Source organism: Artemia sp. Qi Xiang Cuo, chromosome 9, assembly GCF_049724085.1.
Source record: "Artemia sp. Qi Xiang Cuo chromosome 9, ASM4972408v1, whole genome shotgun sequence".
In the NCBI taxonomy this organism is placed as follows: domain Eukaryota; kingdom Metazoa; phylum Arthropoda; class Branchiopoda; order Anostraca; family Artemiidae; genus Artemia; species Artemia sp. Qi Xiang Cuo.
This window is the reverse complement of record NC_142802.1, coordinates 70,058,995-70,195,438: the sequence shown is the minus strand read 5'-3', so window position 1 is coordinate 70,195,438 and position 136,444 is coordinate 70,058,995. Positions and strand designations below refer to the sequence as shown.

General features: G+C 35.6%; 1 protein-coding gene across 2 annotated transcripts; it reads right to left on the bottom strand.

Moving 5' to 3' along the window:
• Window positions 1-15,728: 15,728 nt before the first annotated feature.
• On the bottom strand, window positions 15,729-122,540 carry LOC148948986 (guanine nucleotide-binding protein G(q) subunit alpha). 2 transcript variants are annotated; one of them, XM_089094163.1, is made up of 8 exons: window positions 122,235-122,540; window positions 73,075-73,259; window positions 64,106-64,260; window positions 54,611-54,739; window positions 48,513-48,642; window positions 43,944-44,097; window positions 24,259-24,366; window positions 15,729-16,244 (listed from the first exon to the last, which is right to left on the bottom strand). In XM_089094163.1, exons 1-8 carry the CDS (start codon window positions 122,350-122,352, stop codon window positions 16,162-16,164), a joined length of 1,062 nt encoding a protein of 353 aa, XP_088950289.1. In that variant the 5' UTR covers window positions 122,353-122,540; the 3' UTR covers window positions 15,729-16,161. The 2 variants fall into 2 exon arrangements, with proteins under 2 accessions (XP_088950289.1, XP_088950288.1); XM_089094162.1 differs by lacking the exon at window positions 122,235-122,540 and adding an exon at window positions 86,229-86,503.
• Between the last annotated feature and the right edge of the window lie 13,904 nt (window positions 122,541-136,444).

Genomic DNA, 136,444 nt, shown 5'->3' with positions numbered 1-136,444 from the left:
CTTTTTGGATACCTCAACACCAAGAAATACTTTTCAAAGACCATTTCAGAGCAAGTTACTTTCTTAATGTCCCTCCTAAACCCATTTTCCAACTTGAAGTACTTATCTTTTTCACCCACAACTATACTTTACAGCTTTTTGGATACCTCAACACCAAGAAATACTTTTCAAAGACCATTTCAGAGCAAGTTACTGTCTTACTGTCCCTCCTAACCCCATTTTCCAACTTGAAGTACTTAACTTTTTCACCCACAACTATACTTTACAGCTTTTTGGATACCTCAACACCAAGAAATACTTTTCAAAGTCCATTTCAGAGCAAGTTACTTTCTTAATGTTCCTCCTAAACCCATTTTCCAACTTGGAGTACTTATCTTTTTCACCCACAACTATACTTTACAGCTTTTTGGATACCTCAACACCAAGAAATACTTTTCAAAGACCATTTCAGAGCAAGTTACTTTCTTAATGTCCCTCCTAAACCCATTTTCCAACTTGAAGTACTTATCTTTTTCACCCACAACTATACTTTACAGCTTTTTGGATACGTCAACACCAAGAAATACTTTTCAAAGACCATTTCAGAGCAAGTTACTTTCTTAATGTTCCTTCTAAACCCATTTTCCAACCTGAAGTACTTATCTTTTTCACCCACAACTATACTTTACAGCTTTTTGGATACCTCAACACCAAGAAATACTTTTCAAATAACATTTCAGAGCAATTTAATTTCTTAATGTCCCTCATCAACACATTTTTCAACTTGAAGTACGGATGTTTGTCACCAACAACTAAAATTTACATATTTTTTAATACCTAATCAACAATAAATACTTTTCAAATTCCGGTTCAGATAAATTTAATTTATTACGAAACCTAATAAACACTTTTTCCTAAATGGAAGTACAATTCTTGATAATGCACAATGACGAGTTAAATATTTTTGGATTCCTTGACACCTGGACATAATTGTCTAATAGAAATTAAGAGTACGTTACATTCTTAATTTTTATCAAAAACCAAATATCAAACTTGAAGTACATATCTTTTTCATCCACAAACATACTTAAAAACTTTTTGGATGGTTCAACGCCAATAAATTCTATTCAAACACCATTTCAGAGAAAAAAACTTTCTTACCGTCCCTTCTAAATTCATCTTCCAGCATTGTGTCAAAGTCTTTATAACAATCCAATATACATTACAGTTTTTTGGTTACCTCAACACCAAGAGATACTTTTCAAAGACCATTTCAGAGCAAGTTACTTTCTTACTGTCCCTCCTAACCCCATTTTCCAACTTGAAGTACTTATCTTTTGCACCCACAACCATACTTTACAGCTTTTTGGATACCTCAACACCAAGAAATACTTTTCAAAGACCATTTCAGAGCAAGTTACTTTCATAATATCCCTCCTAAACCAATTTTCCAAATTGAAGTACTTAACTTTTCCACCCACAACTATACTTTACAGCTTTTTGGATACCTCAAGACCAATAAATACTTTTCAAAGACCCTGTCATAGCTATTTACTTTCTTAATGTTCCTCCTAAACACATTTTCCAACTTGGAGTACTTATCTTTTTCACCCACAACTATACTTTACAGCTTTTTGGATACCTCAACAGCTAGAAATACTTTTCAAAGACCATTTCAGAGCAAGTTACTTTCTTAATGTCCCTCCTAAACCCATTTTCCAACATGAAGTACTTATCTTTTTCACCCAAAACTATACTTTACAGCTTTTTGGATACCTCAACACCAAGAAATACTTTTCAAAGACCTTTTCTGAGCAAGTTACTTTCTTAATGTCCCTCATAAACCCATTTTTCAACTTGAAGTACTTATCTTTTTCACCCACAGCTATACTTTACAGCTTTTTGGATACCTCAACACCAAGAAATACTTTTCAAAGACCATTTCAGAGCAAGTTACTTTCTTAATGTCCCTCCTAAACCCATTTTCCAACTTGAAGTACTTATCTTTTTCACCCACAACTATACTTTACAGCTTTTTGGATACCTCAACACCAAGAAATACTTTACAAAGACCATTTGAGAGCAAGTTACTTTCTTAATGTCCCTCCTAAACCCATTTTCCAACTTGAAGTACTTATCTTTTTCACCCACAACGATACTTTACAGCTTTTTGGATACCTCAACACCAATAAATACTTTTCAAAGACCATTTCAGAGCAAGTTACTTTCTTAATGTCCCTCATAATCCAATTTTCCAACTTGAAGTACTTATCTTTTTCACCCACAACTATACTTTACAGCTTTTTGGATACCTCAACACCAAGAAATACTTTTCAAAGACCATATCAGAGCAAGTTACTTTCTTAATGTTCCATCCTAAACCCATTTTCCAACTTGAAGTACTTATCTTTTTCACCCACAACTATACTTTACAGCTTTTTGGATACCTCAACACCAAGCAATACTTTACAAAGACCATTTCAGAGCAAGTTACTTTCTTAATGTCCCTCCTAAACCAATTTTCCAACTTGAAGTACTTATCTTTTTCACCCACAACTATACTTTACAGCTTTTTGGATACCTCAACACCAAGAAATACTTTTCAAAGACCATTTCAGAGCAAGTTACTTTCTTAATGTCTCTCCTAAACCCATCTTCCAACTTGAAGTACTTATCTTTTTCACCCACAACTATACTTTACAGCTTTTTGGGTACCTCAACACCGAGAAATACTTTTCAAAAACCATTTCAGAGAAAGTTACTTTCTTAATGTCCCTCCTAAACCCATTTTCCAACTTGAAGTACTTATCTTTTTCACCCACAACTATACTTTACAGCTTTTTGGATACCTCAACACCAAGAAATACTTTTCAAAGACCATTTCAGAGCAAGTAACTTTCTTATTGTCCCTCCTAAACCCATTTTCCAACTTGAAGTACTTATCTTTTTCACCCATAACTATACTTTACAGCTTTTAGGATAACTCAACACCAAGAAATATTTTTCAAAGACCATTTCAGAGCAATTTACTTTCTTAATGTCCCTCCTAAACCCATTTTCAAACTTGAAGTTCTTATCTTTTTCACCCACCACTATACTTTACAGCTATTTGGATACCTCAACACCAAGAAATACTTTTCAAAGACCATTTCAGAGCAAGTTACTTTCCTACTGTCCCTCCTAAACCCACTTTCCAACTTGAAGTCCTTATCTTTTTCACCCACAACTATACTTTACAGCTTTTTGGATACCTCAACACCAAGACATACTTTTCAAAGACCATTTCAGAGAAAGTTACTTTCTTAATGTCCATCCTAAACCCATTTTCCAACTTGAAGTACTTATCTTTTTCACCCACAGCTATACTTTACAGCTTGTTGGATACCTCAACACCAAGATATACTTTTCAAAGACCATTTCAGAGCAAGTTATTTTCTTAATGTCGCTCCTAAACCCATTTTCCAACTTGAAGTACTTATCTTTTTCACCCACAACTATACTTTACAGCTTTTTGGATACCTCATCACCAAGAAATACTTTTCATAGACCATTTCAGAGCAAGTTACTATCTCAATGTCCCCCCTAAAGCCAATTTCCAACTTGAAGTACTTATCTTTTTCACCCACAACTATACTTTACAGCTTTTTGGATACCTCAACACCAAGAAATACTTTTCAAAGACCATTTCAGAGCAAGTTACTTTCTTAATGTCCCTCCTAAACCCATTTTCCAACTTGAAGTACTTATCTTTTTCACCCACAACTATACTTTACAGCTTTTTGGATACCTCAACACCAAGAAATACTTTTCAAAGACCATTTCAGAGCAAGTTACTTTCTTAATGTCCCTCCTAAACCCATTTTCCAACTTGAAGTACTTATCTTTTTCACCCACAACTATACTTGACAGCTTTATGGATACCTCAACACCAAGAAATACTTTTCAAAGACCATTTCAGAGCAAGTTACTGTCTTAATGCCCCTCCTAAACCCATTTTCCAACTTGAAGTACTTATCTTTTTCACCCACAACTATACTTTACAGCTTTTTGGATACCTCAACACTAAGAAATACTTTTCAAAGACCCTTTCAGAGCAAGTTACTTTCTTAATGTCCATCCTAAACCCATTGTTCAACTTGAATTACTTATCTTTTTCACCCAAAACTATACTTTACAGCTTTTTGGATACCTCAACACCAAGAACTACTTTTCAAAGACCATTTCAGAGCAAGTTACTTTCTTAATGTCCATCCTAAACCCATTTTCCCACTTGAAGTACTTATCTTTTTCACCCACAACTATACTTTACAGCTTTTTGGATACCTCAACACCAAGAAATACATTTCAGAGACCATTTCAGAGCAAGTTACTTTCTCAATGCCCCTCATAACCCCATTTTGCAAATTGAAGTACATAAATCTTTAACCCTCAACTCTACCTTACAGCTGTTAGGGTACCTCAACACCAAGAAATACTTTTCAAAGACCATTTCAGAGCAAAGTAGTTTCTAAATATTACTCCTAAACCCATTTTCCATATTAACTTACTTAACAATTTCACCCTACAATATTCATTTGTTCTTTGCGGTTAACTCAACAAATAGATCTTGTGTACTATGACTATATCAGAGCAAGCTTTTTTTTTAACGCTCACTCTCCACTCCAATTTCCATGATGACGTACATATCTCTTTAACCAAAAACTATACTTTACATCTTTTAGGATACAACCAAACACAGGCAAAAAATACAGTGACCATTACTTAGCACGTTACATACTTTCGGTCCCACCCCAACCAATTTTCAAACTTGTATTTCATATCTTTCTCATCCAAAGAAGGGATATATAGCTTTTAGGTTACCATTATAGCACGAACCACTATTGAACGACTATTTCCGAAACCATACAATCATTATTGACCCTTCTAAACGCATTTTCCAACTTGAAGTACTTATCTTTTTCACTCAAAACTCGAATCTACAGCTTTTGTGAGATCTCCTCAAAAAGAAATAGAATACATGGAACCTTTCAGTGCTAACTCCATTACTTTTGTCCCATCTAAAAACATTTTCAAATACGGACTACATTTCTTTATCACACCAAGCCATACTTATCAGATTTTTCGATACCTCAACACCAATAAATAATTTTAAAATACAATGTCATAGATGTTAACATCAAATTTGAACGTCATAAACCACTTTTACAACTTGACGTAATTAACTATGTCAACAACCACTCTAAATTAATGCATATTTGAATCCTCAAAAAAACTACAACCTAGTCAATTTAAATTTCAGGGAACGTTAAAACCTTAATGTCGCTCCTAAACCCATTTTACAGTTTGAAGTCCAGATCTATTTCACAAACAACTGTACATTTCTTAATTTCTTATTCCATCTAACCAGTACCGAATTTTCATAGACCATTTCATTGCTAGCTACTGTCATTATATCCCGCAAAAACTCATTTTACATCATGGAGTACATATCTTTTTCACCATAAAAAATTAAAAAAATATTATTTTATGCCTCAACAACAAGAGAAACATTTCAAAGACAATTTCACAGCAGTTAATATATTAAGTTCACACCTAACCACATTTTACAAATTTATGTACTTATAATTTTCTAAAACAAAGAGTGTTTAAATTTTTTTGTTTACATATCTCAAAATACATTCATTAAAATGACAATGTCAGAGCAAGTTACTTTCTTAATGACCCTCCTAAACCAATTTTCCAACTTGAAGTACTTATCTTCTCCATCCACAGCTATACATTACAGCTTTTTGGATACCTCAACACCAAGAAATACTTTTCAAAGACCATTTCAGAGCAAGTTACTTTCTTAATGTCACTCCTAAACCAATTTTCCAACTTGAAGTACAAATGTTTTTCACCCACAAATATACTTTATAGCTTTTTAGATACTTCAACACAAAAGAACACTTTTCAAAGACCATTTCAGAACAACTTAATTTCTTTATGTCCCTTCTAAACTCATTTTCCAACTTGATGTACGTATCTTCTTCATAAAAGGCCATACTTTAACGCTTTTTGGTCACCTATAAAAAAATGTAAAATATTAATAGCCAAATTATGATAATCATACTGGAACTATATCAATCAACGAATAATAATCACAACATAAGTAATTACCTTTTTCTCCATAAACGAGAATTTACCTATTATATTACACAAATCCACCTTGAAATTCAATAATATGCATTTACTGAGTACGTTACAACGTATATGCGACTCAAACAAAAATGATTCAGATGAACGTCCTACTCTTTTTCACCATCCACTATACTTTTCAGATTTTTCAATAGCTCAACATAAAGAAAAACTTTTCAAAGACCATTTCAGAGCAAGTTACTTTCTTAATGTCCCTCCTAAGCCCATTTCTCAACTTGAATTACTTATCTTTTTCACCCACAACTATACTTTACAGCTTTTTTGATACCTCAACACCAATAAATACTTTTCAAAGACCATTTCAGAGCAAGTTACTTTCTTAATGTCCCTCCTAAACCCATTTTCCAACTTGAAGTACTTATCTTGTTCACCCACAACTATACTTTACAGCTTTTTGGATACCTCAACACCAAGAAATACTTTTCAAAGACCATTTCAGAGCAAGTTACTTTCTTAATGTCCCTCCTAAACCCATTTTCCAACTTGAAGTACTTATCTTTTTCACCCACAACTATACTTTACAGCTTTTTGGATACCTCAACACCAAGAAATTAACCAAGGGGGTCTAAGTCCCCCTTGCAATGATCAAATCATGTGCGGTACGTGGCTTAAGGACGCGTAAAATTATTAATAATCACTTCCGGTAAACTCGCACTAATAATGTTGTCAATTAAAACTAGAAAGAATTCTGATTTTGCGGGAAAATCCCGCAAATAATTTGAACTAATTTGCAATTAGTTTTTGTGAGCTTTTTGAATGCATATTGAAGTCACCGAGAAAAATATATTTTTGAACTAAAAAAAACTAATATAATTTTGAACTAATATAGTATTCGGAGCGACAGAGATATGTTAAAATTAATATTTCGTATATACACACTCAATTGTTACGTTACTACCTGATTTTAGTTTCCAAAGATGTTTTCTGAGCCAAAAAAACTTAGCTGTAATTGATGTGATAACGACTTGAATAAATTTTGTCATATATTTAGAGTAGGCTGTCTAATATTTTATAAATTTTTACAGAAAGTCTGTGTTGCTGTTTTCCCGTCATCTTTTTGGTAATAAAAATCTGACTGCTTTATTACTATAGTACTGGAAATTATAAATCCTTTGGCCTTTTTAAATTAACCTTTTTAAATTTATAAGGAATATTAAAACTAGCTAAGTGTAAACGTTTTTTTTTTATTTTTTATTTTTTTTTTGGAGAAAAATAATTAAATTGTAATAACAATTAAAATTTAAGAATACATTTTTTTAAAATTTAATAAAATTTGGTGTAATATAAAAAATTTGTTAAAAAATAATTAAAATCGGAATTTAGGGTATTATCATTTATAGGGTTTTTGCTTGAGTACATCATACGTCGCCGAGTTTAAAAAAAAAAAAAAAAACCTACTATTCAAGTTACAGTATATGGAGTAACCACCGCTCTCTCTCTCTGTTTGACCCCAAAAAAATGGATCTCACCTTAGAAACCCGTCTGGTAAGACATGTAATCAAACTCTCAAAACATGGTTGAGTGCATTATACTTTGCCAAGTTTTAAAAAAAAACAAAAAACCAACTAATCAAGTTACTGTATATAGACTAACCACCGCTCTCTCACCGTTTGACTCCGAAAAAAATGGGTGTTACCTCATAAAAACCCGTCTGGTAAGGCAAGTACCGTTCGTAGTAATAGGTGACTGACCCGTGGTAAGGCATATTACGCAATCACTACTGAAAGTACTAGATAGCTTACTACTAACATTACGTAATACATTATAAAAAAATAAAGACACATTAAACACTCATAAATATAAGTGCTGATGCTTGGCTTGTTACTAAAATTGTCAGCAAGGAGCTGCTGCAGACGTCAGTAGCATAGCGTAAACAAGCTTTCGGGTGGGCGAAGGTAAATGTCGTATACAGTCGGCTTTTTCAGCTAGATTCACCACTAATGCTACGGTTCACATTCCCCATCCAATTCCCCCAACCCCCCACGCCCAGTACAGGATGTTCAATCTCACAATTGAACCAAGCTCTATTCTAATAGCCCGGATATCACATTATTCATTTGCTCGTAATTTTGAATGGATTTTGACTCTGTAAAATATAATTCCTTGTACTAAGTTTTTAACATACGTGATTTATTAAAATCTTACTTGGGATTTTGTATTAAATTGATTTGTTTGTGGGTTTGCCGATTTATGTTAATAAATAGCTTTGATATCAGTGGTCCACATAAAGCCGAAACAAAAATCATAGGCAGCGCAATAGCGCTGTCTAAGTAAAGATAAACAATAAGTTAAAGTATTCCACACAGATTGTGTAACATTATGTAGTGACATATTCTCCACATTTAATATTTGAAAGTGTTCGAAAAAGTTAGTTAGAATTATTAAATTTTATCTGTTGGGCATTGTTTGACAAAGAATATCTTAGAAAGCCTGAACAATTCTTGGCATCATTGCGGCAGAAACCTTAAACTGATTTAAAAATGCCAAGGATGCCAATTGGAAAGGAAAATTGACTCCTAGAGTTTGAAAATTATCTTCCCCTTTTTATTTTTGTTTAAAAATGAATTCTATAAAAATTGCACAAAAGTCTTTCTTGTGTAAATCAGGGTATGGGGGGGGGGGTGGTATACCTTCTCAGAGGGGGTTACACTGAATATCGTTTTTATGTTTATAATTCTCTTCACAAGCAAAGCTTGGTCTCCTAATGCTGCATGATAAAACTGGCAACCATAGAAAAATAGAATGGGTTGGTACCGCTTATACGTGCACATGCAATTTCTAAATTGTGAGAAAAATATACATATTTTTTTCTTAAATTCACTTTATTTTTTCTCAGCAGACATTTCGTACAGCCTGACGATGCAGAGATAAATGTAAGACAAGTAGCGCTGGCGTTGTGTTAGATGCCCCTAATTTCAGCAATAATTTTTAACACGTTTATGCCATCTTGTTTTGGAGGTGGTTAAAAGAAATATTTAGAAAACTGTGAGTAGCGAGAAGTCAGCATAGTATTGTACAAAGAGGCAGTCCTTTATTTATGGGTTAGTTTGTGAATCCAAAACTTGAATAGGACGTTATCGGCGCTTATTACGCATTTCAATTACAAATAAGAGAATCGGAGCTTCAATTGAATACTGGAAATGAAAATTAAATGATTCCTGGAGCGTTCCCCTCTACCAAATTCCATGACCAAACTACAACCGATTTGACCTATCTAGTTATAGTACGAATATCATTATAAAAAGCACTAAGTCTTATTTTCCTTTTCAATGGTTTCTTTTTCACCCAGGAAATTATATTCACTGTATATCTATTTTCTTGTTCTTCAATGATTTCATTTCTGTCCTATATGTAGATATAGAGGGTGTATTTATTTCCACTTTTCGAAGTTTTAAAACAAGAGAATCTACTGTTAAACTGATAGATTTTACGAAGCACCTCAAATATCAGGGGAAAAATTGATCTGAGCAAACGTGGCGAAACCAGAAGCATAGAATATTTTTCTATCTTGCCATTAACTAGGCTCACGTTTTTATTTGATGATAAGGTTTCAAAGGCAGTTTATTTGGAAATGTTTCATGCGGAACATTTTATGATGTGTAATGGACCCCTATTTTTCTCTTTTTCCTTATGTTAAAAACGACCAGATTATTTTAAAAAATTATCTGCTCAAATTAAAGACAACATTAAACACTTAAAACGATCAACATTTTTAAAGCTACTTAATAAATAATTTTTTTTCCAAATTATTGGGGGGCAACTGTCCCCTTGCCCCCCTCCCCCAGCAACGCCATTGGAGCATTCTTTACTCCCTCATATCAAAACAACTTCCCTGGAAGGGGTAAAGGTGGGAAACGAAGATAGATGAGGGAAATTTACCACGTGTCTTATCCAGACATCCCAAAACCATTGTTTCAGGTATACACATTGGTGCCCTCTTAAAATAATATAATGTAATAATTAATTATTAATAATCATTATCATTAATTATTATAATCATTATCATTAATTATTATAATCATAATCATTATCAATAATCACAATCATTAATTGTTAATAATGATTAATATAATATAATCATTAATAATATAATCATAATAATTAAAATAATATAATATTATAATATAATATAGTAATATAATCCATCATTAAGGATATTATATTATTAAAGAGATTAATAATATAATATCGATTCCCCCAATAAATCTCTCACAACATTCATATATTTTACCTTTTCTTTTACCATTTTGCGTGACACATTTTTACCCCACTTCCTTCCCTAGTGGTGTTTCTGGGCACCAGAAACACCATTAGGGAAGGAAATTTTGAATTATAAACAAATTTGAAAGGAAATGTTGAATTAAAAAGAAATACCCCAATGAACTTATTCTAATGAACTCAATGGACAATATTCCGGCTTTCTAATAAGAATGCAAGTAAGAATCTAATACGATTCTAATAAGAATCACTCCTTATCGTTGCCTTTTATGATTTAATTAAACTAGTGGTGTTTTTGAATAAACTTCCTTCCCTAGTGGTGTTTCTCAGCACCAGAAACTGCAATGAAATCAGAGAAAAATTGAAAGCCCTATTAATAATTAAACAAATTACACAAAAAGCAAATATTGAAAAGAAAACTTCTATTTTCACAATTTTCTGCAAATTTGGACAGAAGATACTTGACAATAATGTTTATCTGAAAATAACCGACACAAAAGGAATTCGGCAATCAAAAAAAGTCACAACTGAAAAAAACTATCAACATCGCAAACTTGACTAGCGTAAAGCCAATTACTTAAAAAAAAAGTATGAACAATCTTAATTGAAATTATAGTCTTAACTGAAAACAATTGAAATTATAGGCCAAATTTCAAATTTCATTCGCACTAACTTGACTGAAAATTACAAAACATAAGCACATGCAAAATCAGTTTTAAACCATTCCTTTCCTTTGTTATTAGTGATTATTCCATTTATAAATCTGCGAAATAGCGAAGTGAAAGGTACAAGTAAACAGGAGTGTCTAATCCCTGCTTTCCTATGTACTAACAATTATTATTTAATTTAAAAAACAAAAATAAATAAATAAAATTAAGTTAACGAGTACCAGTGCAGACCGTCATTTGAACAATATTTACTCAATCAAATATATTTGTGATCCTGTCATGTCTTTGATTTAATTCTAGCCAATCACAAGGTTTTCGAAGACATTTTTGTCCAAATTTTCCGCCTTTTAATTTTTAACTACGAATTCTTCCATAGAAGCTTTCAACAATTTTGGAGGAAGGGACAAGAATGAACACATAAGAAGATGTTAAAGTAAAAGAATGCCATTACACATAAGGACAAGGACACACGTAGGTTGGGAGGGGGTCCTCACACCCTCCTCGAAATCCTATATTTTCTTGAAATTCCAGACACTTTTTATTCAAATGTTTTTACCCCCCCCCCTCACATCCCGGAAAACTTTTTAATTATCTGGCTCCTAATCTCCCCTCAAAAAACAAAAATACTGCGAAGGTACCTAAATAATTATACATGGAAAGTTGAAATACATCTTAAAATTTAAAGGTAGCAATTAATAGATTTAAAATTTGGCCTATCATTTTTTTTTACAGAGAGCATATGTAGCTTGGACATCATTAGTAGGCAAGAACCAAAATTTTTGAAGCCAATTTTATTGAGTAAAAGAATCAAAAATATATTTGGTACATTCTTTAAGCAAAAGGGATAACAATTTGAAAGGAAAGAAGAATCAATTTATAACATTCATACGAAAAAAAGCCTACGCCTGAGGTTTGGCGTTGACTGTGATAATTTAAAAAATGTTTAATTACAAGACACGGATCGTGTTGTAAAAGCATAAAAAGCAGCTTTAAACTAAACAATTCGTCAATTATTTTTTAATTTTTCTGTAGAGTAATTTTTTTTTGTAAAGAAACAACAGTAATTGTTTTTTTTTGTAAGCAATTTAGCAAAATTTAGCTATTTATGCACTGTTTGACATTTTTATTTTCAAAATTTGCTTTCAAATTCAAATTGCAACAATAGATTTGGATTCCAAGTTAATTCGGAGATTCTATCAATTATGCCGCCGTAAGATTTGAAATTAGAATATTGCAAGCAGCCCAGTTTCACCAAAACCTTTTTTTTTTTATTATTAAATTCTGTTTAAAGATTTTAAATTTTAAGTTTTTATTTTATTATTAATTCATTATTACTTTTAATTTAATTGAATTGTAATTCACTTATTTTCTAATTAAACATTTTCTAATTTTAACTAAACAATAAAACCAGTTAAATTTGAAAAATTAAACAATTTTTCTGGAATACTGTCCAATTTGAAGTAATGTTTTTGACTGTTATTACTAATCCAGTTTTTTCACTAAGGTTTCTATACACACTAATTTGACACAGTAACAATTATACGGGCGTAAGCAACTATGGGACAGGAGGGCAATTACGCCTTACAGACCATAGTTTTGGGCAAGATTGCAGATAACCCTCATTCTCATGTTTCCGATTCATTTTTCTCTTGGGGTAGGAGGAGGGCAAGATCACAGAGAATTTTCAGAACACAATTCGAGACACAATAAACACAATTTTAATACTGAAGCTTTCCTGTTCAAAACAGTCTCTACAAGCAAGATAGGAAGCGACAAAGCAGTTTCAACAGACTCGGACGAAATCGCTTGACCAATCCTAGGCAGAAAAAAATTTGACACCTTTTCACCTTGTCACATGAAATCTTTTGAAATACCACTACTACCTGCTACTTTTCAACTTGCTCAATAATGAATATGATAAAGGCATTTTGTGCAAATCCAACTGGATTGTGCAGCGGTATTTTGTGCTAAGACCTTTACTTAGAAGTATCTATGACCTTTTGTCCTTGACAAATTCACAAAAGCAATAATTAAAAACTACACAATTGTAGGTGAAAACCCTCCAGAAGGAAATTTTGGCTTTCAGTCTGTTGGGTCGAAAAAATGGGTTTACTTAATATGAGACACACGCTGAACGATGTCTGGCAGGGCAAGTTGAAACAAACTTTTATACACGAAACGGGAAAGATAGTCTTTAACTTTCGTTTTCTTGAAGTGTGTAGTAACATCTATTCAAGGCGGGTTAAGAGAGTTCAGATGAATCTGATGAATTTGATCATTAGGGGTTGACTTTTCAAATATTTTATAATACGGTAAACTACAACAAAGGCAGTTCAAATAAGCAGGAATTACGAGATGTTCCGTTCATCTTTTATCTGAATGATAATGTAACAAATTTTTAGGCTTCACTGAAATAAGGTCGGTCTACATGTAGGCATTATTGCGTCTAATGTCGACCGCGATATGCAAGCAATATCTATAACATATCTGCACACATTTTTTTTTGCACTTGCCCCAACCCCCCACGCCCACCACCCAGTAAAAATATTCTAACCTTCCCCTCTACTCATCCACTAAACTTGGAAACTTGTTGCGTCTATGGTTAACAAAACTGGGGAGAAATTTAACTCAAGAGTAGACAACTTGAGAATTGCTTATATTTAGAAACCTTATAAAGGGATAAAAAAAACTTCTCTTGGATTAATGCACGCTATTTTGGTCACGTGAAAGTACTTGGCAATTTGTTCTACTGACCGTTACCCCCCCCCCCCCCCCCAATAAAATAATAAAACAAATAATGAATACAATTTATTTATAGAGCTTTATCTTCCTTGTTCCTGTTAATTGTTCATAATCTTTATTTCTCTATGCAAAAAAAAAAAAAAAAAAAAAAAAAAAAAAAAAAAAAAAAAAAAAAAAAAAAAAAACTAAGAATGACTAAAAAATGAAGCCGCCCTTTTGCTTAGAACATGGAAAATTTTGCTTAGAACATGGAAAATTAGAACAAGAAACTTGACAAAAACTAAAATACAAACAAACACAATTTTCTACAAATCTCATCAATTTTACACACATCTGTACAAAAAGAAATAATTAATAGCCAATGAAAAATCACCCTAAAAAACTTAATAAACAATCTACATCAACAAAATTGCCCATCATTTTTATTAAGGGGTCGATAACTTGGCTAGAATCTTACGGAAGCTAGAATTCTATAGAATAAAATAGAAAGTGGATTTAGAGCCAAATTCTCAATATAGGCATTTGTCGCCTCTTTCTCACAGTTATACTTTTATTTTATTACCATATCAGCAGAAAAAAAAGATAGGTCCTAAAAAAAAAAAAAAAAAAAAAAAAAAAAAAAAAAAAAAAACGAAACGGCGCAAATATTATTTCTATATTTAGGCTTAGTTCTAAAAATTACCTATTTTATGTTTAATTTTCGTTCAGTTTCATATTAAATTAAATGTCGGTCTCCTTTTATCTATCATCATTTTGTCATCTTATTTCTTTTTCTATTCATTTTTTTCTCCTTTTATCTATTATCATTTTTCATCTTTTTTCATTCAGCATTGGCGCTGCTAAGAGTTGCACTGGAACTGCGACAGAGAGCTTGTGTAGGCTAGATACGAGCTGCAGATCTGTTAGAGGGTTGGCACCCATCAATCAGGAAAAGTGTAAGTTCATTAATAATTTTAATAAAGACATGTAATCCCCAAAGAAATTTTTTCTGGAAACTCCTGGAAATATAGATATTATTGGTCGAATTCAAGATACAGATCGATATTAGTCAAGGAAATGCCGGACTGTCCCATTAAAGCAGGACTCCTTAACTGAAAAATAATTGCCTAGTGATTGTTTTACACCCCTCCCCCACAGCCAACCTAATTCGCTAAAAAAGGGGAAAAAGTTTAAAAATTCTAATGTAAAGGAATAGCTTACTCTGCCATGTGGGAAAAGGGTTAAAACCCGGTATAATCAAATAGCCAATGCCCATGCTTTCAGCAATAATACTTTTTTAATTTATAGCTCTTTTGATTCTTTAAATTTTTGAAATAGGTACTTGATGTTATTTAATTGAATAAATTTTATGGACCTCAAATTGAGCTATCAACCCCTTAGTTTTAATACTGTATGGCGATCCAGCATAAAATCATAATTTGACAATTGCCCTAGCAAGGCGTATTTGACAAAGTACTTTTTAACGTAAGAGACGTATCGGCAACACTGGTTGCAGCATTTAAGTTGTATTTTCGCATCGCTAACAAAACGGTAATAAATATTTGCTGAGATAAATGTATCTGTTGCATGAATTCAATGGAAGGTAAATTCTGCAAAATTATTTTTTAGAGGAAAAAGGGCTTACTGGCGTAACTAGACGGGGGCTGTGATGATCAAAGACCCCCAAGAACGGACTGGTTCACCTGTAGAAGAATTTAAATATAATAGGAAAAACTGAAAACAGGCAATTCCAGCCCTTTAGAGCACTCATCCAGCTCCCGTATTGGTCACTTGTAGAGAGGCCAGCCCTTTAGAGAGTCTATAAGGGGCTAAAGTCCCTTATAGACTTTTCTGCTAGATATGCCACTGTTTAAAGCCAGAGAGACGAGAGACGCCAGAGAAAAGCCAGAGAGACGAAGAATTAAACATAATGAAAAAATAAGGTACAACTAAAATAAGAATTTATTCATTGTTATTTTCAAATTATTTGTAAAGGAATTAAAAAAGAAAGCTAATAAAAAAAGAGAGAAGAACTTATTTTAACATTCTCTCTTCAAACATTAAGGATTGCGAACAATAAAATGAAATAAATAGAATAAGCCAATTTGTTAAAAATTTTGTAATAGCTGGAGATAGAAGAAAACAAGAGTTTCAAAATATATGAAAAATTGTTGTAAGACACCGGATTGCACTTAACACCCTTGGTCAAGGTTTACAAAGAAGAAAGGAAGAAATCACTATTGAATCTGCCAAAAAGATATTTGTGCTGAATTTGAAGAGCAGAAAGGACCACAATTGACCTAATTAACAAAGCACGTTCTGAACAACAACAAAAAAACTGTTTATCCTTTTGTTTTGATCTTATCAAAAGACAGCACTAGACTAAATTGTATTCTTTTAAATTTAACTGCAAGATCGTGTCTTTCACTGCGGCAAACACGAAGCGTATATTCTCAGTATCTGAAAGAAAAAAGAGAGAACAATTAGCTTCTTCAACTATAGCAATAAGGCTACAGCAGGAGGGGAGAATTTCACTTCAGCAGCCAGGATTTACTTTGTCCGATAAAATAAAATTCTTTTTCTGCATAAAGGCGGGGCACCAAGGTGGACACCCGTTAGAGGGGATGTATTACCCAATTAGATCCTACTTAATATCGCATTATATTAACAATTGCATTAATATCGCCTGTTTTCGCATTATATTATTATTGTTATTATTAATATAAAAAAAGGTAGTGTGATTTGCTAGCAAGTTTCCAATCAATGGTGTAATACCAATAGAGCGGTAAACTTTAAAAGCCGGTTTGGCCTGCTTTAAATCACATATAATACGCATGTATCACAGATGTCCAACTGAAATAATTTATGGTAGCAATCGTAATGTGATCGCCTATCCTCAGTTTCTCCGGCTTCTAGCACGTATTAGCGCCATCACACACAGCATAAAGGCACCCGGATACCCAACCCTTTTTTAACATAAAGATAGCGCAAAAAGATATCTGTACAGCGTTACTAACGCGATCGTATTGTACCGTTTATGGTGCAATTTAGAGATTCTGGTACAATGCGAGTTTGGAAATGGTACACTACAGTTTTTCCTGTTTTTCCTGTACAGTTTTTGTTTTTATTTGCTCCTTTCTCAATCGGATATCTGTTCAAGTTTGACTTTATTGAAATTTTTCTTCTTGTTATGGCAAATTTTCAAGCTGCTCTTCAGATGGTAAAAATTAACCTCTTACAGTACAATTTAGTCGGAAAACTTGTACAGTTTATTTCAAAGCTTTGGCAACACTACACCTGTATCAGATGCTTTGTGTCTGTGCTTTAAATGCATTTTATGTTTTTGTGAGAACAGTACAAGTACCCCTTTCCCGATAATACCTGTGTGTACAAAATTGGCAACTGGCATAATTTACGGCCCTTATTCTAAGGGCAGTGGGGCATCACCATACAGTGTAATATGCAGTATATAGGGCTGTCAGCGTACAGTTTAATAAGCAGTGTACAGGGCTGCTACCCAGACAGACGCTTTTGTACTACCGGTGAAAGTACCAAGTTAAACCATAGAATTAATATTTACTGAAATTAAGTTAAATTGGCATTTTTTACTTTTTTTTGCAAAAAAAGATTCATCACAATTGGTCACTTTTGGTAGACCTTCTGGAGGCCTCGCGTGCATTGTTAAGAATAACCTGAGTTTGATCTCTCCAGTGCGTCTTCACAGTGATAAATTCATCCTTGCGGTTCGAATTGGTAATACTGTGCTGATAAATGTGTATCTCCCGTGTAACAAAAAAACTATTTCCGCTTTAAACGCGTATATGAAAGCCTCGGCAAATCTTAAGTCTATTCTTGCGTTTGTTGTGTCGACTGGTTATGATTTCATAGTGGTTGGTGACTTCAACACAGATATTAAAAGTCCGTCAGTTCGATCCGATATAGTCCCTGATGCTTTTTCTGCTTATAAAATAGTCGAGAAAAGTGTTGATTATTCACATATTCACCAATCCGAAAGTTTGCCTAATATCGACTATGTAGCTTCCTCGCCAAATATTAATGTATCGACTGTTCTTGTTCATGAAGACGATCGTGATATTGACCACCTCCCGACTCCGTTCTCTGCTTCTCTAGTCGCTCTCCGTTCTACTAGACCATTTGCACAAAGTTCTAAGTGGTTTTACAGGAATAACTGGAGTAGAGCTAATTTTACACCTTATATTACTAAGTTGTCCACGTTTTTGGGTTCTATAAATGTTCCTTACCATTTGCTTCAAGTTACTGACCGTTTCTCAAATGATAAGCAGTCTCTAAATGAATATTATAAAATAATTTGGTGCTTAAAACAAGCAGAGGCGACTGCTGTTCCTCTAGAAAAGATTAAAGTTAAAACTAGAAAACCAGAATGGGTTTTGGAACCAGAATTAAAAGTTGTAAAGAATAAAGCTAAGTTTTGGCTACGAATGTGGGTGTCTTGAGGTCGGCCAAATCGAGGAGTTGTCTTCGATCTGAAGCAAAGTACCAAGCGTGCTTATAAAAAACGTTTACGGCATTCTAGGGTTTCTGGTTTTGAGTTTCCTGCGTCGAGAAAGGAGTGGTCTTATGTTCTGAATTCGGAGAAGCTTAGTAGGGAATTTTCTGAAAGTCCTATAGCAGTTCATACTTGGGTGTCGTATAATAATGATATTTTCGGCAAGATGAACCGGGAAGTTGAAAAGCTTTTTAGTAATCTTCTTGAGTCGTGTTTGCCTAATGGTATTTCTCAGAGTAATGTATTACCAGTTTCTACTGTTGATATTGGTCAAGCTATTAGGAACATACAATCTACCTCTGTTGATCAAGACGGAATTTCTTCTTATAATCTAAAAGTAGTTTGCCCAACTTTGATAGATCATCTTCAGCTACTGTTTCAGATGTGTTAATCTACTTCTGTGGTTCCCGACAGTTTTCTCTGTGGCACAGTCACCTCGGTTTTGAAGCGTGGAAAAACTTTGTCAGAGTGTAGTTCTATCGACCAATTACTGTTTCGTGCAATCTTAGCAAAATTTTTGACTATATGCTTCTCCCTTCATTTCAGAAAATGTTAATTTTGGTGAAAACTAATTTGGCTTTCAAAAAGGCTAGGATGTCAGCACGCCCATCGTGGTCTAGCTTCCCTCCTGTTGCAATCTGTTAATAATAAATTTCCTCTTCATATCTGTGATCTTGATCTTTCAAAAGCTTTCGATAGTATAGTCCACTCACATGCACTCTATTCCCTTTTTTCCAACAATATTAACCTTTCTATTGTTATTTTGTTATGGTACTGGTATTCTAACTCTTTTATTCGGGTAAAATGTAATGGAATAGTTTCTGATTCAAAGGTGTTTCTTCGGCATGGTGTCCGTCAAGGTAGTGTGCTTTCTCCAACTATTTTTATGTTATGTATTGCTCCTATCCGTTCACCTTTGCCTTCGACTTTCATTTCTGATGGAATTGATGTCTCGTATCTCGCTTATGCGGACGATGTGCTCCTTGTCAGTCGTTCTAGGGCTGGGCTCTCAAATTCTTTCCGCTGGATCTCAGACTAGTTCAGACGGATTGGGCTTATGTTGGACGTTGATAAGTGCGAATATGCTTCATTAAATTCGAGTGCGAGTCTCCCTCTTAACTGTGGTTTTTTCTCTATTCCATGTTTTTCTTCTTTTCTATGGCTTGGTCTTCGCACCATAAATAGTCTAAAATCGATTCGGGCTGTAACATTTTCTAATTCAAAAAAAAAAAAAAAAAAAAAAAAAAAAAAAAAAAAAAAAAAAAATTCAGATAGGATATTCATAAGTTGTTGCAAATAGAGGGTGTTACAATAGAAAAGCGCATGGGAAGTTATATTCTTCATTTTACGATCATTATATTATTTTTTTATCTTATTTTCTTCCAATTCTGAAGCCTAAAGATCTGAATTCTCTCCGGACTTATTATTTTAAGTTTTCTCGGTACCTTCTGTGCCTCCCTCCGTGGTTCCGGAACCGGCATCTAATATCGCGATTCGGCTTCCCTGATTTACGGGAACAAGCGACAGTGCTTGTGGGAAAGCTGTCGTTATCTGAAGGTCTTACTGCGCAATTTACGTCATTTTATGTAAATAATTGTTAAGTGTGCGAGTTTGCCTTTTTTTTTTTGTTCTTGACTCCACTTCTTTTTTATAGTGGGTAATAAATAAATTATTATTATTAATGACTTTTTAAATGCAGTATCTATTATAACAGTTCACCATCAAGTGATCAAAATGACAATTTAGAAAATGAGGGATCCTCTCCAGCTGCAAATAGAGCCACGGTGGCCTCTTGAACCGGCCAAGAGGATCGCGTGGCCTTTTACTTGCAAACAAACAGTATAATGGGAGATTTTTGGATCGGAATAAAAAGAAATAATTATTACCAATATTTATAAAGAATGTAAAAGAAACTATAAGACACTCCAACAAGAGGAAAGAAATACATAAAAATAATCAAATCGCACTTGAGCTAAAAAATTGTTTCCAATAGAAACATTTAACAAATAACATTGACAAATAACTTTCCTTAGTTTTTACTCAATTTATTAATTACAAAGAATATTTTTATGTTTTATACATATAAATATCTTTATATTTTATGCATATAAATGTTTTTATAATCTTCTGAACTGAAATGGTCACATTCTCTTTAATTACCAAGAAAATCAAAATAATTTTTTACGCCCTTTGGACCCCTCTTAGATCTATTCATGCACGAAAACTGCAATTTTCTAAGAATTTTATGTTAGTTGTTTCTTAAATTATGCACTTTTCAGGGCATTACCGCATTTTTGTTTTTGTTGCAAGTTGAACCGAGAATATAAATAAGCGAAACTACTTAGTTAAATTTGACAGCGCGTTTCTTCCCTAAAAATCCAAACATCGATCATCTGGTGGTTCTCAAGGACAGCTATACCTTCTTAAGCTGTTTGGTAACATATGTTTTAACTGATTTTCCATCCACGTTTCTTTTTTTTTAATTTTCTGCCCATTACTATCAAAAACTGGAACGACTACAGCTATCGCCCGTAAGGCTCTATGCCCAGGAGTACAAGGAAAAATAAACCAACACAAACAGAAATAATTCTAAAAGTTCAAATATAAAACAAACACAAACACTAGCGAAAAAACTGAAGAAAAAAAGAGAGTGAAACAAGAGAGAATAAACCAAAATTATTATCGATAATTTTTCGTTTCGAGGCTCGTAATTCCGCATTGCTTCTTTTTTCTTTTATTGAATCCTGGTTGCAAGGTATTTTTCCAGTAAGCTTGTCCAGTCCAGTTCTTCAATTCGCAATCCTTTTAGAGACTGGAGACTGCTTAGTGCAATATATGTTCATATAATGACCCCCCCCCCAATTATGCTTGACCTTCGAAAAAAGTTTCTTGGCCTCTTAGATAAACGCTTGATCAAATCAAACAGTTGAAATTCATCAAGATCAAGTTAAATTTGTATTACTGTCAATCAAGCTGAGTGGCCATGGTTAATGGAACCACTGATAGGTCCATAACCGTGATTAGAAAAACGGCTTAACCCTTACTTCCCAGATACGGCGTTTTGCAGAAAAACGCAAACCCGACTTCGTTGAAACTTTTTGGTACGTGTGGAAAAACGGGCTCAGGAATTAATTAAATAGCCAATTATCAAAAAAATTAACTGCATTGAAAATCTTGTTATACACTATATGCTATAAAGCATAAAGTACCATTCCCAAAACTATCCTTAGACAATTATTCCGGATATGGTCAGCAACAAATGTTTTTTTCCACTAAAAAATAAATTCCCACTTCTTTTCTATATTTATAAGATACATAAGGTTGTTAAAGTTTTCAATTAACCAATAAAAAAAAAAAACATAATTTATTTTCACTGTCCTTGGTATTCCAAATTCAAAGTTTAACGGATTCATTATAACTGAAAAGACAATTTCCCTTCCAATTTGTGAAACATTTAATGATACTGTCAGACCTAACCAGATAAATAAGCAATAGAAAGAACTGTCACAAATCTCATTGCAAATCTATTTCTAAAAGAAAAGCAGATAAATTGGAAAAGCTCCTAATTTGAAACAAATGAACATAAATGATCATTAAGTATTTTTTATCTAGCTTTATCCTTAAATGGCGGATAGCTACAAAGTCGGCCCCTTTTATACATATTCTTAGCAAAATAGGCTAACGACAACTAATATTTGGGTGCTTTTGCGGTGTTTTTTTTTTTTTTTTTTTTTTTTTTTTTTTTTTTTTTTTAGATCATTAAGAATGACTAGAATTCGTGTGCTTTTCCAGTGTTTTTTTTTTAGATCACTAAGAATGACTGGAATTTGGGTGCTTTTCCGGTTTTTTTTTATAATACTAAGAATGACTAAAATTTGGGTGCTTTTCCGGTGTTTTTTTTTTAGATCACCAAGAATGACTAGAATTTGGGTGCTTCTGCGGTGTTTTTTTTTAGATCATTAAGAATGCTAGAATTTGGGTGCTTCTTCGGTGTTTTTTTTACATCACTAGGAATGACTGGAATTTGGGTGCTTTTCCAGTGTTTTTTTAAAATCACCAAGAATGACTAGAATTTGGGTGCTTCTTCGGTGTTTTTTTTTTAGATCATTAAGAATGCTAGAATTTGGGTGTTTCTTCGGTGTTTTTTTAGATCACTAGGAATGACTGGAATTTGGGTGCTTTCCCAGTGTTTTTTTAGATCACTAAGAATGACTAGAATTTGGGTGTTTTTCCGGTGTTTTTTTTTCAGATCACTAAGAATGACTGGAATTTGGGTGCTTTTCCGGTTTTTTTTATAATACTAAGAATGACTAAAATTTGGGGGCTTTTCCGGTTTTTTTTTTTTAGATCACCAATAATGACTAGAATTTGGGTGCTTCTTCGGTGTTTTTTTTTTTTTTAGATCATTAAGAATGCTAGAATTTGGGTGCTTCTTCGGTGTTTTTTTAGATCACTAGGAATGAGTGGAATTTGAGTGCTTTTCCGGTTTTTTTATAATACTAAGAATGACTAGAATTTGGGTGCTTTTCTAGTGTTTTTTTAGATCACTAAGAATGACTAAATTTTGGGTGCTTTTCCGGTGTTTTTTTTTTAGATCACCAAGAATGACTAGAATTTGGGTGCTTCTTGGATGTTTTTTTTTAGATCACTAAGAATGACTGGAATTTGGGTGCTTTTCCATTTTTTTTTATAATGCTAAGAATGAATAGAATTTGTGTGCTTTTCTAGTGTTTTTTAGATCACTAAGAATGACTAGAATTTGGGTGCTTTTCCAGTGGTTTTTTTTTTTTTAGATCACTAATAATGACTGGAATTTGGGTGCTTTTCCGGTTTTGTTTTATAATACTGAGAATGACTCGAATTTGGGTGCTTTTGCGGTGTTTCGATTGGAATTTCACATAAAAGACCCAATCACGTGGAATTGGCTTAAGAACTTCAAATTTCAACTTTTTTCAACTTAAAATTTTTATTTATTAACATTCGCAAATAATTAAATGAAATGAACGGCACTTTCACACTGAAAAAAAAACTTATGGCTAATGACTAATAATTTTACGCAGAAATGTTCTAATTGAAGAAATGCTGAATCAGGTTTTAAAGTACTGAAGACAGTGAAAATGAAATCTGGTTGTTCGAAAAAGTTAAGTAAGTTAAGTGGTTCTTTGAATTACTTATTCAAACATATATATCTTAAAAAATTGAAAAATTCAACATTTAGTGAAAATGACCTTCATATTCAGTTTATGACAGTAGCAAGAACGAAACAAAAAATGAGACTTGTGAGAAACATCACCAAAAGCAAATTATTAAAAGCAGATGGCGCCAAACAGCTTAAGAAGGCGAGAAAAAGAGAGAAGAGAGAGAGAGGGAGAAAGAGAGAGAGAGAAAGACAGAGAGAGAGAGAGAGAGAGAGAGAGAGAGAGAGAGAGAGAGAGAGAGAGAGAGAGAGAGAGAGAGTAAGAGAAAGAGAGAGAAAGACAGTAAGAGAGAGAGAGAGGGAGAGAGAGAGAGAAAGACAGAGAGAGAGAGAGAGAGAGAGAGAGAGAGAGAGAGAGAGAGAGAGAGAGAGAGAGAGAGAGAGAGAGAGAGAGAGAGAGAGAGAGAGAGAGAGAGAGAGAGAGAGAGAGAAAGACAGTAAGAGAGAGAGAGAGAAAGACAGTAGAGAGAGAGAGAGAAAGACAGTAAGAGAGAGAGAGAGAAAGACAGTAAGAGAGAGAGAGAGAGAAAGACAGTAAGAGAGAGAGAGAGAGAGAGAGAGAGAGAGAGAGAGAGAGAGAGAGAGAGAGAGAGAGAGAGAGAGAGAGAGAGAGAGAGAGAGAGAGAGAGAGAGAGAGAGAGAGAGAGAGAGAGAGAGAGAGAGAGAGAGAGAGAGAGAGAGAGAGAGAGAGAGAGAGAGAGAGAGAGAGAGAGAGAGAGAGAGAGAGAGAGAGAGAGAGAGAAACCAACCTGTTGCACAAGTGAAATGTGAGTAGATAATCTTGTCACTATCGGGATTCAAGTCAACAAACATCCTTAAAATGAATTCACGCGCAGCAATAGCATCTCTCTGTGGACCTGAAGAAATAAAACAAAGTTTGAGTCCTCGTTTTCCTTTTCCTAGCAATATTTCTGTCTTATCAACTACTTGATAAGTTTATAATAAAGTACCATCGGGAGAGTATACGAGAGTCAAGGCCGTATCCAGAGGGGGGGGGGGTTTGGTAGGGTATGGGGTTTGAACCCCCCCCCCCCCACCACCGAAATGTTTCTCTGACTCGTAAAACGCAACAAAAATGGACATAAATAAATTTTGTATGAGTTTTCGAGTTTTTTTGTGTAACCACCCCCCCCCCCATTTTTTTTAGTAAAAACCCCTCCGAAAAAAATCTTGGGTACGGCCTTGACGAGAATAGTTGCTAGCTGTATGTGTGATTGGCTCTTAATAGACACGACTTCTCTAGATACAGCATACCTTCACAAACTAAGCAACAGCTAATTATGCTTATCCTAGACACAGGAAGTGGTAAAACTCACAAGAGTTTTGCGTTACTATCTTTTGACACCTGCGACACTCAAGCTCAACAGGCATCGTCACTAAACCCAGTACAGCTGACCGACGCCAACTAAGACAATGCGTGCCTCAATCAGTTTTACATAATTGGCCTAATTGTTCAACCTGCAAGATTTAGCCCTACCAACAACATGTAAAGAGTCAGAGACATAAAATCTCAAGAATTTTGAAATTCTTCTCTCAATTTCTTTTTTTTTCAGAATTTGCCTTTATTCGAAAAAATATTAGAATATTCGCCCACCTGGAAATGGATTCCGGCGTACGTGCCTGCAATAAATCACTACTGTCAAACATTTGAAACATACTATTATTCTAAAATTGTCATAATGTATTTGTTTCGGATTATCCTAATTGAATACGAATTGTTTATCTTATCACCATATACTTCATGTTTCATATTTGTTATGCCCGAAAAGTATCACATGGAGATTTTTTGGAGGGTGGGGAGAGGAATACGTCTCCCGATTAGAAATTTCTTGAGATTATTATTAAACATTTTCAACCTACTCCAGAGATGCCAGATAAGAATTACAAAGATTCTTTTTGAAGGGGGGGGGGAGGAGTTAGATGTCTACATTCTCACGATTACAATTTCCATGTGGTTACTATTAAATATTACATAAAGAGCGTAATACTGCTAGCTTAGACCAAGATGGCTCTGAAAAATACAAAGCATTTAGCTAGCACCACTGAGCTCTAAATGTTGTGTTTAACGGATATTACAGTGGAAACTGCAATAAAGAGAGTCGGGAAGATGGATTCCTCGTTTGACTGTTAAACGTCAAGTTTCACAGTCAAACCACAGATTCTCGAACACTTTCAATGATAATTGGTCCCCTTGAAGAATTTTCTAGCACCCCCTTTGTCTTTGAGACGGTCATCCAACGCTGAGGCTCTCAAATCATTTTAAGGCATTGAATCGCCTTAATATCGTCTCCTAAATACAGCTACTGCCCTCCATCTAAAACTTATCCATTCGTTAGGACGCATATATATCATTTAAACCAAGGCCGTATTCAGTGAGGGAGGTGGGGAGTCATTGAATTTAAATTCCTCCCCCCAAAAGTCTTATTAAAAAAAACATAACAAAAATGCATATACATTTTTTATACATTTTTAAAGTTTTTTTTTGTACTCCCCTCCCCCCACACCGAACAAAAATCCTTGATACGCCGTTGATCAATGAAGTTAATTTTAATTTTAGTAGTATTTATTTATATAGTATTAATTTTAATTTAGTAAATTAAAAAAATAATTTAATTTTAATTTAATTTAATTAAAATTAAATGTAGTAATTTTAATTTAAAAATTAAATCCAATTTTAATTCTAAGTTAATTTCATAAATAAAAACTATGCTATTCTCTCTTTCATGGGTACCCATAAGTTGAGTTTCAGGGGGGGGGGGGGTACCTGGTCTAATCAGAACTTTCAATGCTGTATAATAGAAATCTCCAAACAAATATATAAAATATAAGGCAGCATCATTCAGCCGGGGGATGGGGCTGGAGCCCCCCTTTGTCCCCCCCCCCATATGGGTGCCCATGCTCTCTTTGATTCCCAAACCGTATCTAAAAAGCTCTTCGTGATCATTAAGACTAATTCAAGTAAAACAAAATCAATTAAACCTTTCGCTTGCCAAATAAAATGTTCATTAAATGTCGACTTGGATCACGTCTAGTTAAAACTGTCTAATAAAATGAGGACAAAAGATTAAATTTGCGTAAAAAGACAGAATTCCAGACAATCCAACAACGTTTTACAAACAAAAAAACAATAAAAAAACATCAACTTGAAAATGGCTGTTAATTCTAACAGAATTAGTGTTTTCTACAAGTGCCTTATACATATTTTATCACATGCCTTTAATTAAACATTCTTGTTACAGGACAATGGGGAATACTAATTATTAACACCATCTTTCATCAACAACTTTCTATGTCACTAAGGAGAGTAATATAAACGGCAATTTAACAACGCTTTGCCTTTATTTGAAAATGAGAAAAATTTAAAAATACAAATGAAAGAAGGACTGCTTCAAGAAGACGGGAAACACAACCTGCAAGAATTCCCTTTCGAATGGAAAAACGGAAAAAAAAATATATATAATAAAGATGCATTATTACAAATGAACTAAACATATTATAATTTATTTTTTATATAACAGATTATTATAAATTATCACAGGTTAGAATATAAAATTGCAACGAAGATTATAATCTTAAAGATGAGACTACCAAGTCAGGACAGCGATCGATACAAAAAAGAAATATCCAAAGGACTGAGGAAAAGGTAATAAAAAATATAACCTCATAACGGTTATTATAAACCTATATATAAACCCTAGCCGAGTGGTTAGTGCACTAGACGTGAGATGACTGGCTGGTTGAGGACAGGAGTCCGAGTCCTGGTGTCACTAGGTAATTGATTGGGAGGGGGGGAGGGGGTTAGTGGCGTGACTCTGTAAGCTGGGCCAGAGTCGACCGAGCTCTAAATGGGTACCTGGAGAAATCCGAGGAAGGTGTACAAGAAGGATGTGCAAAAACACAGGATGGCTGGCCCCCAATACCCTTGTGCTTCTTGGCTAAAGGGCCATGAAACGAAGATCAGCACCGCCAGGGACTGTGAAGTCCAGTTCCATATTATTTACCTTTGTTATGTATAGATTAAAAAAATATATATATTTGTCTGTTGCTATTTTGAAAAACCTAAAAAGTTACTCATAAGGCCGTTCGCTTAAATTGCGATAGCGAAAATACTATTTTATGTTGTTTTTTTAACTACCCGAACTTTGCAAATAGCCAATTTAAAACAACGACTTCATAATTATATTAAACTAGAATGATGGGGAAACCACGGGAACCCCCTTCCCCCTGCCTCCCCCTGGACAAGGTCTTGCAAAGGATGTTTTGTTTGCCATGGATTACCTTATTTTGGGGGGGGGGTATACATTTGGGTTACATAATTTTCTTTAAATACATTCTTAGATCACACTGGCTATACATGACAAATGAAACCCAGAGAGGAAAGAAAATAACCAAAAGAAAAATAAAATTAAAAAAAGGTGAAAAAACGAGGATTTTGTCAGCCAGCGGCAATCCATGAAGAAGAAGAAATAAGCAAATGTTTTTATGCCTCTTTTAAGCACACAGAAATCCTATATAAAAAACTCCATAGATCTTGTTGAGAAGTTAAAAAATGAAAGTACAACAGAAAAAACTATTTTATCTAGTTTTGATGCAGTTTCTAAGTACACTTCATGTGATGTCCATAATTGTAATGAGACCTTAAAAAGATAACTAGAGGAAAATTCAGCTTCGTCAGATAACAAAACTTTGGATATTGATAAGATAATGACCCTTGTTCGTCTTTGCAACAAGTTCTCCTTGTATTTTAAATTCCGAAAACAAATTTCCCTTCAAATCATGGGCTTATCCATGGGTACTGTCTTGTCTCCTTATTTGGCAAATTTTTACATGGATTTCATAGAACAGTCCGCTTTGAATAGTTTCCACTTAAAACACTATCTGGTTTCGTTTCGTTGATGATATCTTTTCCGTTCGGGAACATGGACAAGACTCTCTAAGAGATTTTTTTGCCACATTTGAACTCTTTTGATTCGAATATCCAATTCACAATGGAACTCGAAGATTCAGGTAAGCTGCCTTTCTTGGATGTTTTCATTATAAAAACTACTCCTAGCCTTAAATTTTCTATATATAGAAAACCGACTCATAATGATCGATATCTACATTTCTCTTCCCATCACCCTCCTTCTGTGAAAAGAGGGATAATAATCTCTTTAGTCGACAGAGTTTTAAAAATTTTGTCCCGTAATCATATAAACTTTAAATTAAACTATGTCAAGGATATTCTTTTCTGCAATGGTTACCCAATCAAACTTATTGAAAATATCATAGATAGACGATTAAAAAAGATAAAACAACAAAATAGGGAGCCCGTCCCCCTTGATTCAGTTACCCCGGCAATTGAGAAAAAAACTTTCATCACTTTACCATACATCCCGAAACTTGGCGATAAACTTGAAAAAAAAAAACATAATCTCTCTGTTTCTTTCGAAACCGAACAAAAAGTTGAACATTTTTTCAACTCAGGAAAGGATAAAACTGATCCTGTACTGGGTAGTGTTGTCTACAGAATCCCGTGTTCACGTGGGAAATTTTACATTGTTAGGACCCATCAACGACCAGGTGAAGTTTTGCATGAACACAAAATTTCGATAGATTAGTTCCTGAGATTAAAAAATACTAATGACAACTTTAATTCGGCATTGGCTTCGCATATTTTCTTAAATCCGACCGATCTGGTTCTTTTTGACGAGGCAACTTCAATATCTACTGTAAATGGCCTACCACAAACTTTTAAAGAGGTAATTGAGATAAAAAAAATACATGAACCAAAATTTAGCAATAAATAGAGATACTGGAGATATTTCATTAAGCCCAATTTACGACAGTTTAATTTTGAAGGACTCAATTGTAAATCAAAGTAGGATAAAAAGAGTAAATTCATTTCGTTACCTTGGGATTATTCTTGATGAGCTTTTATCTTTCCGTAAGCATTCTGATTATTTGAGATTGAAACTTGCCCATAACTTAGGTTGTCTTCATAGAATGAAACATGTATTTCCTTTTTCCATCCTTAAAATTTTATACCATTCTCTAATTGAATCATATTTTAAATATTGCCCTGTAACATACCTCAACACATTTATGGTCCATCTCCAACCTCTTCAGATAATTCAAAATAAGGCGGTTAGAATCCTGGGTACTTTTGTTCTTCGCCCAGTGAGGCTTAAAAATCTTTCAGAAACCCAAACTTTATGTCTTTTTCTCAATATACTTAATCTCAAACAACTGTAAGACCTGCATACAGCAATTTGGTATTATGATGTCCAATCTTCGGCAAATTATTTCCATGATCTGGGTATAATTGAGACTCCCATTTCTCCTGCCCACCACGTCCGCTCCAAGAAGTATCGCCTTCCCCCAATTAAATCTGAAAGAGCTAGATTCTCAATCAGATACCAGATTCCTCATATTGCAAATAAATTTAATTTAATAGATGTGTCCCCAAGATTCAAGAGCCGATTTTCTTTGAAAAAACATATTTCAAAAATTGTTCTTTGCCTGGATGTTGGGATTGGTGAATTTGGATTTTAGTATGAAATTTGTTGTGGTGTTCTCGCGCTGGGGCGGCCTCCTCTGTTATCTCCTACCATGTGTGTCCTCTTTTTTTTTCGTTATTGATAGATAGGTAGATAGATAGATAGATCGTGTATTTCAAAAGCCCAATAGCCATATACACACAAAAATTTATGAAAAATAAAGAAATCACAATAGAACAAATTACGAAACACACAATAACATGATACATAGCGAAAAATGCCTTATGTTAAATTATCGAGAAAATAAGTTTAATTCCATATAATTAATAATAATTAATTATAAAAACTTTTCCTTCTTTCTAATCCCTTCTCTATGTACGCACCAATACGAAATATTGTTGTTGGATGCTGTATTTGGATGTTGGTTGTGGTTGGATGTTGATATGCTGTATTTGTTATTTCGGTAATTATTTTTTTTTTTTGGGGGGGGGGGCGACACATCGAGCCCTGCTCCCCGTCGGCCAGTTTAGAAAATTATTTATTCATTTAATTTGTTTGTTAAATAAACTTGTTAAATAAAATCAATATTTTCTTTCGGTATAACTTGAAAGAACCTATTTGCACATCAAATGATGAACGAATTTGTAGGCCAGCCAAAGCAATAGCAAAACAAAGGATTATTGCCCAATCATCTTGATAGTTTTCTTTTTCATTGATTCCAACCTGGTTTTTAATTAGTTTCTGTTCTGTCGTTGATAAGTAAACTTCGAAAGGTTTTATTTTCGTTGGTTTCTTTTTCTTTTCTTTCTTTTTTTTGTTTAGCACTGAGGACGACTCGGCGGAGGTCCTTGTCGAAATATTTGCCTATTTCCTTTTCTTCATGGTTCGCCACTGGCTGACAAAATCCTCGTTTTTTCATCTTTTTTGATTTTATTTTTCATCTTGCTATTTTCTTTTCTCTCTGAGTTTCATTTATAATTTTCTTTTAATGATAGCGATTTGTTTCAACAATATTTTCAAAAAAGCTTAATTATCGAAAATTTATTATCAGTGAAATTGTAAAAAAAATAATAATAATTCAACTAAAATTCCAGGAAAGTTCAAGCCTCATTCACAACAGATTTCACTGATACCAAGATTCAGCAAGCGCTAATTTGAGCCAATCAGAAATTTCTATGAAAAATGATTCGCTCAAATCGGCGCACGCTAAATCTCGGTCTTCGTAAAATCTCATTTGAATAGGCCAATATGATAAAAAAAGATGAAAAAAAGAAGAAGTATAATTGACACCGAAAATACACTGGAAAAACAAGCTTGAGGAGGAAAACAAGGGGGAGGGGGAGGCTGAAAATTGAAATTATCTCTCATTAACGAATTTTTCTCCCCCAAGCCTTAGATGAAATAAGTAATTTAGCATTGCTTAGCCTTTAGTTGAATAGATAAAAACTAAGAAAAATATAAATGATGACAGAACTACTTCGGGAATACAATATAATACACTTTTCCCCGACAAAAGCTCCACTTCGAATGGGAAAAAGGACAAAAGTGACAATTCTTATAAAAATGAATACAAAAAACCACAAGAGAATTATGGGAAAATAGTTTCAGGCGTAATTACTGACAGTTCTACGAATAGAAGCAAATATAAGGAATTACGGGAAAATTATCACCTGTAATAATTCCCCTCATAGTTTCAAAGTACGACAGATATACCTTTATGATAAGAAATGTCTCTGGACATTAGCTAGTAAATTTTACAGATACTGAATCTTTAATAACAGGGATGTTAAACTTACTCTTTTAAGGGGACCATGCCTTTCCCGAAATTTATCAGCAAACTAAAACTAAATTACATCCTATTTCAGCGTTGACTACGATTTGGAATACAAGGCAAACTTAGGTTAGGCCAACTAAGTGGTTCATACAATCTACAAGGTCGTCAAGAGTTGATACAGAAGCCTAGGACATACTACTTCGTACCCCTTCACTCTATTTGCACAACGAACACGCGCAGGACAACAAAGGAAAGCGAGATGAATCTTCATTCAGTTGTCTTACCGTTAAGAATACTACTACTACTACTACTAACAACTCACCGCAACACCAAGCCGCCTGAGACCAACACATCTACGCACGCTCCTCCTCCATCCCATTCTATTCAAAGCCTCCCTTTTAACACCCTCCCACAAAGTTCCCATTTCCTTTAAATCTTTCTTTATGACGTCCTCCCACCCCAGACGGGGACGACCTGCTTTCCGTTTAGCCCTAGACGGTTGGCTAAAAAGAACAATTTTCAGCAATTTGTCATCCTTGAACCGCAAAAAGTGCCCTAGCCACCTCAACCTTTCTTTCATTATAGTCTTAGGGAGCGGTACTGAACCACAATTTTCATACAGTCTATTGTTTGACATACGGTCAGTCAGCCGAGTACCCAGAACAATCCTTAAAAAGGGTCTTTTATTTTAGTGTTCATATGGATACGGATAAAGACACTGGATACGGTCAAGGCCGTATCCCGGCGGAGGGTTAGGAGGTTTGAACCCCCCCCCTCACTCGAAACGTTTGTTCGAATCGTAAAAACGTAAATAAAAAAATACAAACAAATTTTTAATACGTTTTTTTAAGTTTTTTTTAAACTTCCCGAAAAAAAACCGTTTTGTACTCACCCCACAGAAAAAAAAATCCTGGATACTACCCTGTTTTAGGTTGTCTTTTAACACCGTCCTGTGGGCTTTTAATCTTCTTTTTCTTCTCCCAGCAATGAGTACGGTTATGCAGAGGTTTTGGTCAAAATAACTGCATTTTTCTCCTTTTTTTATTGGTTTGAGTTGGTCTACGTTTTGTCACGCTTAGTGACTTAATTACATTACGTAGCAAACATTAATGTAGCCCCATTATTGGGCAATGTTCGGCTATAGATTAATGCTGGTTGTAAAACTAGCAACTAAGCACTTTCAACTTCATATTCTTTCTGACCAAACCAGTGTTTCCACTTCTACAGATTTTTCGTGAAATCTACCGAATTCCCAATCACTTTCCCGATAATCTCTGGTCTTAATTTCTTTTCTTTTTTATTATTTCTTATATTTCTTTATATATTTTATATTTTTATATATTTCTTTTCTATTTTAGGTACTATACGGTTGCCTACTTTCAAAATTGTGGACGTCAAGTGGCATGCGCCAAGCTCCGCCCAATTACTAATAGAAAATAGTATGGTAATATAGCCAGTATGGAAATATGGCTACGTTCTGAAGATTTGAATTACTCTTTGGCACCTGGATTTCACGTCGCCCGATAAAAATACGGCGAATATCTGGTTAGTTTTTATTTTGGATTACAATTGAAAATTTATTTCTCTGGCCATCAAAATTGCGTTTGAAAGAAAGAGCTGGCAAAGGCGCTGGCAGGAAAAATTGGGGGCACCGGTATCAGAGGTAACGCTGTAGCGTTGCCTATAGTAAAGGCCATACGGCTCCAATGTTTTATTATTATTATAATTTTTCCCAGAGGCACTTCACATGAAAGGGGTCGTCGTAGAAGCTTCAAAGGGGGCTCATTCGATTGGAAATCGAGAGTTGTAGCACCCTTTTTAATAGTCGAAATTGATTGGAGGGCAGCTAGCCCCCCCCCCCCACGCCGACCATTTCACCAACTACATCCAATCAAAATTTTTAGACATACATTTTGTTCAGAGTAGTTGATTTCCAGATAGAAAATATCTTTTTTAGGAGGACACTCCCCCACAACCCTCAGGGCAAGGGTTTTAAGTTATGCCCTGGGGGCATATAAGGTTTTTATAGAAGGCGTTGTCGTCGAAACTTCAAAACAGGTTCATTCGATTGGACATTAAAGGACTAGTGCCCTTTTTAATATCTAAAAGTTATCGGAGTGTAACTAGCCTCCCCCCCCGCACCCAATATTTCCCCTAACCACACCCATAATAAATTTGATTTATCTGTTTTGTTAAGGGTTGTTGATTTATAGATAGAAAATGATTTTTTGATGTGGACACTCCCCCACAACCCTCACGGCAAGTGTGTTTAGTTATGCCCTGGGTGCATATAATGTTTTTATAGAAGGAGTTGTATAAACTTCAAAACATGCTCATTCGATTGGAAATTAAAGGGCTATTGCCCTTTTTCATAGTCAAAAGTGATTGGAGTGTAACTAGCCCCCCCCCCCCACGCCCATCATTTCCCCAAACATATCCACTCAAAATTTTCAGATAGTCATGTTGTTCAGCGCAGTTGATTTCCTGAAAGAATATATGTTTTTGACGAGGACGATCCGCCACAACCTCTGGGGAAGGAATTTTCACTTTTTGCCCGGGTCCATATAATGTTTTTTTGGATGTGGTGTTGTAAAAACTTTTAAATATGCTCATTCGATTGGACATTAAGGGGCTAGTGCCCTTTTTAACAGTCGAAAGTGATTGGAGTGTAACTAGCCCCCCCCCACGCCCATCATTTTCCCAAACACATCCAATCAAAACTGTGAGATAGCCATTTTATTCAGCGTAGTTGATTTCCAGATAGAAAATATGTTTTTGAGGAGGACACTCCCCCAAAACCTTCAGGGCCAGAGTTTTAAGATATGCCCTGGGGCATATAAGGTTTTTATAGAAGGTGTTGTCGTAGAAACTTCAAAAAAGGCTCATTCGATTGGAAATTCATAGGGATAGTGCCTTTTTCGAAAGGGATAGTGCCATAGTCGAAAGTGATCGGAGGGCGACTCCCCCCCTCCCACGCCCCTCATTCCCCCAAACACATCCAATCAAATTTTTGAGATAGCCATTTTGTTCAGCGTAGTTGAATTTCAGATAGAAAACATGTTTTTGAGGACAATCCCCAACAACCCTCAGGGCAAGGGTTTTAAGTTATGCCCTGGGGGCATATAAGGTTTTTATAGAAGGCGTTGTCATAGAAACTTCAAAAAAGGCTTTTCATTGAAAATCATCAAATTTTGGACATTTTTGCCAATCATCAAATCGCTAAATTTTGACAATTTGTCAAATCATCAAATTTTGACAATCACCATTGAAAATAGTCAAATCGTCATGACATCATCGTCACTGACTATGGTCCAATTTCTGCATCTAATGCCTCTATTATTACATGCAAATTCCGTTTTAACCGCCACCTATTCGCTAGCCGTTTCAACTGCCATCTATTCGCTAGCCTTTATACTGCAGTGGCCCTTCTTATATCTTATATATTGCCCCATTTTCGAAAATCCTCAAAAGCCACACCAATCTAAAATCGGTTCATCTTTTTTCGTTTTACAAAATATTTATTACCTTTACCAACTTGGCATAGATACACTCTATTAGTTTAATAAAGGATAAAGGTTATACTAAACTATATTATAGTATAATTATACTATATTATACTATAGGTCATTCTACACTATAGTTATACGCATATATATAGTTATTAGTCTCAAAGTATGAAATTGCTGAACATTTACAGGCTACTCTCTCAGGCTCCCATTCCTTGTGCAGCGATTTATATATATAGAATAATTAAATGATTTGTATTTAATGGGTGTATTTATTGCGGGGATTTATTTATGGTCCTTTTTTTATTATGACACATTTTCAATTTCCTTTCAGATGTATATAAAACCAGTTGTCATTTATTGGTTTATATCTTAGCAACCGTGGGTTTGCAAAGACATTTACTCTTGATTTATATAATTTGTCTCCCATTAGGCTATAATTTGTCACTATTTTCATTGTTCTGTTAGTTTAAATGGCTTTTTCTTCTATTTTTGCATGTACTGTCTTTTTTTCTATTTATGCTAAGTTCTTTTCTAGTTTTTGTACACGGGTTTTTAAATAAAAAAATAAATGAGTAATAAACAAATATTATAAAGACAGCATTAAAGGTAAGACTCCAACAGGAGTCAAATATTACTCTTCAGTAGCTGGATTTTGTGTAACTGAATCAAGAAAGAATATCATTGTATGTTACTGAAATTCTGTTTGATTCTGATTCAGATTAATCAAAAAAACCTTTTTCATGAGATAAGTTTTACAAAAAAAAGTAAAGAACTCCATTAAACCAAAAATGAACAGAAATAGAATCAAAAAATCTACCAAGCATACAACTACCACAAATCAGAATCAACAAACAAATGAAACCCAAAACGAACAGAAATTAAAATAAATAACAGAGTCAAACTCCAAATTAATATGAATACGGTTCAAAACCCCTATGCTTTCTAAAAGCTAGAACATAATTTGTACTTTATTGAAAAAAATTCAAATAAATGTGCATTGTCTGTTTAACATTCACATGCTGATATTTATTCAGTAAATTTTTAATTAATTGTTTTTTTCTTAAAGTTATGAAAGTGAAAACATTTAAAATAATTTTTTTCAGTATAGTAGAAATTACCTTTCAACTACGTTGAATAAAATGGCTAAATCAAAATGTTAATCAGAAATGTTTGGTGAAATGATGAGCGTGGAAGGGTTCTCCCTCCGATTACTTTCGACTATTAAAAAGGGCAATAGTCCTCACAATTTCTAATCGAATGAGCCCTTTTTCAATTTTTCACGAAAAAGCTTTCTATAAAAAACATATATGCCGATCACTTTTGACTATTAATAAAGGCACTAGCCCTCTCCATTCCCAACTGAATAAGCCCTTTTTGAAGTTTCTACAACACTTTCTTTAAAAACCGTGTATGCACCCAGGGCATAACTTAAAACCTTTGCACTAGGGCCTGTTAGGGGTTTATCATCGTCAAAGACATAATTTCCGAACCTTTCAACTACGTTACATAAAGCAAGAAAAACGAGCAAAAATGGGGTTTTTATAGGCCAAATGACGATACTGAAAAAACAAAGCGAATATTTCGAGAGGACAAACGCCTCTCTTCTTCAGCGCGAAACGAAACGATGTATCAATAAAAGCCAAAAATTAAAAGAATTAAAACCAACTACCTAACAACCATAAAAGCGAGTTTTTGCTCGTTTTTCTTTCTTTATGTGATGTCAGGCCAATGTGGTTTAAGAAATTATCTTCAACTACGTTGAACAAAATGGCAATCTCAAAATTTTCATTGGACGTGTTCGGGGAAATTCTGGGCGTCAAAAAGAGGGTTAGTTGCCCTTCAATCACTCTCGACCATTAAAAAGGGCAGTATCCCTTTCAATTTCCAATCGAATGAGCTCTTTTTGAAGTTTCTACGACAACTCTTTCTATAAAAACCTTTATATGCACCCAGGCCATAACTTACAACCCTTGCCCTGAGGGCTTGGGGGGGTTGTCATCCTCAAAGACCTAATTTTCGTAACTTTCAACTACGTTGAACAAAATTGCTATCTCAAAACTTTGATTGGATGTGTCTGGGGAAATAGTGGGCGTGAGAGGGGGTTAGTTGCCCTCCAATCACTTTCGACTATAAAAAAAACGCACTAGCCCTTTCAATTTCGAATCATATGAGGCCTTTTTATAGTTTCTACAACAACGCTTTCAATAAAAAACTTATATCCTCCCAGAGCGTAACTTACAACCCTTCCCCTGAGGGCTGTGGGGGGTTTGTCATCCTCAAAGACATAAAGACGTTTGTCTCCTTAAAGACATAATTTCCGGACCTTTCAACTACGTTAAAAAAATGGCTATCTCAAAATTCGATAGGATGTTTGAGGAAATGGCGGGCGTAAAAGCGGGATTAGTTGCCCTCCAATCACTTTTAACTATTAAGAAGGACACTAGCCCTTTCAATTTCTAATCGAATGAGCCCTTTTTGAAGTTTCTACAACAATGCTTTCTATAAAAACCTTAAACGCCCACAGGGTATAACTTACAACCCATGCCTTGGGGGTTCGGGGGGAGGGGGGTTGTCATACCCTAAGACCTAATTTCAAGAAATTTCAACTACATTCAATAAAATGGCTATCTAAAAATTTTGATTGGATGTTTTTGGGGAAATGGTGAGCGTGAGAGGGGGGTCAGTTGCCCTCCAATCATATTCGACTATTAAAAAAGGGCACTAGCCCTTTCAATTTTCAATCGAATAAGCCCTTTTTAAAGTTTCTACAACAACGCTTTCTATAAAAACCTTAAAGGCCCCCAGGACAAAACTTACAACCCTTGCCCTGAGGGCTTTGGTGGGGGGGGGGAGGTATCATCGTCAAAGAACTAATTTCCAGAACTTTCAACTACGTTGAACAAAATGGCTATCTCAAAAATTTAATTGGATACGTTTGAGGAAATGGTGGGCGTGAGAGGGGACTTATTTGTCCTCCAATCACTTTCGACTATGAAAAAGGACACAAGCCATTTCGATTTCCAATCAAATGAGCCGTTTTTGAATTCTACGACAATTCTTTCTATAAAAACCTTATATGCCCCCAGGGCACAACTTACAACCCTTGCGCTGAGAGCTGTGGGGGGTTTGTCATCCTGAAAGACATAAAGACGTTTGTCTCCTTAAAGACATAATTTCCGGAACTTTCAATTACGTTGAAAAAAATGGCTATCTCTAAATTTTGATTGGATGTGTTTGGGGAAATGGTGGGCGTGAGAGGGGGGTCAGTTGCCCCCCCCCCAATCACTTTCGACTAGCCCTTTCAATTTCCAATCGAATGAGCCATTTTTAAAGTTTCTACGACAACGCTTTCTATAAAAACCTTATATGCCCCCAGGACATAACTTATATGCCCCCAGGACATAACTTACAACCCTTGCCCTAAGAGCTTTAGGAGGGGGGATGTCATCCTCAAACCTCAAAGACCTAATTTCCAGAACTTTCAACTACGTTGAACAAAATAACTATCTGAAAAATTTGATTGGATGTGTCTAGGGAAATGGTGGGCGTGAGAGGGGGGGGGGGGGGTAGTTACACTTCAATCACTTTCGACTGTAAAAAAAAAAGGGCTAGCCCTTTCTATTTCCAATCGGATGATCCCTTTTTGAACTTTCTACGACAACGCTTTCTATAAAAAACCTTATATGTCCCCAGGGTATAACTTACAACCCTTGCCCTGAGGGGTGTGGGGGGGTTGTCAACCTCAAAGACCTAATTCCCAGAACTCTCAACTGCGTTGAAAAAACGGCAAACTCAAAATTTTGATTGGGTGTGTTTGGGGAAATGTTGGGCGTCAGAGGGGGATTATTTGCCCTCCAATCACTTTTAACTCTTAAAAAGGGCACTAGCCCTTTCAATTTCCAATCGAATGAGCCCTTTTTAAAGTTTCTACGACAACGCTTTCTATAGGAACCTTATATGCCCCCAGGGCATAACTTACAACCCATGCCCTGAGGGCTTTAGGAGGGGGGATGTCATCCTCAAACCTCAAAGACCTAATTTCCAGAACTTTCAACTACGTTGAACAAAATAACTATCTGAAAAATTTGATTAGATGTGTCTAGGGAAATGGTGGGCGTGAGAGGGGGGGGGTTAGTTATCCTTAAATCACTTTCGACTGTAAAAAAAAGGGCTAGCCCTTTCTATTTCCAATCGGATGATCCCTTTTTGAACTTTCTACGACAACGCTTTCTATAAAAAACCTTATATGTCCCCAGGGTATAACTTACAACCCTTGCCCTGAGGGGTGTGGGGGGTTTGTCATCCTCAAAGACCTAATTCCCAGAACTCTCAACTACGTTGAAAAAACTGCTAACTCAAAATTTTGATTGGATGTGTTTGGGGAAAATGTGGGCCTGAGAGGGGGGTTATTTGCCCTCCAATCACTTTCGACTATAAAAAAGGGAACTAGCCCTTTCAATTTCCAATCAAACGAGCCCTTTATTAAGTTTCTATCACAAAGCTTTCAATAAAAACCTTATATGCCCCCAGGGCATAACTTAAGCCTTGCCCTGAGGGCTGTGGGGCTAGTGTTATCCTCAAAGACATAATTTCCGGACCTTTCAACTGCGTTAAACAAAATGCCTATCTCAAAATTTTGATTAGATCTGTTTGGGGAAATAAGGGACGTGATAGTGGGGTTAGTTGCCCTACAATTACTTTCGACGATTAAAAGGGGCACTAGCCCTTTCAATTTCCAATCGAATGAGCCCTATTTGAAGTCTCTACAACAACATTTTCTACAAACACCTTATACACCCCCAGGGCATAACTTACAACTCTTGTCCTGAGGGTTGTGAGGGGGTTGTCATCCTCAAAGACATAATTTCTAGAACTTTCAACTACGTTGAACAAAATGACTATCTCAAAGTTTTGATTGGATGTGTTTAAAAAAAACGGTGGGCGTGAGAGAGTTAGCTGCCCTCCAATCACTTTCGGCTATTAAAAAGGGCACTAGCCCTTTCAATTTCCAATTGAATGAGCCCTTTTTGAAGTTTCTACGACAGAGCTTTTTATAAAAATATTCTATGCCCCCAGGGCAAAGTTTACAGCCCTTGCCCCGAGGGCTGGGGGGGGGAGTGTCATTCTCAAAGACATAATTTCTAGACCTGTAAACTACGTCGAACAAAATGGCTATCTCAAGAATGTGTTCGGGGAAATGGTGGACGTAAGAGGGGTGTTAGTTGCCCTTCAATTACTTTCGATTATTAAAAATTTAAATTTTCAATTACCAAAAGAATGAGCCCTTCTTAACTTTTATTTGACAACTCCTTCGATACGAAGTGCCCTGTTCTATAAAAAAAAATACATTGTGCCAACATTGTTCTTTACTTAGGCAGCGCTATTGCGCTGTCTCAGTTGGAATTTTTTTCTCCAACCAGCAAATTGCGTTTGACATTAGTAATAAATAAGTAAAATAAATAAATTAATAATAAATAAGTAAAACGTAGTAAAATAAATAATAAATAAGTAAAAAAAAGTTAAAAAAAAAGCCATAAATTCTCAGAACAGTTGAAAACGAAAACACTGACTTGAACTTCAACTGTCAGAGCCAAAATTGGATGGCGCTAATTTAACCTATGAATCTAGAAACGGCTAAGCTATTTTTCACTTCTACCTCAACATCTGGACTAGAATCGAAAAGAAAAAAAATTAAACCAATAGATTCAGCGTGGTAATGATGAAGGGGAAGGGGAAAATTGTAAAAAAAAAGTATAGTTAATATTAGCCGAGTGGCTTGGAGTGTCCTGTGTCTTGGAGGGATGGCGGGTCTCTGAATATTATTCCCAGGAGGATGTATCAGAAGATCTTACCAAAGAGGGTGGGGCTTTTCTAGTGCAATATTGCATCTTTTCCACGACGGAGGGTCCTTTAAATATTCTGTGTGGAATTATACCCTCTTCTATCTGTGTCGTTTTTATACAGATATCTTAACAAGTTTTAACACTGAGCGTTGCCCAATGTTGATAGAAACATGTATGCTACCTTATAAACAAATCTACTGAGTTGTTGTTTAATTCAAAAGAAAGTGAGCACGCGCCAGTTCGATTAGGTAATGCCGAAGTTGAGCTAGTTAATTTAATTGTGTATCTAGGTCTCTCGTTCGGGCGTTCAATTACTGAAACCCGTCGGCTTCTTATGGCTCACTTCCACAAACGCACGTCGTAAACCTACAGCCGTATTGTTACAAATAAGCGGAAATTTGATCGCCAAATTCTATCACGACTTTATAACGCTATGGTGCTCCCTCATTTGCTGTACTTGAGTCCGTGCTGGAGATTTTTTTACTCTGAGCGATAGGCGTAATCTTCGAGCTACATATTATAGGTTTGCAAAGTTTTTGCTGCGGGTGCCCCCGTGGACGAGCAATCGGTACATGTCTAGAAGGTTTAATATAATTGACCCAGAGGATCCTATCGGAGCGCAAATCCGGCGCTTTGATTTGTGTATTAGCGACTACCCGTGGGCTGAATTGCTACGACAGTAATGGACTGTCAAGTTTTGTCTTGTTTAATTTGTATGGCTTTTTATATTTTGTGTTATTTATTTTGAAGTGGTGTTTTCTTTTGTTTTCTTGTTGTTTTGCTCCATCTGCCTTTGTTTTTGATGGGTTAATAAACTATATATATATATATATATATATATATATATATATATATATATATATATATATATATATATATATATATATATATATATATATATATATATATATATATATATATATATATATATATATATATATATATATATATATATATATATATATATATATATATATATATATATATATATATATATATATATATATATATATATATATATATATATATATATATATATATATATATATATATATATATATATATATATTTATATATATATATATATATATATAATATATATATATATATATATATATATATATATATATATATATATATATATATATATATATATATGCGCTCATAAACTCGTCACAGCGTTGTGGAAACTAATACCAACAAATTGGCAAACAATTCCCCACCCCTCATCCTGTTTAAACCTCCTGCTATAGCCACCTAGCAAAAGTACCGATACCAGCATTTAATAGCCCCATCCCAGTCCGCCCTGATTCCTTGAAGTATTTGTGAGTTATTTAGCTATTATCATCCACAAACAACTACCAAAACCGATTTCTTCATGATACAAATGAGATAAAGAGTATAAACACTAATGCCAATCTAAAGATATCCTAACTGGTCACAGTTTGACTATGTCTTAATGACTTTGTCGAAAGACACCGATTGGGGATTGACTAAGGGTTAGGGGTAGAGGGGATAAATAGTTATAATTAGGTGAAACAAAAATTCAACATGAATCGCAGCACCAATAATTACTTATTGATATCAAGATACTAGTCTAGCTATAACTATAAGCAGGCCAACTTTAAATAAGCTAATTATAACTAGCTAAGCTAACACAAGTAATTCGTCAACATAACTTGGATTCAAACGAATGAAAAGGGATGTCTTTTGGTTCAGATTTTATTTAGGTTAGGCCTTCTAATTCAATCGGAAGTTTTCTGAAAGCAGAAAATAGAGCAGTTAGAAAAATGCATGCAAATGTACCTACTGTCCCCTTTTGGCAAAAGGGCATTTTTTTTTTTCAGCTCAATGAGAAGTATAAGTAAACAAAAACATCAATGAAATAAAAACAACTAAGATTTTTAGTTAGGTATTTGTTAATTAGCTTTAGGATTTTTAATTGATATTACTAGATGGCGTTGACTGTTCGGATGTATTTTTTTTTTCATTTCAGAAACAAAACTTGACTTCTCTGTTCAATCCGTGACCGTTATATAGTTCATCAGACAAACAACTGGTCGGGAAACTCAACCAGTTTTCTAATGGATCAAATCAGTATGTGAGAATTAATCCTCATATTGAGAGAAATAATTGACTATATTCAAGTTTAGAATTTTTGCTTGGAATATTAGATGGCGTTGGCTATTTGTAGTTTTTTTTTTTTACAAAACTGAAGTCTCGGATCTCATCAATTTCAAAATTCTATATATTCAGAGATATAATGGAGTATATGTGAGTTCAGAATCTTGATCAGAAATATTAGATGGAGTCAGTTTTTTTTTCTCAGAAAGAAAACTTTCCTGTCCCATCTTTTTCTCAGGTATGGCTAGATTAATATGCAGAAAATAGCTGGAAAAAATATTTAACACAAATATACTGATGTTCCCAGCTTACTGTGGTTTTTAAAAAGCAGGGCTATTTGTCTCTCCCGAAACAAGGAATAATGCGATTGGCTTAAGACCCATTCAGAATGAGACTTTGAGAATACCGAGATTTAGCTAGTGCTGATTTAGGCCAATCAGATTTCCCCGTAGAATTTGATTGGCTGAAAATATTTGATTGGCTAAAGCTAGCGCTAGCTACAACTCGGTGTCAATAAAATATCATTGTGTATGAAAATTTATGAAAAAATGTCACAAAAATAAACCAATAGAATTAAATCAGGATTTTTAATACGGAAATATAGGAGAGGGGTCTATCTTTTTCTCTTTGTTTTGTAGATCCTAGTTCAAAACTTTCTCATCAGCTTCCCCTAGGCTTTGGGTCTAGCTCAATTTGAGTACTCACCATCATATTCAGGGAAATAGTCGACTATATGCGAGTACATGATCTTCTCTTCAAGGAGGTCCTTCTTATTTAGAAAAAGGATCACGGAGGAATGTTGAAACCATGGATAAGTTATTATCGTCTTGAACAAGGCCTTGGATTCCTCCATCCGGTTCTGCAAAAACACAAAACAAGTTTGTATAATAATAAAAAAATACAACATTGGGATAAACTTCGTCGAAGTATACAATAAGGCTTAGATGCAAAATAATTTAAACTTGAACATTTTCGTTCTTGCGACCATTTTAGCTTCTTTTTTTATCCTTTAAAGGTCATACAATTTTTTGTTTGATGACACTTCAATGTTATATATTGCCATTATCATAATTTCTTCTATAAATAATTATACAAATATATAATATTATAAATATAAATTATATAAATAATATATAAATTCACATTAAAGTCTGCAAATTGTCATGAATTAAAAGGTAAATTTTTCAGAAATATTTGAGTACAATTGTACATATCGAGTTTGGTCGCACTCTAAATCTTTCTTCCAAAACTTGCTTTAAAGGAGCATAAAATTCTACAACTATTTCTTTGGCTTATTTTTTTGCTTTCTATTTCTTCCTAGGGTGAGCCACAAAAAAGAAAACAATTCGAATTTGTGTTACTCATCTCCAGAAAACTGAAAACGGGCTCCTCCTCCATCACCCAGGTTCTCTGGACCTTTATTTAGCTTTGTATCTGCACTGAGGTTGGCATATATGCACTGGATTTACTACACTTTTTGACAACTAAGGTCCTTACGTCGGCCCTGCAGTGTGTTGCCACTGAGTTTAAAGTCTGGATTGCGTATTTATTAAACCCAAAGCGCAACCACAGGACATGGCTAAGAGAGAAGAAACGGTACCACAAATTGGTTTCAACTCAAATCTTCCATTTCCAAAGGAGTCTCGTTACCTCTGTACTGCGTTAACTAAAAACTAATCATAGTCTCCTCAAATTACTAGACACAAAGAAAATTGCTATCATCTAAATCAAAAAACAAAACAAATAATAGATCCAACCTTTAACCTGACAAGTACAAATGCTGAGAGGGGGGGGGGGCTGTGGTCTCGTGCACCCACCGCCCAAAAAAATCTTATGATTGTTATGGTATTTCATTATAAGTTTCCTTGAAACTTTTTTTGCTTCTAATTTTGAGTCGTGGAGTAAGAATTTTAGTAAATGTTTTCTGAATGGAGTCGGAGTCGGTATATTGGAAACCACCATCTTGAGTCGGAGTCGGTTATAGCTTATAAAATGTAGTTAAATGAAGCTTATGAAATGTAATTAAAACAGGGCTATGGGGTTTGAGTTTTGGTAAATTTTTTTTCTGAATGGAGTGGGAGTCAATACATTGAAAATGTCTGAAGTCGGAGTTGAGAGTCGGTTATAACTTATAACCGGCTCCACAGCCCTGGATATAACCATGATTCAGTACACTTCCAATTCATAGTCGCTGTTAGGTCTGGTCTTATCTGACATTTTCATACTTATGAAGTAACAGCCAAAAATTGTTGCTAAGGGTATCCAGTTTTTTTTATATATTTTTTTTAAAGATTTTCTTTCCTTATCTCTATTTTCAATAATATAAAAAAAAGGTAGAAAAATCATCATCATACCCAAGGGTACTGAAAAAACGAATGAATGTGGACTAACAGTTAAATACGTATACTGATATTCATTCCTGGAAGTCATTATGATTTTTTATTAATTAAAGTTAAAAAAACAGAAAACACTTAAAATGTATTTTGTTTTGAATAAAGTTTGAAGTATACTCTGGTCTTTAGAAGGTTATACGCACATCATAGTCGTTTCCGCTATTTTTAAACAATGATCCCATAGAAATTCCCACACAAACATTTTCTGTGAGGTATCTAGAAGCTCATTACATTATAATGTGACACCCTGTGCTTATATGTAAGCATTTGCGTGTACTGGAATTAATAATAATAATAATAATTTATTTATGACCCACATATGAAATTATAAATGACACTGCGGAGTAATGGAAAATATAAAAGAAAAAATAACAACATCATTACGAAATCAAACAACAACAAAAAAAATACAAATTAACCGATATCACGATGAAAAAAACAAACTAAGGGGTCAGTGACAGAAACAACATTACTAGTTACCTATTGAGTGTATTGTTGCAATTGAGTGTATTGCGAAATCTAACTAACTTCACTGGGATTATAATTCAATGAAAAAGCTTACTGGTTTGACAATGTTAATAAAATATCCGATTTATGAGAGGTCCGTTCACTTTGAACTCTGAATCAATACTCAATTGTTGATTAATACACTCAGTTGGTAATTGTTGGAGTGAATTTTTGTTTCTTTTTTTTTGGGGGGGGGGGGGAGAAAAGTCATTTTTGGAATTTGGATTTACAACTCAAGCTTATTCGTGAAGATTATTATTATTATTTGATATTAAGATTATAATAATATATGAGATATATTATTTTACCACTTGCAACTATTTATACTCTGAACTGCTTTGTTATGTCGGCAAATGTAAAGTTGCAACCGCCTATGGAGAGGAAATTTGTGCTTTAAAGTTCATTTTAGTAACCAAAAGTTGAAGAAGTATATACATAAATGAAGCTTCAGATTTCCCATGCCCCCCCCCCAAAAAAAATGTATATTGATATGAAGTCCGGCGGACTCTGGAAACATTCTTCGTAACCGCTTCGTTCAATTTTCAGGCGGTGGTGTAGACAACGATAAAATTGTATGTTTATTTTTTTTTTTTTTTTAATTAAATTATTTTAATTTTAGATGTTTTAATTTTTTACTTTTCATCTTAATTCTATTTAATTTAATTTCAAGATTTCGATGTATATGTTCCGTCTAAAACAAGCGATTTTTGCGACAAGCCTGCAGTTATAACTTGAATTAAAAGAACATGATATTTATATCATTAGATACAGTAGTCCCAGATCTATCGATTCAATGACCCGGAATTATGATATTACTTACACTTTTTCCGGGGTAAGGTTCTAAACTTGCTAAGAAATAATAAAAAAATTGCCGTCTTTTCAACTATTTACAACCAATTTTCAATCTAAAAATCATGTACACCAAATTTTATAAACGCAATTTGGCAAATGGATATGATTCAGCTAATATACAAAAATTGTTGTTTTGATATATCAAATCGTAGGAGAACAGAAAAACAACACACTAAAGATTGCACAAGAAACATGCACTTTTTTGCAAGGATAGGGTGGGATCCTCTCAGCCAATCTTTGACAGATACCACGCTTCTTCCGTGGTATTTCAAAAAATCCTGTCGGATTAAAAAAATGACAGGATTAAAAAATACTGTCGAGGAAGGATTTTAAATTCTGATGGATCTGTCGCAGTATGTGTGCCAGAATGGAAGTCGGTTGAAAAACAAGCATTGACAAAGTAATTAATCATTTTATGTATATTTTACGGTATTTTGAGTTCTAAAAGATACCATTTTTATAGTTATTCAAAACACATATATAGTTATATATGCAGTTATAAGTATAGTTATAGATTTTGCAGATACACTTTACATTTCTAAATAAAAAGGTTTTTGGTTTTTAACTTTTACTACGTTGAACATTTTTATTTCTTAAGAATAAAAGATGTTAACCAAATATACGATATGTAGACATACGAAATATATGATATGCATACAACAAACAGATGATTGAACAGTAATAAAAACAAGACGGATGTCAAAACTGAAATGTCTTGCGCGTAATAACTAGCGCAGAAATGCGCGTGATGTCTTGCGCGAAATAACTAGTGCGGAAATTCAAGTATTCACTGCTTCAGATCCATCGATTTATAGTCTGATCAATTACTAAAAAATGTACTATTAAAAAGTCATTCTGGCTATGTGTTCTCTTTCTTAACTAGTCTTGACTACTCATAGAAGGGTTCAAAAATTTTTTTGAAACACTAACCCAAGTTATGTAAGTGATTTCAAGGCTAGGTAAGCAATTCATAGATGGGAAGAAAACAAATAGGTCAAAGCCCCCTCCCTCCTTCAAGGTAGAGGAATGACAACCATTTTTATTGTATGTCAATCACAGTCGTCACATGCAAACGTCGCATTTCCCCCTATACCCCCTCCCCAATATTTTGAAAAATATTTTATTTTTGATATTTTTAATTAAAGAACCTTTTTTTACATTTTCATTGAAAAAAAAATTACTCTCTGGATTTTAAAAAATAAATTTTGACTCTTGCATTTTCGGAAATTGACGTCCCCTTTTTACCCCCCCCCCTTCTCCAAAACTAAAGTCAAAAGCATAATGATTAAAAATTCGCAGTACACATCCACAGTAAAAATTCCAGTAGAAATAAGGCTCTTGAAAAGAGAGGGGGGGACTTCTATATAAAAAAAAAAAAGGATTAACACATAGAATTTGCAGCATTTTAATTTTTATGAATGTGCTTTTTTAAAGGAAGGGTGAAGCGCAAAAACCCATTGCCTCCCACCCCCACTACGATAGGCAGGTATGAATCTTAATTTTTATAAACAGAAGAACTTACTTCATTATCGGACTCAAACAGAATTTGATCATACTCGGAAAGAGCAACAAGAAAAATAATAGAAGTGACATTTTCGAAACAGTGGATCCACTTTCGTCGTTCGGACCTTTGGCCACCAACATCAACCATCCTACAAAAACAAAAACATTTTAAGCATGAAAAATGGTTATTCACAAACCTATAGCAGGAAACACTGTTTTAAGATGGCTGGTGTAAACTCTAGAGACAGATAAAAGAATAGACGCCAGATTCTGCAAAATTTTGCGGCCAGATCTCACCTTTTGCCCAGAGTCAAGTTATATCTTAGAATGGTCAGAATCAAAAAGTAGAATACATAGTGAAAACTTGGGAAATTCTGGCCTCTCTTTCTTTTTTTATCCCTACAGTTTAAAGAGTGATTAATTAAAATAGTAAACGCCATTTTCATCGGAACAAAGTTCCGATGAGATTTATTTATCAACATAACCAGAAAAGAGTGGTCTAAGAGAGAAAATTTGGAAGTTGGGAAAAAGATTGTGATTAAGCATATAATGGCCCTGTTTTAACTTGCGCCTTTATCTGTTTTGAGGCAAAACTTTTCGGTGTTTTCTGTGAAGTTATCACTAGATATTATTTATGGTGTTTTCAAAATTGTCGGCGTTTTCATTGAAGTTTTCACTAGACATTGTTCCCGATTTCTATAGCCAAATTTCTTTTTGATTATTACCAGGATACACTATATCTATTTTGGGCAGTACTTTTATTTAATTGTAATACTTACCGTCAACCTGCAATCCAACTAGGGTCACAAATGGTCCTGCCCTCTAAGTCGATTGTACACCCGGGTCTGCTGATCGATGAAACTCTACAACACATGCGAGTGCTCAAAAACTTAACAGAAAATTTTCGGAGCTCGAATCAATGTTTATATAACCAATCATGATAGAAACACGGATAACATTTTTAGAAAATATATTGTAATATAAACCCAACTATGGTAGAAATGTGGTAATATTTTTTGAAAATGTATAGTGCTTAAATATACTGAAGTACCTGTTGTGTTTTGTAATAATTTGTTCTTGTGTTTATTGTGATTTTTCTTTTTGTTTTGTTTCTATCTGTCTTTTGTTTTTGTTTTGTGTTTTCTCTTTTGTTTATGCTCTGTCTTCTTATATCGTATGAATGGTTTGCAAGTAAATAATATTAACAACAGCTGAAGCAAATCATAATTTCAATAAAAAATTATTGGTAGTGTTATTTTCTCAAAAACAAACACCTCATGTGACCTATGGAGGGCATTGTAAATTAGCTGCCGCGGCCTTATCATTATTATGAGAATATAAAAAAGAACAGTAAAAGGAAAGAAGGTATTGATACGTTAAAAAAGAAACAGATGTAGACATAATACCTGTATCATTAAACTAATAAATAAATCCTAAAAATTGTACGATTAGACAAAAAATAGACTAGTAAAATCCACTACAGACACAAAGATCTATAGCAAAAGAAAAAAAGCGTGTTGATAAATTAAAAGAGAAACAAATGTAGACACAATACCTGTATAATTAAACTGATAAACAAATTCTAAAAATATACGACTAGATAAAAATATACTAGTAAAATCAACTACAGACACTAAGAACATTTTTAGTGTCTATAAGAATATATAATTAAAAAACAATTCAAAACAATAACGGAAAAAGAAACAATAATGAAAAACAGAGCAGGAAATTATGTCGTAGACTAATGCAGCTAGCATTAAAGGGGAAAACAACATGAAATACCAAAAAAAACTTTTAAGCGGGAGCATATATTTAGCAGCGCCAAGCGGAGGTGCCTGATATCCCCCTAGGCCCCTCCCAAGTGGTAAAAGACAGTTTGCTAGATGGCTATTCTGGTAGACCCTAACATTTCCAGAAACAAACACTGCATTCATAAGCAGTGGAGGGATCAAATGACCATAGACTGATCTTCAGCAAGGGTGATAGTAGCCAAGAGGGAGGGGGCTGATTGGTTCGATATACCTTCCTTCTTTAAAAATTGCAAAATCCACTTGAAATTATGAAACTTGCCATTTATCGGGAACATGCACGCAAGGCAAAAAAGAACCTTCAGAAATTTTTCGTGTCTAGTAGTGAACTGACAAAGGAGGACTTAACCGAAGCCTCCTAAAAAGAAGCTGCACAAATTGAAAACTTTGTGCAAACGCTACCTTTTTTTTCAAAATTTACTTTTTCTCACAGTTTCTATTTTAGAAAACTTGTATTATAAATAGTACAAATTTACTGTCTGCAGCAACCCATATGTCTTTATCCTGGCGTCTGTATACGCATTAGGGAATATCATGTAAAACCATTGTGATGCACCATCTTGGAAAATAAGCATCTATGTGTGATCTCTAATCGATAAATAAAAAGTAGCCACTAAACAAAGGTCAACAAAGGTAATGAGAAGTGGTATATGCAGTCTGTTGTGCTGTCAAAAGATGAGGTAGATCGTTAATGTTTGTTCTAGGATGCCTCTACCTGGCCTGAGACCCGCCTGTTTAGGTCAGATAAACTCTTCTTGTACTTCTTCAAATCAATCTAAAAGACTGAAGCACCAACCAATAAACGACATGTGATTGGGAATTCTTAAGACAGGGAACGCGACTGACCAGGGGGATCAGAAATAGTTCACCGTTAGCAAGGACGAGGTATAAGTATTCCTTGATACGAGTTGAAGCAAGCACCGAGATATTTGTTTAAGGCAGCGTATAAACCAATTAAGTGCGGGCGCGCATGTGCATCGTAAAAGATTAATAATTAAGCAAATCGCATGACAAACTGGAAAAACGCATTTGTGTGAAATTTTGTTTTGAAAGTCGAATTCAGAGACTAATAAAGCCTTAAAAACAACTTTTGAGGATAAATGTGTGACCCATTTAAGTATGTTTATCTGGTTTAAAAGATCACAAATAGTCACAGATGGATTCGGATCACAAATGGATTCAGAAATGGTCACAAGTCAGCCAATGATCATCACCTGTCTAGCCAGCCTTCCACACCAAACTACTACTACTACTAACAACTCACCGCAGCACCAAGCTGCCTGAGGCCAACACAGCTACGCACGATCCTCCTCCAGCCCAATCTATTCAAAGTCTGCCTCTTTGCACAACCCCAGGAAGTTCCCATTTCTTTATGACAAACCCCCACCCCAACCGCGGACGACCTGCTTTCCGTTTATCCCTAGACGGCTGGCCAAAAAGAACAATCTTTGGCAATCTGTCATACTTCATCCGCAGAACGTCCCCTAGCCATCTCAACCTTACCTTCACTATAGCCCTAGAAAGGGGGATTGAAGCACACTTTTCGTAAAGCCTACTGTTTGAAATACGGTCAGTCAGCCAGGTACCAGAACAATCCGTAGGCAATTTCTCTGGAAAAGATCTAGCAAATCTTCATCCGCTTTTCAGAGCGTCCAAGCTTCAGAGCCATATTTTACCACTGTCATCACGGTAGCTTCTAATATTCTAAACCTTTTCTTCCAAACCTTTTTTTAACTGTGAAAAAACACCCTTAGCCTGAGCTGTTCTACTTTTAACATTTTCGCTGCTCCCATCGTCTTTACTAATAATTCTACCAAGGTAAGTGAAACTGTCCACCTGATCAATCTTTTCGTTACCCAACGTCACCTTTCATCTTCACTTATTCCTAGCCTTAGTGACTTAGTCTTCTTAACGTTTATTTTCAAATCTATTCTGGCACCCTGAACTTGCAAAACCTCTAAAATTTCATTTATTTTGCTCAAAATTTCATCTAGGATGCTTAAACCATCAACATAATCTACGTTTAGGAGAGCTTTTTCCTCCCCATTTGATTCCGTGGTCTCCCAGTACCATCTGTGCTTCTTAAGACAAAATCCATCAAAATGATCCATGTAAAGGGGGATATAACACAACCCTGCTTAACCCCTCATTTAATATACGAAACCAGCTGCTAACCTCATTTCCTATCTTAACCGCAGCAATGTTATTCTCGTACATAGCACTAATCGTTTTAACGTAGTTGTCTGGTATACCATACAAGGATAAAACTTTTACTAAAGCTCTTCTATCAACAGAATCGAACGCTTGCTCATAATCTATAAAATTGAGGATCAAAGGTATTTGAAAACTCAGGCACTTCTCAATTATTAACCTACGAGTGAAAATTTGGTCGACAGATCCTCTACCTTTTCAAAAACTGCACTGTTCTTCTTTTATAACTTTGTCTACAGCATCTCTCAGTCTAAAAACTGTCATATTATTAAGTAATTTGCTACTTACAGAGACCAGACTAATGCCTCGATAGCAAAGATTCCGCACCAAAGATTAACAAAATAAAATTGTGGAAGGTCCACAATTTAATACGCTCAGGCCGTAGGCTTACAATTAGGGATATGGCTGAAGACCTGCATTTGAATTTTCAGTTCAGTCAATTTTAGTTAATGATTTGACCGTGTGTTGAGTGTGCACGAAATTTGTTCTAAAATTGTTGTCAGAAGAGAAACAAGAATATCGACTTGAAGTGCCCAAGAACTGTTTAATCGAGCCGAAATGGACCCAGAATTCTTGAAGAGGGAAATAATAGGGTACGAATCATGAGTCTAGGGGTATAACCCAGAAATAAAGACAGATCTTCTCAGTGGAAGATTTTTTTTGCTACTACAGATATTGTGCAAAATAAACTTGCTCCTAGGGAACAAACAGTCCCCCAACGCATCGTTTGCACGAAGCACTTCAGCGATAAAAGCCTGCCCTCTAGGGAATTAAAAATTCGTTTCTCCACCAGGACAAAATACCCGTCCACTATGCGTTCCTCATTCAGTTGTTGGCCAAATTCACGGTTCTTTTGCTTCTGCACCCCCCCCCCCCTATTCCCCTGATTTATGTCCTGCCGATTCCTGCCTGTTTCTTAGATTAAAATTGTCACTGAAAGGGGAGCGATTGTAACAAGAGCTATTTCAAATGGGCAAGCATCTAAGAAGAATAGCTAGCTAAAACCATCCTTATCCAAGAGACACTTGGAGCTTTCAGAATTCATTAACAAAGAAAAAGACTTAGAGCATGAAAAAACACTTATTAAAGGGACTAAACTGTCTTACTTTGTGAACCCCCTTACTAGTAGGCTAATGGTGGAAGGGCCCAAACCCGTCCTTTAAAAATGATTTTCGATACACAGAATAAAATGACAATAGTCAAAGCATAGAGACAAAATCTCCCGAAAACACTTGCACAGATCACTTGCGGAGACGTAAATTCCTTGCAATGAGCTTTTCTACTGTACAATGAAGCACCTGCCTTAAAGATTATTCTTTGTCAGGATGTGGGGACTTACGAATGATACCTTCATATTTGACTTTAATATTCGTTTTAATTTAATTCTAATTTTGATACAATTTTAATTTAAGTTTAATGAAAAAAAACTTTCTCGCAATCTGACCAATGGTCTGCGTGGCGCAGGTACCGATCTCCAGATTCGATGCCTTCAGCCGGGAGTACAATGCATGGTTGGGGGCAAATCATCCAATACTTCCCGTGTTTTCCCCCCAGATTTCTCCAGGTACCCTTTTAGAGCTGGGCTGACTCTGACTTAACTTACAGAGTCACACCATTGACCCTCGTTCCAGACCAAATAACCAGCCACACCCGGACTCAAAACCGGAACCTCTGGGTCACACGGGGTCACTTCCGGGTTCCTTCACGGGTCACAGGGGTTGCTTTTTTTCTTCCGCTTTAAAAAAAAATATGGATAAATTCAACACTAAATTTAAACCATAAAAGATGCATCACCAAATACCCCAACCAAACAAAAACACTAAAAGCGATCAAAGACAAACAGCCGCTCACCACTGACTACCCGCCAAAAACCAAGACACCACCTTTTTCCTTTTTTGGTCTGATGATGTTAATTGGCAGTCCTGTCCCTTTATTTGTGTATTAAGTTGATTAAATTGTATTAAGTTAAGTTGTGTATTCAGTTGATACATCGAATTCATTGACTAGGGCTGTAATTTTGTTATGGGCTAAGTATGTTTTATCAATAAATTTTCCATACGCAATAAAATAAAAGAAGAAGATAGGGATTAATAGTTACCTAAATCTGATTTCCTGTAAATCAAATGGGTATTCAATAATGCCAGTTGTTGGCACTCGAACTCGAAGTATATCTTGCTGTGTGGGTAAATAGTCAGGGGCAGCAATACGATCCAGATTTGTGAGGTAACTAAAAGAAAACAAATCAATTACACAAAATGCACATATAAAATAATAAGGATCACAATTTAATATGTCATAATAGATCTAGGATCATCAAAGGCCCAGTTTCACATAAAATCACAAGCTATACATCTGTGCATATAACTGACACGTGTCGTGTGCACACAATAATTTATATGCAACCAATAAAACACAGCCGACAGAGAAACCATAAAGAAAGAAAAAAGAATAAAAGGTGGGCAAGACCGTAATTTCAGCATTTCAATGGGGGGGGGGGGCAAGAGGAGGCCCACGTCCTGGAAGGTTTGAGAAACCCTTTAGAGAGAAGGGGCGTTTTCGGAGGTTCTTCCCCGGAAAAGTTTTCAAAAATACAAACCTAAACGTCTTTTTAAGCTGTCTGAAAACTTGTTTTTGGAAATTATTTTATAATGAATACAGGACACCAAACGATTAAGAACCAAAGGTGACGCAGGTCAGTCTTCAATAGCACATGACGTTAACTCAATAAGAATTTAGTCCAAATGTACCTCCTAACCTAGTCACAGTTTATGTCCTAACAATTAAATGAACCAGGCAACACCCAAGCCAATTTCTAATCAATTATCGTTTTTAGCTTTACTTAACAAATTATTATATTTTCCAAATTAATGGGCGCAACCACCTCCTTATCTCCCCTCCCTAAATGACACCCATGGAAATGGGAATGAGAGTGGCCAATCCTTCTTCAATTACTCAATTCTGTAAAAAAAAAAAAAAAAGGATGGCATGATCAATAATATTTTCTATTAAGCCTCATATTTCAATTTTCAACGTTGTTGTGTAAGTTAGCAGTATTTAACTCCACTGATGAGGGCCGTGCGTTTCCACACGAATGGAACCTAGCTTCCCAAGTCCTTCAATTTAAGTTCATCGCGCATGGTGTCTGGTCTCGGTCAGAAATAAATTATCAGAAAATCTTGTTTTATTTCCCCACAAATAAAAGTAGGAGAGCGCAACGGCTTCAAAACTGCGGATTAAAAAAACGCAAATTACTGGATAATAGCTCTGTGTGAGGCATTTTTCTAATGAATGTTTTACTAATAAGGAAAAAGTAAGAATGTTTAATCCTGACATATTTGAAACTGAAATGAAAGATAGCCAAAAATGTGAGACAAGTAAAACTGAATAACGAATTTACCAGTCGAAGGGATACATAGCGAGAATTACCAACGTTTGGAGTTCGACATGACATATAGCGAGAATTACCGTTGTTTAATTGGAAGCGACATGTAGAGAGTTAACGTTGTTTAGAGTTCAAAGCGACATATAGCGAAAATTGCATTTATTTAAGAGTTCGAAGCGACATATAGCCAGAATTACTGTTGTTTGGAGTTCGAAGCGTCGTATAGTGACAATTACCGTTGTTTATAGTTTGAAGCGTTCCTTATAGTATTATTTAGATGGATTTTGTCTTAAGGAACACAGGAAAGGCAATGGGAGACCACGGAATCAAATGGGGAGGAAAAAGTCTCCTGGACTTACATTATGCTGATGATTTAAGCATCCTAGAGGAAAGCGTGGGTAAAATGAATGAACTTTTAGAGATTTTACGAGTTCAGGGTGCTAAAATAGGTTTAGATAATTTAGGAGACCACACTGCCTTTCCATGACGGTAAAATAAAAGTTCAAAATAGGGATAAAATCCTTTTTAATAGACAGTGTATAGAAATTCACAAAATACCAGATATTTCGGTCACATACACAGTGACCGTCATCAGTAGTAAAACTGTGAATTTCTATACACTGTCTATTAAAAAGGATTTTATCCCTATTTTGAACTTTTATTTTATCAGAATAGGTTTGAAAATTAATGTTAAGAAGACTAAGTCACTAAGGCTAGGAATAGGTGAAGATGAAAAGGTGACGTTAAGTAATGAAAAGATTGATCAGGTGGGCCGGTTCACTTACCTTGGTAGTATTATTAGTAAAGATGGTGGGAGCAGGTGAAGATGTTAAAAGTAGAATAGCCAAGGCTCAGGGTGTTTTTTCACAGTTAAAAAAAAGTTTGGAAGAATATGATGATAAGTCTGCAAACCAATATTAGAATATTAGAAGCTAGTGATGACAGTAATCAAATATGGCTCTGAAGCTTGGACGCTTTGAAAAGCGGATGAAGATTTGCTAGATGTTTTCCAGAGAAATTGCTTAAGGATTGTTCTGAGTACTCGGCTGACAGACCATATTTCAAACAATAGACTGTACGAAAAATGTGGTTCAATACCGCTCTCTAGGGCTATAATGAAAGAAAGGTTGAGGTGGCTAGGGCCCGTTGTACGGATGAAGGATGACAGATTGCCGTAGATTGTTCTTTTCAGTTTGATAGAAATCGTAATAGATTGTTAAAATAAATAGTTATTGAACTATTTATTCAATTGAAATGTATAGTAAAATAAATTGTTTAAGTTCGAAAGATTTTGTTTTACCTAACTTAACCACTTAGGAGAGATGTTACGTAGGCAGTGTGAACGCCACTTAAGCATTGATTAACTACTATTCAAGACTCTGAATTTTATTGTCAATATACCTCCACCGTAACAATGCATTAAAGTTATAGTAGTTACAGTTGTGCTATAGTAGTGTGATTACAGTATGAGCGTTTGATTATTTGTATACACTCCATGTCATCTCCGACCACCCGTTTTCTTCCCTCTATCCCCGCTGGACTAACATTTTCTCAATATAGATGTCACTTTTGTCAACCTCAGTCTTTTCATTTCACAGCATTACCAGTAAAATTTTACCTTTGAGATACGCATCTTTAATATTCTTTATGCGTGGCTAGCAAAATTATAATCATGTAACCTTTACAGATCTGCATGATCATAAACAATATTCAAAAGCGATAAACCTCCCATACCATCACCCTTTCAACGTGCCTATTCCGCCTCAGATGTATCCATACAACAACGAAATCTACCCCTTTCCAATGGAAAATAATCCTCTCCCTCAATTTTGGTACTTGTGGAGTGAATGAACACATACGCCGCCTTATTTTCAGTTGCAGAAAACATGATAAATAGAGAGAAGTATTAAGAAATTGTTGTGATAATTAATTTTAATTATTCACAATTTGCGCTATCCTGGGTCATCACACTTCACCGCCTAGGGCTTGAGAACTAAGCACTTTCAAGGTAGACTTCTTCACACTACTGATGTGCTTCACTCTCTCTAAAATTATTTTACAGCTATTTTTATGTATTTGCATTTTAGATTTGGACAATTACTTTTTTAAAGGCAAAGAAAAAAGTTTGTCGTATTTCGTTTTTTTATGTATAGCCAATTTTGCCATATAGCAACAAAAGCCGAACATTATTTTAGGTGACTTTTAAATGGATGTATATTTTGTTGTTTTATTAAGTGACATGGTGAATTACATGCATTGTTATGACTTTTTTTCTTACAACGCAGGTGCTTGATACAGGAGAATAGCCCCAACCAATTAGATAAGTGTAACATGTATGAATTTAGCGACCATTATTTGAAGTGATACTCAAGCAAGCTAGTGAATATATAGAGCTCAGATAGATGAAGTGATACGAACACATATGACCCATCGGTCGAACACGTCAAACCCCAAACAACACAACAACAACCATTTACAAGCGTTTTTATCTTGTACAATATTAGCGATGCGTTTTAAAACCAAAAATCATTAGACAAGCGTTTTCCACCATGGGAGACGTGGACTAGTCTAAGGAGGGGGGGATATTAGCCAAATCTCAGAGGCAATATTTCTGATCAAGATATAGTTTTTACTAAAGTTTTAAAACTGTGTAATATTGTTGCCTCATTAGTGGTATTTGGTGCAATGGTGAAAAATGTATTTGGTGCAAGGTGTATTTGGTGAAAATGGTGCCTCATTAGTGGTACATTTTAAAACCCCAAAATGATTCGACTGAAGGGAAAATTGCCCGTACATAATCTGACATTAGCTCAAAAAGGTTCCTAGACCTTACGAATCGAAATGGTAGTGGCAATAACTCTAAATGGTATCTTTGAATAAAACCATAAACTGCTTTGAATGGTTTGTGAGTGTCCAGGGTAACTAATTTTATATACTTAACACCTGATCCAGTTTGACAAGGAAATATAATTTCTGGGGACACAAATGACCCCGGGCTTTTCAAAACCCGATTGGTACTTCTGCAGGAAAGTTTAAGCCAGTTAAAAGAGTAAAGGCTTCGTAGTCACAAAATTTGCTATAATTAGTTCATCTTTTAATCTGTGATGTAACATCTTTTAATCTGTGTTTTAGGGTATATCTTGAATAAGTGTTCCAAATAGGTCAAGGGTCGGGGCTTGGCTTGAAGGCAAAGTATTTAAGATAGTCAAAAATATAAATACTATGTATGATCCCTAATATGATGATACATTATTAGATATACGCAAATTTAAATAATAAAATAAAAATCTATTCTGAATGTTATAGAAAAATCTTTATTTGTGAATAGATGGCGGTACTAAGAAAGGAATAAAAAAAATTATAAAAAAAACTTAAAATACTTGAAGATTTATAGGAAAGCGACCAAACAGCTTTGAATGGCCAAAGCAACGGAATTTATAGTTTAGCAAATATTAATGAATTTTATAGATGGCACTACTACGAAGGGATTAAGATAGCTTTAGAAGTGACAAGAGGTAAGGAACAGAGTGATAAGAGAAAGTCTCCCATGGATAGACTCGTAGGAGACTATAAAATACTTGGAGATTTGTTAGGATGGGGGGGGGGGTGGGCAGCTCTGATCTAGGTAGAATGGAGAAGGAATTTATGCTAGAATTAATGCTATTAGGCTCAATGCTCCAACGAGCCTATAGTGGATAATCATAATTTAACTTACATTACATAATAGTTTGAAAACCGTTTTAATAAGTTTTTTCCCTTAATTTTAATAATAATGATGCATTTTTCAACAACCCCTTTTTTAAGCTTTAGAGAGGCTTGAAACAAGCATGAACTATAAAGAAGAGTTAATAGCTTCTATTTCTGGCAGCAAAGCCAGAAATAGGCAACATAATTTCTTCACAAATTATGAACCCCACTACACTGTGTAACTGCTATAAGATAAAGTGTCCGAGTATGCCGTGGACGAAAACATGCACAATTTGCGTAGTTTTGAGGTCTTACAAGTTTCTGTAACAGATTGGGTTTTAGCAAACCATTTAAAAAATAAATTATTTATATTATTGAGTTGTTATTATTAATACTAATTAATATTTAAACTATTATTTATTTATTAACTAATCAATTAAATTGATTGTTAATTAAATTAATATTTATCATTAATTACCAACTTAAATACATTATGTAAATCATCTTAAATTAATTAAATACATTAATTAAATAATTTAAACATTTAAATTGTTAAATAGATACACAGTTTTAGGACATGTGAAGGATACAAAACAATACAAGATTTAAGATACACGAACTCTTGAACAAGGACGCCATCTCAAATAAAGTCATTGAATAACATGTACGCTCCAAAACAATTTTGAAGTTCACACTGCATCAATTTTTCTTAGCATCTTAGAGGCTACATTTTTTTGGACAAGTGGACAATTTTTCTTCGAACTGAACTCAGTGTTGCCATTAACACAGATTTTCTGTGAAACAGTCACAGACTGTTTAAGCGATCACAAGCTCATAGATCAGCACAAGCTCACCGAACGTCAAAAAGTCACAGGTTTTTAGGTGAACCACTGCATATTTTATGATTAGGAACTGGAGTTGTTAATTTTGGTAAAAGTTTTCTGGCATGACTACATTAACAACGAAAGAGTAATGTCATTTAATTCCCATTTCGATTAATCTCTCTTTCAAAATATAGTATTTGCTACCGTGAAAGTTGCGTTCCAGCAATAATGCCTTGATATAGCCCTCGGCTTAAGATCAAAGTTTGCTGATTTTGCTGGGTTTTTTTTGTTTTTTTCAAATCGATATTATTTGGCATTGTGAGCCAACGGCTGATAAGAATTACGGCTGATTATTTTGCCTTGTTCCATTTATCTTGTTTGAATAGCACATCTTGGTAAATTTCTTTTTCATTGATTCCAACCTGGTTTCTATTTAGTTTTTGTTCTGTCATTGTCAAGCAAACTTCGAAAGGTTCGATTTTCGTTGGTTTCTTTTTTTCTTTCCTTTTTTTTGTTTAGCGCTGAGGATGACTTGGCGGAGGACCTTGTCAAAATATTTGCTTGTTTCTTCGTCTTCAGGGTTCGCCACCGGCTGACAAAATCCTCTTTTTTTCACCTTTTTTTGATTTTATTTTCCATTTTGTTATTTTCTTTCCTCTCTGAATTTCATTTGTCACCAATAGCACCATTTATCTTGTTTGATAACACCAAAGTACGCCTGATTATTTGGCCTTGTTCCATTTATCTTGTTTGAATAGTAAATGTCCATCCAATACATGGTGGATGACAAGGACGGCGGCATGAGTGGCAAGTCTTGCCTCATGTTTCAAGTCTTCTCTGAAGCCTTTAATCCCTCCTGGTTATTTTGGCACTTCTTTCTTTCTTCCTTTTAAATCATTTTGGTTATTAATCCTTTTTTATTTAAAAAATAATTCTATTTAAAATATTCATATTTTCAATCATATATATATAGATGTTTTTAATATATGAGAACGTCTAAGTAGTTTCAAACACAGTTTTCTGGCTCATGCCAGAAAACTCATGCCAGAATACAACTATATATGTTGTATAGACAACATAATAATTTTTGAAAACGCAAAAAATCCAGTTGAAAAGTTTTTCTTTTAGAACTTTCAATTCGAACTAATGAGAAATTTGACCAAAGTATCAAAAACTTTACTTGAATTGACCAACATTAAAAAAAAGTTATTGTAGAAGACATAATTGATTTGGCATTCCTTGCAACAGCTGGGATCGAACCTCGGTCCCGAATTTTTCCAGACGTGGCAGTATCTGCTTTGCTGTTACAAGGTATTCAATTTGGATATTCAAAATATATATGCGATGAGAAATGAGTAGCTCGTCTATGAGAGAAAAGTTGAGTCTATGAGAGAAGTTGATAACATTCCTTAACCAAAATCGAACAAAGCGTTATTATTTGCAGACTACAGAAGCTGGAATAACCAGAACATGAGTAGTCAAAGAAACTTCCATGGCCAGAATTTAACAGTGGTTGAGAGTCAACAAATTTTTAGTTAACCACTAATAATATTGGATATTTGTATCCTGGTCAAAGGTTTCAACTTAAAATATGTGATATTGAAATATAAAAAAAAATGAATTTGCAGAAAATGAGGGAGATGAATATAAATTTGAAATGAAGCGTCTTATTAAGAAGAACAGATAACACTCCTTCTCTCTCTCTCTCTCTCTTCAACTGAAAGAGAGGCTCTTCCTGGTCCAAGAACTTTTCACGACTGTAGTTTACAACTGATCAGGGACAAACATATTTTGGCACATTACATGCCCCCTACCACTTTCGTACTCCTACAATCACACACTCTACATCAAACAGAATTAAAACTCAAATTTTACTCATTGATTGGCGGTTCTGGCTTCTCTTGCACCCGCGACAAAATCTTGATTTGCCCCCCCCCCCCCTTGTCATCCAAAAAAATTTTCAGGCTAAATGTTAACAGAAATTTACTTATTACCGAAATTATTTTCGATTTATTTATAATTTATTATTTAATTTTTGAATTATTATTATTTAACTATTTGTTATTTCTTAAGTTATTTTTATTTATTAATTAATTAACGATTTATTAATTATATTCATTTATTAACGGCGCCCTCTACTTTAGTTTAATAAAAATAAAATTTCAAAATTAACCATTAGATTATTTATTTGAACTTTTTCACCCCTAAAATTTTTGCACCCAGAGCAAGGGCCCACTCTGTCCCCCCTCCCTAAAACTCCCTACTCATTGCACCAAAACTGCTCATATTTTGATTATCAATTATAATGCGTAATAAGGCATAAGTTAATAAACCGTTCCACATTCGCAGTTAATTTGCGTTAAATCCGAATTAAATTGCAATTTCAATCTGGAACACACTGAATTGCTCCATATGATAAGCACAAATATGTGCTATAAGCGGGCTCCTTCGCCCTCCTATTTTTCATGTTCTCTTTCATTGCAGCATAATTATATTAAAAAGTATGGTAATTGTAGATAACAGAATGAAAAATATCTAAAAGTGTTTATGACAGACTATCACAGCATTATAAAAAAAACTTTATTTATTCAAAGAAAGGCCCTAAAATACCCAAGGGCGTGTCCTCACATGAACCATAAGTTTATTTTTAAAATATGTACTCGTTGTTAAAGCTAATTATGTCTTTAATTAAAATTAATTGATGGATATTCCAGCAGGTTTGGAGCATGTTGTACAAGCAACGGTTACATGGCTTCTTAATATTTTTTTTTTTTTTTTTTTTTTGCCAAATGAATATCCTTGTCAACTCAAAACTAGGAATAAAACAATTCATTTTTGTTATTATACTTATTAATCATAAGGACGATCAACAAATAAAACAGAGTAGTGAAATTTATTGAATTCTCTGTTACTTTAAATGGAAAAAAACAGGTTATATTTATATTATAAATAAATTATTTTTAATTATTTACATTACTTATTCTTACTATTTCGCTGAATCCGTTGGCTAAAATTCTCGTCATCTATCTTAACATTCTAGGATCCCTAAGTCACTCCAGAGTTCTCGAATATATTCAACGTAGGGGCTTTCAAAAGTCATCACTGTTCCCAACAGATTATGGGCCACGTCCCACCTAGGCATTTCTGAAATCCTGATCAGGATTTCGGATTTCATTGATCAGGTCTAATCAGGTTATATTTATATTATAAATTAATTATTTATGTTAATGATTCTTACTATTTCGCTGAATCCGTTAGCTGATATTCCCTTCTTCTGTCGTAACATTCTAGAATGCCTGATTCACTCCAGAGATCTCGAATATATTCAACGTAGGGGCTTTCGAAAGTCGTCATTGTTGCCAACCGATTTTGGGCCACGTCCCACCAAGGTATTTCTGAAATCCTGATGTCGAATCAAGTTATATTTATATTATAAATTAATTATTTATGTTAATGATTCTTACTATTTCGCTGAATCCGTTAGCTAATATTCCCGTCATCTATCGTAACATTCTAGGATCCCTAAGTCACTCCAGAGTTCTCGAATATATTCAACGTAGAGGCTTTCGAAAGTCATCACTGTTCCCAACCGATTATGGGCCAAATCCCACCTAGGCATTTCTGAAATCCTGATGTCAAATCAGGTTATATTTATATTATAAATTAAGTATTTATAATTATTCATATTAATTATTCTTACTATTTCGCTGAATCCGTTAGCTGATATTCCCTTCTTCTATCGTAACATTCTAGGATCCCTGAGTCACTCCAGAGATCTCGAATATATTCAACGTAGGGGCTTTCGAAAGTCGTCACTGTTTCGTACTCCACTTCACTGACAACAGTGGCCTTTTCCTAAAAGATAATTTACAATATTAGAATAAATAAAATAGATATATGAGCAGTTCTGAAGTCAAGTCCATAAAATGGTGGCGAAAAGCTAGAAAAGATGGTTCTACTGATGTTTCCAGTTTTAATGAACTTATTTATTTTCAAAAATGTCCAAAATATAGGATTAGCAGAAAATATTGAAATAGAAGTTATATAAAATAGCGACGTTATATAAAATAACACTGCCTTTCCATCATAAACATATAAGTAGAACAACAGGGAAATTTTTATACAAAACAGTGGAACTGTCTTGTATAAAAATTTCCCTGTTGTTCTACTTATTCGTTTATGATGGAAAGGCAGTGTGGTCTTCGTCGCTATTTGCGTCTAGCTTACGGGGAACAGTTGACTTATGATATCTTTTATTTTATTAGTTCAGGAAAAAAACATGCTAATATTATCAATCAACAAAAGTTTTTAGAATCTTTTAGAAATGAAAATCTTATTCCTAATTCTTTAATATATAAATTAAAAAAAAAAAAAAACGTTCCACTGTCTTGTATAAAAATTTCCCTGTTGTTCTACTTATTTGTTTAAGAAGTTATATACTATCTTTATATGAGAGTAATAATTCTGTATGTATGTATTTTTTCTCGAAAAGAGCTCCATATTTTTTCGGGAAGACTGGTATCTTGGGATATTCTCGCAATAAAAAAAAAACGATCTAGATAGATCAGAAGTTTGAGAAAAATCGTGGTTTTTGCAAATGAAGTCATGCACTATGTTACTACATCACATAAGCATTTCTTATGACATCATATATGGCACCATATAAGTATTTCTTATATGAGGCTTTACTGGGTCCCGAACAGGTTATGATGATTTTAAAGCTACATCTATTTATAGAATATAATTTTTATCGAACTTCCCAAAAAACGAAAATTCACAGCTGCAGTTGGAAGAATTGACGATTCGGTAGGATCAAAGCCCAGACCATTGGACATGGTGCAATATGAGTCTTAATATTCTGGACCATCAATTGCGACAAGACCAATACGGGCAGCTAAAGCAAAGGCCATTGCTAAAAAGTAAGGGAGTCGAAAATGAAAACAAAGAGCAGCAATTCAATGAAAATCAACCTGGACAGCGAGAATCAAAATGTGTCAAAATTGAAAATGATAGCGATGATGATTGGGTTTAGGATTTTGACATGGATAAGGTCACCAATGCCTACCATGCCTTTGTTAAATAAAACCAAAGGTTCGGCGATATGTATTTCATAATGACGAAAAATAAGCCGAGGTGTAACGAAGGAAACAAATTGAAAATGATAGCGATGATGATTGGGCTTTGGATTTTGACATGGATAAGGTCATCAATATCTACCATACCTTTGAATATCAAAAACATGGACTGGATAAATCGTTGGAAGAAGAAGAAGTTTTTGTCTCACCACTTGAAAAATTAAAAGAAACAAAGGTTTGGCGTTATGTCTTTCATAATGATAAAAGACAAGCCAAGGCAAAAGAAGAACTTTTTGTCCCACCTACTGAACAATTAAAAGAAACAATGTTGGTTGTCAACGCCTTCCACACCTTGTAAATTCAAAAACCTGGACTGGATAAACCGTTGAAAGAAAAAGAAGTTTTGTCTCAACACCTGAACAATTGAAAGAAAACAAGGTTCGGGGGTATGTCTTTTGTAACTGCAAAATGCAAGCCGAGGCAAAAGTTAAAGGTCCAATAAAAAAAAATATATAATTTTACAAAGGTACAACTTCTAATTTAAAGTCCATTTGGACGTCATGGCATCCAGAAAAGTTTCAAGTTATCTCCGTTTAGAAGAAAAGCGACAGTGAAAATCTATGTGTAGAAGCCTGTAGCGTATCCCATACGTTTGTTAAAAAAACAAAGGTTCGGTGATACGTATTTCATAATGACGAAAGATAAGCCGAGGTGTAACGAAACAAACAAATTGAAAATGATAGCGAAGATGATTGGGTTTTGGATTTTGACATGGATAAGATCATCAATACCTACCATACTTTTGAAAATCAAAAATATGGACTGGATAAATCATCGGAAGAAAAAGAAGTTTTTGTCCCACCACCTGAACAAATGAGAATCAGAATCATTTATTAACATAAAAGCTTTCGTAGTCAGGTTTTAAATCCCGACTAAGTCGTGCTATTATTTACAAAGTGAACAAAGACAAAAAAAAATTAATACACATGTCACTTATTGTAGACAGAAACATAAAAAGGCACAAACGAAGTGCTGAAGCGATTAGTACGACACTTGGGCTGGGCTAGCTGTGTTGCTGTTGATCTTCTAGTTACTTTATTTGTCAGCATTGGGGGTAATATATTTCTGTGTTCATCACTTGTCAGAAGAAATTGGCCAAATTTACAGATAAGTTGAAAACGGCGATCGTGGAGTGACGGCAAATTTAGTTGAGACAGTGCTGATTCGTAATCGGTGTACAGATCAGCCAGTATGGCCTCCACCGCTCTTTTCTGGACTGATTCGAGTAAACCACCTGAACAATTAAAAGAAACAAAGGTGGTCGTCAATGCCTTCCATACCTTTGAAAATCAAAAACCTGGACAAGATAAATAGTTGGAAGAAAAAGAAGTTTTTGTCCCACCCCCTGAACAATTAAAAAAAATAAAAGATTCAGCGATACGTCTTTCATAAGGACAAAAGACAAGCCAAGGCAAAAGAAGAAGTGTTTGCCCCACTACCTGAACAACTAAAAGAAACAAAGGTGGTCGTCAATGCCTTCCATACTTTTGAAAATCAAAAACCTGGACAAGATAATTCGTTGGAAGAAAAAGAAGTTTTTGTCACACCATCTGAACAAGTGAAAGAAACAAAGGTTCGGCGATGACTTTCATAATGACAAAAGACAAGCCGAGGCAAAAGTTAGAGGTCCAATAAAAAAAAAAATATGTAATTTTACACAGGCATCACTTCTAATTTAAGATCCATTTGGACGTCATGACATCAAGAAAAGGATCAAATTGTTTGTGTTTAGAAGACAATCGACAGTGAGAATCTATATATAGAAGCCTGCCGCGTGTCAATTGTTGTGCCGGGTGGCGAAGCCGCCGGGCTCCCGGTATTAGAAGTATAAGTAAGTATTATAGAAGTACAAGAGTAGCAGTATAGAATTAGAAACAACGAAGTAGAGGTTTGACATTTGACTTCAGCTGGATGTAAAAAATTTACGACTAGGAAACAATATACACATGAAAATAATATGGAACCAGGAGTAATTGTTATAGAAGTCTAGTAGTACTGAGGCGGTTTTAGGGAAGGGACAGAGGGGGAACCTGCTCCGAGCGAAGAAATTTTAGGGGGGGCAAAATATTAAATAAATGATCTAACGGTGATAGTCATTTTTTTAATTTTTGAAATTTTATTTTTATTGAAATGAAGTAGAGGGGGCAGATAGTAAATGAAAATAATTAATTATATATTATTGAAATAAAAATAAATTAAAAAATAATTATCAATAATTAAATAATTTGAATAAAAATAATTCAAAAACGAATTCTTAATTAATCAATAACCTGAAAATGATTATTTTAATAAATACAAATTTTGTTAGCATTTATTGTGGGAGAGAGGAGGGAGGAGAGCTAATCAAGATTTTCTCCCGGGTGCAAGAGAGGCCAGAAGCGCAACTGGAGCAGTAGCATAGAAGAAGAAATAAAGAATTAAGAGTTTTATATTTGACTTTTGCCAGATGTCCAAAATATAAGACTAGGAGAGAGTCTAGAAATAAAAGTAAAGTGAAGGAGGAGTAAGTGCAATAGATGTACACGAGAAGAAACATGTATGCGGAAATAAAGAAGCGGGAGTCGGAAATAGAGGACTAGGGGAGAACATAGAAGTAGAAGGAATACAAGAGTAGGAGTAAGCGTTATAGAAGTACAGAAGCATGAGTAGAATAAAAGTAGATACAAAGAAGCAGGATTCGATATATACGTTCTAAAAATGATTTTGGAGAGAGCGGTCCTTAAAGGACACCTTGGGGCGCTTTAAATGCATACACCTTTGGGCGAAATCACAGCTAAGCATCTGAAATTTTTTAGCACAAGAGAATTGTCACTCCATGTTCGACCTCTGACTAAATTTTTCGCGAAGCCTTGGTCCGCATTGATATGAAAATTGCACAGTCAGCTGAATAAATTTAAGATAACTTTTTAAAGCGACAATACCAGTGGCAATAATGGAGTCACAAAAGGCAAAAGAGCTTAGCAACACTTTTGCAACAAATGAATGCTTGAGGTCACCTATTTTTGGCCGGATTATGAGATTGAAACCAGTTTTGAAGAAAAACGACTAATAGCTTGATTTACTATACAGGTCCTATGTATTAAGAAAACCTGTTCTGCAAGAAAAAAAATATAAATATAAATGCGGAAATTCCATCCTTTGTATTAAGTCATAAATTTGTTATTTATGTCATAATAAGTCAATTTATTATGACATATTACATTATTATGACATATTATGACGTATGACATTTATTAAGTCATAATAAGTAATTTATGACATAAATAACTCAGTGGTTCTACATTAAAAAAAGTGGAAATTAGCGCTAGTGCCGAACAAAAAATCACCAATGCCATCTACTACTTGGTGACTGTTTGACCTTAAACTGCTACACAAATTATTTTTGAAGTACTTCAAAATGTAGGAGAGAATTAAGAAAGCAGAATTTTATCGCAGTAGCGGTTCTGGCCTCTCTTGCGCCTGGGGTAAAATCTTGATTAGCGCCCCCTCCCCCTGTCTCCCAAAAACTTCCAGGCCAAGTTTTAAAGAAATTTTCATTATTAAAAAAATTTCAATCCTTAACAAAGTTTTCCAGTTGTTTTAATCTGACTTTTTTTATTTTAGATTCTGCAAAACTATTAATTATCTCAACATCCTGTAAAATACGAACAGGTTTGAACACAAATGTAAAAAAAAACAAAAAACATTATAATTGCTGAAATTTGGTCTACTTATTTTCAAGGAATTGTGATGAAGATATGGGAAAAAATATAAAATTTCGGATTCTATTTGGTTATACTTCCAGTCAACTGCGTCCGCAATTTTGTTTAAAAGAAAAATTTTAAAAATAACAAAATTATTTATTTGATATATTATTTACCATTTGATTATGCATCGTTATTTATCGTTAGTTTGTTTATATGAAATTTTGCACCCCTAAAGTTTCTGCAGCCAGGGCAAGTGCCCCCTCTATTCCCCCTAAAACCGGCTCTAGCAGTAGGAATACCAGCTTAAAGTCAACTAGCTAATTCAACAATCAATTGATTTAATTCAAAAATCAATTGATTTAATTCAAAAATCAACTGATTTAATTCAAAAATCAATTGATTTACATCAAAAATTTAATTCAAAAATCAATGCCATGATTTTTCTTAGCGGGTTAAGCTAACTTATATCTACTTTGAGCAAACTGGATTTTAATTTTATAAAATTCTAAAAAAACAAACAAAAAAAAACCGTTATTTAATTACCATTTACAGAGATAATGCTGTCTACTACCGCTTACAATATCACTTACCAGTCAATACTGCTGGAAAATCATCATACATCGTGTGTTTAATTCGAAATTTGTTTTTCGCAAAAAGTATCTTCCGATTTTAGATGGCCCATAAGGCACAGGATCAACTTATGGATAGGGATAAACGCTCCCCCTATATATTAATTTGCACATATATAAATCCGTATTTTATTTTACTCGGCTTCCTTCTGGGCTGATCCGATGAAGCTTCTAGCAGAGTCAAAACTCTAGAAATATTTTTTTCAATTCAGTCAACAATTCTACATGGAATTCTGTTTTCTTAATTCTTAAAATAAATAGAAGCAATATAATAAATAATAACAATAGATAAGAAAATAAACGAAAAATACCCACTTAAGAGATTCTGATTCTAAGGATTGATTCAAGATTTTAAAGACATGTCTAAAAATCGTTGATGTTTGTTGGTAAATACAGCAATGGATAACAAACAAAGAAGTAAATCTTTGCTTGGAAGCTTTCATTTAGACAATTTTAGATGACGGCGTCGCAGTCATGCTATGATCATGAGACATTTGAAATGCCAAACGAAGAGATGAGTTTTTAAGGCTGTTTTTAAGTTTCTTATCTGTATGTTTGCGTGTTTTTTTTGTTGTTATTTTTTTTTTACTTGCTGTGATTATCCTTATTTTTTTTCTTTGTCACCTTCATTTATTTTGTTCTGAAGTGATAAGAAGGTGCTTAGGCCAGCATAAAATATATAAGATCAAACCAGGCACATCTGCAGAAAGGGGAGGGGAATTTGATTACACACTCCAAACCCAATTTCTGAATGTCCCCCTCAGAGGGCAATCTTCCGAGACCTACTGACACATGATTTGACGAAAAATTACTATGGAACAAGGATACCCCAATAAACTTTACCAAGAGGGAGGGGGTGGAAATTTATCGCTGTGCAGCTAAGATTTTAAAATGCCATTTCCTTTTTCCATAAAACTGTCATTGCTAACTCTTCATCCCCTTATTCCCACCAATCCAGCTTCATCTCCGTGATATGGAAGTCCCTGACCACTGTTGTTTACGTAAAATCCTGATGATTCAATACTTCGACTCAAATATTGATGTGCACCACCGCCACTGTAACAACGAGCCCACCGCCACGTTTGTCAAACAGAGAAGACTTCGCTGGATTGGCCATGTCCTGAGAAGAACCAGTAACCAAATCATCAAGCAAGTGCTTCTAGCTTCTCCTTTGCCACATTGGTGCAGGCGTACTGGCGATCAATTGAAGAATTGATGGGCAACTGTCAAAAACGACCTAGACCCCATTGGCGGATTTCGAAAGTGGCAGAGATGCTGGCTCCGGTTTGCTGAAGAGGTGGCAGAAGATCGTCTTAAATGGAGTCAATTATTCGGAGTCTTCTAGAGGCCGAGTGAGGCCCCGCGTCTGATCCCGCAGCAAGTACAAGTGCAAGTTGTCATCTCGGCTGTGGACTCAGTAAATTCAATATGCCAACAGTGAATCCCCGAATATTATTGGTATTTTTAGCACCGATTCCAGCTCCGATTCCTTGAACTTTTGGAAACACAATATAGGCTCATTTTATGAATCCTTTAAAATATAATATCTAAAGTTAAACAAAAAATAATAGACCTTTTTTATAAAAAAAAAATATTAAAACAAAGGACAGAATTTCTTTATTTTTTTACAAACTGTTTTTTTTTTTTTGTAATAAGAAACTATTCTAAGAACAGGATATTTCATTTTACTTTGTGAAAATTTGTATTAAAGCGGGATAAGTTTGGGTGACGTATATAAGGGGGGGGGGGTATATTTTAGTGAATTTACACGACAGATAAATTAAATGAAACATGCTACGATGTCTCTAGGCCATGTACTACAGATAAAGGATGATAGATAGCCAAAGATTGTACTTTTTAGTCATCCATATGGAGACAAATGAAAAGTAGGTCGTCGCCAAACGGAACGAGAAGAGGTCATTATAAACAATTTATAAGAAACTGGTATGCTATTAGAAGGGATGAAGAGAGAGGCATTAAACAGGTTGGCGGTTAGGAGGAGAGTGCACAGTTGTGTTCAAGCGGGTTGGCACTGCGATTAATTGATAGTACCTGTAGCAGGGCCGTATCCAGGATATTTTTCGGGGGGGGGGGGGTACAAAAACTTTAAAACGCTTCAAAAATTTGTATTTATTCATTTTTGTTACGTTTTTACGAGTCGGACAAACATTTCGGGGGAGGCAGGTCAAACCTCCTAACCCCCCCCCCGCCCGTGGGTACGGCCTTGAGTAGTAGTAATATAGGGATTATATTATCAAATGTAATCAAGGCCGTACCCAGGATTTTTTTTCGGAGGGATTTTTACTCAAAGATTTTTTTCGAGGGGGGGGGGGAGGGCTTGTACACGAAAAAACCTCAAAACGCATAAAAAATATGTTAATATCCAATTTTGTTAAGTTTTTACGAGTCAAAAAAACATTTCGAGAGGGGTTCAAGCCACCCTCTGGGTACGGCCTTGAATGCAATCCTAAATTATCTTTTGTTATCAAGCATTATAATATAATCCCATATTATTATCATACATTACCAAATCCTATATTATCAAATATTATATTATAATATAAGATTATAGGAATATATTTATCGAAATCTCGAAATTTTAAAATCTAATGAGGAGAAAAAAAAAATAACAAAAAAAAAGAAAAAATATACAATGCACGACGAGTCTCCATATTCTAAATGTAGCAAATCCATGGCTCTAATCATAGCTTGCATCGTCATGAATATATTTTGATATGTTTTGAAAAAAAGAAAAAAAAACATACAATGCACGACGAGTCTCCATATTCTAAATGTAGCAAATCCATGGCTCTAATCATATCTTGCATCGCCATAAATATGTTTTTATGTTTTTAAAAAAAAAAGAAAAAAAAAATACAATGCAGGACGAGTCTCCATATTATAAATGTAGCAAATCCATGGCTCTAATCATAGCTTGCATCGCCATGAATATGTTTTGATATGTTTTGAAAAAAAGAAAAAAAAAAACATACAATGCACGACGAGTCTCCATATTCTAAATGTGGCAAATCCATGGCTATAATCATATCTTGCATCGCCATAAATTTTTTTTTATGTTTTGAAAAAAAAAGAAAAAAAAAATACAATGCAGGACGAGTCTCCATATTCTAAATGTAGCAAATCCATGGCTCTAATCATAGCTTGCATCGCCATGAATATGTTTTGATATGTTTTGAAAAAAAGAAAAAAAAAACATACAATGCACGACGAGTCTCCATATTCTAAATGTAGCAAATCCATGGCTCTAATCATAGCTTGCATCGCCATAAATATGTTTTGATATACCAGCTTTATAAAACCCCTTCTATCCTCATTTGAATAACCTGTTCCATGAATGATTCTCATCTGTTTGATGAATGTGGATTTGCCAGATTCTCCAGTCCCTTGAATATAAAGTATTAATTATCAAGTTATGTTTTCTATAGCATTAGTTATGTTATAGAAAGGTAGTAAAATGCTTTTTATAGTATAATGTACTTTAATTAGCAATTAATATTTAAAATTATTAAATTATTCTTGTTTTATAAAAGGCACGTATACAGCAATATATTTCAGAAGGGGGTAGTCACAGTTCAAAAAAAACAAACTGTTTTAAAAATATAAGAAATTACAAATATACCCGTGAAGTCTCGATTCTCTAGTCCCTTGATAAAAGTATTAATTATTATATTTTAATTATAGTAAAACCAGCATTAAAGTAGTTATTAGTATTATATACTTCTTATAGTATAATTAGTAATTACTAATTAGTGTTATAATATTCCTTCTATATTGACATCAGGCTGTCTTGTAACCAATGACGTAAACAGGAATCTATTTTAACAACCTTAGAAAAAAAAGGTAAATTGTGTAAAAATATAAGGAATTTTGGGCATGCCCGTAAAATCTTGATCCAGTCCCTTGAACAAACATACTAATTATCATATTATATTTTTTTATTACAATTAGCCTTAAGCTATTAATTAGTATTATTCTTTTATAGTGTAATATAGTATAATTAATATTACGAATTGATATTATTACACTGTGTAACAATTACACAGGAATCTATTTCAGGAAGAGAGAAGCACGACTTCAGTATAAAAGAAGGAATTAATTTTTCAATATATATATATATATATATATATATATATATATATATATATATATATATATATATATATATATATAGAATTATTACATTGAACAATTAAGAATTATGGGAATTCTCCTGAAATCTATATTGTCCATTTATTTAAATAAAAGTGCTAAGGGTTTACCCTGTTAAACCAAAATTATAACACAACAACAACGAAAAGTACCAAATAATGAAGTTAATTAAAGAAACATGTGTTGCAATAAATTGAAGAGGGTCAAAGGTCATTAGCACATATTGTACAGGAACATAATACGAAATTAAACTATCAATAAAACATAATGTAAGATAAACAAAAAATGTAAATAACACAAAAAGCAAAACCAATACAATAAAAAAAAATGCAATACCCTCTACAAGATATAAACATTATACAATATCTAAACATGTACGCATGTAGTACGACGATACAGATGACCTGAAATGGCAGCACTGCATTTTTTTGAACAGATTCTCAGAAAATATTTCGCAATATTTTTATATGTCCATGTTTCGAAACAACATGGAAATCTTACAAATTCATAAGTCAAACAGTTCGTGATAACGAATCATAGGCAGCGCAATAGCGCTGCCTAAGTAAAGAACGATGTTGGCACAATCTATTATTTTTTGTTTCTTTCTTTCTTTTAGACCAGGGCACTTCGTATCGAAGGAGTTGTCCTAGAAACTTCGAAAAGGGGTTATTCCACTGGAAATTGGAAGGGCTTGTGCCCTTTTTAATAGCCGAAAGTGATTGGAAGGCAACTAACACTCCTTCCTTGCCCATCATTTCCCCAAACACATCCAATCAAAGTTTTGAGAAAGCCATTTTGTTCAACGTAGTTGAAAGATCTGGCAAATATGTCTTTGAGGAGGGCACTCCTCCTCAGAGTATAATTTGTACTTTACTGAAAAAAATTCTTTTAAATGTTTTCATTTTTATAACTTTAAAAAATCAAAAATTAATTAAGATTTAAAAAAATAAATATCAGTATACGTATATTAAACAAACAATGCACATTTTTTTCAGTAAATTCATTTGAATTTTTTTACAGTAAAGTACATACTATATTCTGGCTTTTAGAAAGCATAGGGGTTTAGAACTCTACTCATATTAATTTCTGCACATTTTGAGTTCGACTGTTATTTATTTTAATTACTGTTTGTTTTGATTATCATTTATTTGCTGATTTGTGGTAGTTGTATGCTTGGTAGATTATTTGATTCTATTTTGTTCATTTTTGGTTGAATGGAGTTCTTTACTTTTTTTTCAAAAACTTGTTTTATGGAAAAAATTCTTTTAAATTAATTGTAAGTAAGGAGCGACTTAATTCAATAATAACCGAAACTCAAACACAGGGACATATCACCAGTTGATTTATTTGCATTAGTTTTATTGATATATGTAAGATAGGCTGTGAAGTAATAATTATTGTTCGTTTTAAGTTTCAACTTCGCTCTTTACTTTCCTCGGATTTTTTTTTTGTCGTTAATTTATCTATGCTCGTTTTTGATTAAAATTTAATTTAGAAAGAGCATTGCTATGATCTCTTTTATTTATACGGAATAATTTCTGTTCGTTTTAAGTTTTAATGTTGGTCCTTAGTTTCAGTTGAAAACATATTTTTTTTATGAAATTTCTAATCACCTCCAATCTAGGGGAGATAAGGCACCTCTACCCTTATTAAGGAGAAGAACTAAGAAGCCGAACAAGAATTGAACAAGGAGCAGAACAAGGAGCAGAACAAGAATTGAAGGAAAAAATAGGTTTAGATTGAAAAAAAAAAAATCAAAACATAGTGTCGATTCTTTTTTTAAAAAAAAAAAATAAAAAAGAAAAAATAGATCTTTTGATTCTTTTTTTTAATTAAATTGAGTAGCACTTAAGAAAGTAGCTCGAGGGGAGTACCTACGCAAAAAGGTTAACTGAGCGGACAGGTTTATGTATCGACATACTTGCGCGAAATTTTCTAGCTAAACAGAAATGTGCCGTTAGACTTAGGGATTTATCTAACCGGTCATTAAATAAAAAGCCACTCATTACTCAGAAATGAAATGAAATTTCAAAAAAGATCATTTCTTGTGCAGATACAATACATGGTATTACAAACTATGTTTGTTTTCATTTCAAAAATTTTGGGAAGAATTACCTGAATTCTCCTACACAACTGTTTTCATTTGTCTTTCTTCCTCTTTGGATGCATAATCTTACGTATGGAGAGAATACTACGGTGGAATTGTCAAGTAAATAACTTGAATAAGTAAGTACAACAAGTAAACCTTCTTTTATTATACAACTTTGAGTGGTTCCAGAACCACATGCCTACACCTCTCCAACCACTAAATGGTAGGGGGTTGGGGTCAAGGGTGTAATTTGCTACGGGGAAGAAGGGCAACTTCCCCTCCCAGACCTCAGTTTTCCTCCACACCCAAGTTTACCCCCCCCCCTCCCAGCTTAAATTTAGTTTCTCGAAAAATGTTGTCAAAACTAAGATAATCCTGCATAATTCAAGCATCCACTGAAACAGGTAATTTTTCTTCAGTATCTCTCTGCCTTTTTTATAACTATACGGCTCGTTTTTCACTTTTCTCTGTCATTTCCACTTGCCCCCAACGTTGACACCGTCCCCACAGGATTTTGACAAAATTTCGCCACTCGTTGGGGTATGGCTTTAGTGATCTACTCAGAATGTCGTTACAAACCATGGACTGGATGACCTCTATTCCTTTTTGAATCAAAATGCTTGATCAAATACCTTCCTGGGACATGCGTTTACAAAAATTTACAAAAACAGTGAAAATATCTGAAAATGATCGTATAGAAGGGAGAAGACCATGATTGAAAAAAACAAAAAGAAGCAGGAGTCGAACGCAAGCCTCTAACTCGAAGCCAAATCTCTAATGATTTAATTTGATATATTAGTGCTTGTACCTTAATTGCGTAGCTTATAAAGGGGCTTGGAGGAGTAACACACGGGGTGTTCTTGAAAACCTCCGGTTAAGGGTTTTGGACCATAATTATTACAATGATGATATAGTTTTATACTTCCAAGCTTTTCTACTTAGAAGTGACATCGAAAGTGTTGGTTCAGTGTTATATCACACTTACAGATGGTAGAATTGATAAACATCACGTAGATATGAAAAATAGATTTTAGATGAGCCATTAAACGTCACTCTCAAAAGTAGGCAAGGACACTGCTATTATAAAATCTAGTTTTGCCCGAAAAAATCTGCCTAAAATCAAGATCAAGTATTGACGAGTGGCCGACTTTGCGCAAAAGTTTCAAAACTTTCCGAACACGCGTTGCAAAGATATTCCCTTTGAACCACTTTTTAAGGTATTGTTTTTATTTCCACTAATATGCGCCAGGCTTTGTAGCCGTGTTATTTACGTGAGTACATAGTTGAGTACTGGCAGGTACTTAGCCTTATCATGTCACTAGCTAAGCTTGTCACAAATTGGACTCACCTTAACAATTTTTTTTCTAGAAGCCATTTCTTAGAAATGGTGTGTGTGGGGTTGATTCGGACGCCATAGTCGGGTTGGCTCGGACGACTTTCTGAAAGTGTCCGAAACAACCCCGTTTTGTCAAATTAACCCCAAGAGGGGAGAGACAGACCAAAAGGGAAATACAAAGGTCATTTATAGCATCCGATACATCGCATTTGTGTTTAGTGCAACGATATAGGCTATATCGTTGCCTATATCTATATGCTGTTGAGGTAAATACGGAGCAATCCACATTTCTGACCTGTGAACAAAGTGAGCATACCACTCGATGCCTTTTTTATGCTCTTTCCAAATATAATATTCGCTTTTGTCACAATTTCGGTTCTGACAGAACCTAACCTTCATAACCTTACCCAAATATCTAGCCCATATTATTCATTTCCCTTGCGTTTATTGGTTCTTGATTTCGTCACAGTCGAGTCAATTTGCGGGTAAACCAGTTTTAACAAGAGCAAAGCTTACAGTGGTATAGCTCATAAGCTGTATCTAAAATAAGAGAAAAAGGTATCACCTTTGTGGGTCCTTAATGGGATTAAAATTGAATTTGCGACAAAAGCGATTATCATATTCGGAAATGTTTCAGTCTATGGACCATTCAAAGCAGCTTTAGTGAGTGGTTGAACCTTCATCCAGGCCTGCGTATCTCTATATATGAGGTAGCAGAGCTCAGCCGCGTTCCATATCTCGAGAAGTTCAGCATGAGTAACATTGTGGCTGGCTTCAGAAAGCCCGGACTGTGGCCATTCGACCGCAACACTTCCTGCCATGCCGACTTTTCTGCTGCTGTAGTTACAGATCGTCAATCGCTGGACAGCCAATCTCAACTTGCTGTGCCTGATCCACATGAGCCAGACGAAAGTACTGACGAAACTCAAGGGCCTTCTGTATTCTTTCCCGTAACTCCCGAGCAACTAAGACCGTTGCCCTGTGAACCACCTACAACTACCATGGGTAGAGGAGTAAAACAAAGAGGAAAAACTAGAATACTTAGAGAAACATCAGAAAAGGGAAAAATAGAACAAATGGCAGAAAAAATAAAAAAGGTCTCAGAAGAAAGTTGTCGCCACCATTCTAAAGAAAGCAAGAAGCCGAGGGCCGTTGACCGATCTGAAGATGAGTTAAAGAAATGTCTATCCATGGATGATAGTTCTGATGAATATCTACATCTCGGAGAAACGGAACCGGACTATCTGTTTGATGTAAATATCCTAGTCGCTAATGACTTTGTGGTCGTGAAATTCGTCGTCAGAAAAAGAAACGTTTTGTACGTTGGACGTGTATAAGGAATTGTTGATAACGATGTGGAGGTGATGATTCTATATATATATATATATATATATAAATAAAAAAAAAAAAAAAAAAAAAAAAAAAGTTTTTACTGATCCTGTTGACCAGACTTCAGTTTCAAAAGATGATATTATCTTGAAGCTTCCTTGTCAAATTTCGACAGGTGGTACAAAAAATGCTGCAAAAGCTCTCCGCTTCGACTTTGATTTTTCCAAGTTTAACATTCGCTAAAGAAGTTTTGTATTAAGAATTTTAAGAATAATTGAAAGTTTTATAACTCTATTACGAGGTGTCCGAAGCAACCTGTGGCCTGTCCGAAACAATCCAACACTCTGGGGTTGTTTTGGACGACTTTTTGTTTCTGAAAAAAAATTGCAAAGATAAAAATTGGCAAAAATTCTCGTAATTGTGGAATTTCTGACACATTGGGGTGCTTGAAGCGCCTAGATATATCTGCTAGTTAACAAAATCTTTGAGAAAGAAAAAAAAATCGTTCGGGTCAACCCCGACCTCCCTTACTGGTAGCCGACTAGCCCCAACTTTTTCACTTGGCATGGCCCCAAAAGTGCCGTTTTTAGTGCCATTTGGAACTTGCTGATGGCGGAACTTATTAAGGAAGGACGTCGAAAGGGGCGTAATTTGTGATGGGGCAGGATGGGGGGCAACTGCCTCCTCCAGATCTAAGTTTGCCCCCCCGACCTTCTTTTGCCCCCCAGCAGAATTTTAGTTTCTGCAAAAAATATTGTCAAAACTAAGATAAGCCTGCATAATTCAAGTATCCAGAGAAACAGGTCAGTTTTCTTTAGTATATCTTTGCCTCTCTGGTAATATATGGTTCATTTTTGCATTTTCACTTGATTTGGGAAAATTGGCTCCAACTCCCCCAGATTTTGACGAAATTATACCACTGGACGTAGATATGAGAAACATCATTTATATGAGCTATTAAAAATTTGTCTAGACTCCTGCAATACCAACTACCAACACGCCCAATAACAATACACTCATACCGAGACGCGTGATAAAATACGCCCGATACCGATACAGTGTGTAGCCCTTTCCCCAGGGACAATGGAAGGTTTTATCACCAGTAGCAGATGTTAAACTTTGAACTATTTTGAACAAAATGGCTATCTCAAAATTGTGATTGGATGACTTTGGGGCGAGGGGGCCTTCAGGGAGGGGGGTTAGTTTTCCTTAAATCTTTTTGGTCACTTAAAAAGTGCACTATCAAATTTAATTTCCGTTCGACTGAGCTACTACACGCCCCTCTATGATGTTCTGGTCACCCCCTAGCCCTGCTAGAGAAAAAATAAAGACAGATCAGTGCTACCCATGCAAAAATGTTATTTTCCTTGTTGTTCAACGAGAGGGACTGTAATTTCCCTATTCAAGGTTTTCAACCATGCTGATTTCAATGGTACAATTTTTATTTTGATCTGACGCCATATTTGAGGGGTTTCAGGATTTTTTTAATGAAATCACCATAAATGTCTTTGCAAAAAACTTTTACTTTTAAAGACAAACCGAAATAATAGTTACCATTCCTGAATCAGTGTTACATGGCGATTTTTTTTTTCACTGGGTAGCTTTTTCCAAAACGCGTTTTTAACTTTCGGTTACTATGGGCTGTGGTTCGCTCTTTACTAGGTTGCAGCTACTGCTGCAACCATGATATCAAACACAGTCTAGAAGTTTGCTGAATGTAAGATCTCAGAAAACCGGTTTCACAGCCACAATGACTGGAGAATGCATTGGGCTTGTATAATTTGAGCTATATATTTGCGCATTAAGGGGGGGGGGATCAGGTGATAAATATTTACCAAATCAAATTATTGACTTACAAATAAAGTGAATATACCATTGGATGCCTTTTTTATGCTGATTACGAATATAATAATAATTTCTATCGAAAATTTTAGCCCCCCCCCACCCCCTATATGTCAATTCAGCATATATGTTTGCACATTTGGGGGTGGGGGTTAGGTTAGGTGGGGGAGGGGGCTGAAATTCATTTCCGATATAAATGATTATTATATTCGTAATCAGCATAAAAAAGGCATCGAATGGTATATTCACTTTAGTTGTTACTCAATAATATGATTTGGTAAATATTTACCGGAAAGGTTAATTACCCTCCCCCCCATCCCCTAGTGTACAGATATATAGCCCAAATTAAATTATTATAAAAATTAAAGCATTATATTTTCATCGTGTTTTCGTATATTTCATTATGATCAACCTAACTTCACTTCTTGAGTGTGTTTGGTACAATACATAAGCACCTTAATATGTTATTCTTTTCCCCCCTTCAAATTACCTGGAACTATCTTATTCCTTCTATTCTCTTTGACTTTTTTGTCTTGATAAGCTTTTTTTCGGCCAAACGACATCATGAGTGCATTGAACGTTATGAAAAGTAGTTTGTGAACAGGTTCATTGATAAAACAATGAAAGGTGTTTCGAATACAACCAAAATTCGTCAGATGTGAGACGAAAGACTGGTTTAACAAGTCGAAATTTCTAGGAAATTTTACGGTAAGCTCTGGTTAAGCTTATAAATGAAAAGAAGAAACAGAACCACTTGCGCAATTTACGCAATCAATGCGACATTAGCCAGGTTTTTGAAAGTGTTACCTCATTTCGCTGAGGTAATTTTTTTTTAGTAACCTCAAGTGATGATTCTGATATAAAATAATGTGAAATCGATAGTCTGCATTTTCGAACTTTGACCTTTCAATAACTTTTTTTGGACAATTGCGTTGAGCCATAAATTTGGGAAAAAAATCATTTTGATGACGTCACATACACATGCATTTCTTTTCGATGTTTCCTTTAATAGTACTAAACCTACTAAATATAAAAAAAAGGTAAAATGTAAGGTCTGAAAGTAAGGAATAACATTAAAACTTAAAACGAACAGAAATTATTCTTTATACGAGGGAGGATTGCCCCTTCCTCAACCTTTGCTCTTTACGCTAAAGTTTTGAAGTTCATCAAAAAAATGCTTCTAACTCAAATTCAAAAGTCCTTGTGTTTGAACAGTCTTTCTTAAAGAACTGTGACTAAAACTCAAATTTTTGTGCCAAGAGCGAGGATTGAGGAAGGGAAAGCCCCCCCCCCCTAACATACGCAATGACTTCTGTTCCTTTTAAAGTTTTAATTTTGGCCTTTACTTTCAGTTGAAAAAAAATTATTTAATTCCTGACCGTTTTTCAAATCATGCCAGGAAATCCCCCCCCCCCTGTACAAAAGTTCCTTACGAGAATTCCTCCAGGCAACTTGTTCCCCACGAAAAATTTTACCCATAGAAACTTCCCCAAAAACTTTCCCTATATTTGCCAATAAAAAATGTTATATGTCTAAAAATCAACAGAGAAAAATCTCAGTAAAAAAAAAAAAAAAAAAAAAAAAAAAAAAAAAAAAAAAAAACGAGACGAAAGAAAAGACGAAAAACCAATGGAGAAAAAACACGAAAATTTAAAACAACGCGGATATTTCGCCTGTATCCAAACAAGGCGTCTTCAGCACGAGAGAAACACAAGAACAACAAGATAAAAAACCAAACTAAAACTAAAAACAAATAAAACCACCATAAAAAAAAAATAATATACAATTGGCGCAAACTAATCCACGTAGGGAAAAGATGCTATATGTCTGGTAGGTGGCGGAGAATGGGGTCTGGGAAAGTGTGTTTTATTTCAAGGCTTTACAACTTAATTGCTTTTAATGCTTGAAAGAGTATAAAATAGGGGCTAACTTTGAAAAAAAAAAAAAAAAAAAAAAAAAAAACAAATTTGACGTCCAATCTGGCTCAAATCCTGAAAAACGTGTAGCCCAGATTTAGAACTCAGGAGAAACAGACTATGTAAAGCTTATTAAAATATAAATTAGGGGTCCAGGGAGGCAGATTTTCTTTCCCCAGAAACTTCGAACTTTCTTAAATTTTCCGATTGGTCCTGTCCTAGTTCAAGGACTTGATACATAGCCCTACAATGAATACAACCAATCTATCCTCTTTGTCAATGATTTTTGTCGTGCCAATTATTCACGTCAGTGACAGACGAATTTGTTGTTAGCTATTAAATTAAACTATCATGCCAATCTCTGACAATTGTAATTTTCATGTCATATTGTTTTTTCCTGTTAAAGAACATAATTGCATGTTTTTCGTTTTATAAGAGCTCTGAACGGCTAGTAGCTAGGACAAAAAGAAAAGCGTAAGGTAAAAAAAGGGCTGATTTGACGCTCGTTAAAGTCGAAACCCCAATTCAGTTAGAAATCAAGTTCCCAAGAAAAACTAGTTTCCTAAGAGTAGTTTTATGAAAACCAGTCGTGTTGACAGGGCAGTACCGTAAATCTAACATTATCTAGATTGCTCCAATTTATACGCGCGTAGAAGGGTAGGCCCCTGGGCTCGGTCTTCTCGAAATCCAAAAATTTTCCAAATTCCTTAGTGTTTCTAATTCAAAATATGAAATAAAAGATATTTTATCACACACAACCCCCTCCCCCCCCCCAAAAAAACGTCCTGCGCCCGTTTTTTCGGGGGAAGAGCATAATTAGACAGTTAAATAGTATTTGTGTTAAACAGTATCTGTCTTCACGATTATGTTGTCCTTTCTTTTGTTGGGAGGGGCTAGACTATTCAAAAACGTAATTTTAGGTTAATAATGTTCTTAAGTTACAAACATTTCTCACATAAATTGCCTTTTTTTCAAAAGCAGCCACTGAGGTAGCTTCACTCCTTATCATCAGTGTAGCTTCACTCCTTATCATCAGTGTTTACTTTTTTTTTCACATCATCGTCATCATCCTTAACATTTTTTTTTTCGCATATTGTCAATTAAACAGTTTGTAGTAACACACTAATTAAATAGTGACCCGTGCCGACAATGACCAAAACTCTAAAAAAAAGCGCTATTGATAAGAATATACATCAAAAGATTCTGATAGGCCAAAGGGCTACAGTAGCGTATAGCTCCACACCAATTAATAGACAGATCCACTAATATACTTAGTGTATCTCAAAAGCTTACATTAACATGTGTAGGCTACTTGCAGAGAAGGGGGAGGGGTGGTACATTCCCTAAAAACAAAATTTTTCTAAAGAGCCCTCTTAATAAACGTAAATATTATTATTTTGAAATATATTTTTGACATCCCGTCCTCGAGAAATATTTTTACGAGTTCTTTTTTTTCGAGGAATGATTATCATTCTCAGAGCATTGTTGTACGAAAAATAAAATTGAACGTAAACGGTGTGGGTTAATAGGGTTTCATCACCCTTCGCACGTAATATCGTTCTGGATCAATTGGGGTTACGAGCTGTTTTTATAGTACAACCCCTGTAACAGATATAAAATCTCCAGAAAAGCGGGATTTCGACCAGCTCCCTTGATGTAAAATTTAACTTAGATGGGGCTTGACTCAGTAGAATTTATTTTACTCTAAAACACAAATACATTTAAATGAGTAGTTTTCCTCATACCATTGTTATACGTGTTTAAACTTTGGATTCAGTATAAGGAGTAGGGAGTTGACAGGGCGGTATTCCCTGTCAACTATGGTTTTCTAGTTGACTGACGGTTTTTGGATATTTAATTCTTGTCTATTTTTTCAGTACTTTCCCATTATATGGGCACCTACAAGGAAACCAGTCACCAAAACCCGTTTTAGACGGGTTAGTTCAAGAGACAGCTTCAGAGTAATGCAATCCACAGCGTGGTTTTCCTCGCGTATACGATATTTAAACTATTGTTTTTTGGGGTTTAGGGAGGGGGAAGGTGCCTAGGTTAGGTTACGTATTTAATATATGCAATGCTTTAATAGCCACCCCCCCACCCCTAATGTGCAAATATATAGCCCAAATTTGTTTCTAAACTATTATATATTCATCCTATTTTATTTTATTAGCATTAACCAAACTTGACTTTTTAGAAGTGCCCATATAATGGGAAAGTACCATTTTTCTTATAATAAATAAATTATAGGCACGTAAGAACATCCCAGGGAAATAGGACATTTTCATTATGTTTTTCAATATCAGAAAAAAGTGGCCATCTTATAATATTTGGTCTTACGACAGTCAGGCCAATTTTGACCTAAACTGTGGCCTGCGGCAAAAACTGGACGAAAGAAGTAATATGATGGGGCAAAATCTTTTTTGCTAATTAAAAATTGCACTAAGACTATAAAAAATAGTTTAAGCGTGTCTTATCTCTATTTTCTAAGACCACTGGTTTTGAGGCCCTTGATTGTCCTTGATAGAAAATAAAAACAACAAAATAAAATAAGTAACACGCATCGACGGCTAGGACAAAAATAGTCGACATGCATTCGTTTCGACCAAAATAAAAATAAATCGAATTTTTGGGATATAAGGTTCCATTCCAAGTTCTTCGAAAATGTCGCATTTGAGGGTATAAATTTCATTAAGATCCCACCCCTTTTCAGAGGAGTTTTCTTTCCTTTTTCTAAAAAAAATACAAAGACAAGTTATTAAGCGGATTTTTGAATACGCATATACTGGTTTATGTTTGACTGAGACTTTAAATTTTGAAACAGCCTGATGGTGACACAACAAAGGACCGGTTACTATTGACAAGGGTCGCTAAAAATAACGTAAACGATCTGATTTACTATTTTTATCACTCGTACAAAGATGTCTAGCTAGATACATAGGCTACCTAGACACGGGAGTCTAGCCACACGTAAACGCTATTTGAGACAGCCTACGTTAGGAACAACCAGTTATCTTAAGTTCCATTACTTAATTCGTCATAAACAAACTTGCAACATATTAAATTTATTTAATCTGAATTAAGAGGTTGACCATAAATAATTCTTGACAATAAAAAAATGTCCGATGAACAAAATTTTGATTCGTGAATGCTGTGCATGGTTAACACTAGTCTTTATTGGAAATATCAGAAGTAGTTCTGAAAAAGAAGATGAGCCCTACGACCAAGCTAGCTAGTCCGCTAAAACACGTTAAGTTTGGTTTTTCGAGAAGGTTTTCTGTAAAGCAAGTTATTATTATGGGGGTCTGGTTCTAGTCATATTCTGGCTAATTTTAGATATTTCATCGCTAAATATATAATTAAAAGTGCAGGAACTTTATAATTAACAACGTGCTTTCTATGTTATACGATAGAAAATTAGACTGAGTTTCATACTTATGAAATATATACATTTTAAGTATTAGCAATAAACACCCTCTCGAGCGAGACTCAGACAAGATAGCAAAAGGATAGAAAAAAAAATACAGATCACAAGTAACGTAAGGATATATGCAATAAGTACAAGCTACATGATATATAAGATTTATATCAAAAGCTATTTTCACTTTAACATGCATAAGCCTGCGAACTCGTGAATTCCTGTACATTACTTATATTGCCCTCTTGTCTAATACTCCACTTGAGAATAAGATACCTTGTAGGAGTATGATGACTTCCAGTTTTGGTTTCTTCTCCTTCTTCTTTTTCCCGGCTGAGGCTTCATCGCTCTCAACTGATTTTCCAGCACTTATTTTTCTACTCGCACAAGGAACCAGGCAGCATCCAACGCTGTCCATCATCCACACATCTACTTAACCATAGTCTCACAATTTCTATCTAGACATGCTAGCAGAAAATTTTTCTTTCGTAATCCAAGTTCCTCCATGTAAACTATCAGGTTCCTTCACCATTACCCGACCTTCACGATTTCTAGGAAAACCGTAGTCTTCCTGTTCCGATACATACGTAAACCGCGCCTCATGCCCCTCGATTCACCAATACAATAAAACGAACTAAATAATTAAAAACCGCGACGAGCAGACTGATCCGCGAATGCTGCGCATAAGATACAAGAGGTAAACCCTTCAAAATGGTTTCTGAACAAAAGCCAAAAATTATACCTATGAGCAAACTGGAAACTAGACTAGCCAGATTGACTATTAAAATTTGTTGTAAAACCGGATTTTTAAAATTTTCAGCAGTCTTGCTCAAAATGAAAGCTGCTACAAAAAAAACTGGCACTTATAATGCGAACTATTAGCACTATAGCTCCAAATATGTTAGCACTGCAGCAGAAATGGCAATATTTCCGCTGTATACCTTCTGCCGTTATTTCTAGAGCACTGATTTCGCGTAATGTATCAATCGCTTCGAAGGTTTGAAAACTATACTAAGCCTGCGTCTAGGCGTCCCCCTCCCAGAAATTCCCCTTGGATATTTTCGGATGTTCATTAGAGAAATTGAAAGTTCTACTCACCTGTTTAAGTCACAGACAATGCTATAGCGTCGCCTATAGTAAAGAGCCGTAAGGGCTCAATGTATTAATTTTTTTCCCCAGAGCCACTAATGTAAGGTGCGGTCGTATAAACTTCGGAGAAGGTCTCATTCGATCGCAATTCAAAAGTTATAATGCTCCTTTTAAGAGGCAAAAGAGATTTGAGGGCAACAAGCCAGTCCCCCCACCGTTTCCCAAAAATACATCCAAGCAATATTTGACAGAGCCATTTTGTTCAAAATAGTCCGAAGATCAAATACCATGACTCTGGGTTTGACAACCTCCCTTCCAGCCCCCCGGACAAGGGCTGTAATTTATACAAGTTGCCCATTGTTAAGATATAGTTTTTTTTAGGAAGGGTGGTCGTATAAACTTTGGAGGGGACTCATTCAATTGAAAATCAAAAGTTCCAGGGCCCTTTTTAAGATTTAGCCTGCTTTTAAACAATTTGCTACCAAATGAGTTGTTACCGACTATAGTGTTTTAAAAAAGTTTTTTATTCCAGTTCAACGGAACTTGTGTTTCAGCAGTCATTTTTAAAGAACTGTGAAAAAAAAGTTTTTTATTCCAGTTCAACGGAACCTGTGTTTCAGCAGTCGTTTTTAAGAATTGTCACAAAAATTTCAAACTTTGTTTTGCAAGGTTTTGAGTGAGAGAGTGTGAGGTTTTGAGAAATAATAAACGGAATAATTTGTTAGTTTTAAGTTTAGATGTTACTCCTTAGTTTCAGTTGAAAAAATTGTTTTTTATTTTGATTTCTGATCGTTTTCCAAATCATGTCAAGGCTTATCCATCAGCCACGTATAAGACCAATTCACGCAAAACTTCTATCCACATGAACGAATGATACCCGTCTCCGTTCGCCCGAATTTCTTTAGTAAAATTATTACTAAGAACATATTCAACAAGACAACTGTCCATCAAAAATTTTAACCAAATATTCAAATCTTGTTCAAAATTTTACTTACCATCCAATATTTGAATTCTTACGCAGAAAACTGTTTCGGTTTAAAGAAGGCTTAGAGCTCTCAATCTCCGATCGAATGAGCATCCTCTGAAGTTTCAACAACCATCAGAGGAAGGTTGGGGATAGGGAAAGGACACCCCTCCCATATGGAACAAATTCTTCTCATTTTGGGGTTTAATGTTACTCTTTACTTTCATAATAACAGCGTAGACAATAAAAACTCCGAAAAATAAGAGGGATTATCAAAGGCCATATTCACAGGAGGGTTTAGGGGATTTGAACCCTTCCCCCAACAAAATATTTTTCTGACTTTAAAATCATAACAAAAATGCGTAAAAACACATTTTTGATGCGTTTTTTAACCTCACCCCCAAAAAATACCCCCCCCCCCAAAAAAAAGTCTTGGTAAGTGATTGGAGACCACAGTAGACAGAATATACCCAGTAAGTTTATCGCAGATCATTTCTGGTCTTCGTGAACAAAAAGCTCATCCCACTTATTTCTGTTTCAATGCACTTTGCACTCCTTCCCACTTGTTTCAATGCACTTTGATGGAAACAGACGGAAACAGACTAACCTACATTCCCGCTAATCTGACTTCGCCTATGTTTATATCTGCAAAAACGTTCTCCGAAGCACTCGCACCCCGGTCCGGGTTTTTATAATGGGTGAGATAGAGAATGATCATAGTGCTAATTATATAAACTGTGTTGGAGACCAACCAGTCCCTGTCTTAGAACCGTTTTGATATCTGGTCCTTTTTTATATCTGGAAATTGATCACAAAACCATGATCTTTCTCTGGTAAAAAAAAAATACACAATTCCAAACATTTTTAGACGAGAGCTTTAGTTGGAGGTGCCTCAAATGTCGATCAGGTGTCCTAAGGGGTAACAAAAGGACCATATATCAAAAACAGTTCTAGAATAGGGACTAGTTGGTCTCCAATACTTTTGACTTACAAAAAGAGTTAGAAATTGATATTTAATCCCTCTTAATCTCTGGTTATATTTCTGGTCATAAAAGTAAGAATATAAGAGTATACCCAAAATTAGCGGAATTTATTCCTTATAGAAGAGGGATGCCCCTTCGTCATCCCCATCTCCTCATGTTCGTAGAAACTTTTGAAGAAGCTCATTCGACCAGAAATTGAGATTTCAAGCCCTTTTTTATAAGCCGAAAGTGATTGGACACCAAATAGCTCCTGTCCTAAAACTGTTTTTGATATCTGGTCCTTTCGCTACCCCTTAGGACATCTGATCGACATTTCGAGGTATCTATTCTGTACCTTCTCTTTGGCTACTCAATTTGGCGTGTGGGGGGATTTTCCATGGGGGATTTCCGAGGAGGAGCATTTTACGGGTGGAAAACACCGGCTCCCACTAAGCCTAGCGATGCAACATGTAAATGGACTGCCGGCATACCGGCAATTTTTCGTCGATCTAGTTCCGTAAATTCTGCTGCAATAAAAAAAATCAGTACAGAAGGGGTTTTGTTTTATTTATTCCGTCTATATTATATATTCTGCCAACTGTCTCCTATATATTCTGTAGACAGGTATTTCTACTGAGGAGAGTACTTAGAACTGGTTTAATAACAGATTCCGTCAGTTCTGCTAACTCATATGGTAGGGTCTTCCTTGGGAAGAGAATATCTAATCAATCCCATCTTATGACCATTTCAAACCAAGGCTAAAAAATCTACTTTATGTACTAAACCCAGAGATGGGAATAGGAAAAGCAGTGATGACTTACGGGACATTCTAGCGTGCAGTGCCGCAACTTCTGTAGTAGAAAGAAGATAATACCGGTTTCCAAAATACCGGCTACTTGACTTCAATCACTTTGTTCTATAAGCAGGATGATGTATCACCCAAGAATTAAGTACGCTAATTCAACGGACATACTGATGTAAAATAGCTTTGAAAATCTGTGTCAGGAATATTGACTGGAAATCTGCATACTCCTTTTTACATGAAAAAAGGTGTTCTTTTTTCTGGATGCCTTTTTTGCACAAAAAATTGTGATTTCAACTGAATAATCTACTTGACTTTTACCACGTTAATAGCTTATGCGCGATGGAAAGCTCAGTAATTAGTGTTACAAGATGCCTGGTATGAGATAACGCACTCTTCAAAGCAAAAAAATGGCGGATAAAATGCACCAAAGGTGTTAAAAAAAAGTCCAAATTAACACGCTTGTTTCTAAACCTTGTTAATCAGCATGGGCGTAGGGAGGGGGGCAGCTGCCCCCCCCCTAGACCTTCAAATTTACATTAGATATGGCTGAAAAAGCAGATGGTTTGGAAAAAGCAGTTGATAAAACTCCATCACACTATCGACTGCCCCCCCCCTAGACCATATGCTGCCTAATGCTGCCTACGCCCCAGTTAATCAGTGCTTCCACTTCCTACCATAACTTCCACTTCCTACTATAATTCTACTCTTGCTTTTGGCAGCCAAATGCTGTATTCCCACATTAGTGGACCGGAAGCACTGTTTTCAATCCTCTCTATTAATAAACATTTAGCAGATGATGTAGCGAAAAATGAAAGGAAAGAAAACCTGACAAGGAGCTTGTCGGACATTGGACACTGTGTTTTATAGTAGTGTTTGAACTCACACCCTCCTCCAAAAAAAATCGTTCGATTCGTACAAAAATAAAAAAGTATAGGTCAACAAATTTTTGTTGCGTTATGTAGTTTTTGTAGTCCTCCCCCAAAGACCAATTTTTTCTAGCTCCTCCCTGGTGGGAGGGGCCAGTTGGTCTCCAAATTAATTTTGAATTACAAAAAAAAGGGCTAGAGCTCTCAATTTCCAATCGAATGAGAATCCTACGAAGTTTCTATGTCCACGAGGGGGAGGTTGGGGATGAGGAAGGGCAGCCCCCTCCTATAAGGAATAAACTCTTCTCATTTTGGGGTTTAATTTTACTCTTTACTTTCATAACAATAGCGCAGACCAGAAATATTCTCGAAAACAAGAGGGGATATATTGTCAAATGAGCTTCCTCCGAAGTTTCTACGACCATTAGGAGGAGGTTAGGGACGAGGAAGGAACAGCCCCCACCTATACGGAATGAGTTCTGCTCATTTTGGGGTTAATGTTATTCTTTACTTTCACAATAACAGCGTAGACCAGAATTATTCCTGGAAATCAAGATGGATTATATATATCAATTTCTGCCTCCTCCACCTCAACCCCTTCGTTGGACTATTTTTATCGTTATTAACGTTAATTATTAATTATTTAATTATATTACTTACTTATATTACTTAATTATTAACGTTAGACTTAGTATTTATCTGAAGGTTCAATGAGAGTTAGGATGTTTTGGCATTAAAATGCACCCTTCGAGGCATCTGCCCCCTTCCTTAACAACAAAACAATCAAAGAACCCTACTGTACCGGCTTCAAGCTCTCATTTACAAATATTTGGAATCGGGATTTTTTTTTTTTTTTTTTTTTTTTGCCAAAGAATGATCATGGATTAAAAACACAAGTAAAACAACACGGAATTTACCAAAGACAGTGAAATTTGTTTAAATCTTAAGAACATTTTGGTTGTATATCTAAAAACCGTCCTAAGCAAACTAAATATATAAATGTAATAAAACTTGCAATAAAAAGGGATCTTAGAAAAATGAAGTAAAATTGAAAAATTAAAACTGTTCCAAGTTTGCTGTGTATATGATGGAAAGGCGGTATGGTCTTCATCGTTATTTAAAGATCATGGATGCGTGCTATTTGTTGGTTTTTCTTTTTCAGGGAAGATCTTATCGAATTAAGGGTTCTATAAGATCAGGAGCTTATTTGAACAAAAATTAAAAGTTTAAGTGACCTTTTATGTAACCAAACAGAATGGAGGTCAACTAGCCCCCTTCAATGCCTTCTTTTCACCAAAGATTTCCGGATGAAATTTTGAGATAACCATTTGGTTCATCATAATTGGAAGATCCAATAAATATGCCTCTGGGGATAACCCCCAGAGTCCCTAGGGAAAGGGCTTCAAGTTTTGCAATTTGTCCATTGTTTACATATAATATTTGTTATTGGGGAATATACAGATATTTTTTTGGGGGAGGGGGTAAGTTTTCTGCGGGGGAAAAGAATTTCCTGGGAGAGAATTATTAGTGGGGAGGAAATTTTCTGGGAAGAATTTCCTTGAATTCGTCTACAGATTTTTTTTATTTACCTTTCTTTCTCTTTGGATGCACAGTTTTACATATGGAGAGAATGTTACGAAGGGATTGTCCAGGGAAAAATTTCAGCAGGGATAAAATTTTCTGGCAGGATTTTTCTGTGTAAAAATGCGGGTAATGTCCACAAGGGTGCTGCAAGGTAACAAATTCCTTCTTATTGTACAAAAATGTTTCTGGGATTGATTTTAATTGTTTATTTAACCGGAATTATTTGCTTCATAATACAGTAATATATTATTAAGGAGCATGGTAGGTTATTGTGCAGTGTGTGTGTGGGGGGGGGGGTGAGATGCCTGAAAAAGCAGGTTTCAATAGCCTAATTTGCTAAGCCTCAATGAGCCTTCACATGAAAATTGAATGAGTTTTTGTACTTGTTGTCTAATTCTTCTTGGTTTCCATGTATCTTTTTGGCATACACCTTTATTATTGGTGCTTGAGGGGGGGGGGGGGGTGATTATTTGTGTCCTAATGTCCTAGTAGGACCAAATTGATTCAGGTTATATTTCCCAATGATAAATCCTGCATGTTAAGAATGGACAAAATGGACAATTTTATAAAGTATGCTTTGATTTCGTTTGACATCCCCCGCCAACTTTACATTGACATCTCCATCTTCTAATTGAACAAAAAAAAAATTCAAATGAAATTAAAGACGGACATCATTGACAATTTAGAATTTGGTAATGTATCAGTGATAATTAGTACAGACTGATAAACAAGGAAAAAAATAAGGTTAATTAGTCTGGTACCAGAGAAGTAATAACAACTTTAGAATAATTTAAAAATAATCAAGAATACGCTACCCGGCCTGGAAATAGGCGTCTCCCTGGAAAATTCCCCCAGGAACACCCCCCCCCAATATATGTCCTCTGGATAATTTCAGATATTCATTAGATAGGAAACTGAAAATTTGGAGGAGGCTCATTCTATTGAATATTGGAATTTTCAGTTCAAAAATTCAGTTCAAGACCCGATCAAAAATTTGGAGATAGGCATTTTATTCAAAATAATCCAAAGGACAATTAACTATGTCTATGCGGTTGACACCCCCCCCCCCCGGCACAAGGGCTGTAAGTTGATCATTGTTAGCATATAACTGTTTTTTTTTTATAAGAAAAGAGGGAATGTTTGATCAGGGATCTCCGTATAAAGAGAATATCAGCAATGTCTAAGGAACGACTGAGGGTATTAGGTAGAAAGAGATTGGAAGGACAATCCCCCCCCTTGCCCTTTTTATGTACCCCCTCTCCTTCACAATAGTCGAAAACCTTTGATTGTCATTTTGTTCAAACTAGTCAAAAGGTCTAATAGCTATGCCTCTTGGGATGATATGCCCTCCAAAGCCCCAGGACAAGGATTGTAAATTATGCAATTTATCCATTGTTTACACAAACGATCTATCAATAGGAAAAGGGAAAAGTATTGATTCTGGGTACATCTGAAACGTCCAATGGTATCAAGGGGGAACTTCAGAGAATGTTGAGGGGTATATTAAACTAAATCAAAAGGCACTATGTGCATCCAGTTTGTCAAAAGGTGGATCCGCGATTTCTTAAGAACGACTGAGAGTATTAAGTTGAAACTTTCAGGGCATGTTGATGGGATTTTTTAAAGTGGCTGGAGGGCTGCTAGTTCCCCTCTCATACCCTCTCTCGAAAACATTTGATCAAAATTTCAAATTGTTCAAAATAGTCAAAAGGTCAAATAACTATGCTTCTAGAGATGGCAAAACCCCAGAACCTCTGGGGCAAATATTGTTCGTTATATAAGTTGCGCATTGTTTATCTGTAAGGTTGATTATTGGGAAAAGCCAGCATGTTTGATCCTCAGTCTCCAAAAAGACTAAGGATATAAAGGTTAAAACCTTTAGAAAATGGTGAAGGGGATGTCAAACAAAATCAAAGAACACTACATACAGGAGTGCTGTCAAAAGGGTACAAAAGCAATATCTAAGGAATGGCTTACGGTATTAAGCTAAGGAAGACAACCAGACCCCCTCCTCTTGCCCTTTTAGTTGCTCCCCTTTACACTGATAAAAATCTTAAAATGCCATTTTATTCAAAATGAGCTATGTCTCCTGTGATGCTATGCCCCAACAGTCCACCGGGAAGGATTGTAAACTATCCATTTTGTCCATTCTTAACATGCAGGATTTACCATTGGGAAACTAAACCTGAATCAACTTGGTCGTTACTAGGACACTAATAGTCCCCCTCCCCTCAAGCACCAATAATAAAGGCGTATACCAGAGGGCTAGTTGATCTCCATTCTCTTTGACCACTTAAAAGGGCCAACTAAACTTTTAATCTTTGTTCAAATGAGCCTTTTACCGATCTCATAGGATCCTTGGTTCGATACAATCATCCCCTAACAGAAAACAAAACAAAAAACAACAAACAGTACACAACCATGGTCTTTAAATAACGATGAAGACCACAATGCCTTTCCATTAAAAAAAAAAAAAAAAAAAAAAAAAAAAAAAAAAAAAAAAACTGGTGACGGTTTCAATTTTAGTTAATTTTTCAAAGATCCCATTTTATTGTAAGTTTGATTTCGTTTATATACTTAGTTTGCTGAGGACGGCTTTTGGATATAGAGCCGAGATATTCTCAAGATTTAAACAAATTCCTCTGTCTTATGTAAATTCCCTGTTATTTTACCTATTGTTTTTATCCATGATCATTATTTGGCAAAAAAAATTTCAATTCCAAATATATGTAAATGAGAGTTTGAAACCTCTACAGTAGGGTTCTCTGATTGTTTTGTATTTAGGGAAGGGGACAGATGCCTCAAAGGGTGCATTTTAATGCCGAAACATCCTAACTCTCATTGAGCCTTCAGATAAATAGAGAACTAGTTCTAAGGTGAGGGCAGGGGGAAGAGGTGGAAATTGAAACATAATCCATCTTGATTTCCAGGAATATTTCTGGCCTACGCTGTTATTATGAAAGTAAAGAGTAACTTTAAACCCTAAAATGAGCAGAACTTGATCTTTATAGGAGGGGGCTCCCCCTTTCTCGCCCTAAGCCTCCCCCTCATGGTCGTAGAAACTTCGGGGGGGGGGTCATTTGATCAAAAATTGAGTTTTATTCTTTTTTTTAGGTCGAAAGTGATAGGAGACCTTCTGATATCTGGAAAGTAATCAGACATTCAAGATCTTTCTTTCGCAAAAAAATACACGATTCCAAATATTTGTAAATGAAAGTTTTAAACCTCTACACTAGGATCCTCTAATTGTTTTGTAGATATGGGGGGTGGGGCAGATGCCTCAAAGGGAGAATTTCAATGACAATAAAACGCAACTCTCATTTAGTCTTCAGATAAATACATAATTAGTTCTAAGGAGGGGGGTGGAGGTGGAAATTGATAATATATATATACATATATATATATATATATATATATATATATATATATATATATATATATATATATATATATATATATATATATATATATATATATATATATATATATATATATATATATATATATATATATATATATATATATATATATATATATATATATATATATATATATATATATATATATATATATATATATATATATATATATATATATTCCCTTTTATTTTCCGTGAATATTTCTGGTCTACGCTGCTATTAAGAAAGTAAAGAGTAACATTAAACCCCAAAATGAGAAGAACTTATTCTGTATAGGAGGGCGACTGCCCTTCCTTGTCCCCCTCGTGGTCATATAAACTTCGGAGGATGCTCATTTGGCGGAAATTTAGAGTTCTAGTCCTTTTTTGTCATTGGAAAGCAACTGGAGACCAACCAGCCTCCATCCTAGAACGGTTTTGATAACCGTCCTTTTGTTACCCCTTAGGACATCTGATAATCTGATCGACATTTTGAGGCACCTATTTTGTGCTTTCTCTGTGATTGCTCAATTTTGCATGTGGGGGAATTATTCGGGGGGGGGGGGTCTAGCGAATTCTCCCATGGGACAAGGCATGATCCTGGTCTATTGAGAATCTGTAGTTTGACTACACAATTTGATTAAAAAACAATCAAAGTTTTAAGTTATGTGTGTTGGCAAGATGTTCAATCAAAGTGGAGAGCACCACAGAGAACTCTCAAAATTGCCCAATAGCTAAAGTGATATTCCCTTTGAGCTGTTTTTTTTAGCGTTTTCCTAGCAGGTAGGCTAGGACATTTTAGAGACTGCCCTTCCCTGAACTGTAAAAAGAGAATTCTGCTTTGTTTAACCATAAAAACAAATCATAACTTTCTAATGATGTAAATTCCATTAAAAATAAAAATTTCTACCTCCGTCAGAAAATGGGAGAAGTTGAATGGTTATTCTAAAATACCTGGGAAAGTAGGTGTTGGTTTTCAGTTTTTTTTTTTGTCGTTTATTCGGATCTCTTATCGAAGCTCTAAAGTTACGGTAAGAACACCCAATCACTTGTAAATAGTTTGGCCACACAAACAAACAAAGTTTACAATGGAAAAGGTGGGTGATACTTCAAGGTATCAAATCCCCTTAAGCAAAGAGCTACTCTGGTCAACAGTATCCAGAACTAAAAAAACGGCATTCTGAAAAATGTATAGGTTTAATTTCGTCATGGAAAAAGTGGGGTAGCCAAGTAGCAATGCTACTTGGCAGTTCTCAAATTTGTTGGCAGATTTTGTGAGTAAACTCACGCGTTGAATTAGGATTATCAGTAGAGATAAATGTATGTACCACCATGACAAAACTGTCTACACTTGAACAGGGGCGGATCCAGGAATATATATTTTTTTTTGGGGGGGGGGGAGGGGGCCCAAAAGAGGTTGATCCGATAAACTTGCGTTTGGAGAAAGTTTAATTAACGCAAACGTGCGTTAATTAAGTAAATTACACTACTTTAGTCTACGTTAGGGGGCAACCCCCCCCCCTGGATCCGCCACGGCACTTGAACTGCCTCATTGACTATGTGCAAAAACCAAGGATTCAAATGACACCATAAAATTAAAAGACATGGGTTTTGAATTTTTCAGGGGAGAAGGGGTGCAAAGGGCCTAATAACTGCTATCGATTGTGCTATTATAAAGATAACTGGTTATCTGCTATTGAAAAGGAAGATGGCATAAAGCCCTGAATAGAGTGGGTATTAATTAAAAATCTAAACTTTCACATTCCCACACAATGGATTTGGGTTAATTCATAACTCACAGAAGCAAAGAAAGGCAGTTTCTCGATTTGACTTAGATTTAAATTTTTCATTAAGAAAGCCACATACAAGTTTGCACTGGTGGCTCTCAAATAGACCCAAAACCTGTTGTAGCAATAATAATAATCTAGGCAGTCTATTTATGAACTACTAACCTTTGTTTATCCAAATTTCATATCTTAACAGAAAACCTAGCAGCTATAATCAAATTATTGAAGGTTGTCTGCAATTTCGGTTATCCCAGAAATTTTTGCTGATCCCAAATTGTGTTAAAGCTAATCGAAAATATGGCATGGGAGACAAAGAATGCAGATTCCTATTATATAAGCGTATCTACGGAAAAGGAAGAGGGGTTCTTCCAAAAGAATGTCTCAAGCCCCTATGGGAGGTGAGGAAGAATATATTGTTTACATATGGTACAAATTGTATAAGAAAAGGTAAGAAGATGGAGCATATTGCTGAAAAGGAATCATTTCAAGGTTTGGGTGCTATGAATGGAAAGGAGGAGCCAATCTTGGGAATAAGGAGGAGCCATCTCAGCCTTTTAGGCTTGAACACAGATGACTGATTTCAGGTTTTCAAATGGGGAAAGGTGGGTCACTATTTGTAGGCATGATAGTAGTTGATTGACCAAAGTATTTGTGTCTAACAATGCTATAAAAAACGAAGTTTTTACAGTCTGAAACTCTGAAAGTCATTCTTTGTATTTGAAAAGTGTTCCAAGACTATTATTACAGCCAGTGGCGGATCCAGGGGGCGATGCCCCTTTCCCCCTAACGTATGTCTAAAGTAGTGTAATTTACTTAATTAACGCAAGATTGCGTTAATTAAACTTGCTCCTTGCGCAAGTTTATCGGATAGACCTATTTTTCACCCCCTATAGGAGTGAATAAAATTGTATTGTATATTTTTATAGTGTGGAGACTCCCTCCATTTGTATGTAGGTATGATGAATGCCATAAAAAACTGTTTTTAGTCAGTCTTATCTTAAGATTGCCCTAAAAATCCTTAGAAAAGTGTAGCCTAAAAATGCTTCTTGTTTGTCTGTTTTGACCAGTGACAAGATACATACTGGAATTAGAAAACTGAGGAATTTACTAGAATTGGAATAAGCACTGGAATTGAGAAATATTTTCCTAGATCTCAAAATGATTCCACCTTTAAGCTCACCCTCTTCAATGTACCTATTAAGAACGCTCCAAGAGATGTTACAAACAAACTTAATTCTGTACACTGACAACTCAAAACTCATTGGTCCTGTTGACACTCAGAAAGATGTGGCCTCAATACAGTCAGATCCTGACAACTTTGATGAATCGGGTAAGATATGGAAGCTCAAGTTGGATGTTCAAAAGGGCAAGGTTCCCCACTCTGGAAGAAAACAACCAATAACTACAATATTTGATGTCGCCGAATACTGGTGTGATACAACCTCTTTTCAAAAGTACCTCAGAAAAAGGTCTGGAGGTCATTGCAAAGGAAAAACATAAATTCAACCACCAAATCTGAGCTGCAGTAACAAAGGCGAATTTAACCTTTAGTATTATCAAATACACAATTACAAAAAGATCCCCACAATTATAACTAAACTTTACAAGAGCCTGGTCAGAACAATCTTATAGTTCGGAATGATAAACCAATATGAATGCTCACACCATTAAATAAAACAGATCAAGTGGCTCTCGAATCTGTCAGACAGACAACAAACTGCGCAAAAAGTTATAAAGATTAAGGATCATGCATGCCGACTGCAGACCCTCAGGCTATAAACTTTCACATACTGTAGGAAAAGAGGTAGCAATGACTATGACATACAAGCTCCGCCAGTCCAACAACAAAGAACAGTTCTAGCCTTCTCAGTCACCAAGAGCTAAAGATCATCCAGCAAATCAGTTTTGCAAGAGTGCCAAACAAGGAAAAGGAACCATAGAATATTCCGGAATGTTTATTCTAAACATTTCAAGCCTACGTCAGTGGGTTCACCAACCATTGACAGCTTCAAAGCCAATCATGACAAAGATTGGGTGACTAAAACATGACTCAAGCAAAGGGATGTAGAAGATGTCTTGCAGTACTATCATTACTGACTGACATATACTGAAATCTTCCATATTGCTAGCATTTGGATTTAAGGCAATAATGACTGCATCTTCAGTTTACATGTATTTTGCAAATATATCCTTTATTTAAACTTGCAGCAAGTTGGCAATTGAAAATATGTTAATTTTCTAACAACATTAATGCTTAGTTGCTTCTTCTTTATAAATGAAGTGAAACCTGACTAAATTATCAGCTACAAACAGCTGCCAACTTTCATAATGTGAAATAATTCAGAAAAATCTATGTACTTTAAGGTCCAATCCCTAATTGAGCATTCTGATAGTAGCGCCAATTCACAGAAACATAGGGGAGGCATTTTTTTTTTCTTTGATGAAAATACAAAAAAAAAGACATTTCAAAATACAGAGAGACAATTGCCCATCCTCCAATGCAGCTGGCAAACTAGATTTATGTCAGGGTTTTAAATTATCTGTTAAGATTTCCAAAAGAAAATCCAGAAAATAGAATAAATCCCTGGGGAAAACCTATGAATTGGATGTTATGCAAGGGTACAGGCTCAAAAGACCTCATTCCCTTCGTATATACTCCTGCATGAAAACAAAGGAGATATAAATCCAATATTTTACTTCCTTATAATCTTTACTTTAAGCATATATGAGCTAGAATATGTCCACTTCTTATGAATTGTTTTTGGAGGGAACCATTTTGTTGCTTAACAGTGTAAACTGCAATTTCAATAGCTAGGCAAGATGACCAACTTTGCTTATACGAGGGCTATTAAGAAACTAGGGAACGTTTCCGTCTGACACCGCAAGGCGCACGGCGATCACGTATGTTTTGGTGTGTGCGTTATTTGAAAATATATATTTTTCCTGATAAAGGAATTAAGACTTTTTTTTATAAAGAAATCAGAAAATAAAAACCCAAATAGAATAAAAAAAAAAATCAAAATATAAGCAAAGAGTGGTTCAACTTGAAAAACTGAACAATTACCTCTACCGGAGGGCGACTTCCCAAACACTCATGTTAACAATAAGTGCAGATGCAAATATATTGGTAATAACGCAGATTCAATTCAGTTCAAAATTAGGCATTTCATTAATACTAGACCATGAGATGGAATTTTAACCATTGTTGGAAATAATTTCCTATCCCTGTGGTCATATCACTAATTTTTACTCTCCCCCCCCCCCTTCCATTGGAAAAAAGTAACAAAAACCCTTTATGGTGTGATCTGTGTCCACCTAAAATCTAGGTGACACTGCTATTTTGGCTACACTTTGCACAGATCAAGCTTAATACTAATGGGGAACTGAAATAATGTTGTGTCTGAAATAAAAGGATGTACAAGTTGTCTTTTCTCTCTCAATTTTTCAGTGTTATTATGTTTAACATATCCAGAAAGATTTACATATGCCTTAGCTCTTGATCACTCTTATTATTACTAAAAAAGGGAAAAAGATTTCTCTATTGAACCTCTATCTATTATATCTGTTTGTAAGGTGAAGTTAATTGATTGGGGGAAAAGGCAGGCTACTCTAATTTGGAGAAAAATACTTTAGTTCCTATTGGCCAAAAAACTTCCTAATATAAAATTGTGTATACTATAAGTGCTGAATTGAGTGGCATTATCTAGATTACTAAGACTTTGGTTCTCCTGCCCCTGACAGCACAGAGTGCAGCAACAGTGGATTGCCAGCCTAACCAGCCAAAGATACCTCATCAAGGACATTTGCCAAGGACCTTGCCAGAGCATAGGGCCATTTTTGGATCTCCTGACATAAAGAGACCAGGGAGTGTCCATCCCCATGCAAGTTATCAAGCTATACATTCCAATTTTAAAATGTTTTTATTATTATATTTCCTAAGCAAAAAAAAAATCTTGAAAAGCTTAGATGTCTTTTCTTACTCAGCCTTTTCAATTTGAGCCTAATCATATGCTATATATGAAACAATGCATAAGGTAGACCTTTGTCCACTGTGCACTTTCTTATCAGTGTTCTACATACATAGGCGCTTTTTTATGTTTTTTTTGCTATTTTTGCTAGTTTAGAGAGGAGCGGCAATTATACATTTATTTTGCTTATTTTTTCAGTTTAACAGCCTTCCCTTACAGAACGACATCAGTGCCAAATATTATTACTTAAAAAAAAAAAATTAAAAAAAAAAACCTAGCTGGCAAGAGTATAGAATTCTGGTAAACTGACTTTGGGGCAATTAAAAGTATATAATCACATTTCAAATGTAAAAGTCAAAATGTTCAAATTCCACTATGCACGAAATTTGAAACGGTATGTTTCTTAAATTTCCATAAACTACAAGTTAACCTATCTCTATTTCAAGCTAAAAACGGGTTTTTTGCTGCCTAGTAACTAGTAGTATACCACCTTATCTTTTGAATGAACTTAAACAAAAACAGTTTTTCAGCTGAAAGTAACATGTAGCATTAAAATTTAATAAGAACAGAAATTGTTTCATAAATCTTGTGATTTCTTTATTTTTCATAAATTTTTGTGTGTATATGGCTCTTTAAATACACGACCTATCTATCTATCTATCTATATGAGGGGGCTGCTCCTTCCTCAACCCTCACTCGTTATGCTAAAAAAGGTTAGTGCTTTAAAAAACTTCATATTTCAAAATGGCCTTTGTGTTTCAGGAGTCACTTTTAAAAAATTAATTCAAAAATTCAAACGTTAGTGTTAATAGCAAGTGTGGAGGAAAGCCAACCTCATATACAGAACAATTTCTCTTTGTTTTTCAGTTTCAATGTTGCTCCTCACTTTCAGTTGAACAAAATCAGTCTTTTTATTGAATTTCTGGTCGTTTTTCAAATCATGCTGGGATATCCGTTTCCCATCTCAATGAAAAATATCCCCCAGAAAAACCATTCCCCCAAAAAAATTCGCCCTGTAAGAAATTCCCCGATGTAAAATTGGCTCTGCTGAGAATTCCCCAGACAATTCTCACTACTTTCATTTATTGTTTGTCCACACCTGGAATTTGGATTAACTCTAGCATCTCCCCATTATAAAATGGACGTTAGAGCACTCGAGAGCGTCCAAAGGCGAGCAACAAAGTTCATACCAGCTTCGCGAGAAAAGCTGTATGACGAACGCTTTGTGTCCCTCAAACTCCCCACCCTAATCTATCAAAGGAAGAATGGAGACGCAATCGCTATTTGTAAACTGCAAGAAAACGACCTCTCAAGTCAAGTATTCTCCTCATCCCTTGCAAGTACAACAAGAGGTCACACTAAGTGGAAAATATAACAGAAGAGCTCTTGGGCGCTTATTCTCGACTTTTTCTAATCATTCTGTGCTTTATTTTTCGGATGTTCATTCTGTTCTTAAGCTAAAGGATTTAAAAAAGATTAAAGTTACACATTTCAAATTTTGCAAATTTCTTCTTTCTCTGCCGCCATTGACTAGAAATCGGTATCTAGTTAAAAATTTCTATGTTACGGATGTAACTCAAAAGCTCGGTGACCTACACAAAAAGCTTTCTGCAGATGCATTTTGTAATATTGGCCCTGACCACGATCTTTTACAGTTCTTTTCTTAGTTTAATTTAATTGCTAGTGTTTGTTGAGTTCTTTTTTGTGTTCTTTTTTATTATTATGTTTATACTCCACTTGTACTGCTTGTTGTCTTGTAGTTGTGGGTAATAAAAGATTGATTGATTGATTGAAAGAAGCTGCAAGTCCCCTGTTGCCATTGACGTGAGCGCCAGCACTTCTTCTCTGTACATGCTGTCCCTCACTGGAACAGCCTCTCCAAAGCCACCATCGCCCAGACAATAGATGCGTTCAAGAAAGAACTTGGTCAGGACTGGGCCAGTGCAGTATGGGCTAGCCTGGGATGCCAAACCATAGTCATATCACACCACCAGTGAGATCTTCCACATGAGGCTCATCCCCACCTTATCTTGCTGGACATGCAATTTAAGATCATTTGATTTTTTATATTGAATTTCGGATTGTCTTTCAATGCATGCTGGGAATTTGGGCAAATTGCTTTCTTACATCTCTTTCCCTAGGGGCTATGGGGGGGGGGGTCATGGCATCCCCAGAGGAATAGTCATTGGATGGTGGTTATATGAAATTTTATGCTGAATCCCAAATTTTAATTGGACGTCACTGGGGAAAGGGGAGGGGGGCATAGGAAGAAAGCTAGTTGTCCTCCAAGGTTTTTGGTCACTTAAAAAGGGCACTAGAACTTCAGTTTCTATTCAAATGAGCCCTTTTCCAATTTTCTAAGACCATTGGATTGATACAATCATCCCTGAGAAAAAAAAAAACCCACATCCATGATCTTTCTTTTGACAAAACTTATTAAGATGGTTCGAGCTTTTGGGGGTGTTCCCCCCTTTTTTTTCAAAAATCAGGCAAATTTATCAGGCTTTTAGCATTTGATGGGCAACACTAAGCTTAATAGATTATATATATATATATATATATATATATATATATATATATATATATATATATATATATATATATATATATATATATATATATATATATATATATATATATATATATATATATATGTATTGAATAAGCATAAAAAAATCAATTCTTTAAATGCATTAATTGTTATCAAAATTCCTGTTTTTTGGATTCTTTGGTTACTATTGGGCTAAGTTGCTTCTTACTTACAGTTTGTTACCACAAACTGACAAACTGTTTGTTATAAAAAGGACTTGCATGCACATAATTGTAGTGAAACCTCTGAGACTAATCCAAGGGATACCACCTCCTCTTCCACCCAGGAATATGCTGGGATGAAATAATTTTTTAGTATTTAAGACCACCTACAATGCAACCCCCCCCCCACAATACACATTATATTATGCAACATGAAATTATTGTTTCCACAATGTTTTTTTTAGAAAGTTTTACTAAAACACAAAAAATAATTGAAGAATAAAAGTAAGGGAGAGCTACAATCAGGAATGTCCAAAAATAAGTAAAATAAAACTCTATTTCAGAGCTTTTACTGCCTTATTTACAATTTATGGTCTGGGCTAAAGTTCATAAAATCTGTCCACAGTTTTAAATTATTGGCTATCACTATTCAACACCTTAAATTGCAGCTTGGAGCAATCCAAGGATCTTTCCTTGTGAAGCTCCAGAGTTGATTTTTGAAGTTGTCTTCATTGTAGTTTAGTGACCAGGTACTGTTAAAAAACTGGCACCTTCCCACACCCTCAAGGGCTGCTCAGCATCCAGCCTTTATTTGAAAATGTCAACAGATTCAGCAGTAACAATGTCTTCAGATAGTTTACTCCGACTGTTGACAATTCATGAAGAAAAGAATTGAGTGTGGACTCTGGATAGGGTAGACTGCTTGATAAATTTCAGCCAATGATGTCTGGTTCTTGAATAAGGACCAAAAATAGGAAATATTCCTGGGAGAGTACTGCCTTCATTAACTTATGGGTTAGAATGGCATTACCTCTATTTCTCTCGTATACAAGAGTTGGGAGTTTTAGCTTAGCTAGTCTTGCAGGGTAGGAAAGCTCCAGCATGCCAGATATCACTTTGGTGGCACATCTCTGCACATCTTCTAAAACTTTTATGTCTTTTTTTAAAATATGGGGAGGCTAGAGACATTCCAAATTTGAGCTTGGGATGAACAAGTCCCTTATACAGAAGACTTTTGACTTTTGGGGAACAAGTGGAAAGGTTATGCTGAATCAGCCCCAAATGTGAACTAGCAACAGTAGCAGACTTCTTAGCATGGGTACCAAATTTTAGTTCATTGTCAACTGTGACTCAAAGATCTTGCTCATTATTTACAGAGGAGATTGGGTGACCTGAGAGAAAATAAGAGCAACAAGGATTCATTTTTCCAAAGTGAATGGCATGGCACTTGGCAACATTGAATTCAAGAAGCCAAGCCTCAGCCCATAGACGAAGTACTCCAAGATTACTTTATAGAAGGCCATGGTCTTCACATGATCTTTAAATCTGATTATTTGCATATCAGAGGCAAAATGATGTGTATAACATTGCTTATGGAGAATCCTTGAAGTTTTACAAGTACGAAAGGGGAGCTTGTAGACACATTCCTACTTTTGTATCCTTAATTTGAATGAAGGTATCATAGGCAGCGCGATTGCACTGCCTAAGTAAAGAACAATGTTGGCACAATGTTTTTTTTTTCATACCAGGGCACTTTGTACCGAAGGAGTTGTCGTAGAAACTTCGAAAAGAACCCATTCAATTGAAAATTGGAATGGGTAGTGCCTTTTATAATAGTCGAAAGTGATTGGAAGGCAGCTAACACCCCTTCCACGCCCACCATTTCCCATAAAACATCCAATAAAAATTACTCCCCCACAACCCTCAGGGCAAGGGTTTTAAGTTATGCCCTGGGGGCAAATAAGAACGATTTTACAAAATGTATTATTTATTATTATTTTTTTCCTTTAGACCAGGGCACTTCGTATCGAAGAAGTTGTTGTAGTAACTTCGAAAAGGGCTATTCAATTGGAAATTGGAGTGGCTTGTGCCCTTTTTAATAGTTGAAAGTGTTTGGAAGGCAACTAACACCCCTTCCACGCTCACCATTTCCCGAAACACATCCAATCAAAATTTTGAGATAGCCATTTTGTTCAGCGTAGTTGATTCGCATATAGAAAATATATTTTTAAGGAGGTCACTCCCCCACAACCCTCAGGGCAAGGGTTTTAATTTATGCCCTGGGGGCATGTAAGAACAGTGTTGGCACAACGTATTTTTTTTTCTTTAGACCAGGGCACTTTGTATCTAAGACGTTGTCGTAGAAACTTCGAAAAGAGCTCATTCAATTGGGAATCGGAGTGGGTTGTGTCCCTTTTAATAGTCGAAAGTAAATTTGAGGGCAACTAACCCCCCTCTCACGCCCACCTTTTCCCCAAACACATCCAATCAAAATTTTTAGATAGCCATTTTGTTCAGCGTAGTTGATTTCCAGATAGAAATTATGTTTTTGAGGAGGACACTCCCCCACAGCCCTCAGGGCAAGGGTTGTAAGTTATGTCCTGGGGCATATAAGGTTTTAATAGAAAGCGTTGTTGTAGAAACTTAAAATAGGCTCATTCGATTGGAAATTCAAAGGGCTAGTGCCCTTTTTAATAGTCGAAAGTGATTGGAGGGCAACTAACCCCCCTCTCACGCCCAGCTTTTCCCTGAACACATACAATCAAAATTTAAGATAGCCATTTTGTTCAACGTAGTCGAAAGTTCTGGAAATTAGGTCTTTGAGGATGACAACCCCTCCATCCCCAAAGCGTTCAGGGCAAGGGTTGTAAAATATGCCCTGGGGGCATATAAGGTTTTTATACAAAGCGATGTTGTAGAAACTTCAAAGAGCACTTATTTGCTTGGAAATTGAAAGGGCTCTTGCCCTTTTAATGGTCGAAAGTGATTGAAGAGCAACTAACCCCCCCCCCTCACGCCCACCATTTCCCCAAACACATCCAATCAAAATTTGTAGATATCCATTTTGTTCAACGTCGTCGACAGTTCTGGTAATTAGGTCTTTTAGGATGATAACCCCATTAGAGCCCTAAGTGCGATGGTTGTAAGTTATGCCCTGGGGGCATATAAGGTTTATATACAAATTTGTTGTAGATATTTCAAAAAGAGCTCATTTGATTGGAAATTGGAATTTCAACGTAGTTGAAAGTTCTGGAAATTATGTATTTAAGGATGACAAACCCCACAGAGCCCTCAGGGCAAAGGTTGTAAGTTATGCACTTGGGGTATATAAGGGTCTTCTAAATAGGGTTGTCGTAGAAACTTCAAAAGGGGCTCATTCAGTTGGAAATTGAGAGGGCTAGTGCCCTTTTCAATAGTTGAGTGATTTGAGGGTAACTAACAACCCTCTCACACCCACCATCCCCCAAAACACATCCAATCAAAATTTTCAGATAACCATTTTGTTCAACATAGCAGAAAATTCTGGAAATTAGGTCTTTGAGGATGACAACCCCCCCCCAGCCCTATGGACAAGGGTTGTAATTTATGCCCTGTGGGCCTATAAGGTTTTTATTGAAAGCGTTGTCGTAGAAACTTCAAAAGGTCTCATATGATTGGAAATTGAAAGGGCTAGTGCCTTTTTTTAAAGGCTGAAAGTGATTGGAGAGTGACTAACACCCCTCTCAAGCCCACCATTTTCCCAAGACATCCAGTCAAAATTTTGAGATAGCCATTTTGTTTAACATAGTTGAAAGGCAATGGTTGTAAGTTATACCCTGGGGCATATTAGGTTTTTATAGAAAGCGTTGTTTTATAAACTTCAAAAAGAGCTCATACGATTGGAAATTGAAAGGGCTAGTGTTTTTAATAGTTGGAAGTGATTGGAGGGCAACTAACGCCCCTGTCACGCCCACCCTTACCCCAAACACACCCAATCAAAACTTTGGGGTAGCCATTTGGTTTAACGTAGTTGAAAATTCTGGAAATTAGGTCTTAGAGGATGACAACCACCTTCACAGCCCTTAGGGTAAGGGTTGTAATTTATGCCCTGGGGGCATATATGGTGTTTATAGAAAGCGTTGACGTAGAAACTCAGAAACGGCTCATTCAATTAGAAATCAAAAGGCTTAGTGCCCTTTTTTATAGTCGAAAGTGATTGGAAGGCTTGAAATTTTTATAGTAAAGATCAATGTGGGTATAATGTATTATTTTTTTGTTGTTGTTGTTGTTTAGACCAGGGCACTTTGCATCAAAGGAGTTGTCGTCGGAACTTCAAAAAGGGCTCATTCGATTGAAAATAGAAAGGGCTGATGCCCTTTTTAATAGTCGAAAGTGATGGAGGGAACTAATCGCCCTCCCACGCGCACCATCCCATTTGCCTTTATGTTCAAAAACTAAACGTTGCCTTCCTTAACATTAAATCAAAATGCACTGCGTTAATGCTAATTCCCAATAAGGCATCTCAGCAATGTCCCAAGAATGACTAATGGTATTATGTTCAAACTTTCAGGGCTACTTCTGCTCTAAAAGTTTAACCAAATCAAAATAGCGTAAGTGTATCTAAGCTATCAAAGGAAGTAAACAGATTTTTTTTTGCGAATGGTATCAAGTTTTCCATTTCAGGTCAACTAGAGGAGGTATGAAACTAAATTAAACACTACTATTTGTGTCCAAATTTTTGAAAGGGTGTAAAAATTGCTGAAAATTTTTCTCCAGCATACAAATAGCAGGCCAAATTATAAATTCTTAAAAAAACGAAAAGATTTAAAGTATTATTTTATTTTCCCCTGAAAAGGCTAGGTCAATAAAAACGAACAGAAATTAATTAAAAAACTTTTTCCACAAGATAAGTTTTTCAAAGAAAAGTAAAGAACTCCATTAAACAAAAAAATTGCAAAAATCAAATCAAATAATCTACCAAGCGTGAAACTACCACAAATCAACATCGATAAATAAATGAAACCGAAAACGAGCATAAATTACAATAAATAACCAAGTCAAACTCAAAACGAGCAGAAATTAACATAAGTTGGGTTCAAAACCCCTATGCCTTCCCAAGGCCAGAACATAATTTGCACTTTACTGAAAAAAATACAAATAAATGCGCATTGGCAGTTTAATATACATATAATGATATTTAGTAATCAAAACGTTAATATTATTTGGTTTATTAAAGTTATAAAAGTAAAAACATTTATATTTTTTCAGTAAAGTGCAAATTATCAGTAAAGTGCAATAAAGTGCAGTGATCTCTACTTTTAACACCATGAACAGCACTCCTATGTACAATATTATCTTGTATTCATCCTGTCTCAACAGCACTGCCAACAAGCAGTCTTGAAAGCAAATTCAAGTCTTGGTACTGATTCACAGTCACTCTGAGACTTTATATGGCTATTTTTGGGATTTTGGCACATGTCTTCCCTTCACCTCCTACAAGTATGATGGCAAATAATTGAAGTAGTCCAATGACATGCCACCAAATGCATGATATGTTATTTGTCATGTGTCAAGAGACTGGAGTGCCTGAAACTCTACACACATGTTCAGATGTTGATAGACTGACATGATTCTGACCAACAAATATAGTAGCAAAATAACCAACATCCTCCTTGCTAATCATACTGGTCAACATCACACTCAGACCAGGATTTACCAGCAGGTCCAGGCCTAGGGGCACACAATGCCAAGGGGTGCAAAGAAACACTGAGCAATTTTTTTCTTAACAAAAACTGGACTGATGTGATTTATCATCAAAGGGCCAGGTGCCCTTTGCTGCTGTGCTGCCTATTCACAGAAAAGTGATATTAAAACAATGCAGGAATTCTGTAGCCGCTTATAAACAGTCAGATGTCTCCCAAGAATGGCAGCTGAGAGCTCAATATCACCTCTCTCTTGCATTAATTTTGCTCATCACTCATTAGTTGCTTTCTGTTCAGGACTTGTACTATCCCCTATTTTTTGGAGATTTCCCTGTAAATCTCTGTGTCTTTCCTAGGGGCGCCAATGATTTGGAGCCTAGGGGAGCCAAAGATTTAAATCTAGCCCTGATCATACTAGAGGAAATTCACAAAAGCCAGCCAAGCAGACAGTGAAGATTAAAGTTTGTCCAAACTTTTTCACTAAGTGTATTGGTGACAACTGGAACTTACTCCATCAAGACTTGACAGAGCAGAAATACAAACCAAGGAAATATGACTGGGATAATCTGTCCCCCTCAACTACCTACTAATTCTAGTTCTCCCATGGTGTGTCACTGGGCCAGTAGCTTAGTGACTCTCTAATAATTACCACCATTAATACAGAGCAGTACAGATCTAGCAAGGACCTTAATTTTGCCCTTAATTACAAATTAAGGTAATTAATTAATGTATCCCCCCTAATGATAGATCTAGGCTATATACAAAACTGGAAGAAAACACTAAAATAATACATTGGTCCAACTGTTCTCTTTATTTCACAATTGTGTGATACCATTGACTATTTAAGAACACAAACACCAATTAACATTCAGATGCAAAATAATTTAAGAAAAGAAAACAGACAAATAACCTTTTTAGGGCTATACCTGACATTATTAGGGGGGAAGGGTGTATTGTCATGGCAATAACCATCACATTTGGAAGTGTTGATTGGGGAATCAAATGTTTTGTTAAAATGTTCCTTTTAAGAGGATTTGATACCTTAAACATCATTTTGCGAGCCTAGATGTAGGCTGACTGTCTCAAAGGCAAAAGGTTCATTAGCAAATCTCTCAGGGGACTACTTATCATTGAAACCTATTGAGAATTTGTGATTTGATTGAAAAGATAATTGAATGGTGTCAGTAGAGTTTTTAATCAAAGTGGGTTGCACCACAGAAAATTTGAAGAACTGTTAATTTGATCTAATGACATTTTATTTGACATAATTTTTGGCATTTTCCTAGCAGGTATATTAGAACATTTTTAAGGACAGTCCTTTCCTGAAAATTTAAAGGAAAACTCTGCTCTGTTTGATCAAAAAACAAAATTTACACTTCCTAATGATGTAAGTTTCTCCACAACTAAATATCTCTATCTATAGCACAAAACAAGAGAAGTTACAAGGTTTTTCTAAGATTTCAGGGAAGTAGATATTGGCTTTTAATTTACTCCCGTTTATTCAGATCACTTTTCCAAACTCTACAAGTTATGGCAATAAGTTATGACTGCCCAATTAATTCTAGATAGTTTGGCTACACAATCATTCATCCAGCTAAATAGCTTCTAGAGATAGGAAAAACCAACTAATTTACACATTTATTCTAATGAGGTCATAGTCTACTGGCTAAAATCGTATCAACAACACTTGTTAAGAATCTGGTAAATTTTATTTATTATTATTACTTAGCTAGGTAGAATATTGATTTCCTAATATTTTCTTTCCAAATACACTAATCACTCCCTTAAAAAAAAAAAAAAAAAAAAAAAAAAAAAAAAACTAAAGTGACACCTTGTTTCTTATAATTTGACAGTAGAAAATGGTTACCAAAAATTTTTAAACTATTTTAAAATAATCATAAATACTCATATACATAATAAGAATGTATTGCTTTACTTAACCACTATCTCTACCCTGATGGATACTCTCAGTACACCATTTTTGATCTTTTTTTCTTTAGATTATGGCAGGTCAATGTGGTTTAAGAAATTATCTTTAAACATACAACTTACTGCAAATATTCAAATATTTTTTTAGGAAAATACAACTTTCTCCCAACCAATTGATTAGCAATTGCAGTTAATAATAAAGAAAAAAGTGTCAGCCTACTGAGAAATGTAGCTTAAATATATAAAGTGGCTGTATGTTCATCCATCAGGGGGGGGGGGACGGGGGGTAATATGAAGCAGAAAACTTTTACGAATGAGATGAATAAGTATTTATGTTTATTTTAACCCTTTCAGGATGGATGGTTCCACCCAACACCATCTATAATTCTAATTTTATTTTCCATCAACCTCCGTCATGACTGTGTGAATTTTGATCCCCCCAGGGAAGCTAAGGAGTACCTGATCAAAAGTTTATTTTCCAATCCAGTATTTGTTTAGCTGTCTCAAATCTCACACCCTCTACTTTGAGCTTCCATCTCTGAATACCATTGATGTAACTCCTCTGCACAACATAGGTAAGTGATTTATCTGTGTGCTTACAATACTAATACACTGCAAATTGACTAAGGAATCGACTGATATGTTTGTCTCCGTTCCTGATCTAAAGAACTGGTTGCTATGCTTGTTCAAAAGTTTGGTTCCATGTGGCACCATCCAGCAGTAAACAAAAAAATCAATCCAAATTTCTTTGCATCTATAAAGCTATGCCTTTTACTAATCTTTGTGCAAAGTCACATCTAGGCACTATCTATAAAGAAAAAGGTAGCTTCTACAGGCAAATGAGACGCAGATGACACCCAGGGGCATGTTTTGGGAGGGGGGATGGCACTCACCCCCCCCCTAAAGGCCCTTAGAAAGGACTTTTCTCAGGCAAAGCCTGGCAAAAGTCACTATCTTTCAGCACAAAGTGATGCTTTTGGAAGGGTTTCGTTGAAACTTACTACTTCATGTGTGCAAAGTTGACAGAAGACCATTGGCCCCCTAGAAAACGATTCAATGTCGATTTTTGTCAGCACATCTTCGTCATTCCCCCCCCCCCAAAAAAAAGTTAAATTTCTAGCAACACCCCTGATGACACCACAAAGCCAAGCATTTTTCACATTTGTCCAGTAAGACGAATAAGAAAAATATATCTCGGTTCTATTTTCTTTTATGCATGACCAGTCACAATGAATAATTTAGTGTGTGTCAACACGTCAAGAAAGGTATGATTGTCAAAAATGAACAAAATGTGAACTTATTTACACGTAAACAAGCTATGTCTTTCTTTGTTGCAGGTTATGGACCCATGCGAAGGAACTAGCTCGGGAAGTACGATCAAAGAAGTGGACGAGTACCCACAAACGAGGAGAAAGCAGAATGAGTGGATTACTCTGGAAAAAGCCTTGGCAATTGTTCTTTGTCCTGATGGAGATATTTTGGACAATGAGCTTTTTGGGCAAAGACAGTAATGTTAACGCTGACGAGAGTGCATCTGCTGCTTCATCTAAGCTTACTGAGGCAGAGGGTGAATTAGAACCCTTCATCGAAGAGCTGATTGCTAGTAGTCAGTTGGAGATTGAAGGTGACAAGGAAGAAATGCCACTTGCAGCTTTGCTCTTCAAGGAAATGGCTCAGGATATAGATACTTCTGACCCAGCATCCTCATCAATTCAAGTAACTCCTGCTGCAGGGTTTTCAAGGTCTTTGGATGGACACCCAAGTATTAGGAACTACTCCAAATGGTGGACATCCCCATTTATTCCTCCAGCTGACATCCAATGGAAGGGAAACTGCGCACTTAACCCTGCCTGGCATGGTGAGTCTCCGCTCTTCTTCTTCTGTCTTCTTTTTGACAATGATCTGATATCTCATACCTGTCAGCAAAGTAATATGTACGCGTTGCAGAAAGAAGGCAGAATACTAAACTTAAATGAAGAGGAACTTCAAGTTATCATTGGTATACTAATAATGACAGAAATAATGAAAGTTCCATCATATAAAGTCTACTGGCCAAACTCTCTGAGATACCAGCCAGTTGCGATGACCATGAGTAGAGAACGTTTTGAGGATATCAAGAGGCTCCTGCACTTCAACGACAACACTAAGCAGCCTCCAGCAAACCACTCCACTCACGACAAACTCTATAAGATTCGACCTGTTATCGAGATGATCAGAAAGAACTGTCTAAGAATCCCCCAGGAAGAACATCAGTATGTAGATGAACAAATAATTGCCACCAAAGCTAGAATTTCACTAAAAGAATACAACCCAAAAAAGCCACATAAGTGGGGCTATAAAGTAGTTTCGTGAGCTGGAGAAAGTGGTTTCATTTATGATTTTGAGGTACATACAGAAAAAGGAACTGTCAGAACTTCTGAACTTGGAGTATCTTCTGGTTTTGTGGCAAGGCTTGCAGAGCATATCCCCAAAAAACAGAATTACAAGCTATATTATGATAACTGGTTCTCGTCCCTGGCCCTCACTCAGCTCATGAAAGATGAAGGTATTCACACACTTCCAACTGTGTGCATAAACAGGCTGAAAGGACTTGCTTTAGAAGAAGACATGTCTCTAAAACGCCATGATCGAGGGTTGTATGATTGGAGGGTAGAAACTGAGTCCAACTACATAGCAATAAAATGGTTCAACAACAAGCCAGTCCATATTCTGTCATCCTATGCTGGGATTGATCCAATTGACACATGCAATCGGTGGCAGGCATCTTCTAAAACACGGGCTGATGTTTCCAGACCCTTCGCAATCAAAGAATACAACAGGTTCATGGGTGGAGTAGATTTATGCGACATGCTTCTGGAGCTATGTAGGATTGACATCAAATCAAAGAAATGGTATATGTGAATCTTCTTCAACCTTGTTGGTCTTAGCGTCATGAATGGGTGGATACTATACTGGCAAGGGTGCAAGGAGGCGGGAAAGCAAAAGGTCCTCACTTTGCTTGAGTTCAAGTCTGATTTGGCTATTGGGCTGACCACCAGGGCTCAAACCCCGAAACGTGGTAGGCGAACTTCTACGGAGTCAACACTTCCAGCCCATAAGAGCCGAAGGCTAGACTTGCTACCTGCCGTATCTGTCAGATTTGATGATCAGAGCCACTATCCTACATGGCAAGCGCGGAAGATTCATTGCTGACAGTGCGTCTGCTCATACTAGGGTGTGAAATGCACAAAGTGTGAAATGGGACTATGTTTCACTCCTCAAAGAAACTGTTTCATATATTGGCATAAAAAATAATGAGTGTAACTGTCGGATGGTTCCAAATGGCACCAAAGTGCTATTTCATTTCTGATGCAAAATAATTTTTTTTTATCTTGTTTTTTTTTTCTTATTCTTGTCATAAATATTAGTTCTCAAGTATTATCTGAATTTATTGTGCATATTTCATAATTCAGGCATGGAAGGGTTAAGGAAGTTTCTAGTATTTCTGTAACCATTTTTTTTTTTTTAAGAATAAGGTTTAACTTTAAAACTCAAAATGAAAAGAAAGTCATTAGTATCTTTAAGAGCATAAAAAAATGAATCCAGTGTTGTTTTCATCTTCTACCTATGTAATTAACAAAAGTAACTCTAAATTTACTGTGGATCCTAAGGGAACCAAGCAGTTCAGGATTTACCTATAGGCCCAGACCTAGGGGCACAATAAATTATCACTGTAATTTTTTACTTAACAAAAACTGGACCCATGTGATTTATCATCAAAGTACCAGGTGCACTCTGCTGCCATGGTTCCTATTCATAAAAAAAAACTAATCTTAAAAACAACACAGGAATTCTTTGGTCACTTGTAAACTAGAGGGCTCCTAAGAATGGCAGCTGAGAGTTTGTTATCACCTCTCTCTCTTTCATTACTTTTGGCTAATCAGTTGTGTTCTGTTCAGTGCTTCCCCTATCCCTGAATTTTTGTGGATTTTCCCTGGAAATCTCACTAAAACAGACAACAAAAACACTTAGGCCTACAAGCATCAGCTTTAAATCCAGCCCTGAAACCAAGTAGGCTATCTAAACAGGCCAGTGGTAAGGTTTCAAAGAAGCCTAGTTTCTAGGCTTTGTATGAAGAGTAGTTGGATGGCTAATCTTATCCAACAGTTAAATCATTTTTGAGTCTAAACAGTAGATCATTTCACCATTGGATTTGTCTAAATTTAAATAAGTATGTGATTAGGTTGAATAGTTTAAACACAATGTATAGTCTATCATAGATGAATTAAATCCAATGCAAACATTGTGAGGCAGAAAACAAAACTCAGACAGTTAGGGCTTTTCTGAAACATGTTAATAAAATAAATGAGGACCATTACCTAGCCAGCCACATCCAACCCTGAACCCAGCTGTGATGGAGATATAACAGTTTGTCCCTCACCTCCTGTAAATAGCCCTGATTTCTTGCAGTTATCCTCTTTGCTTTGTAGAACTTTAAGTGCTAATCCTAGTGTACCAACTGAAAATGAACTTAGTGAACTTTCCTTATTATGTGATAGTTTGAGCATATTGAGCTTCCTCAGTGCCATCTCTGAATTAACATCTACCCTGCCTTTGTCAAGCACAGTTGCAGCTATGGGACCTCTGCTGCTGGACAACAGGTCATGATAGCCTTGAAATAATAATATCCTGCATGTCATCTCTAGCAATGTTGATTCTCTTACAAACAAGCTTCTAAATATCCAAGTGAAGATGAAGAAGCAGATATTGCTGGGTTAGTGGAGATTCTGCCAAAATTTACTGCAATACCTGTTACCAAAAGTTTGTTTCAGATATCTGGTTGTCAGGGCTTCACTAATTTGAGGCAGCCAAACTGCAGAAAAGAAGTTGGTATAACACTGCTGCGGTTAAGGTAGGAAATGAGGTTAGCAGCTGGTTTTGTATTAAATCAGGAGTTAAGCAGGGTTGTGTTCTATCCCCCTTTATATGGATTATTTTGATGGACTTTGTTTTAAGGAGCACAGGAAAGGCAATGGGAGACCACGGAATCAAATGGGGAGGAAAACGTCTCCTGGACTTGAATTATGCTGATGATTTAAGCATCCTAGATGAAAGTGTGAGCAAAATGAATGAAGTTTTAGAGGTTTTGCGAGTTCAGGGTGCTAGTATTGGTTTGAAAATTAATGTTAGGAAGACCAAGTCACTAAGGCTAGGAATAAGTGAAGATGACAAGGTGACGTTGGGTAATGAAAAGATTGATCAGATGGGCAGCTTCACTTACCTTGGTAGTATTATTAGTAAAGATGGTGGGGGCAGTGAAAATGTTAAAAATAGAATAGCCAAGGCTCAGGGTGTTTTTTCACAGTTAAAAAAAAGTCTGGAAGAATAGGAAGATAATTCTGCAAATCAAGATTAGAATCTTAGAAGCTACAGTGATGACAGAGGTCAAATATGGCTCTGAAGCACGGACGCTCCGAAAAGCGGATGAAGATTTGCTAGATGTTTTCCAGAGAAATTGCTTAAGGATTGTTCTGGGTACCTGGCTGACTGACCGTATTTCAAGCAATAGGCTGTACGAAAGGTGTGGTTCAATACCGCTTTCTAGGTCTATAATGAAAGAAAGGTTGAGGTGGTTAGGGCATGTTGTTTGGATGAAGGATGACAGATTGCCGAAGATTGTTCTTTTCGGCCAACTATTTAGGGCTAAACGGAAAGCAGGTCGTCCCCGTCTGGGTTGGGAGGACGTCATAAAGAAAGATTTAAAGGAAATGGGAACTTCGTGGGCGGGTGTAAAAAGGGAGGCTTTGAATAGATTGGGGTGGAGGAGGAGCGTGCGTAGCTGTGTTGGCCTCAGGCGGCTTGGTGCTGCGATGAGTTGTTAGTAGTAGTAGTAGTAGCCTCAATAAATTGGTCAAAACTAATTATTTCTTATATCAACATATCATGGACAAATGTTAAAGAAGTCCTCCTATCAACTGAAAAAAAGCACTCCCATGTCATCTACCAAAACACTTCCATTCCTCACAAAGGATGCAAAAACAATAATCAACAGGAAAGCCAGAGCCTGGAAAAGGTACAATGATGAGAAAACACAGTAAAATTGGATAAGGTATGCAAAGGCTTACCGCAATGTAAGCCTTTGACCTAACTACATTGGAGGCCAAATTTCACCTACAATGTAGTAAGAAAACTTAAGTTGCAACATGAGAAGAAGCTTGCCACAGATATCAAGGCAAACCCCAAATCTTTCTGGAGACATGTTTCTGCTAAAAAACTGTCACATCATTCCTAACCTCTAGCATAATGGCATAACCCACTGATCACCAATAGATAAGGGTAATGTATTGAATATCCAGTTTGCCTCTGCCTTCACCATCCAATCTTGTTCAACCATCCCTGCAGCACCTTCAAACTTAATATGTCATCCAATCCCAAAATTATCAATTACCAAAGATATGGTCTTAAATAGCCTGGAAAACTTGATGTTAATAAATCCAAAGAATTGGATGGAATACCCCCAAGGTGTCTCAAGGAATGCCAAATTTTTCTCAGTTTTCCCTTGAGTACACTCTTCCAGCTGTCCCTAAAAAACAGAGAAATACAGTTGGATTGGAAAACATCCTATGTAACACCAATCCACAAAAAAAGGCCCCAAAGATCATGCAGAAAATTACCATCCTATCAGCATCACTTCTGCAGTTGTAAAGGTGCTTGAGAGATTTGTTGACAGAGTTCTAATTCAGCACTTGGAAATTAACAACTTCTTCACTTCCACTCAACATGACTTCAGATTTTGAGATCTGTTGATACTAATCTAATGCACACATACAAGTATGTTACATCATTGTTAGATAATTATTTACCTGTTGACATGGCGCTCCTGGACCTCTCAAAAGCATTTGACAGGGTTTGCCATGAATTCCCCATCACCAAACTAAAAGCAGCAGCTGTTGATGGTGTTTTTGTCCAGTGGATACAGAGTTACCCTTCAGAAAGAACACAAGTTGTAAGAGTTCACAACTCTCAAGGTGCACCTCATTTCTCTTTGTCTACAACTGTTTTAAGCAGTGTTCCCCAGGGGACTATTCTTGGACCAAGTCTCTTCAACTTATATATCAAATGATACACCTAAACTTTTCTCATCCTCACTCTTAATGCTGATGATTCAAAACTTGTTGGTAAAGCAGCCACAACCTCTGATCTGCAATCTATCCAAAAGGACCTTGACATTCTTGAAAATTGGGCTGATACATGGCTCCTCTCGTTCAATATTGACAAATGCCATGTAATCCACTTTGGCAATCATAATACATATCAGCAATACTATCTCCAAGGTAATGCCCTTTTTGCTGTCTCTGAAGAAAGAGATCTTGGAATCATTGTTGATCATCAACTTAAGTTCAGCACCCATGCAAAATCTGTATCATAGTCTGCCCTTCAATCTCTCTGAACAATCAAAAGAACTATCTCTAGCAAATGTCCAAGTGTGTTTATGAAGCTCTACAAGGCACTAGTTTGCCCATGCCTAGAGGTTGAAATGTCCCTGGCATCACCCTATTTCAAGAAGGACTAGGAAATTCTAGAAAAAGTTCAACAAACAGCAACCAAAATGGTCAAAGGCCTCAAACAAATGCCATCCAAAGAGCATTTATGTCACTTGAAGCTTCCTACTCTAGCATGCTGGAAGAAAAATGGTGGTATGATAATGACCCACAAAATTATTTCCAAAAATGTTCTCCCAAGTCTCCTTACCCCCCCCTGAATATTCTGTGACTACAGGGCATTCCAAGAAAATCTTCAAGAAATGCTCCTTAGTCCAAGAAAGAAGCCATTTTTTAGCCAACAAGTAACAAACTTGTGGAATAGACTCTCTCCAGATACAGTGGCTTCTAATTCAACATGTGCATTCAAGAAAAATCTTGACAAAGAATGGCTACAGAAAGAGTTCCTGTACAACTGGGAAACTGCTGAGTCCTCAACCCAAATGTAGCAAACAACTCACAGAAGTCATAATGGAGCATTTACAAGGATGAAAATCCTTAAATTTATCCCAAGCTGCAATTACCCACCAATAGTACCCATATAGGCTAGAGCCCTAATTAGTAAATATCTCTTCTATTTTACACCTGTCAAGGCTTTTAGATCTGCTGGATATAAAATATAGGCTAATCTTTAAATTATTCAACATGATAATCTAATTAACAGAAATAAAGGTAAAATTCTACTTTAGCTACTTTTGGTTATCTTACAAAGGGGTTAGGTTAGGAAAATGAAACTTTCAAAGATGGGTCTACAGGCTAAAGTATGTCCCAGGAAGGTATTTTGAAGTACCTACTTCCACTCCTTCTCTCTCTAGAGGGTCCTGAAATTAGCCTACATGACTGGTCTAACTATTGAAATTTTGCCAAAATAACATTTTACCTTGATTTTCAGTTCTCAGTTTCTTTTTCTCTGGCTTTAGTTCTGAAAATGCAATTCCTGTTATTGGAACAGAATTTTAAGCCATATCAATGTTTTTTTTTTCAACATTTAGGAAATGAATAGGCATATCTTTAAAACCTTATAGGTGGAGTGGAGGTAGGTACTTCAAAATACCTTCCCAGGACATACTTTAGCCTGTAGACCCATTCCTGAAAGTTTCATTTTCCTAACCTAATGCACTGGTAGAATTTTACCAAAATAGATCTTTCATTCACTTAATCTAAGTAATAGAACTTTCATTGTTTTAGGGTTTTCTTTTAGTTTGATATAAATCCTAGGACTATATCCAGAATTATCAAGTGGTTATAGAGCACTGTCAGAAAAGAGACCATGATAATTATAAAAAACATAAAATAAATTATTTAGTGGTACTAGCTGACTTGGTAAATTTTTTGTTGTTCATATTGTTGACTTGTGAATAAAGTAAACATACCACACAATGCCTTTTATATGCTCTTTCCAAATATAATAATCATTTTTGTCAAAAAACGAAGTTTACCCCCACCCTATATATACCAATCCAGGGTATATATTTGTACATTAGGGGGGGAGTTTATTTCTGATGTAAATGAGAGGTAAGTTTAAACTTCCCCCCTACCCTCTGTAATCTGCAAACATATACCCTGAATTGGTATATATAGGGGTGGGGTTTAAATTCATTTCCAACAAAAATTATTATTATAATTGGAAAGAGCATAAAAAAAAGCATCAAGTGGTTTGTTTACTTTATTCATAAGTAAATAATATGAACAACAAAAAATTTAGTGCTGACTTGTTATGCTACTACTACTACTAACAACTCATTGCAGCACCAAGCCACCTGAGGCCAATAGAGCCTCTATTCAAAGCCTCCCTTTTTACATCTGCCCACAAAGTTCCCATTTCCTTTAAATCTTTCTTTATGACATCCTCCCACCCCAGACAAGGACAACCTGCTTTCCATTTAGCCCTAGATGGTTGGCCAAAAGGAACAATCTTTGGCAATCTGTCATCCTTTATCTGCACAATGTGCCCTATCCACCTCAACCTTTCTTTCATTATAGCCCTAGAGAGCAGTATTGAACCACATTTTTTGTAGGTAAATATACACCAAATCATATTATTGAGTAACAACTAAAGTGAATATACCATTTGATGCCTTTTTTTATGCTGATTACAAATATAATGATCATTTCTATTGGAAAGTTTAAACTTGTTTCCCATTTACATCAGAAATAAAATTTGCCCCCACCCCCTCCCTAACGTAAAAGTATATACCCTGAATTAGCATATATAGGGGGGGGGGGCTAAAATTAATTTACGATAGAAATTATTATTATATTTGTAAACAGCATAAAAAAAGACATCAAATGGTATATTCACTTTAGTTGTTACTCAATAATATGATTTGGTATATATTTACCTTTTTGTATAGACTATTGTTTGACATACGGTCAGTCAGACGGGTACCCAGAACAATCCTTAAGCAATTTCTCTGGAAAACATCTAGCAAATCTTCATCCACTTTTTGGAGCATCCATGCTTCAGAAGCTGTCATCACTGTAGCTTCTAATATTCTAATCTTGGTTTGCAGACTTATCTTCCTATTCTTCCAAACTTTTTTTAACTGTGAAAAAACACCCTGAGCCTTGGCTATTCTACTTTTAATATCTCCACTATTAAAATATTTCATTTAGAGCAGACTGGATTCTTAAGCTTTACCAAGCATAATAATTGAATTTATATGGCTGAGTGTGTGAAGGCGAAGATTTTCCTAGTTTGTAGTCAGGCAATCTTACCAAGCCAAGTACTAAAATCAACTAATGCAAACTCTTTACATCCTATCATCCAAGGTTAGGAACCTAGTGTTTATTTTTAAAAAAAGACAGCCTAAACAAAAGAATATGTTTTTGAGATCAGGTACTGGGGGGTAGACTATTTAAATTATTCTTTAGGGTGTGGTCTGGACTTCTTCCCTGGAAACTATAGCTTCACTGTGAGGGTTCTCATAAAAAGCAATGTGCTTAAGAGAGCAATACCCTAAAAGATCTATAACATTTGTAACTTAGAAAAGTTACACCTTTCTAAGGATGGCATTGAAAGGATAGCCTTAGCCTGATGCTTAAAGGTTGGAGTTAGCCCAGACCAAATGTATGTTTATCAAAAATTAATCCCCTTATTACACCAGTTAAATAAAACAAGCAGTCTAAAATAAACAGGCCTAGGCTAAATCAACAATTAGCCTAATTAAAATCATGCTAATAAGTACCATGACCTACCCAGCAAGAGCAACTTTAACTCCTTTCTAGCATTCTGTTTATCTCTTTTGAGTTGTCTTTCAATCTCTTGATTAATCCTTTTCTGCTCTTTAGCTTCTTCAGACTGACAACAGGCCATGATTCAGCCTATTGGATCACCAGGAACAGCTTCTATTTTGCCTTCAGGGCAGACAATCAAAACAATTAAGCCTATCCTATAAGTAGTCAGGCATTTGTAAAATTTTAATAAAAGTTTATGAGCAGTTTAATTCGTTTTGTCCAACAGGGAGGCAAAGAAACATTTACAAATCACAAATCCTCCCAATATTTTAGTTTTGTCATCTTTTCTTTCTTAAGTCGGTAAACAAAACAATGCCAGTGCTCAAATATGAAATCCTGAAGGATACACTCTATTTTAGTAATAATCTATTTAAGGAACTTGTAAAGGATAAAATCAGAGGCCAGAGCTTAAGCTTATAAGATGATTATTTTTATTGACCTAGACTAATACTTCTAAATATAAAAAACTGCGTCAAACATCTACTTTTGATTACATAAAGGGCATGGGTGTAGGCAGCATCTTGTGTAGAGTGGGGCAGCCGCTTCTTTGATGGAGGGAGAGGGGTCTTACTAATACTTTCCCAAGGTCCTTTGAATATAGGTCCTTAGAAACTAGTCATTCTATATTTCGCTAAAACTCGGCCTTTAACATTTTCCATATTCTACTTTTCCTGCAACAGTATAATATAAGAGACCCACTATCCAATTTCCAGAAAACATAAACACCACAAAAGCGATTTGACACAAATCACATTATGGTTAGACAACAGCTTCTTCTAAGAATTCAATTCAAAAGTTTACAGTTGGAAAAAATTAAATATCAAAATTGATATGGGAGAGACCGGCCCACGTTTAGCCAAAGCAAACAGTTTCAATATAAGAACCGATGGGGCTTCTGGTGGATTTTAAAAGCTCTGACTGATGCCAGTGTATGTTTTTTAAAATGTTTGACCTTAATTAACACTTTTACCAAAAATATCAGATTGGATCAGGTTTTAAGGCGATTAGCTCTGGAATTTTTTTCAATTTTGTCTGAAAGCCGACGCCTAATTACGACTACTAGAAAACTCGCGTTGTAAACTCACATTGTATTCTCTTATTATTTGCCCGTTTTTGGCAGCTTCCGAGACATGCCATCTTCACCAGTTTGCTGTTAGTATTTTTTCATCGTGTGGGATAGCGAACTCCCGTGTTCGGCCACAATACCTGGGGTAAATTCAGCATGCCGTAACAAAGTGTCCAAAAGTGGGCTATGCTTGTGAAAGCTGTGTAAACAGCATATTTAAAGGTCGAAGGAAAGCTTAAAACCCAAAACTGTGTTAATTCTGGTGTTGTTTAATCCTGTCAGAAAAGCAGGTGAACTGAAGTTTTATTTTTTCCTGTTAAATTTCATTCAAGATAAAATGCTTAAAAGTAAAACAGAAAAGAAAAGAAAAAAGGTAGCTGTGATCCAGAATATAATAAAACAGCAATTTTTTCTGTCTTATTCTACAAGAAGTTAGTTGGATTCTCTAGAAGTGCCATGGCTGTCTCTAGAGGAATGCTGCAAGACTAAATAAAAAAAAGTTGAGAAGCTGAATATCCCTCTAAAAACTCTGGACCTAAGTTTCCTTCACCCCGTTACAACACATGATAAATATTTACAGAGGAACAGGAAAAAAGACTAAAAACTTACTTGAAAACGATAGCTGATATGCTTTTGACTGTATTCCCCTAGAAGCGTGTAAATTTGCATACACTTATGCCATTATTAAAAGTATAAAAGTACCGGATAACGGAAGTGCACTAGCCACTAGCCCTTCGAAGTTTTCGAAGTTTCTACTATAACTTTCTATAAAAACCTTATATGTCCCCAGGGTATAACTTGCAACCCTTGCCCTGTGGGGTGTGGGGGGGGGGATTGATCATCCTTAAGGAAAGGCAGTGGAGACAGTGGAGGAATTACAGGTAAAGATTGGTACCGTGGTGTTATGGATTGCTTTAAAACTCTATTATTATTATTATTATTATTTATTTTTATCCCACACTGTACAGAGGTACAATACGTGGAGTATCACGAAGAAAACACATAAAATGCAACACAAATCATTATAGACATCAAAGATTACCAGTTACGGAGTAACACATAAAAATTTAAAAGAAACTAAAACAAAAAAAAGAAATAACATGAAAGGAGGGGGAAAGAAGAAGAGAAAAAAACTCACAACTTGCAGAATCTAATAAGCAGTAATGTGCAGAAATATGGACACAAGCTGTTATTATTATTATCATTATTTAATTTTTACTCACTCTTTACAATACTAAAAAATGTAGAGTGACCAAACAGAGAAAAACAACTAAACAAATAAAAGAAAAATAACTTACGACTGAAAAAATCTAATAAGGTGATGGTGCGGAGAAAAATGGATACAAGCGGTATTTGAAAGTTTTCTGTGTAGTGCTTCCAGTTTTTCAATAATATTAGGAACAAGAAATTTATTAATAATTACCCGGTTTTTGGTCCAAGGTGGAAGAAACAACAAAAATTTACAAAATCTAGAATAATTAATCTGGATTCTTTTTAACTTATTTTTCTTAAGAAGGAGAAAAATTCCAGAAGCAAAAAGAGTTGAATGGTCATAAGAAGTTGAGTAAAGCTTGGCCAACGCGAGTTTATTGTATTTTCCTCTATTGGCAACAATCTTAGCATGTCCTAATCTAATTTTCATATTAATATCTGAGACTGTGGGGTGGCGCAAGCTCGGAAGACTATTAGTAATAGAAATACTGAGCCATCGAAAAGAATCTACGAGAGGGATACTTAAGCCACTACAGCGAAGTGAAGTACTAGAAATGTTATTAAAAGAAAGAAATTTACATTTATCTACATTAAGAGAAAGGCCTATGTCTGAAAAAGAAGTGGCAACACATGAAACCATGTTAGATAAATCAGTTTTAGTACGATTTATAAGAAGCAGATCATCAGCGTTAGCCAGGTATGAAACATCAGAAAAACCGGAGAGATAAGTAGCCGATATCTTTGCCAGAACTCCTGAAATACATAAATTAAATAGGGTCGGAGATAAAACTCGGACCCTATCAGTAAGAACGCCAGAAAGTACAAGCCTATGACGGACAACTGCTTTCAACCGTCACAGTGTTGGAGCTTTCTTTAACCACCGGGAGCGAGGCCTATATAAACACATGTTGAGACCACAAGACATTTGAAATTTTGACGAATCAGGTCTGAAAACATCCACAAGCCTGGTAAAATCATTACACAGCGAGGCCAGAGGTAAGTAGGGAAGGTCAAGTCAGCCGATAGAGGTCAGTTGACCACGATTTGTGCTGGTGTTAATGCGTTGGGAACAAAGTCCTTCCTCTACTTATTTCCCCACAGAAACAGTATCCGGAAATTTTACTCAGGAGAGCCTTACCAGGAACCATCACGATCAGCTCAGAAAATACTTCTGGCTGGATGACTGCCTCTCATTCTTTGCTTTACTTGCAGCATTTTATCAATCAAGTCAAACCCTCCAAACAGTCACCTGTACTTCTGAAATTACAGCACTAGATCTGTCGATACACCATTGAATTGCTTGATCTAGCTGAAAAATAATAGTGTTGTCCTTTTAACTGTCCTTCCCCACACTACTCACAAACTACAACGTCTAGAAATGATAGTCAAGGCCCACAATTAGAGATGTTTTCAAGGATTATCACTTCTTCTTGTCATATCTCTCAGACAGAATGCCTACCACATTTAGTGAAGCACTTGCCAGAGAAGTTTCTATGCTCAGCGCAAGTCCTGTGCTACATTTAGACTCCTTTAACATAAACCCTGAAACAGACGCAGCACAGGTTCTGTCTCCAAATGAGAAGCAAAGGTCAACAGATGATTCGTTAAAGAGATCGTCCATGCAAACCCCTTTCCAAAAGGCTCAATACAAAAATCAACAGGAAAAAAATATGAAAAAGTCAGAAGTGCTCACTGACACCCCCGTGAAAGAATGCATTACTGCTAGGATAAAAACTGTATCTGCCAAAAAGCCCTAGTCCTAGAACGGAAGAAAGTCAGACAAGCGAAAAGACTAAAAAGCAAAAGGCGTGTCTCTCGCAACAAGAGTTACAGTTAGAGGGAAGATTCTGACGTAGATGATCCTGCATACAACAACTCTTCAGACCTCAGCATAGACATCGAAGACGAGCCCCCAATTAGAAACTTCCAATTTGACACTGAGAATATCAAGGCTGGTGATTACATTCTGATTGAGCTGAAGAGCAAGAAAGGGAATTCTGTTCACAATATTATCATTATCAAAAAGTAGCAACTGAAGAACTTACGGTCCACTTTTGGAAGGAGACTGGAGCAAGACTTTGCGCTAACTAAGGAGGTGGAAAAATGGCGGAGTATTCTAATTGTCTTTTTAAAGGAGGGTATTGAATGAGTTACTTTTGCTTTGGCATGCTCAGAAACTTCTTATCGCTTGAATCAACTCATAGAGAATACAACAAGTCAAAACCAGCCGATTGTCGGTCAGTCTCCTATCTATGTATCGGACCAAAAATCAATATTGAAGATTGAGAAGTAAATTTTGATATCATAAACGATATTTGGAAATTTCTGTTTGCTTCCAGCTTTTTTAACCATCTACCAGGTAACATTCAACAAAAAATTCCAACATTCGAAAAGTTCTCCTTAATATCTAGCGTAAATTTGAAGTTCTAGGGGGGGAAGCTGCCCTCCCCTGCCCCCCTTCCCTACGCCCATGATAAAGGACATAAGAGGTTGTTGCTGTTGGAGCTAGAAGGTGTAAGAGTTTGTTGCTTTTGGTGCTAGGAGGTGTAAGAGGTTTTCATATCCAGCCTCTCTTCCATGAAATAGAATTTTCACTACATCCCTTCTATAAATAATATTATCGCCTGTTGTAGTCTCTTCACACCTTCTATCAAATAGTTCGTGGTAACGAATTGTATAGTAGGAGCGACTCGTCTTAATAGTAACCGGAACTCTGAAAAACAGAATATTGATACCAATAGATAAATCAAAAGAATTGAATTTTTATGCTGATTTGAAATACATAAGTTTTATCAAGTTTAATTTTACCCATCAAAGGTTACGAGCCTGAGAAAATTTGCCTTATTTTCGAAAAAAAGGGAAAAACACCGCTTAAAAGTCATAGAATGTTAATGAAAATCACACCATCAGATTCAGTGTATCAGAGAACCATACTGTAGAGGTTTCAAGCTCCTATCTGCAAAAATGTAGAATTTGGTATTGTATTTTGCCAGAAGAAAGATCACGGATGCGTGTTTATTTTTTCAGGGGTGATCGTATCGACCCCTTGGTCCTAGAAGTTGGCAAGAGGGCTCATTCGAAAGAAAATTAAAAGGTTTAGTGCCTTTTGTAATTAAAAAAAAAAATGGAAAATAGAATCACTTTATACAAAAAAACTGCATTTTGATGTTTTTTCATACTGCTTCTTTTCAAAGATATTTGATTTTTGAAGCAAGACTGATTTCTAACACCGATTGCCTACTAGTAATTACACTCTTACTATTTCTAAGAAGAGAAAGTTGTAGGCTTTTTCCTGTTTTTAATTAAGTTATTATTAATGGTTAGTCAAAGAATTTTGGGTAATTCGGGTCGCAGCGGTAGAAGATCAGGAAAATAGAGATCATGTGAAGTACATTTTTCGGGCTATTTACTTTCTTGGCTGCCAGGGCCTTGCTTTGAGGGTTCATGACGAATCAGAAATATCTGCAAACCGGGGTAACTTGGTGGAATTGATGGATGAAATGTCTAAAGGCAACGAAAATCTGAAGACCCAGTTACAGCGCCAATATGGTCACTATTGCAGTCATCAGTACCAAAATAACACAGTTAACTGATAGGAAATGCTTTGCACCAAAACATTATTTCAGAAGAAAATCAGCTAATTACTTTGCTATTCTTGTCGACGAGACAAAAGATGTTTCTAGAAAGAACAATTAGCGATCCTACGCAGGTACATATCGAACTGAAAAGTAGTGAAGCGACCAATCGGCTGCTATCACATGCACAAATTAGACGCCGAGAGCTTATCCACCTCGATTTGTGAAATTATAGAAAAGTATGGTGTAGATTTGATGCAGTGTACTGCCCAATTTTATGACAGCTTATCCGTTATGAGGGAGGAAATTAACTGAGTTCAAGCAAAGTTTAGGGAGAAGGTACCTCATGCACTTTATGTGCACTGTTATGCCCAGAGACTAAACTTAGTTTTGACAGACTGCCTAAAGAATATTAGCGAACCTTCAGAATTTTTCTCTGTGATGCAAAGACTTTTAACATTTATATCATGCAGCAATACTTGACACGAGCTATTTGTGGAATCCCGGCGTACTAGCGGGTAAAAAGTCGTGGAGCTTGAGAGGACCGTCCAGACTCGCTGGTTTTACGCAGTCCACTCTATTTTGAAGATGAAGGCTAGATTTGATTGTACTGTTGCTGTGCTTGCCACAGTCTCTGATAGGTCCAACGGCTAGGCAGCGTGTGAGGCAAAAGTACCATTGGACAAAATCAACTCTGCCTCTTTTGTCTCAACTTTGCACATAATGGAAAAAGTAATAGCATTGTAAATTGTTTATCAGAGCTACTTCAATCCGAAAGTTTATTGATTTATAAGGCACTTGCACTGATTTCTGGGACATATGAGACACTCCAAAAGCTAAGAAATGATAACGAATGAAACAGCTTAAGCAAAAACATATCCAAATTCTTTATACGCCATCCAGGAATCGAAATCTTCACAGTCTAAAACCAGTGCTCGAAGCAAGAGAAAATAAGCCATTTCATTCGTCTCAAAGTCTTTTTTTCAAACTCAACAACCGGTAAACGCAATACCAGTCGGCCAGCTCAATCAGACTCCGGTAAACATCTGAACTTTGAGGTAATAGATCGTTTCACGAGTGAGATGGATCAACGTTTCATGTAAAAAACGTTTTCATGCAAAATATGCCTCTGCTCGCCGCTTTATCTGCGTTCGACCCCTCAAGTTCTGATTTTCTCGAACTTTCGAAAGTGGAAAGGCTTATGTGTCATTATCAAGGGATACTCGATGTCGATGATCATGGCATAGAATCCCAGCTTTCTCTTGCCAAGCTGCATTTGTCAAAAAGTGATATTTAAAAGATGGATCTTCTTCGAGCTATCGCATTCTTATCAGATCTCCCAGTTGCCTTTTCTGCAATGCTAAAACTGATGAAGCTAGTTGCTACTTTGCCTGTGACCACTGCCAGCAATGAACGATCTTTCTCGGCATTAGGGCGTATGAAGGACTAACTGCGATAGACGATGGGAAACGACAGACTCAGTGATCTCATGATAATTGCCGTTGAAAAGTTGGAGGTAAAGAAACTGGATTTGGATAGATAAGTCAACGATTTTGCCAAGTAGCAAAGTCACTGTACCCCCTGTTTTAAGCATGATTGCTCAATGTTTCTTTTTTGGAATCTTCATTAAAAAATTGAAAAAAAATCCTTGCCCCCTCCCAACATTTTTGTAAATTGGCGCCACTGACTCTTTGATCTTTCCTATAAATGTCATTAGCTTAAAAAATGTCACTATCTACTTTACATATCGGCAGTGTCGGTAACACTTATCAGCCAATAGTAAAACTGAAAATTTTAGCATGGCGCTAACGTGAGAGTGAAACCAGAGGTGACCCTCACGGAGGTGAAACCAGAGTTGCCAGATGGGGCACATTTGTACCCTTTTGGCGCTTTTTTGAGGCTTTTGCACATTGGTTTTTTCAATTTGAAGCATTGTTTTTGGTGAAACCCGTTCATTCGGTGCATTTTTATTAGAAAAATTGAGTCCTCGGCGCATTATCACTTTTTCGTGGCGGAACTTTAAACTAAGCATTTGGCAACATCGATTGAAACTAGCACTACCGGGTAAGTTCCACCGTAGGCTCACATGAGTTCATGCGTTTTGTCTTTGCCTAAAGGCAGGTGTCTATATCTTATTGTAGATTTTTACAGAATCAATCGGGTTTTATTAATATAAATAGAAACGAATAAATATAAATTACAGTTCTCTTTGCTAAAACGCAAGTTGAGTCCCTTAAACTTAACAAATTCCTCTTTATCATCCGTAGCGGCTCTTGTGTCATTTTTCAACACAATCGCATGCCTTGTCAACGCAATTCAACGTCTAATAAATTCCTTTCTAAAATTTCTACCACCTTAACCTTACAAAATAATAGTACTAATAATAAAACGGAGATATTAATAATAACTAAACAATTAAACAAATAAAAAATGTCTTAATTATTAATTAACTCTATTTATTGAAAGTCAATCAGATACTGTTCTCATTATTTTTAAAAGGGAGCTGCTTGATCTCAGCTCTTGTTTAAGCTCTTGTTAGCGTTCAACACTTTCGTGCATGCGAAAAAAGGTTCTGACTGGAACAATTGATTCAGAGCTCGTATTCCTGGGATGTTGTTCTGATATAAAGTAATGTTGATGGATGCTGATGAAATGTTGATGGAAGTTATCAAGAAAAAAAAAAAAATTGAAAACGATTACTGAACATTACAAATGATAAAGCGATGCATGTGAAAGAAATTTGTCCACATTTCCAATTATTTTCAGGATATATTTATGGATTGAAACAAGCCTTTTCAGGTGATATGTGAATGTTGACTACCAAATCAACGCATAACGTTGTATATGACGTTTGATAAGTCCATTGCAAAGTACGCGAAGAGTTTTTTTTGTAACGAATGTATGCTTTAGTTTCCTGACAATGCCAAGGTTACGGGAAAGCTTCAGCTCGATAGCATGGATGTGATGTAGGAGTACGTTTTCGTCGAGGAGTACGCCTCACAAAACCCGTCTCTGATCGCTTGATGGTCCTCAAGAAGTCATTAGTCCTGCTCCTTCTGGATGAACAGTTTTAATCCACAAGAAGAGGAGAACGCGCGATTTGTCAACATTGAACTTAGTCCGAAGGTATCATTAAAAGTTGACAAATTTTATGCGTATTTTGGAATGTATTGCCTTTTTTTCAAGTTTAGTAAATATTGACTGAAGTGAGACCCAAGCAAGCTAGTGATTACAGAAGGCACAGAAAAATTGAGTGATACGAACGCATAGGACCTATTGGTCCAACACGTCAAACCCCAAACAACAACATCAATATTAGGTGCTTGTCTAGAATCCAGTAGTCACATGAGAAAAACCGCATCAAGAAAGACCGAGATACTACATGAAAAACAGGTTTTGTCTGCTTTGTGAGGTGTTGCTCACTCCGTGACAAAGATTTAAACTTTAGTTTTTTTTTGGTTTAGGAGGACTAAAAGGTACCTAGGTTGGGTTAAGTTAGGCTACGTATTTAATATATGCTATGCTTTACCCCCACCCGCTAATGTGCAAATATACATTCCAAATTTGTTTCTGAATTATTATATTTTCATCCTATTTGTTATTATTTCATTAGCATTAACGAAACTTCGCTTCTCGCGCAACTACTGGATTCTAGACAAGTACCCAATATTGTACAGAGATATGTGGTGGTTGCTGCCTGTAATTTTTCTATTCAGTTGCATCTATTCATATCATAAATTCATAGGATAGACCAATTAAGCCAATATGAAACAACCATAAGACTTGCTAAAAGGAAGTCTTGAAGAGTCAGAATCAGTCAGAAGGTTTCATTAAAAGGTGACAAATTTTATATGTATTTTGGGATGTATTCCCTTTTTTTCATGGCTTGGAGGATCAAATTGAAACTTTTCAATTTTGCTTTCTTTAGGGGAGAGGGCAGCCTATAATTTTAGGAGAAGAAGGCAAACTTCTCTGGTCCTCACGAAGAGTATAAAGAACGGGTTTGTTATGTATTTTTGTTGAAATAGAGTGCACATTATATGCATTTTGCACACATTTCCAAATATAGCTGTCCTAGATATGGTAATTGTATTGCTTATGGATTTTTAGAGCATATACAAGGCTTTTTCTCAGGGGTCTAGCTTCACTTACCCCTGGTCAGCTAAGGGTCTAATGCTATAATCTATAATAATTAATTTAGTTTTCAACTAAACAAAGTAGATGGCATTAATTAGAAAACTATAGAACTAGAAAGGATTTCAGTTACGAGTCTTGTTGTTTGTCCTTAGAAGTCCTTCTGCAAGGCCCTTAAGGCTTATAGCTTGATCTAAACAGACTTCTTTCTTGCAAGGAATTCTAAAACTGATAGTAATTGTATTCTTATAACGATTTATACTTCATATGTTGTTTGTAATTCTATTTCTTTTAGTTTGTAATTTGGCTATCATTAAAACCATGATACCGATGATACTTACAAAAATCCCATTTACAGTATTGATCCTTTACATAATTTTGTTAATTATGGAAGGTTTTTAAATACATCGATTACTTTTAACATGGGCCATTATACAGCTTTCTATGATTTTTCCAGCCCAGATAGCTAAGGAAAAAAAAAAACGGAAAAAAAACTGCTGTTGATGAGGAATACCGTGGTTTCAGCCACTTTTTTTGATTTTCAAGCCAATACATTTTCCTCGTTTTTAAAGCCAAGGGAAGGTAAGTTTCCAATGTCCAGGGGCACTGGACAATGCGGTTTTAATAGTTTACTTTGTTGTTTGATCTGATTCTAGTTTTATAAGCTATGGAATATTTTATTTTTTATTATTGCGCGTGATCGTCTCTTACTAGGGTGCTAGCTACCGTTGCGACCCGGATTACCACGAACTCTTTGATTAACCATTAATAATAACTTGATTACAAACAGGAAAAAGCCTATGGCTTTCTCTTCTTTGAGATAGTAAGAGTGTAATTATTAGTAGGCAATCGGTGTTAGAATTCAGACTTGCTCCAAAAATCAAATATCTTTGAAAAGAAGCACTATGAAAAGACATCAAAAATGCAGTTTTTGTATAAAGTGATTATATTAATTTTTTTTTAATTACAAAAGGCACTAAAACTTTTAATTTTATTTCGAATGAGCCATCTCGTCTACTTCTAGGACCAAGGGGTCGATACGATCACCCCTTAAAAAAAAAAAAAACAAACAAGCATCCGTGATCTTTCTTCTGGAAAAAAGTACCAAATTCCATATTTTTGCAGATAAGAGAATGAAAGCTCTACAGTAAGATTCTCTGATTCGCTGAATCTGATGGTGCAATTTTAATTGAGATTATATGACTTTTATGGGGTGTTTATCCCTTTTTTCGAAAATATGAAAAATTTTCTCAGGCTCGTAACTTTTTAAGGGTAAAACTAAACTTGATAAAACTTATGTATTTAAAATCAGTATAAAAATTCGATTCTTTTGATGTATAATTGGTATCAATATTCCTTTTTGAGAGTTTCGTTATCTATTCAGACGAGTCGCTCTTACTATACAGTTCGTTAGCCCGAACTGTTTGATAGAAGGTGGGAAAGGACTACAACAGGAGCTAGATAATATTATTTATAGAAGGGATGTAGTGAAAGCTCCATTTCGAGGAAGAGAGGCTGCAATGTGAAAACCTCTTACACATCCTAGCTCCAACAGCAACAACCTCTTACACCCTTTATGTAATCAAAAGTAGATGTTTGACGCAATTTTTCATATTTTGAAATATTAGTCTAGGCCGACAAAAATAATCATCATATAAGCATAGGCTCTGGCCTCTGACTTTATCCTTTAGAAGTTCCTTAAATAGATTATTACTGAAATAGAGTGTATCTGTTAGGATTTCATATTTGAGGACCGGCATTGTTTTGTTTACCAACTTAAGAAAGAAATGATGAAAGGATGACAAAACGCATGAACTCATGTGAGCATACGATGGAACTTACCCGGTAGTGCTAGTTTCAACCGGTGTTGCCAAATGTTTAATTCAACGTTGCGCCACGAAAAAGTGAGAATGCGCCGAGGATTCCATTTTTCTAATGAAAATTCACCGAATGAACGGGTTTCACCAAAAACAATGCTTTGCATTGAAAAAAAAAATGTGCAAAAGCCTCAAAAAAGCACCAAAAGGGCACAAATGTGCCCCATCTAGCCACTCTGGTTTCAACTCGCTGAGGAAACTGTAACCCGTTCCCACATTAGCGCCATGCTAAAATTTTCTGTTTTACTATTGGCTGATAAGTGTTACCGATACTGCGGATTACGTAAAGAAGATAGTGACATATTTTAAGCTAATAACATTTATAGGAAAGATCAAAGAGTCAGTGGCGCCAATTCACGAAAATGTAGGGAGTGGGCAAGGATTTTTTTTTGATTTTTTAAAATGAAGATTCCCAAAAAAATCTTGAGCAATCATACCTAAAACAGGGGGTAGCGGCGACTTCGCTGCTTGGCAAAATCGTTGACTTATCTATCCAAACCCAGTTTCTTTACCTCCAACTTTTCAACGGCCATTATCATGAGATCACTGAGTTTGTCGTTTCCCATCGTCGATCGCAGATAGTCCTTCACACGCCCTAATGCCGAGAAGAATCGTTCATTGCTGGCAGTTGTCACAGGCAAATTAGCAACTAGCTTCATCAGTTTTAGCACTGCAGAATATGCAACTGGGAGGTCGGATAAGATTTCGATAGCTTGAAGAAGATTTATCTTTGGAATATCACTTTTTGACAGATGCAGCTTTGCAAAAGAAGGCTGGGATTCAATGCCATGGTCATCGACATGGAGAATCCCTTGATAATGACACATAAACCTCTCCACTTTCGAAACTTCGAGAAAATCAGAACCTGAGGGGTCGAACGCAGATAAAGCGTCGAGCAAAGGCATATTTTGCATGAAAACGTATTTTGCATGAAACGTTGTCCATCTCACTCGTGAAACGATCTTTTACCTCAAAGTAGAGAAGTTTACCGGAGTCTGATTAAGCTGGCTGACTGGTATTGCGTTTACCAGTTGTTGAGTTTGAAAGAAAGTCTTTGAGACGAATGGAAATGGCTTGACTTCTCTTGCTTCGAGCACTAGTTTTAGATTGTGAAGATTTCTATTCCTGGATCAGAGGCAACGCTGTAGCGTTGCCTATAGCAAAGGCCACACGGCTCCAATGTTTTATTATTTATTTTTTTCCCCAGAGGCACTTCATATGGAAGGGTTCGTCGTAGAAACTTCAAAGGGGGCTCATACAATTGGAAATCGAGAGTTCTAGTGCCTTTTTTAATAGTCGAAAATGAATGGAGGGCAACTAGCCCCCTCACGCCCATCATTCCCCCAAACACATCCAATCAAAATTTGGAGATAGCAATTTTGTTCAGCATTTTTGATTTCCTGATAGAATATATATTTTTGAGGAGGACACTCCCCCACAACCCTAAAGGCAAGGGTTTTAAGTTATGCCCTAGGGGCATATAAGGTTTTTATAGAAGGCGTTGTCGTAGAAACTTCAAAACAGGCTCATTCGATTGGAAATTAAATGGCTAGTGCCCTTGTTAATAGTCGAAAGTGAATGGAGTGTAACTAGCACCCCCCCCCACGCCGATCATTTCCCCAAACACATCCAATCAAAAATTTGAGATAGGCATTTTGTTCAGCATAGTTGATTTCCGGATAGAAAATATCTTTTTGAGGAGGACACTCCCCCACAACCCTCAGGGCAAGGGTTTTAAGTTATGGCCTGGGAGCATATAAAGTTTTAATAGAAGGCGTTGTCGTAGAAACTTCAAAAAGGCTCATTCGATTGGAAATTCCAAAAGATAGTGCCCTTTTTAATAGTCAAAAGTGATTGGTGGGCAACTAGCCCCCCCCCCCCACGCCCATCAATCCCCCCAAAAAAACCAATAAAAAATTTTATATAGCCGATTTTTTCAGCGTAGTTTATTTCACGATATAAAAAATATTGTTGATGAGGACAAGCCCCCCCAACCTTCAAGGCACGGGTCTTAATTTATGCCCTGGGGGCATATAAGTTTTTTATAGAAGGCGTTGTCGTAGAAACTACAAAAAAGGCTCAGTCGATTGGAAATTCAAAAAGCTAGTGCCCTCTTAATAGTCAAAAGTGATTGGAGGGCAACTAGCCCCCCCCCCACGCCAATTATTCCCCCAAACACATCCAAGCAAAACTTTGAAATAGCCATTTTGTTCAACGTAGTTGATTTTCAGATAGAAAATATATTTTTGAGGAGGACACTCCCCCACAACCCTCAGGGCAAGGGTTTTAATTTATGCCCTGGGGGCA

Bases quoted from the DNA above. Each gene is read 5' to 3' on its own strand.
- LOC148948986 (XM_089094162.1), bottom strand. From the start codon at position 86,373: ATGATGGACAGCGTTGGATGCTGCCTGGTTCCTTGTGCGAGTAGAAAA. The intron at 73,260-86,228 runs GTATCTTATTCT...TTTATATTCAAG, and splicing joins AGTCATCATACTCCTACAAG to GGACTGGAGAATCTGGCAAA. The intron at 44,098-48,512 runs GTAAGTTCTTCT...GTGTTTTTGCAG, and splicing joins TGTTTGAGTCCGATAATGAA to AACCGGATGGAGGAATCCAA.